This window comes from Pangasianodon hypophthalmus, chromosome 6, assembly GCF_027358585.1.
Source record: "Pangasianodon hypophthalmus isolate fPanHyp1 chromosome 6, fPanHyp1.pri, whole genome shotgun sequence".
Classification (NCBI taxonomy): domain Eukaryota; kingdom Metazoa; phylum Chordata; class Actinopteri; order Siluriformes; family Pangasiidae; genus Pangasianodon; species Pangasianodon hypophthalmus.
This window is the reverse complement of record NC_069715.1, coordinates 6,275,917-6,420,095: the sequence shown is the minus strand read 5'-3', so window position 1 is coordinate 6,420,095 and position 144,179 is coordinate 6,275,917. Positions and strand designations below refer to the sequence as shown.

General features: G+C 38.6%; 1 protein-coding gene and 1 non-coding gene across 2 annotated transcripts; both read left to right on the top strand.

Moving 5' to 3' along the window:
* Nucleotides 1-52,225: 52,225 nt before the first annotated feature.
* On the top strand, nucleotides 52,226-136,661 carry clmpb (CXADR like membrane protein b). Its single transcript, XM_026927437.3, has 7 exons — nucleotides 52,226-53,053; nucleotides 114,280-114,437; nucleotides 119,436-119,631; nucleotides 124,973-125,140; nucleotides 128,467-128,589; nucleotides 128,883-129,024; nucleotides 130,672-136,661. The coding sequence occupies exons 1-7, from the start codon at nucleotides 53,023-53,025 to the stop codon at nucleotides 130,982-130,984; spliced, it is 1,131 nt and encodes a 376-aa protein (XP_026783238.1). The 5' UTR covers nucleotides 52,226-53,022; the 3' UTR covers nucleotides 130,985-136,661.
* Nucleotides 136,662-139,733: 3,072 nt separating this feature from the next.
* On the top strand, nucleotides 139,734-139,806 carry trnam-cau (transfer RNA methionine (anticodon CAU)). The gene has a single exon. It is a non-coding gene; the product is annotated as a tRNA-Met (tRNA).
* The last annotated feature ends 4,373 nt before the right edge of the window (nucleotides 139,807-144,179 follow it).

Genomic DNA, 144,179 nt, shown 5'->3' with positions numbered 1-144,179 from the left:
CCTGGGGCCAAAATAGGAGCCTGCGTGAGTCTTTAGCTCTAGGCAAGTCCATATTCAGTGACCACAGAGCTGCAAAGTAGGAATCACTTAAAAAAAAACAGCCAAACAAAAAACTTAGACAGGAAATCACGAGAGTGCCACCCCATGCAAGTGCCTGTGATGGAATCACACCATCAATCACACTTTCTTCTTGGATGCATAATGTAATTATTTTGAAAACCTTTTTTGTTTGGTAGCATGGCATCAACACGTTGATGTTCTTAATGCCATTCTCCATTCTCCCATGGCGGGAAATGAGAGCCCATCTGGGCCTTTTCCGCTGAGAGAAGGCATGTGACATTTTAAAGTTAACCTACTGTGGCGCTTAACATATCTGTCCATAAATGATTGCCAGAGCTCATTATAACTGGAGAGTTTATATGCCTATGATGCAATGCTATTCTTCATGCTCCAGTAGGAAGGTGACACAATTATTTTATTAACATGATATGATCCATGCCATTGCAGTTCCCCATGCCTCAAGCAGCCAATTAAACAAATAAATAGTCTAATCTACAGACATCCCGTCTCCGCTGTCTCTGTAGTTTACTAACTCTAACTGAGTAGATACGATTTTGTGATCCGATAAGGTGACACATGCTGATAGGAGTGCCGTGTAGTGTCCAAAGCTCAGTAATAGAGTCATTGGTCATTCCTCACACTGCTCCACTTATGTCATATAGAATAGGTTGTTTTTACTGAGAGATCATCCCATTATAAAACATCCTGGGAGATATATATATATATATATACCATCCAGTAAACCTACCATTGTTGCTCTGGTGAGCAATGCCATGGGTGTAGCTAAGTGGTGGCTATGCATGGCCAATGCCACCCTAGCATAAAACATGGCTTCTGGCCACCCCAGCAAGACATTATTATTAGTCAGTACAGTTACCAGTGTCATATGATGCAAATCTGAATGACTTACATCTGGCTGTGATAGGCTAGTTTGAATAATGATGTAACGCCCACTACAACCTCACTGGGAAAGCTGAAAGTTCAGATCTTCATTGCACAAAGGTGAGGAACAAGTAGGAACAAGTACAGCTAGGTAATAAAGAAGTGGATAATTCCCTGCCCCCAATAATCACAACAAATAATAACACTGGATTTCTTCACTTCTATTAGACACCAAGTAGCCATTCATAATGCTAGCATACTTCATATGATGTAGCCTAATTTTATGTTAGCCATGCTTGCTAGACAACAAATAAATGTTGCTTAGCTGTGTACCTTTTATCTCCAATGAGGATCCAGTCAGTCAGTACAAACAGGGGTAGTCACAGTATGTCTTTTTTTTTATGATTTCAGATGAGCATTTTGCCCCACCCCAGATTGCCACCCCAATAAAGTCATTAGGTCTAACCTGGCCACCCCATTGTAAAAGGTCTGTCTATGTCCTCTGTCCCTGCTTTGAGTACTGAACCCATTTTCAACCCCATGGCTAGTGAATTCAGCTCTGGCCTTCCAGCTCTGTTCTTCTGTCACATCACATAAACAACTTGCATACAGTGGATGGTGATAGCACGAGCTCCTCTCATTTCCCATTTTCGCCTTTCATTTCCCATTTTTCTCTCTCAGTGTCCCTTTTGCAGATGATCTATTCTCTCCATTAGCCGTATGTATTACCACAGAAGAATTCAGATGCCCATTCCTGTTCTTGTCATTAAACTAATCAGGAGCTTATATGGTTTATTAACATGCTCCATGGATCAAAGACTTCATCACTAATGAATATAATTTTTTAGCATGGAGTCAGTATAGTGCAAACCAATTTCAAGGTCACTGATATTCAGTACCATGTCTGAGACAAAGTCATTATCAATCTTTTAGTAAAGTTTAGTAGGAAATTTTATACATGTATAGTAGGCCAAACTGAACTAAAATTCCTGCTAGATTTACAAAAATTTCTGCAACACTGATTTTCTTCATATTCATATGAATATATTGGTAACGGCAAATCAATCCATCCATTCATCCATTTTCCCTACCTCTTATCCTACACATGGTCGCGGGGGAGCCTGGACCCTATCCCAGGAAACTCAGGGCACAAGGCGAAGGACACTATGAACAGGGTATGGCAATCAGTAAATCTGTAAATTACCATGTGCATTCATGGTACAGCTGATTTACATTTAGTGAAGCCCACATAACTAAAAGGCAGTGAGTTGAGAACAACAAAATGACAACTAAATTGTGAAAGTGCACCTTCTGAGCTTGGAGTGTGCTAAATTATCCAGTAATGCAGCGCAGCCACTGCAGTGTGTCACCTACCATAGACACACATAGTCTCTTTCTCCTTTTACAGAGTGAGTTTTCTTTTATCCTAATTGAATAGCTAGTTTTATCTGTCTTTATTTATGAATTTGGTTTTGATTGCTTTCTTTCAGCATGAAACACATGCGTTTCATAGATTTACTCTAAACCCATGTGTTTACGTAATCTGTAAATAAATTTGCAGTAACTCATCGCCAAACATATGATTTGAAGCCAATCAACTGATGTTCACATTACTACTGTCTATATGCATAAATTCACACAAAGTCAGAAACTCTGGATTTTCATGAATAACATTTCCTGCTCCTGCAGATGATTTATGCATAAGTTTGATATAAGTATAAGTCCGGTTACATAAATATGGTCCATTGCACCCATTGTGTGCATGAAGTGATCAAAAGTAACTTTGGTCAGAATCAGAAAAGTTTAAAAAAATAAATAAAAAATCTCCACCACAAGTTATAACAAGTTTGTGAGGAAAATGTGGGAGAACTGAGAGTATAACTCACTTCAAACCAATCCAAGAGGGATAGTGTGTAATGGAACCAGAAAATAGGGCAGGACACAAGGGAACATTCTGACAGGGGAGAACAAAACGTCTCGCAGAGCAGTGGTCAGGAATGCAGTCTGAAAGAGGCACTGTGCACTGATGAGACCTGACAAAATGGACAAAGTGAAAGATAAAAACAAAAAGATATGACAAGAGTCAATCTTAAAAGTTCTTGCGGAGGCGACACTGTGCCATCGGCGCACTTCAAAATCCTATCAAGCATGCCTAAATTGACCCTGAGACCCACGTCTGACAGAGGAAGCCATCAGACGCTCACCTCTGTGCTGCTGAAGGCCAGAGAATCAGTGGCATCTTAATACGTCTGAGTACAAAGGGCTGCAAGTGAGCACTTTGGAGGGAATAACCTGAGGATGCTTAGAGCTAGAGCAGAGATGAAGACTTCATTTCAGCTGAATGAAAGATTTAAGAATGCAGAAAGTAAAAGTGCTATTCGGACAGGATAGGATTTCCAGACATATGTTTATTAAGTTATGCAGCTGGAGGATGTGATCGATTTGCATTGGATAAATCTCAGATATGGGAGGATATTCAGGATGAATACCTGGTTGTCACGCTGAACATTCAATGCATACTACATACTATAGATCTAACCAAATATCAATACATAATAATAGGTAGTGTTCTAAACAGATACAAATACAGATACAAATAGAAGGCAGACTGTTTTCGTTGTTGTTGTTGTTTGTTTTTTTAAGCGTTGTACATCAGGACTGGGTTCTTGTGGGATGCAACAAAAAATTATGCAATTGGGAGGTTTTTACTTTGAAGCTCATGGGATAAACAAAGACCACATTCATTTACAGCATTCTTTCATTCATCCTTAATATATCGAATCTGAATAAGGATGTTAGGGTTGTTTTGTGTTGTAAATTTGAGGTGCACATTTTATTCAATCTGCAGAGCTATGGCATTTGGTAACAATGCCAGATTATGTCAATAATTCAGAAAGCATCTCCAACTTGCACAGTTGTGAACCAGTGGGGGATGAACAGCATTGCTGTTGTGATTTACATAAGCTTAGTGCTAGCTCTCTTGCCTGCAGCTTTATTCATTATGTAAATATCATGGCACAAATAATGGCTGATTGGCAGAGGTTCTTGTCTAGAGTTGTCCATAGAAGAAAGTCCAAACATTTGCGTGGGCACAGGGAATGCCGTCAATCATGCCTCCACTGGATCCCTGCTTGACTTAGCTTATCTCTTCTGAAAAGCTTTTCCTGAACCTTAATCAAGCTTTGTGTCCCAGTTATGAAAGAAAGCCTTCCCTTCCAACACAACACACTGTTTGTCTGGAGCTCAGTCAGAGGGAACCGGCTGTCTAAGAGGTGAATTGATTTGTGGAAAGGGCAGTCACACGCCAATAACCCCTAGGCCCTTCAAAACAGCACCTCACAAAAAATAAATAAATAAATTAAAAACTTGATATTGAACTTGCAAAGGCGAGCTGAAAGAGAAAGAGAAAAAAAATGAAAAAGTAAACATAGGATGTTAGTTCAATTTCACGCAAGAGTGAGTGGCATCATTGCCATATATCCTAATAATAAAGAGAGCGGTGACACGCATCATAATTATCTCTGCACACACTTGCCTACAGTGGCTAGCATAAGTATTCTCACCCCCCTTTGAACTTTTCCACATTTTGTAGTGTTACAACCTGGAACTTAAATGGACTCCGTTGGGATTATACGTTGTGATTCTGCATGAAATAGTCAATAATATTGAATTGGGTGACAATCAATATGGTTTGCAAATGTTATGTTATGGACTTAATGTTATGGACAACGATGCATAAATTTGTGATCTATAATCCTAGTTAAGTGCATTTCAATTCCAGGTTATTACATTGCACTATATGGAAAGGTTTAAGGGGTGTAAATATTTATGTAAGCCATGGGATATTCTACACATATTGCCAGAAAGGCATCACAGAAGCTCACCCCTGCTAGCCTTCGTGCTGCTTGCGTCAACTGCCCTGTCCATCAAAGCACTTGACTGCTTTCTCTAGGGTGTTGCACTCGGGCAACAGAGGCTCAAGTGTGGCAGGCAGGGGCCAAGAACACTTGTCACACCAGCAGGTCCCTGTCCTCCTTCCCTTTTCAACCCAATCAGTATGGATCCAGTGGATGACACATATGTCACAGACACATTACACACAAACGAATGCATATGCCAGTAATAAAAAAAAAAAAAAAATCCCCTGGTTCAGCAGCAGTTCTGCACCTTGGTGGCCATTAGCTTTTTGATTTCATTACTAGTGTTAAGCATGATTGATGAAATGGAAAGAGAACAGTGATGCCTTCGGTGAAGCTGTGTGGAAAGAGTCATAAATCAATCCAGCCACCACAGTATAAAGGTAGTTGACTCTTGAAACCTGGAGAGCTTGAACACAAAATGGATGTGGCAAAGGGAAATTCAAAGTCAAAAGCCAATCAGGCAGCAAAAGGAGTCAGATAGCATATGGTTATATACAACATACGTCAAGGAGTTAGCAGTATGTGGCAAACAAAAATAAGGCATGTACAGTGACTTAGCAGACACCCTAGAGATCTGGAAGAATACCACCAAAGATACTTCTAGAAAATATATAGCACATGAGCACAAATGTCACTGTGTCAAACATTGACTTTATTAAACACTGCATTAAACACTAGATCAAATGGACTGATCATGTGTCAGTACTTGATTCTTGTCCAGATCAATCTACAAAAGTTCCTCATTTACATCAAGAGCTGTCAGGATGTCGCATGGGGCCATGAGTGTCTGGTATAAATGGGATAGCAAAAAACATCAATATAAGGTTAGATTTTAGCATTCACATCATATTATTTGCTGTTAACTAATGTGTTAAATTGGATAATTGTGGGTTTTTGTTGGACCAAGCACAACAGCACCATAAACAGTGCTAAGAAAAATGGACAGAATGATCTGAAGTGATGCTGGGGCTAATTTCTTTCTAGCCTGTGTAAAATACAGGTGGATTATTTACTCATCTTTTTTTCTCCACAATGCCTTCAGTAACAGTAACTTTGTTTGAATGAAAGGGTTATTAATTTTCTAGTTAGCATTTGGTAACTAGCATGAAAATGGCATGAACCCGGTAGAGTGTTAAAGATTTACAAGATTTAGAAATCATTAAATGCAGCTGCCTGTCTGTCTTTAAGACTACTTTCACATTAAAGGTATTATCAGATACATTTCACATGATCAGATATGTATTCACTATGTAACCAATTTAAAAAATATATATCAGATATGTGTGTGTGACAGTTTGCCCATCATCAATGAGACCTCATGATATAATGCATTGCTCATCCTGAATAGCTTCACTGTCAAGCTATTGATACATATTAGATTTTAGCCTCCCATCTAATATCACAGCTAGCTGTCACTGCACACAACAGAAAAATATACTTGAAAGGAGTCTCTGAAGGAGCTACAATTGATAAAGATCTCTGACAGGCTGCAAGCAGAAACAAGGAAAGGAGGGACTTATCACTAAGGAGGCTCTACCACATAGGACATGTATCAATGCCCAGACTGGAGTAAAATCCACTGCTCCAGGATTGACCTGCAGAAATGAGTCCTTGGGGGAACCATTATATTCAACCTTAAGGGTTCACTGCGGATGATGATGATGATGATGATGATGATGAAGTGGAGGAGGAGGAATTGGCATGCGACTGCAGGGAAACACATGGACCCAAAGAGTGAATGTGACAGAAGGAAACCAGTCCCCACTGATATGAAGTTAAAAAAGCCAGTTATATACCAAAAATAAGAGGTATAAAATGATGGGCATCATATAAGACACGCATCAAGTAGGACTTCAGGGTTACTCCAATAGGACATCTTGCATCAGTGGTTTTCTGTAGCTTCTGTGATTCACACAATAACCTTACATAAGCAGGGCTGGAACAAAACACACTTGTTCAATGAGCAATGTGGCAGGGGAACTCATAAACACAATACTTTTAAGAAAATTCATCTGCAAGTCTGAGCATGTTTTTATTTGCTTCAAGATAATATGACTGCTTGATTGTATAATTCACAAGAGTCCATGTAGGTCATATGAAGTCACAGGCTGGCTCTGCTGATTTGTTGAAATAACCTCCTTTGTCACTGAGCAGAGTCATCCAAAACCAAAGCTCTTGCAATTTTTTTGCAAGATTTGTTGAGCAGATTTCTGGTAAGCAAAGTAAGGTAGATGATGCATTAAAAAATGGAGTATGTGGCCCTGCTCCAGGGAAACCACAGGCCTGTAAATAATTCAAGACACAAACACAAAAAGACAGGCTGTCAGTTACCAGATCTGTATTTTCCCCCTTTTTTATCAGGGAAAAAGGAAAGGAGGGACTGTTTTGGCTCACCTTTTACTGGAGCTTCCTCAGGCCATGACGGCAGAATAGCAGCAGTAATCACTGTCTGGATACACTCCCCAAATGCAAAGCACCCTCAAAAAGAGCAAGTGTCTTTTAATCTTAGAGTCTGAAACAATACAGAACCTGATGAGTTGGGACTTGCAGTTTCTTTTGGTCCAGGCACGTATCTGGGGTGAAGAGTTGTCTTCTTTTATTTTCACACCTACGCTAAGAGATGTGAATGGGCTTTTAGTGGTTCCCACCATTGCCATCATTGAGCACTCCTTCCACTTGGGACAGATGGGAAGTGAATAACAGGCAGACTTGAGTAAAGTAATTGAGTGGAAAAAACACAACCTTCGAATTGAGAGATTGAGCTTGATCATGTTATAGGTTAGAAGAGATTTGTGCCAATGATGCCTGCTGATCATTTTCATACATAATATGCACAATATGAACAAAGGTATGTGGACACTTGACCATCACACCCATATGTGGGCCTACGTTACAATTTCCTTCACTGGAACTAAGAGGCGCAAACCTGTTCCAGCATGGCAGTGCCCCTGTATTCAAAGCAAGCTCCATGAAGACATAGTTTCCCAAGGAGTGGAAGAACTTGAGTGGCCTGCACAGAGCCCTGACCTCAACCCCACTGAACACCTTTGGGATGAACTGGAATGCCAACTGTGCACCAGGCCTTCTCACCTGACATCCGTGCCTGACCTCACTAATGCTCTTGCGGCTGATTGGACACTAATCCCCTCAGCCACTCTCTAAAATCTAGTGGAAAGCCTTCCCAGAAGACTGGAGGTTACTATAACAGACTAAATCTGGAATGGGATGTTCAAAAAGCACATATAGTGTGACAGACAGGTGTCCACATACTATTGATCATATGGTGTATGTTGCAGTAAATCTAACCTACAAAAGATATGGAGGATGCATTTATCATCGCAAGGAGTTCATCACCTCAGAATGACAAGGGATCCACCCTGAATGACTTGCATATTAATCTTTATAATTAACATGTGGTCTTCAGTGGCATCCAAGGGGTAATTTGTAATGATATTCTGAGTTTTTAGTTTAAAAATATTTTGTTTTCATGTAGGTCTAGAATACCCACAATGCTATTCGACTGCCTGGTGATAGTGGCGCTTGTGGGATTTTGCCCTTGTTTCATCTCTACCTAAAGAGTGATGCAGCAGTGCTTTAGTCCTTTAGTCTGTCTAGTTCTGTTACTTCTGCTCAAAAGATCAGCTTCCAAAGCTTCACCTCTCATGTTAATACCCCGATTATTCCCATATTCCTCATCATTTTGTAGATCTCTAACTAGCCGAGCTGACTCTCTGCTGTAACTCAGCATGACTGCATCATATAGCTGCTTTGCATTCTGGAAATTTCAGTCCAATGATTGCTCTAACATTTTTACAAGTTGTACATTGGATTTCCTTAATATTGCATTGAATGTCTGTGCTATTTTTTAGAAGCTAACAGCGCAACCTGATAATTTTCCCTTATGTTTGAGAGTATTTAAATTGTTCTCCTATTAAATGCCATAGTAAATATTCTAGCTATGTTCCTGGGTGACATGCAGGACACATTTTCACCTTTATTTATTCTTGACTGTTTACTTTTCTTTCACTTTTTCTACCTTTTTTAACAAGACTCTCTCTTGCTCACTCAATTTCATTTTCTCTGCTATGTCTTCTTTCTGTCTTTACATTTATACTGTTCTTTACTTCTCTTTGCCTTTTTTTCTATCTATTACACCATGCCTGTCTCCATTTCCCTCTCATGCTCACTTCTTGTCTACCTCTTTAAACCTCATCCTGCCTCCTGTTTTCTTTGACGTGAAGTTCAAAGCACGCCCTGTGTATCTCCTGTCAACCAAAAATCCAGACAGAGCAACATGAAAAATGTTTTAATCAATGCCATTCGATGTGAATCACCTATCTGCCTCTTCTGCTTTATGTCACTTGGCCAGCCTTGCATGCGGAGCAGAGTTATCGCTCCCCTGGCTCACGTCCAAGGTGAGAGCCGTGACTGAGAGAGGGAACTGTTCTGAGTCGGTGGCTGTGGACCGGCAAAAATTCGCCCTGCCACGTTGGCAAGTGGCCAGCAGCGATAGCCGCAGGGACTAGTCAAGTGTTTGTCAGTGTCAGGTGTGTGTGTATGTGTGTTTATGTCTCCAGTCTCAGTACCACTGCAAGATGTGAAGCGTCCGCCTGAATATCATCCTGTTTAAGGTGAGATTCTCCAGAGCTCCATCCAGGCCTGTGATTAAAGGTAGAATAAGCAGGATGGAGGCTGCTGTAAACAGTGCACTTCCTGTCAAGGAAGCTTTATACTCTGTCATACAGTCTGTCTTTAAAAAAAAACTTTTCCATTCCTGATGAATATCACACACACTCAGAATTTTCCTGCTGGGCATTTGAAATGTGTTCAGGTTGAAATAATGAGATGGGATGATTATCACTTCATAAAGAGGTAGCTTGTAATTTTTCATAACAAAACTATCTATAGTGTCTAATCCTGGTACATCTTATGACTTATTTTAGTGGTACAGCATTGCCTCACAGCTCTGAAATCCCCGGCTCAATCCTGAACTCATGTTACTCTCTGCATTTCAGATGTGCTTTCTGTGCATGTTTGGGTTTCTTCCAGAGTTCTCCAGTTTCCTCCCACCTCCCAAAACTGCGAGGTGGATTAGCGACTATTAGTTTCCCCTAGGTGTGAATGAGTGTGTGAATGTGAGTGTGTATTGTGCCCTGTGAATTATTTATCTCAGCACGTCGCATTTGCTAAAGTGGGAAGCACGGTTCTCAGTTGGAGACGTGTTTTTGTTATTGTTTTGATTTCATTTTCTCCTCCGCTGTTAGTTTATTGGTTTTTCTTTAGTTCAGTCTGTTATCTGTGTTATCATGTTCTTGTTTCTTAGTTCTCATCTCTTGCTTCTCACATGTTTCGTGCTTTTCACAAGTCTGGTTACCTTGTGCGTGTTTATCTATTAGTACATTTGTTTGTTACAATTATATTTTCTCTAATTAAAACCTTTACACATTGTAGCCTGGTTTCCTGGTATTTCCTTTTTTCGAGTCATGACAAATGAATTGGCATTTCATCCAGGGTCTTTTCCCGCCTCACACCCAGTATTCCCAGGATAGGATCTGGATCTACCACAATCCTTACCAGGATAAAGTGTTTCCTAAAAATGAATAAATGGAAGGATGGATGGATGGATGGATGGGTGGATGGATGAACTACACTGGAGTGGATTTGAACATAATTAGTAAATGTGTCTGCCTAGTTTCTCTTAATCCTCACTTCCTTCCTCTGAGACAAAAAAAACCCAATACACTCACCTTTCCAGAGCTAAACTAACCTTTTTTTGTGTAAACAATGAAAAGTGGCTCTTTTCAATACAAAACTTAGTAACTCTCTGTTACTATATATCTTTTTTTCCAAACACACCTCCCCATGATGTTTGCCATTGACCCATTCCTGACATACAGTACAGTATATTAATTACCCCAGGAAATGACCCAGTGAGATAGAATAGTCCAGAAAGTGAGTCACCTACAGGGTCACTCTCTCTGTTTTTCATTCTCATCCACCCTCCTGATCTCTCCCTTTCTCATACTCTTTGTTTTTACTCATGTCTGTGACCCTAGCAAGACCTTCAATTAACATCCCAGCACAAGGCCAGTCAGAAATAAACGACTACGGATAGAAAGTGTGAAAGTGTGTGTGTTGTGTGTGTGTGTGTGTGTGTGTGTGTTGGGGGGGGGGGTTGTCGCTCCCGTGCCAGGCTAAATGTCAGGTATTTTTAGGTGCTGCAAGGTCTGCAGGTCTGCAGGTTTGTGTAGAAGTTTTGTCTGCTAAAGACAGTATCACTTGAATGGTGTACATTATATTTTAGTATAATTTACACTTTCGGTCCATATTTGGCTGATTTGTTCAAAGCAGAATGGTACGTACTTGCTGAGACCCCGACACAGTGGTAATTTTTTAATAAGGTGTGGCCACCAATTTATATATTGTGTCCATGAGTTTATATGTTATTTATTTATATATATATATATATATATATATATATATATATATATATATATATATATATATGTAATGTATATATATAATATATAATATAATATATATATATATGTATATATATATGCCACAAGCTAAGTATTGTATAGACACAAATTATTATGTTGTGCCAATAACAATGAACACAGTTCAATGGCCATGAACTGTGTGCTCATGACTTAATATGCTGTGGAACGTCATACTTTCATACTTAATGCATGGCCTTCAGTTAATTATTTGGCTAGAATGGTGGAAAAATCTGTACACTCTGAGAATTTGCTTAAGACAGAGGTGTCCAAACTTTTTTTTTCCAAAGGAGGCCAGATTAGACCAAAATGCCTGAGGTCTGGTCACCAAATTATTATTATTATTATTATTATTATTATTATTATTATTATTATTATGCAGTTTAGCTACCTGTGTTAATACAGTCTGCTGCCACCATCAGGTGAAAGTAAAAATTTCAAGATGATGGCTAGCGGGCCACCTATCATACTGTAAGAGAGAAGCTGCGGGCCAGTTAACATTGGTCCAGGGGCTGCTTTTGGCCCTGAGGCCGGACTTTGGACACCCCTGGCTTAATACCCCTGGCTAATGCTCCAGTATATCGTTATGTGTCATTCCAAGTGTAATATTAATCATCTCCATGCTAATGTTCCTGTAGCTATGGTTCGATCTAACAGATTTCTCTGCCTCAGTCATTTTAAAATACAATCACTGCCATAAATAAAGTATTTCATGGCCACAAAATAGATCTCAAGAAATTTAACTTGTGGTGGTAATATATTTATTCATAGCCATGAGAAACTTAACTCTTAGGCTTAATATATTTATTTCATTATCAAACACTTGTGGGCATGCTGATATAGGAAAATAATTAACAATGGGGTGGTGTGATGTGGCCTGATGCAAAATGGGGTTACTGTTACCACCCAGAAATTATTTATTTTCGTATAACAGCATTTCACAAAGTGTTTTATTCATCGTATACCACAGTAATTTGCAATTATACCAACAATTACACATTTTTATTTAGCAATGAATGACAACAAACAACATACTTATGTCTGTATATATATAATTACATTTAATGTCATAGAATGTCTTTGTAACAAGTTAGTTCCTGTTATCACTTGTATTATAGCATAACGCATAACCAGTTGTTCTCTCATAAGGCAAAAAAAGCTTGAGAGCTTGTCATGTTACGAAAAACCAGAAAGCCTTCCATCCTGAAGCCTGTTATTAAGCGGTGACACTGGAGACTCCTTCCATAACTGTTACATAACAAAACATTTTTATGTTTATTTTTTAGTTAGATTATGCGACGCATCCACCATACTCACAGCATACTGTATGTGTGCATACACTGTTCCCAGATTCTTTTCTAGACATACTAATTTAGTGACTAATATCCTTTGTAATTCAGCGTAAGCAATATGATCTAACAGAATGGAAATTCATTCATCGTGTGATAGCTCCATCATATGCAGCTGCCAGTTAACCATTAATCACAGAGCTGGTTCACACAGCATTGCAACTCCACCATTAAACACATGAAGGCTTTAATATTTAGCTGAACATGTTCCCAATCTCTCACGTGTCAAGTGGCTGAGGTCCACACACTTGTAAAGAGATCACGCATGTAAAGAGAGAGACAGCAGGAAAGCAGGGACATAAAACAAATCATAGAATTAGAATGGATGAAGCAAAAGGCGCTCGCTCTGATCACACTGACAGTGAACTATTCAAGTGCTGCAGCACCACAATTAACCTTTTTGTCTCACTCAATTTCATTTACAAATGATTCTCTTGTGTAAGCAAACCTGTGAATAAATCTACTCCTTCTGCACAGTGATTGTGTATTGATATAGCAGCAGGAGTTGATCTTGGACATATTTAGTGATTGTGAGTGTGTCAGGGTTTATTCTCATCTCTAACAAAGACTGTTTCAGATTTGATCTCCAGCTTGCGGTTCTCCTTGGGAGTCTGCACTACATGTGAGCATGGGTATTCAACTCAAATTTGTGAAGGTCCATTTGTAGAAAATCCCTTACTTGCAAAGTTACAGATACGCAATAAACGTGACCGAATGACAACAGCTACGGTGTCATGCTTAATCATTAATGAGTAGTTTATGGCTATCAATAAAACAATGTGAAGTGGTTTTATTTCATGCAGGCACTTCACATTACTACTTTTGACCACAGCCGTGGAGTTACATCTGTCCTGAACTGTCTTGAGGTGGCTAATAATCACATATCCCTGTCCAGTCATCTTTAAACATTTTTCTTTTTATTATCATTCCTTTTTTATAAACAAACCATACATCACTCCACTAATCAGACCAAAGATGATTAATAAAATGAAAAAATCAATGTAAATCTCTAGCCCTGTAGCTAGTCTCTGCTCCTATCTGGCTTCAGCTAAATTCAAACCAGTATAACACTTTACACATGTTTTACAGTTTAATACTGCAGCCCGCTTGGTATTCTGGGAAAATACTTACAGTTCTGGCAGATTAAAATCTCTCGAAAAACCTTACTGTGTAGATCTAGATAGACTATGGCATAAAAAAAAATAACAGTAATACACAGTATCATTAAATATACTGTAAAACTAGGCACAAAGGGCCTTTATCTGGAGCAGTAAAGGGACCTTCTGTGACTCATGTTTTCATCATTTCATCATTTCTTCCATTATTTTGTAATCCTAAACAACTATTTTAGTGAAGCAGGGTAGGTTTACAGGTAAAGCTAAGCAATGATAGGTATTAGCAACGTTGGAACCTCTGATAATGTAATATCTATGCTAGGATAGTCCTATCCAATAGGAATCCAATGCCTATTCAACATATATATATATATATATATATATATATATATATATATATATATATATATATATATATCCTATATATTGTATACTGTTTGCCTTTTCACTGAATGGCAATTCATTGTCACCCAGAACACATGGCTTCCCCTTTGCATCTGGTTCCTCTCAAGGTTTCTTCATTACTGTGTCTCACTCTTTAGAGATATAGATCTAAATCCAGACTTCAGCAAACAATGTGTATTGTTAAAAGTGCTATATAAATGAATATAGTAGAAGACCTTTCTTTTCTTGTTCAACCCCTACCCACACACCTCAGTCTCTCCTATGGGGCTGACTGAACCCGAGGTCTCGCTGTGACCACAACTCCCTGAGGTAATTAAAGGCAAATGAGATGGCCGAGCTCTTCATCTTTTGGATAAAGGACTAATTGAAACACCACCATCAAGCAGAGGTCACCCTGTCGCTCTCCTCATCTCAAGAGGGCTCTCCTGCTTGCCGTGTTTGCTAACCTTAGCTCAATTAGGACTGCGAGGCCTGAAGTGCCACTCATGCTGTACGGCTGGTTTTCCCCTTGATTTTGCTTCATTAATGAATCAGGGCTATACATGATTGATTGAAACAATCCTCCTTCCAATGCCCACTCAGTGCACAAGAAAAGCTAATTACACTAATAGCACCTGCAGGATTCATTTTGTCCTGACACTTTGAGGAGTCACCGAGTCATTAGAGCCATGATTCATGGAATCTCTTCCACACTGTGCGGTGAAGGGAATTTTCCACCGTGGTCACTCATTTTACCCTGGGAGCTATGAGTGAAATAAAATAACCTTAGTGAAATATTTTTCCCCACAGTGCTCCCAAGCTTAATATTTGAGTAAGCAGTTTTCTTTTCCCTTTACTCGCCAGCTAATACGTCTCAAAACGTCCATCACGTGCAGCTGTGCTTATACCACACCCAAACAAGCTCTCTGAGACGGCTTGAGATTTAGTTCAATTTTAGTGACGTGATAATAAACACTAAAGGGATTAAGTGGCTAAGTTTATTATTAGCCACCTTTATTTAATATTTTTCATTTGTTTTATTGCCTGTACGAAATGACTTTGCCCGAGGGATACTTGGGGTAGTTTATTAATTGCACACACCAGGTTCACAACTCTCTGGCAGAGGAATTACTCGGCTGTAAAGAGTAAACAAACCGCTCATCCTTATCCTCGTTAGCCACCGCGGTAGCTGCGCTAATTAAAGAAGCCTTACACACCGATAAAGTGGAGGTTTCTGTTTATGTAAATGAAAAACACATGAAACAGGGATGGGTAGAATTTACTTAGGACTGAGGACAAGGTCATGGAGGAGGAAGAGGACAAAAAACAAGGACTGATGCTAACCATCCACACATAGCACACGAGTTGATGCAACAACCAAAACCACTGGATCCTGCACAGCACGGCCACGGCAACTATCCTCCTTCCTCTGTCCTTCAGGAGAAAAGGGGAAGAGAAAATCAATAAGCCTTTATTGTTGCTTGGAATCCACACATACAGTGAAGAGAGCCAGAGAAAAGAGAGCTTAGAAGTGTTTACTAGATCTTCTGTGAGCTTGGAAAAGGGGGAGTCAGGAAGTCACAAGTGTCTGGAAAAGATCAATAGGAGAGAAAAGCAGAATGCGAGAACGGCAGATGGCTGACTGCTTATATCTCCAAGGCTTTAAAGTGAACATAAAATGCTTTGTTTTTCAGCAAACCAAGCATAATCTGATATTTCGTCATTGGAAATGACTTCCCAGTTTAGTGTTAAGCTTTTTCTTTTTTTTCATTCAGTCATCGTTCTTGTCTCGTTGGTGAGATCCTACCTTTGTGGACAAGTAATAGAATTGGTAATAAAGCATCGATTCCAAACTGTTGTTGCCTGCACAAGTTAAACTGGCCTTTGATGGAGCCACTTTATCTGAAATAGAAATGGCAGCAAGGGGTAATTACGTCCAAGGACAAGAGAAGATGAAAAGTGAAGTGGTGTTCTCTTTAAGGGCAGCTCACCATTTAGATCAAGCAGGCTGAAAGCTTTGAAACAGAAAACATCTGAATGTATGTGGAGGAGATTGTGTATGCTATGCCTCCCTATGTATGTTTTCTGGATGTTTGATTCCTTCTGCATGGGAAAAATGTCGGAGATTGGCATAGCCAATTCTGCATGATTTTTTTTGCATCCATAAACAGCACTAGTGTCACTTTTCATCACTTTCTCTCTGTGTGATCTAAGTGCACTAAGTTCATGCTAAATGGGTGTTTCATACGTATCTGTTTCAGCAGCAGCACAATCATTCCCACATCACAAGGTCCAAGCTGCTGCTTTATTCAGTTCAATGCAAGTAAATTATACTGCACAAGCGGAATACATTACCAATGCCACCAGATGTTAATTTAAAATAAAGGCATAAAATGATAAGTCCTGAACAAATGATTCGCACAGCTCTGATATAGTCATGTTTTTATCCTTCTCTGTAACAGGAATGACCCAGTACTGTAATGGTGATGACTGAGCTGTGTAACAGGAATGACCTAGTGCTACAACAGCAATGACCCAGTACTGTAATAGGAATCACCCAGCTCTGTAATGGGAATGATGGCTCTGTACCAGGAATGACCTAGCTCTGTAATGGGTATGGCCTGGTTATGTAATTGGAATCTCTCGGCTCTGTAACGGGAACAACCCCAAACTGAAATAGGAATGTAATAGGAACGATCTGGTTATGTAATGAGAATGAGAACTCTGTAATGGGAATCACCCAGCTCTGTAATAGAAATGATCAAGTTCTCTAAAAGGAATGAATCATTGCTGTAATGGGAATGACCCATTACTGTAATGGGAATGACACAGCTATGTGATGGGAATTACACATCTATATGATAGAAATAACACAGAGCTGTGATGGGAATGACACAGCACTGTGATGGGAATGACATAGCACTGTGTTGGGAATGACACATCTATGTGATGGGAATGACACTGCGCTATGATGGGAATGACACAGCTATATGATGGGAATGACACAGCTATGTGATGGGAATTACACATCTATATGATTGAAATAACACAGAGCTGTGATGGGAATGACACAGCACTGTGATAGGAATGACATAGCACTGTGTTGGGAATGCCACATCTATGTGATGGGAATGACACAGCGCTATGATGGGAATGACACAGCTATATGATGGGAATGACACAGCTATGTGATGGGAATGACACATATATATGATAGGAATAACACATGGCTGTGATGGGAATTACACAGCACTGTGTTGGGAATGACACAGCTATATGATAGGAATGACACAGCACTGTGATGGGAATGATACAGCTATGTGATCCAATGAATTATCCAATAATTTCAAAATGATGATTCCAAGGATACAATGTTACAGCCATGTAGCTGCAGTTGAATAAATACTGCATCAATCACAATATATGGCTCATAATGCTCAAGTCCCAGGTTTTGACAGAGTAGTAAAATGGCACAATATGCACCAAACACCATAATGAGTTGTAATTAGACATGTAACTAGACGTGACAAAGGACATGTCTCAGCGTAACAGATCTATGTTTGTTCAGATTATTCATTATTCATTATTCAGATTAATGTACAGTATTTAGTCTATCCTATAATATGAATTGAGGGAAACACTATCATTGTCACATTAACACATTTAATGTTTAAATTATTCACACTTCTGCCATGTGTGCTTTTTCACACTTGATAATCACATCAAGCCCAGTGTCTTCTACGGACGGAGCTGTCCTAGAATGAATGACGCATATCACGGTCCATAGTAAGCCTTTTTGCCTGAGGTGGATTTCTTTGCCTGGAGCCATTCTGGGGAATGGAAAAAAAACTCTCAGTAGCTTAGAGACTTATTCAAAAAAGCAATTTTTCATTGACGTTTCAAAATATTGGATAAGTCAGTTGGGCAGCAAGCAACTGAACAGGATTACTGACATCTAGTTTAAAGAAAAGGTTTTCTAGAATACTGAATTTGCAGTTTGCAGTGATGTAGTCTTAATGCATTATATGTAGTATCCACTGGATTATATGGTATATTAATGCATTAAAACCTATCAGTCTTTATATAGACCATTGCAAATTATAAACTCCTAATATGACAAAGGATATATAATAATGATATATAATAATGAACGATTTTTTTTAAAGTATAATAAAGAAAAATAAAGAAAAAAACATAAATGCTGGTGAAACTTTCTGTCAGGAAACAATTATTTAACATGGAAGGAGTCTCCAGTGACAGAATTTTGTCATAGATAATAGGTTTTCTGCCATGGAAAAGTCTTCAGGATTGAGGAGTTAGCATTTTCTGATTTCTTGAGAACATGAACAAGCTATGTTTCTGTTTGTTTTAATTCTCAAAATTTTGTATATAAAATGCAAAAACCTAAATACAAAAAAAAATTAGAAATAAAAACATGGTGCCTTACTTTCAAGGCATCAGAAACAAGGGCTTGTGATTTTCAGAGGTTATAGACATTTTAACATGGGCTATAAATTAAATTATCAAGGTTACTGTTGTATACATTTGTAGCTACAAAGAAGTTGGGAAACTTAAGGGGGGAAGAACCTCATCTACATGCTTGGAACTTGCAAAACTCCACAGGACATACTGTATGCTTTAAACTTCTTAGAAATTTACAAATTTAAAGATCAACTGGTTTCACCTCCTTCAGCTTCAGAAGCACTTCGCTTGCATATTTAATGAAGGATTTCCAGTTACTCCAGAAACTCCACCCTCTGCATTTGATCTTTTAGGATGTTGGTTGGAAATGCTGCCTCTTCTGAATTCTAAAGACTCGCTTTATGAGCTCCTCAGCGAGACTTCATTCTGCTCGTGTAAGCATTGCAGTCATCATTCCCAGAACTCAATAATCTCCATAAACACATTTTATGTTAAGAATTATTATTACTGCAATTCAATTAAACAGTTTAGCATGAGATTATGTTGTTCAGCTGTTTTTTTTTCTCAAGATTTTATTTTTAAATAAGTGCTGCTGAAGCAAAATGCGAAACGGGCATGACAATAAAACTGAATGAGTAATTGAGAATTGAAACACCAGAGACTATATCAATGCACTGTTGAGAAGGAAATGCATACAATGCATTATTTCAGCTCAGAGGGAATGTTTAACCTTCATACTTTCATAATAAGTAGTCAAAGCTTTCAGAGAAATGCCATGTTCTACATTCTATAAACACACAGCACACACACACACACACACACATGCACACACTTTTTTTTCAACCTTTCATTTTTAAAGTGCATTGTCTACAGTGATCATGGAACCTGAGGCATTTACTATATGTCTATACGCATTACAAAGTGAAGTTAAAAGCTAGATAGACTTAAGCAAGGCAGAAGAAACCTTTTTCATCTCTTCATTTCTGAACTACTGTGCAAGTTTCATTGCTCCAAGCTCTTTTTTTCCACTTTTGCATGTCTATGCAATATATTTGAAGAGGTAAGTCAGACACACGAGACTACAAAGACTTTTTTTAGGATGGCCCAGGCTTACATTGTTCAATTCTTGTAACTTAAGACATTTTTAAAACTCCAGGCAATCAGACAAAGTCTGACTGAAGCCTGTTTGTTAACATATTTTTGCACGTACTGTGTAAAGAATGAAACACTTGTGATTGTGCTGTGCAGTGATAGGAAAAGAATCAACAATAGGGTGGAATGTGATGTACAGTGTACAGTTGTACAGTTATGTACAGTTATAATTATAGGCAGAGATTGTGAGTTTGAATACCAATGATCCCCTAACAATATTAATTGGCCGTGTTGTCTGAGTGGGAGGGTTGGCATGCTGTCTTTCCCCTATCAATCACAGCGAACTAAGCCAATGGCAGGTGTCTGTGAGCTCATGTATGCAGAAGAGGGCAGATAGCGCTTTCCCATGAGTGTGTTACACTGCCCTGTGATGCAGCATGAGCAAAAGAAGCGGAGGTTGGCTTTGCCTATCTCTGAGGAGGCATGTGTTTGCCCCACCCTCCCCGGTTTGTAGCTGTCATGTGATTTAGCTAAGAAAGAAAGAAAGAAAGAAAGAAAGAAAGATCTTGTCGAATTCTATGCTTCAATACTTGTCTTATTTTATAGTCATGAACTAGTCCTTAACTGTTATGCATTATGGCTATTCTGTCTTGATAGTTGCTTATCCAGACCTTTGTATGCAAGAAAGTTTGTGTAACTGGACCTTCAGAAATTTTACTTGAATATCCCTGGCTTATTATCTATCACATATTGTGATGATGTAAATCAACAGAGTATATCAACTACAAAACAGTCTGTCTCAGTAAACTTAGTAAGCATGAAACATGTTTATATTCAACAGGGGACGAAAGCACAGTCCTCTCTCTCTGCATGAGCATGGAGGAACATTTTGTGCCCGCTGAGACCTGCATGGTTCTGGTGGCCCGGCCCACATGGCCGCCTATTTATAGAGCTCACACAACAGGAGGAGAAAAGGGGGCCAACTCTACCTGGCAAGCACCACTGCAAAGAGGATTTTAACACAAGAGAAATGAGGACTGATGGAAAAGATAAGAACACATCAGAATATGATGTGAATGTGTGTGACATTTACCAGAATTTGATGCTGTCCACCAGAGAGCATTTGAATTAGGACAAACCTCTTTTAGGGCAGAATATATACAAAATAGATCGCAGCTTAGAATGGGTGACTCCAAGATATTATAATGATATTATATTACAAATATGTAAAGGTAAAAGACATTTTAAACATAGTAAAAGTGTCCTTCACAACAACCTGCGTGCATGCTTCAGATAGCTAACTTTAAACATTAATAAAGTTTTTTTTTGCTGAAAACGGCATTTTTGCCTGTCCCAGTCCACTATAACAACACTTCACCTTGAAATATAATCATTCGCACTTCAATCATCTGATTATTTTTGCATTAATGTATGAATCCATTTAATATCTCATGCATGAAACATTTTCCATGACTCATCCATTATAGATCATGAAAAATTCACATTTTATTCCCACAACATTCATTTAACCCTGTTACCTGAAAGCATTCAAGTCATTTTTTTCGAAAGAAAATTGCATCAACCAGATTTCCTGAAGATCGTGGGAAGAAGAAAACTAAGCTCTTTCATTCTTTTTTTCTTTATTTTCAATAACATTGTGATATTGACTGCTAATTCTATGCTAAAAACTCAACCTTGTTACCCATTTAAGAGCAACATAAACCCTGACATGGGTTTACACATATTTAATGGTAGTGTGCACATATTCTTAGATTCAGTGTGAACGAATGATTTAAAAATAAATAAAGTGTAGATTTTAAGAGTTACATTGGCTATATGGCACCTCAATTGTGAAATCACCCAAAAAGCCACAAATGAGACAGAATACGTAGAGTAAGAGATCCCTCTGAGGGAATCCTTAAAGGTTATTTTGAGATTAGAACTTTATAGCAGTGTTTTTGCTAGCAGACAGAGGTCCAAGTAGAAGTCTTTCAGGAACATACAAACCTGTATCGATCCAAAGAACCTTGGAAGAAACATTTTTTTCAGCACTTTTGCTATATGAAGATGTATAGTACAACTTTACTAGTCTCCATTTTTAGGGACAGAAAGTGATAAATTAATTTAATTTTCACTAAAAGATTAGGAGAATGGTGTACACCATATCATAGAGACATAATATCAAATAAATAATAAAAATCAAAGAAAAGATTAACTGACCAAGATGATTGAAGGAACCCTGTGAGGAACCTAATCTTTCTTTCTCATTACTAAGGTGAGTCTGAGCACTAGGTAGAAACAGACAGAGGAGGAAAAGGGATTAATTTAGTGGAATGGAGTTGGCTTTTATCTGTTCTCCACAGCAGTGTTGGAAAGATTGGCCCTTATGCCCCACACTGAGATGGAGAGAGGGTGAAGGAGAAGAAGATAGCAGTGACGGACTGATCATCTGGTATGTAGGGCATTCCTCCCCTCTTTAGAGCCTGGAATAGCACTGACATGGAAAAACTTCACCCGGCGAGTTGTCCCATTTGAAAACGCCACGCTAAGACCGCCCCTCTCCATCCCTAAAGAATTTATCTTCCTGATGGTAGGAATGTTTGGATTTATTACAAACTCTGAAAACTTTGTTAACACTTAAAGAGGGATAAAGTCTAGAAAAATGAGATAGGGAAGTATACAATTTCAAAAGTGCTTAATGTTTTACATGAAACTTTCAGTCCACAGAAGATATATTATATTAATATTGAACATACTGTATTTCAAAGTAACATAGCTCTTCCAAATCTCCAGTCAACAGTACAATCGTCGTTTATGTTACAGGTCAGTGAAGCATCCTGAATCATTTAACTAAGGAGTAATTCTCCAGGCTTCAGAGAAATATATTCATGATTAGAGCAGGACTTAATAGAGCTAGTCCAAGTCAAGAACTGGTGAAACAACACCATGAGTACTAGATACTGCATGTGGAAGAGAGCCTGGGTAAAGAACATAAATGTAGCTGTGCAGTTGAATAATCAAGCCTGAAGTGGATTATTTTCCAACAACAGGACATCCTGAAGTCTTTTATTCCTCTTATACCACAGCAATTTGTCTATGCGATTTTTTTTTTATTTATCAAACAATGGCATGTCATATAGTTACGTTTAATGCTGTCGAACGTCCATGTTGACACTTATGTGATAGCAGCCATAAATACTAATTCCCTCCCTTTTTCTCTTTCTTGAAGATGAAAAAATTCTTATAATGTTACAAGAAACCACAATGCCCTTTTCCTGCGTTGGAAAAGTTTTACCTTTGACTGGTACAAAGCACTGACACTGGAGACTCCTTTGAAAAATGTTAAATAAAGATAAACTTAAACAGAAGGTTTCAACATATCAACAATTACACATTTTAAAATCTGTTTATTTAGAGCATCCATCATACTAATCCTCGTGTAAGTTGATACTTTAGAAATGATAACTGTTATAGAAAATTAATCAATACATTCCGACCAGTGTATTCCGGATGCAAGAATTCAGTCGTGGTAATAAATTCATCTAAGGCGTGGGTGCTCAGATTACTTTTGCAGCCAGAGATCCAATTATCTGTTAAATAAATTCCACAGACGACCTCAGGACAGATTTTGTTTTTCTAAGAAAATAGTGTTCTTAGAACAGACTGATGTTCTGAATATATAATACATAATTTCTTTCCTGACTCTCTCCTTTTCTCTTTCTTTAAATTCTTTTTTTTTTTTTTTTTTTTTTTTTTTAAGATTTCCCCTACTTTTCTAAGTTCTTCTGCTGGTTGGGGAATTGTGTATGGGTGCTGCACTTTCATTTTAACACCTTCCACTAATGAGGATTCGAATATAACAGCCATTAAGCTGAAAATATTGTTCACTGCCATTAGACACTGTCCAGGGATTATCGCCTTGCTGCTCATTCTGATCCCTACCGGCGGAAAGAACAAGGAAATGACTTCTATAAGACATTTTCTGTCTCATATTAAAGGGAAGAAAGCCATTAGTGAATAAATTGTCATAGGAGCCAATTTTTATGAGTAGAGGGTGCAGAGTAAGAATTCATCACATGTACAAATATACTATATTATACACTATATCATTATAATTTGGTCATGTAAAACAGAAATCCTAGTTTTAACATTAATAATTAGTGTTTTTAGTAGTGTTTTTATTTTTAACTGAATAATTATAGACTAATAATGTGACATAAAGCCTAAGTAAGGAATCTGTGCTTGAGTAGTGGTTTATCTGCAATCGTTGTGATCAAATATATTTCTTTTCTTATGTGTGGAGGCAAAAGGAACTTATGAAACTGTTGAGACTCAGACACTGAAATGGAAATAAGATTTGGATTCCTGGACATCACTGTGCGCTCTGGATTTGGTGCTTAAAGGCATTATTTTTAAAACAGATTTGGGTCAAGATGGGTTATTTTTAAGTGTTGGCCCCTTTAGCCAAAGTTTGCAAGCCACAATAAATACAAACACACATCCAACAAGTGATATGAAGCAGAAATAAAAAGTAATTTCGCCCCGTACATATTACCTATGTACACTGACCAATCTATATTTACTTTTAGACAAGGTGTCAAATAAGATTTTTTTATTTTCATCATATCTGTATTTTTTCTGTGATGTCAGTTTAGCTAAAGATCAGCTGGAACCTGAACTTTTCAGTTCTAATTTGGGTCACGTTCATTCCAGCAAGTCAGCTTATATAATCCTAAGAATCTGATCAGGCAGAGAAGAAATAAATATGATCTTAGAACTGGATAAACACAGCCTTAGATAGTTCTGGTGGTAGTCCTAGTAAGACCAACCCATATCTCCTCCATTGCATCCAAATTTATCTTAGTCAACTGCAGCAGATGCTAACTTCACATTTCCATGTCCGTTCTGCTTCACATGCCAAATCCCTTAATTGGTTTCCCCTTCTCCAGTAATCACGCCTGGATTTCATTCAAACGGCACAAATCTCAAGATAAAGAGTGAGAGGAAAATCCATTCTCCATCTGTAGGGAATCATATAAGCATACTGCTAGGGCTGACACCACAGTAGGACAGCAATTAATTCCATGGCACCATAGACGGGAATGAATCTCACCACCTCTGGTTAAGCAGTCCTCATTTCTGCTTGTTCACTTTTTCTCCCACTGTGCATGCATAGGCATAAAAATGACAGTGCTTTCATCAAAAAAGACATTCACAACAGGAAAGCACTTACCAAAGAATCCAATTACCCAAGCCACAGGACTGTAAGATAGTGACAGTTATGTTCTGACAGTTGAAGGGTTCGCAAACTTTGAGAAGAGATCTTACAGGTATTAGGGAAAGAAATAAAGAAATTACTGTCAGCGTGCCCTTTTGGAAGATTCTCATGGGATTCCCATTGGAGTCCATGGATTACGAATGGGAAATCACAGTGAAGTCACAATGGGAACTCCAAGTGGATTCTCTGTGGCCCCATTAGAAATATTTTTAAAAGTCCCACAGAAATCAGACCATATTCCAATGGGTAATATGTTAAAATCCAATAGGAATACCACAAAAATCAGACCGTATTCTACTGGGCAACTGTCACATTTCCCCCATTCAGTGCACATTGCTGTTCCCAGCTCAACTAGCACTGCTTTCATGTCATGTACTTTTGCTTACATTTAGTGTCCTTCCCCAGAATTGAATATTCAATATCTAGGAGTGTGTAATATGCAGTAGTGAGAGGCAGGATACAAGTCTGTATACTCAGCATGTGTTTTATTATTGGCAGTCCAAGAATAATCTTTGTAGTCCAGACTGAAGGTCAAAGAACTGGCAAGAAGCATCAAACAAGGAATATCCATAAACAAAACACAAGAAAAATGAGTGAGGGTCAAAATCAGAAAACACAGAACACGGAAAGCAAAAAAAAACAAGGCTCGGACTTAGCAACATGAATGCACATTAAGACTTCGCAATACGACTAAAACACAACAGGGTATACAAAGAGAAACTAATTACAGGCCTACCACAGAACACCTGGACACAATCTGGAAACACATCAGTGACAGGAGACAGGACCAGAACAGACAAAAGCACATGGTAATGTGAAGAAATAGGAAATCAGTTAAGATTTAACTTCTCTTATCTGAAACTATTGGGCTTGTACATGCAGAACTCATACATACAGAAAGATCCCACTTGCACAAATGCTTACATTTTTATTTTATTGCCTGTATTGCCTTTAATCAGGCAAAAATCTCTTCTGAGGACACTGAGGACACCTCTGTATACTGTATGTATATACTTTTTTCTATTGTCCTAAAATCTGCAATTTAATAGATGTGATCTATAGTATCATTTGCAGTATTGCAATTGCTGTTTCTTAATAATATAAATTTCACTTTTATTCCTATGAAACAAATATTAGAATGATTGATATCAATGAATGTCATTTGTATTGCATTTTCTATTATTTATTTGGTAGAATTTTAATAATATGAGAATTTCCAGATGCTACTTCATGCTGCAATAGGCCCAGCTCCTGTTTTTTGACAACCGTCTTCACGCTTGCATTCAAAATGCACACAAGATATCATTAACTCCCACAAAAAGATTCTTAAAATTTTCTTATTTTATTTGCATTTTAATTCATGCACCAGAGATGTGTGATTTAGGCTACTACAGATACCACATCTACAGCTAAACGTGGAGGTTATTAGCAGGCTTGATGGATGTCAGAATAATTGGCTAATGTAACATCCAAGAAGTCCAGCACTGAGCCAAATGAACTGAAAGGGCCCTTTAAAGTAGGAAAACTATGCAGCATGTGCCACAGTGTCATTCATAAAAGCGCTAAAGTGCTTTTATGCTTTATGCGCTAAAGTGGACACCATTAGTGTGCAGGGAAGTATATGTTTGTGTTAGCAGACAAGCTAAAGAAGATAAATAACTTAGCAAATGATCTTTATAAAAAGGCAACACATGAACAAGCTGCATTCAGTTACTCTCATAATCTCTAACACAATGAAACAACAAATTCAACAAACATGCAAAAAATTCAAACACATATTTCTTCAGGAAGTGTGATGATTTTCCAAATTCTGAATGATTGTTTCAAAAAGGTGATGCTAGTAGGAAATGCTAATCCAGTAGCCACTCCCTCCTTTCACTCTGTCTACCCCTAGTGTTAAACTTCTTGCATAATATTCTCATTTTCAGTCAGTTGTAGTAAGAGCTGCTCTAGTTGTGGACACAAACAGTAGAAAAGAGCAGAGAGCAGAGCATGTGGTTGGAGTTAGCGTTCCGCTCTGTTTGCCTGGAGCCTGAGCTCTATGTGTTTACTCATATTAGTGGAAGTGTTAAAGGCAGCAGAGCGAGGGAGGCCAGCTATTTTTACCAGCAAGCCTTTGCCTTTGCCCAGTCTCCACTCATGCCTGCCCTACACACACAGCCGTATGTGTCCGAGTCCTAAGATGACACATATTGGCGGACAAGACCGCAGACTCTCTCTCTCTCTCTCTCTCTCTCTCTCTCTCTCTCTCTCATTCTCTAGCTGCACATTTTAGGTGATGCTAAATGTCCAGAAGTCAACACACACATTCACACCATCCCCATCTGTCTGCAAGGTCAGACCTTTAAAAAAAGACACACAGCCGGAAGAAGTAGAATGAGTGCTTCTGGCTCAGAGCTATTTTAAGCCTTTTGCTTTATGTGCATTATGTTCAGTTTAACTTGGAGGTGCACAGCTAATGAATGCTGCAGCTTGGCCTTTAAATAGCTTCTATGTAAAAAAGAAAGAAAGAAAGAAAACAACAGTTTTAATTGATATTAATATTGCAGATACAGTTTTATTTGATATTGCAGAGCTTATGCAGATGCGTTTTAATTTCTATATCAGCTAAGAAAGAGGTGGTGGGTAGAATTCTACATAACACTTTCTATGACAGAGTATGTATAACAACCTAGGAATACAATCCTAAGTTATGATGCATTCATAAGTCATTATACACATTGTTATAAGTATTTATGAAAAACATTAAAGTTTAACAGAATGCAATTTAAGTAGTGATTATAACACTTATAATACCCAGTAACAAAGAAATTCAGCAAGTAACTTACAGTTATTTTTGAGTGTAAATTAGATTAGATTGATAGGTATAATAATATAACAATATAAAATGTATTTTTGAGCTCAAAGTACAGTGACATTAAACAAAAATGTTTATTAAAACAACAGTATTACCAATATTTTATTTCTCATAATTTATCAAGCCAAAACTTCAGTTATCCATTTAGAGCACTAAATGTACAAATGATGTTGTAAAATTTTGTATTATTATGAAAAGTTCTACTGTGGTATTATAATGTAAAGTTGCACAGTTCCACATTACTGTGTAAAGTTTTTTATATTATGATGTAAAGTTGTAAAGTTTTGTGTTGTAAGGGCTGTATTATGATGTACAGTTGTACTTTTGTGAAGATGATGTGAAGTTTTCTAGTATGATGTAAGGTTTTGTATTATGAAAGTTTTAAGGTTCTATAGTATGTTGTAAAGTTGCACAGTTCCACATTACTGTGTAAAGTTGTGAAGTTTTTTTATTATGATGTACAGTTGCACTTTTATATTATGATGTGAAGTTTTGTAGTATGATGTAAGGTTTTAAGTTTTAAGGTTCTATAGTATGTTGTAAAGTTGTAAAATTCTGTATTATGATGTTAAGTTGGAAAGTTCTGCAGTATGATGTAAAATTGTAAAGTATATTATTATTATTATGAAAAGTTGTAAAATTCTGTACTATGTTGTAAAGTTGGAAAGTTGTGTAATATGTTGTTGAGTTTGTATTATGGTGTAAATTTCTGAAGTTCTGTACTATGTTGTAAAGTTTTTAAGTTTTGCATTATAAATTATTGTAAGTTTTGTTGTGTGATTTCTTGATAATCCTTCTAGTAAAACGAATATATTAAAGAAAAAGAAAAATCAAGACAGGTCTCAAAATGCACTATGCAAATTAGGGCTTTGGTAATGGTGATAAAATATGCTATGAACACTACTTATAATACTATATCAACGTATTAACCATTCATAATGCAAAATAAATATAGTTGTAATGTGTAATGCATTTTTTTATATAATTACAATGTGCATAATGGCTTATGAATACATTCTAAAATAATATGAATATATTCATAGTACATTATAAATATGGCATTCATAGAAAGTGTTAGCGAATTCTACATTGGATTCAGTCTCAATTATCTAATTTATATAACTTATCTCCATCTTTTAACTGCATCCTTCCATCTCTGATCTTAGTACTTCATAGCAACTCACCCATTGTTAACATCTCTCACTTGCTTCCTTTCTGTCTCTCTTGGCTGCTCAGTTCTTTCTTTCTTCCTATCCTCCAGGCTTTTACCAATTTCTCTTTCCTAGATCTGTTGGTATTCATTCAAACTTATATTCACCACTTGTGTTTGTCCTCCTCATCTGTGTCATTTTAGAAGTAATGCAATGCAGTTTTGTGTTCTCTGGTTTTCCTTTTAGGTTGCTAGCTCCTGTTAGCCATCTACCTTGCTATTATTGGATTAGTGTAAAGTTGGACTTCTTTTATTTTCAAGGTTGGAGAGTGATGGTGCATGATGCATCTTAGATGGCATATTATGTATGCAAAATCTGCATCCCATCCAGGGTGTATCCCAGTATCGTGCCCTGTGTTCCTGGGACAGGCTCTGGATCCACCATGACCCTGACCAGGATAAAGCAGTTAATAAAGATAAATAAATGTTTTCCTACAGTGACTCACAGGATCTCTAGAACAGTTTCATAGTATTTTTACTCCTCTGATTCAATAACAATGTGGTTTGGGATTTTTTTTTTCTAAAAAGAAAAGAATACACATTGAAGCTTTAATGCAAACTTGCATCATGACTGAAAGCACGCTGTTAATATTCCTCATGGGAACATTTTGGATTTTATTGAATTTTGCCCCATTTATGGAGGGTTGGCACCTCAGCGATTCTGGCAGTGGGCTTTGGAATTATCTTGCATTCTGCATCATTGAGTCTTGGTGAATAGATTAGCTTGTACTTTGGCATTAATAACAGCCCTTAGCCCACTGCTATTTGCATGTGTCAATATTCAAGCTGGCTAATTTGGCTTTAAATATCCGGCGTGTAATAACAGTTGAGGCCCATCTCCTGGACTTCTTTCAAACAGTGATTCAAAAAATAGGCACCTAATCTGTGCCCACTGATATAATGGTTCTGTGTCTACTCTGTTATTTCTAGTGGTTTGACAGGAGTAATTATACTCAGCATATGGCATTTTCTTTTCGTTATTTTGATGAGCGCATGGAGGTCATTGCGCCGCTGTAAAGTTAGCTGTGTTGTCAAGACTACAGCATTCCAAGTGTGGGCTTGTTGCTTATTTCATTTCATGATCTCTTTCTTATTTTAGTCTCATTTATTCTTGACAAGCAAGGTGTGTGTGTGGGGGGAAATTGCGTGGGTGGGCTCACACAGAACTTTCAGATCAGGTCTTTTGTGTTCCATGTGATGATAATAAAATTATCATTGTAATTCTACAACTTGGTTGCCAATTGTGTTCCATGGATGTATGCATGTAAAGGTGAAAGACATTACTTGGCTACAGTGTCCTTCAAAATAACCTGTGTGCATGTTGTAGATAAATAACTTAAAACAGTAATAAAACCTACAAAATCTATAGCACTTTGGCAAACACCATTACCTTGAAATACTGTATATTCATTATAATACAGTCAAAAAACATATTATTTTACATTAATGTGTGAATCCATTTAACGTCTCATGCTTGAAACATTGTTGAAACAACATCTCCAGGAGTCATCCACTAAAAGTTAAGAAAAGTGTACAATGTACTGTAACCTGAACACATTCACCCCTATGAAATATCTGGAATATTCCACAAGTCTATATTTGAAATATTGATTGTTTTTCTAAGCCGATCCTTACAGTCGCTGACGGCCTCCTGAAGGCAGAGTTGTGGTTGTTCCATATTCTTTTCACTTTTAAATAATGAGGACTTCTTCTAGAACCAAACTCTGATTGGTACTTTCCCAGAATTTTATCCGGAATGTATTTTGATAGCTTTTTGGTCTTCATTTTGCTGTCTGTTTAGGTATGTTTTCTAACAAACTCTGAGGTCTTCCTAAATGTGCAGGATGGGTGAACACTTATACATACCACCCCTGTACACCAGCTGCCCCTGGTGAGTACAAAGATTTATCCTTTAGAAATGTACAAAGTGAATTTCATAAGGTTCATAAGGTTACGTGAAAGAAAACTGGAATAAAATAGAGAGGTAGATACTTGAAAACTAATGACTACAGTAGTTTGATTCTTCTCACCTCTGTTACTCTGTGTGTAATCAGTGCTGTGTCAAATTCTGCGAAAACCAGTATTATTGCATCATGAATAAAGCCAACTAAATAAGCATTGCATTGCAGTTAGTCTCTCTCTCTCTCTCTCTCTCCCCATGGCAGTTTGCTGTGCCATTCCCTAATGCAGCTACATGGAAACAAGTTGGAAAATAGCATACATTCCAGCCTGTATCAGTAGATAACTTCAGCCAAACTGCATAGCTGGCACTGTGCCAATATCCATCTGCTGGGGCTTTGAATTAATGTGTGTGTGTTTGTGTAGGTGTGTGTGTGTGTGGGCGTGTGTGATGAGCTGGAAACACATACCTGCAATCAAACACAAGCTGCAGTGAGGTTTTGGGTGTTTATAAAAAAAAATATCATTGCAGACTGACAGTGAATTAAATAAATGAATTCCATTTCCATAAACACAGAAAGTTCTTTTAATCCTTAGAACATATCATGACTATGCATTGGGGGGCTACTGTTATGGGTAAATAATCAACAACGGCCACATACATAGTGTAGTTACTGTTACCACAAATATTTTATTCCTCTTATATCAAAGGAATTTGGCACAGGAATCTTACCATTTATTAAAGTTTTTTTTTTATTATTTATTATATTACTATTTATAGTTATAACTAACATTTAATAATGCATAATATACAGCTTATACGCTGTAGTTTCCCCAAATTATAGTAGAATTAATTCATGTATTTAATAAAACACATTTAATATACTGGTAAATAATATGCTGTGTATTATTACATAATACATTTAATATTTAATAGGAATTACTCTGTGTATCATGTTTTTACAGGAAAATAATCACCAATGGAGTGGTGTGATGAAGTGGAGTTAGTGTTACCACCACTATGTTGAGTATTTTCTTATAACAGCACGTCCCCAAGTGTTTTATTCCTCTTACAACACAGCAATACACCAAAGATTACATTTTTTATTTATTAAAGAACAACACTTCATACTTTTTTTCCGTTTATAGTTACGTTTAATGTTGTGGAACATACACGAAACAATTTAGTTCTTGTTATCGCTTATGTTATACCAGCTATACAGTAATAAGAGAAAAAAAAAGCTTGTCATGGTAGTGAGAAACCAGAAACTCCTCCATACTGAAAAATGGAAAGCTTAAAATTACATCTTTTCCTCTGACTGTTACAAAGTACTGACACTGGAGATTTGTGTAGCAGCTGGAACTAATGTCAGAGTTGCTGTTATGAGAAATTATTCAACAATTTCTGACCAATCAGAATTGAGAATTTAACAGCATTGTGGTATAACCTGTGATAATACATAAAAAACCGAACATTCACAGACAAGACTGAAAATCAAAATTCACCCAGGAGATTTTCATGTATGCTTTGACTTTGTGTCTTTGACTTTGTGACACTTGTGTCTCTTTAAGAAAATCCCTGTTGGATTTTGTGCAAATTCAAAGCTACACTGCAGAGTCACAGTTCCATATATCTGACTTTTATCCTCCTTGTGCTTTTTGACCTCTGCAGCCTTAAATTCAGAGTTAAGAATCTAAAGACCCATAACTCTGCTGCCTGTTTACAGCGAATGTCAAACGTGTCAAAATGTGGAAAATTCAGTCTCGTTTAAACAGCTCAGCATATGTGCTTACTCTCTACAGAGCTCATTCGTGCCTGCTGTTACAACGAAATCCCTGCAGACCCAATTATTCCCAGCCTGTTCTTATAGTTTCACATACTCAAAAGCTTTCTCTGTCATATTATTTCTATGTAGAGAGTTGAGTTGTGCGAGTGACAAAGCAGCCTGGAGCGATTACATGGTGTGAGCTGATGAGCAAGAATGTCCTGTTCACCTCAAGCTATCTGCCTGCTTGGAGCCTAAGGTGTGCTTTATATTTTATGAAACTAGCTTGGAAATGGTTAAGATATTTTTATCACTACATTTGGACCTGCAGGAGTGTGAAGAAATGGCTAATTGCTAGTATCATTGGATTACTTTCTTAGATATAAATATAAGGAATAATACACTAGGGGTCATGCTGTTATAGGAAAATAATCAATGTCTGATGTGAAGCTGAGTTACTGTTACCACCCTGAAGTTGGTCATTTTTATATAACTGCACATTCCATAGGCTTTATTATTCTTATAAATATAAATATGTAAATATTTGCCAACAATGCTATCAATTTTTAATTTAACAATAAATGACACGTTGTCCTTTTTATCTATTTATAGCTACATTTAATGTTGTGGAATGTCCTCAAAACAAGTTATTTCCTGTTATCACTTATGTTATAACAGCTATAACCAGTTGTTCCCTAATGGCTCTAATGTTACAAGATGCTGATACTGGAGACTCCTTCTATAAATGCTAAATAAACATGAAAGACTAATAATGACAACAACAACAACAACAACAATAATAATAATAATAATAATAATTGTAACATGTTCACATGATTCAAACGTGTTTTATATCTTATATGTAAGGAAGGATTGAACAGAAACAAAACATCCCCACACACACACACACACACACATTGCAGCAGCTTCTAAAGAGTCCTTTCAGATCTCAGCAGGAGGCATTCATCTAAACGAGCCCTGTATTTCAGCCCCACAGCCTCCCTCTCCTTTTGATATCCCAAGAGCCTTTTTTGCTTTTTCTGCTTCAATTTATGCAGTCTTCCCTAAAGCCTTATTCCTCCCCCTATTCCACACTCCTTCTCTCACTCTCTCCCTCTCTCAATCCCTCTGTCCACTAGAGCACCATTATCATATTCATTACCTGTCTGATTGGAAGACATGCATGTGGACTTGACAAATGTGCGTCCTAGCTAGTTTCCTGGTGTGAAGGTTGCATTCATCGCTGCTTGAGAGAACGTTGAAATGGGGTCTGAGGGGTTTCAAGCAGAGAAAGGAAATAAATATAGAGGTTTCCAATCACAGAGAATCATGAGCATGATGGATAAATTAAGTGAATCTGAGAAGAAGTGATATAGAGTATATGTGTATGTGTGTAAAATAAAAAAGGAGAAAGAGAGAGTGAGAAAGGAAAATAAACCGAGGTATGAAACTAAGAGAAAGAAATAAAATAAGACTGGGTGTTCGCACTCAAATCTTTGAGGCCTTGGGCCGAGGCGATTTGATTTAGCTCGCTGTTCCGCCATCCCGTCACAGGCAATGCCACGAAACGTCCTGATTTCCTCATCCAAGGAGAAAATCTATCGAGATTTCTATTTTTACTGTGCTGATAAATGAAACCTGCGCTCAATCCAAAAGGTCAGAAGCTGGCAAGGCAGATTTGTGTCCACGACTTGACATTGTAAATCAAAGCAGCTATAATCTGAACCCAGGTTAATCACTGACTCTTTCACAATCTTTCAACTGAGACTGAATTCATTGATAGTGCGTCTGTTTAACTGCAATATGGACTCTGACATGTCCAAGGTGACATTTGTAGATCGTGACCGAAGATAAATGATATTCATTATTTGTCTTTCACTGCTTGTCCATGCTATTTAGCAACATAATGGATTTAAAAGAAACGATTACATGGGTTTTTTTCCGCTGTGTTAACACAAGCTCAGATCAAGGGCATTACCCTAATGTGCCCCAAGCTTGTAGGCTGAAAAAAAGATTGGTAACACTTTATTTTAAGGAACATTTATAAGGGGTTATACGGTCTTATTATTTGTTTAATTATGCTCAAATCAGATACTTCATAGTGATGCATACTTCACTATGCATTAGTCTTTATTCAAGATCTGTATTGTTACTATACATAATTGCAGATGTATTATGTAAAATTGACTAATAATTTTAATAAGACATGTATTAAAATCTTGTTTTACAAACTACTGGGCATGAATTAATTACCTAAATTTGGATTTTATTGTAACTAATTGGCCATGTTACACTTTTAGGATCTAGTTACATCAAGTGACTTCTGCAGTTTTTAAATTTAAGAGCTCTCAGCGTTTGCCTTGGTATTCATCAGATGATAGGTTGACAGATGTTTCTATTAAATAATAATAATTATTATCATTATTATAATATGCTATAGAAATAAAATTAAAACAAGATGCTTAAAGAACAGATTTTAAAATGCATCTTAGCACAATGGCATTATTCCTTAACTTGCTCAGTGATTGAAGAACAATGCATTAATTGATCATGACCTTAGAATATGGGACACAAATTGACTTGTAGAAAATTTCATAGCACTTTTTATTCATTAATTATTGATGAATACTAGAGTATGGAACACATATTGAAGTATTACTGAATTATTCAGCTTTTATCAGCTCTTAAATCTATAAACTGCGGTCATCTGGAAGTTTGAACATGGAGAATAACAACTAATAAGATGGGAATTTAGGTTATTAATTCATGCTCAATAGTCTGTATAACAAGCTTTTCTTTATAAAGTGTTTATTAATACAATTATCAGTTGTTTTCACAAAACAGATTACTGTATGTAGAAATCAAATTTGAGCTTTACTAAACAAACAGGACCTTAATTAACCCCTTATATGTTTTCCTTAAAATAAAGTGTTACCAAATGATTCTCATACCCAAATCTCCCTGATTTCATCAATAATCCAAATGTTAGTTTGATAAATAAATGTTGTCAAATTGTTCAGTGATTTTTAACTATATTGAATGTCATGCACTTGAGGGCATTCTGTAAGAGCATCAGGGAGTTTGTATAATGGATGATAGGATGGACTGATTGATTTTCTAAAATGTCTGAGATCTCACGGGAGCCATTCAGGGTGATAAGCCATAAATCTCAGAGCTCCACCAAACTAGCATGACTAAACCCAACAATCTTTGGTATTTTTACAAAAAAGAAGTCAATCTTTTCCTCTTAATTTTCCATTCTCTACCTCAAGAGGCTGCTTGAACCCTCTGACTGCAGGGAGAGCTATATTTGGTACGGTCAGTGTCTGATATTTCACAAACCTAAGCAGAGTTTAATGAAGCATCATTGTGGGACTGTTGTTCTTTCACCCACACGCTCATTACCGGTGGATGTAAGTCATATAAAATTTCATATCAAACACACTGTGGCTCTCTCTAATAGATCCCTGTGGTGGTGGAGGGGCATGTTGGGGTGGATTGAAGAAAGGACACGGTATATCTTTCGATTGTGTTTAAATTTTTCATGTGCTGTCCCTCTGCCACTTCAGGGCTTGTCAGAGAGATGATCCTGCTTGGCTGCACTGTGTTCAACTCCCTCTTGAGACTGCAGGCTTTGTGGAAAATCGCCAAGGCTTTCAGGGAAGATGGCATATCCAGCTGCCAACCTGTTTTCCTGTTTCCTTAACCAAAAAAGGAGAAGACTGATCTCTGTGTGGATCTGTTGTTCGTTAACTTTATTCTGTTCTAAATAAACAGCCATGAATTGATTTGTCAAGTCTTCCATAAGCTTTTCATCATTGCTGGAGTACAGAAGGCAGACTGTGTTTATTCTTCTGTCAAAATCGTGCACCTTCCGGCATTTATAAAAATAGTTAGCTAAAATTCATTCAATCATAAAATAACCTTCAGTAGGACAGCACAAAACTCAAAAGAATGACTGTATAATTCCCAGCACTGCAATTATAAAGGCGCCAAGGTGAATCCCATGGTTATCTCAGCACATTCAGGCTTTCCCTCCAGCTAAATAAGGTTATAGAAACTGAGATATGAGGCTCCTCATTTTCCTCCAGCACACTAAATTGAAAGCAGGCCCTTTGTGCCCTCTCACAGCTTGCCGCACTGATACACAAGAGGATGCCGTCTGCACTCTGACCTCAAGCTTTCAGCTAGTTAAGAAGCCAGTATTTGTAAAAGTTATGCCTACAGTAAGTTAGGAAACTAGGAGAGTTTTTCAACGGCCGACTCCCAAGGACCCAAGACTGGAGTTCCAGAGCAGAGACCACCTTCATTCTCCAAACTCATTTTCTTAAAAAGAAAGAATAAAAGTCCTCCAGGACCTGCTCAAAGAGCCATAATTCTTCTTTCTCCACCAGTGCTGCACATAGCATCCAGAGTCCATTAGGGGGCAACTGCCTTTATTTAACTTATCCAACAATTCCAATTATGTCCTTCACAATACTCAAACAAGACTTTTCCAGCTTTCCGCTCAGACAGCAATCTAGATAGGGCCGCATTTTGCACACTCCTGAGATAAAGCCTGTCCCATTTGTCCTTTAAGGTACTTATTCATTCATTCATTTCCAGTAACCACGTTATCTCGGTCAGGATCCTTTCCTGGGAACACTGGTGTAAGGTGGGGGGGACACCCTGAATGGAACACCAGCCCATCACAGAGGTACCAGTCACACATAGGGGCAATTTAGCATAGACAATCCACCTACCAGCATTTATATTTTTGCTGATGCTTTTATCCAAAGCAACTTACAGTTTAAAACAGCATACAACTGAACAGTTGAGGGTTAAGGGCCTTCCTCCAGCAGTGGCAGCTGGGCAATGCTGGGATTTAAAATGCTGTGACTTTCTGATTAGTAGCTTAATACCTTAACCACTGAGGTACCATGGCCTCAGTTTTTGGCAGATGGATCCCATGTTTTTTAGAGGTGAAAGGAAATCAAAGACTTTCTAAAACTCTGCACAGACAGCAACCCAAGCTCAGGATTCTGTAGTTCTGGAGACCCTAGAGGTGTGAGGTGACTCTACCTGCTGCACCACCATGCACCTGAGCTACTTTATTTTACTAACATCAGATATATCCTTCTCAGTCTAGGTTGAATTCAGTTAATTCTGTTCTGTTAATTCTGTTCAAAATATTGCTCTGACCAAGGAGAACCTTTACCAATGTTAATAAACAGCTTGTTTCATAGCTAGCTAATAGTCAAAACTGTATTCACAGAACACCAAGAGAAATTACGTGGTTAAAATGTATTACTGCCTTAGAAATAAGGCTTTGTCAAGGGTTCTATGGATAGTTACGTGTTCTTCACTTGCTAAATGGATTCTGCCTGGAACCCTGTCTGATAGAGAAACCCTTTCTACATATGGCTTTAAAAGGTTCCACAAGAGGGACCAGTCAAGGAACACTTTAGGGTTGTAGATTTAATCTTTTTTCTAAGAGTGTAAAAATGATTTATGTATGTAGCTAATGCAACTATCTTACCAACTGCTCACTTGCTATAGACCAAGGCTAAATTACTAGCTTAACAGACAACTACCTATGTTAACAAGTGAAAATTTGTGCTTAGCATGAAAAATTAGCATTTTCTCTTTCTAGAAACCACCACTTTGGAAATACTGCTGCTGCTATTCATCATATTACTGGCATTGCAATGCATAGCGAGGAATAAAACAAGCAGCTTGCAGTCCCTGTTAGGAAGAGACAGGTAAGCTCCATTGCTGCAATGCAGCAGCAGGAACAGAAATGAGAAGAAGACTCAGCTAATCGTTCCCATGGAAGAGGAAGAGTGAGTCCCTTTACTGCGTCGGAATGCAGAGTCAAGGAGCAGGCAGTGAGCAGGGGCCAAATGCAAAAGGTGCTGGCAGCTTTCAGTCGCCTTGCAGTTCCTGATATTCAGTGGCTGGGTCTGATTCTCTAAGCTCAAGGCCCATGTTTGTGGAGAGCGTTTAATGCTGGAGTGCAGCTCAGCAGCAACGGCAAATGCACTGCCGGCTGATATTAAGGCTGTGTATTGTAAATAAAGCTAGATCTTTCTCTTCACATATCTAACTAACTGTCTAATACAACTCGTAGTATAATTTCCCAAGTGAGTGACTAGCCTACTTATGTCAGAATGTATTACACTACTGCATTAAAGTGACAATTATGCACACTCAAAAGTGCACTGAACCTGCCACCTGTGAAAAGGGCATATATGTTGGCTACAATGGCAGATGCAGACAGTTGAGACTAATGTCTCCAGTACAGACACCATTGTACTCATTAGTGGTACACCCTGATGAAGCCCTGTACCTATGTAAATCTATGTGGCATGTACTGTAGCTGACCATAAAAGAGACAACACAATGCACATGAGGTTCACAATGCATAGGATGCTATGGCAAATGTGTATCATGACACTAACATGGAGTTCGATCAAGCATACACACCAAAGATGAAATTGACATATAAGGAAATTGATGGAATTTGTGTATCAGATTTGACCATCTGTAACTGATGAATAAGGGCTGTTATCTTGATAGTGTGGGCTGAGTGACCAGGATGCTGCATAAATCTCCTGCACTTCATCTTGAAGTCAAGGCTCATTGTCTCATAGAGGTGCTTGATTCATGAGCTGATACACCGGTGCTGGAGGGGGGTTGGCTGCTCTCACTCCCTCATGCAGGTGTGATTTACTGCAGCCTCTGAATGCTTGCCTTCATGCCAGACTTCCCTACTGCTAAAACTCGGTTTAGTTCATTTTGTTTGCGAAGTGTTTTTCACAGAAGCCTAGTCATTGCCACAAAGAAGCTTTTTTGAGAGTGGGACCCCAATAAGAAAGCTTAAGATTATTTATTCAGATAGCATGGAAGACATTTTTTTTCAAGTCAATCAAATATCAAAAAAGAAATGTCTTGTGGGGCATAAATAGCAAATGAGACTCTTCTACCTAGTGTTAGTTAGACCATTATCCACTATTGTTCAACACTCACTATTTTATTCAATAAGGGCCATATTCACTGTTAAGTGCACAAGTCTGCATTTTCTATCCCTAATTTATTTCTAGCTTAAAGGCAAGTGTTTAAGGTGGTGGTCCAGAGGTGGTTCTTCTACTGAAGAAAAATCTGGTGACCTCAGAGGTATGAATTGCATGCAGCTAATTTGCATAATCTGAATGAAGAGCCTAAATATAGATGTAAATTTTAGACTAAAATTGTCTAAGTTGCCAACTCTTAATATGGCCCTAAAACCTTACTAAATAAAGTATGATATAAACCAGCCACAAAACATTTAATTAGATTTAGATTTCTTATATCAGGTATATGTTAACAATACATTATAATCATTTAAGCATAATAATTTCCCTTAAAAATCAAGATTCAAAATTCATTATGTCATAATTCGTAGTACTATACAGTTTGATACAATGTTTTTTCACATGTTGCATAGCTCCAGCATCATTTTATAAATATCATATAAATATGTACAGTATATACTGTATGTGTACCTGCAATTAAATAATTTTTATTTTATTTCTTGAGCTGCAAAACTTTTAAACAATAGTGGGAAAAAGAGGTAAATACAGACATAAATACTATAAGCTTGTAAAGTGGTTAGAATGGCAAACAGCAGGATTAATACTTGTGTGCTGGATTTGTAAATAAGTGGTATTATGGATGGGAGTTTTATCTAATGGAAGTCTATCTTGGTCTTAGCTTAATCAATCAGGATAAGGAATTAATTACAATTCAAGAGAGAGTGAGAACCTAACAGCTTTCTTTCTGTTACTGAGTGTTGGTGCAGTTATACGGATAGCAACTTTAGATTATCATTTCATCATGTACATGATTACAACACTTAATTAAATTAATTGGCTCTCAAAATATCAACATAAAAATTACTTGTATGCTTACTCTGAAGCATTGCTAATGCATAACAATCTGCTAACTCTTTGAGGTAAACCTAAGCTACTATCTCCCAGCTTGAGCTTTTAAAGACCTGTAAAAGGCAAAAAAAATAATCAATGACAGGGATGGCATTCAATCTGAGTTTAAAATGAAGGCTATCCAGCTAATTCATTTCATTCAATAAAGACTTCAAGACTTAAATATTCTAATTACTACCCTGCTATTGTTTCCAGTTTCCATATTATCCTGGGTCAGCCAATCAGTTTTGCTGACTGGGATTGTTTTTCTGTGTGCTGGGGTTAGAAAAGCAGGTGAAGATGCACGAGCAACTGCTCACATCTGGTTGTAAATGCTGTAACTCAATTTGGCTGCCATCTCGGTTGATCTCATCTCATTAGCGTCTTTGTCCCTGTGCAGGACCGAGGCAATCTGTTCAGCCACAAGGGCCTATAACAGAGAGAAAGAAAGAGATAGTACCTGCAATGTGCTGAGCCAGATATTACAGAATATTAATCACAGTGCTACTTCTCTACAAGGTAGATTTAGAAGAATACTACTGTATTAATAATGCACAGGCCAAAAAGCAATGAGAATGGATTAATGTTGCATCATCAACTGTGAACATTCAAAAGAATGCATTGAAGTAGAAAAGAAGCAGAACTAACAAATCATTTATGTAAATTGCAATGCATTAAAGGAATGTTCGTAATTTTAAGGGCCCTCTACTGCCTAATTAGTTAGTTGGTCACTGATACGTCTTCTCCTTCCCCAAAACCAATAACACCACTTCTCTTGAAACTATGTGTCTTATGAGCTCATCTTATTTTGAGAACAAGTAGCAGAGCTGAATAACTGGCAGAGCTAATTTCTGGGTCAGAAATTAATTTAAATTAAATTAATATATGAAATATATAAACTCATTAATTCCATTGTTTGGCACAGTTTTCCACAGCTTTATATGCTTATTATTATATGCCCAACAAATTCAGTGTCATGTATGGTGTAGGAAAAATGATGTGATCTGGATTGATGGATTCGCCTTGACTGCACACCCCTCCCCCCAGGAAAAAAAAAAACAGTTCACCTATTACAGAAGCCTAGATGATAGATGGCATCACTTCTGCTCCTCTCTTGACAAGGCACTGAAGACATCAAGCAATGGGCCAGATGTTATAATTCAGTTTAGTCCAAAGCACTGCAGCTCTAATACAACCTCAGCAAAAAGGGTCTGCCTTGCACCCTAAATTATTCTCCAGTTTGTCTTTCCGAAAAGAGTTTCAAAAAAGTTTGGCTTTCTGAAGAAAGTTTCAAAAAAAGACCCTTAAGAGTTCTGTGCAGAGCCCTAAAATAGGGTTTAGTTTTTAAGAAAGCTAAAAGTAGAACTCCATCCTAAGAATGCTTAATGACATAAATGAAAATGTTTTAACCAGTTATAGTTGAGAAGGTATATACCAGAAGTTATATACCAGAAGATTGAGAAAATAACTCAGGAGTGCCAAAGAACCACCGTTGGGCCCTTAAGAACTTTAGTTCAAGACATTTTTAGTTGAACAAGCCAGAGGCAACAGTGGCAAGGAAAAACTCCTTGTGACGGAATGAGGAGGAAATCTTGAGAGGAAAAGGGAAGTCATCCTCCTTTTGGTGACCCTGGATAGTTAGATTATATATCATTACTCATCTACAACCCTATACTATAGAGTAAACATTTCTAAGTGTGTTGAAGGGATGTTCAGTATGAGCAGACCTGGGATGAACACAGGACAGTGTTTATGATTGTAGCAGCAGTTCTTAGGTACAAATCTACAAGATCCAGGTGAGACTGTACACTGAAGAAAGGGCGAGACTTGCTTCAAATCTTTAGGATATTCATGCTTTGTATAGAGAGTGTGAAATGTACAAATAAATTGGGTTCAGTAGCAGCAGTCTATGGTCATGAGATCTGGTTAGTGGCTGAAAGAATAAGGTATCAGGTAGAGGCAGTGGAAATGAGGTTCCTTGACAGGGTTGCTGGGTTTACTCTCTGTGAGAGCCAGAAGAGCCTCTGAATCATGAGAAGCCAGTTAAGGTGGTTCAGGAACCTTACAAGGATGCCTCGGCTTCAACTAGAGCTGTAGAAGGCACAACGTAGTTTATGCAGACCCTGGGGCAGGCCCAGGACCCTTAGGAGAGATTAAATGTCAAAATTGGCTTGGGAACTTCTGGGAATACCCCTGGGCTGACCTTCTCAGCCTGTTGCCACCATGACTTCCACTAGGAAAAATGGAGGGAAGATGAATATAAATAAAAAAGAAAGCATGGTTATTTGTAAGAATATCTATTGTTCAGTGTAACACTCATTCATTTCTGTGGTGTGTTATCATTTATTACAACCTGTTCATATCTGCAATAATGTCAGAAATGTTATTTTATCTGGACAGTAGTCCCTTTTCCCTTATCTCATGAGGTCTACTGAAAGTTTCGAATGCAAAGCTGTCATGAATAAAACAAAGCAAAAGAACAATGTGGACTGTCTGAATCCAGCAGCGCTTTGGCAGAGTGGATCAAACATCCTTCTCTGTTCACTGCAATCAGAGCAGAAGCCGATGACAAGGGGTCCCGTTGCTCTTCCTGTCCTTATATCTGAATCCTTTTTTTTTTGCAGCATGAGAGACGGGACATATTTTCTCACACCACCTGAGCGGTGATAACAGATTAACATGTACTAGCAACATGAGAAGAGGGTGTGATTTTTATTATTGGGTTAAAAAGGGCAGGACTTTGATGAGCTCCTGGCTACATTAAAATAAATGGGACTGCACTTTACTTACTCATAAACAAACATGGAATGCAGATCAATAAATTGCGAGGCCATTGCTGCCTGGAGCCCTCAAGCATAAATCTCAGAAGGCCGTCCTGTCCCTCATTAAATTACAAAAGATCCATGAGCCGTGAAACTCGAACGCTGAAGGATCTTGGCAGCAAGCTAAAAATAGCGCCTTGCACAAAGAGATGCATATTGTTTCCCAGGAAGCCTTTTAACTTTGCATCAGTCCCAGGATGTCAGCTTGGATAGGGTCACCTTCCCATGGAACGTGTGTATACTTGTGGGTATGTGTTCTTACACCAGGACCAGGACTACTCAACATCTCCACCACTGCTGTTGATGCCCGTTTCATAGCAATTAGCATTGCAAATCTACATATGGCACATCATTATGAGCTCTTCACTAAAATGGAAGCTGTGTGGTGTCTTGTTAAAAAGAAATCATGCCACTTGCACGGGTAGATTATGTTTTCATGCATTTCATGGAATTAAATAGCCTCCCACTTTCCAGTTCCTCTCTCAAAGGTCACAGTCTGATGGACAGAGGTTTAGTACAGCATTTAGGTAAAAAGAACACCAAATTTACTGTTCATTTCTGCTTTTTCACACAATCCAATGCATTTTATAGGTGGATTTTAGGGAATATGGCCCATCTGTGAGGACATCCGTATTAGCATGCTATATCACACTCTACAGCCGTATAACTGTAGCTTCTCCTCACATTCTTTTATGAGCTATTTCCTTGTCAACCATTAACTAGCATTCATGTAAGGAAACCCTTAGTACAGAGGTACAGACAGAAAATATCAAAAAAAAAAATTAAAGGAGTGTCAGACTTGCCACCTTTTGCACATTTTGTGTAATTGCTCTACAAATTTAACTTCTTGTATGCTAGAACATACTCAAAAATATACCAAAAGGGAAGTCTTTTTTTCATAATTAAAAAAGCAGATGAGCCAATCAGCATTTGCACAGTTTTTTTTTAACTCTCTGATATTAACTGACACTCTCTAGAAGCCCCGCCTTCTACCCCCATCTCACCATACTAATGTTTTAGCAGGAGTTTTAAAGATGCTCACTTTTTGTCATGGTAAATTGACAATGTTGTAAGTTTATTAAATATTGTAAAATAAAATCTATCAGTGTATGTCTGCCTTAGCTAACATTAGACAAGTGTATAGTTAAAATCAATAACCTATATTTGTTAGGGAGACCACAAAAAATTTTGGCCAAAAAAACTGTCATAAATGGTACTTTCTGTTGAAAGAGAAAAAAGCAGGTTCTCATAAAACTAGGAAGTGCGCCTCATTGGGAAAAACTTTGAATATGTCTGATTTGAATAAGTCGTCAAGGCCTTCAGATTTCTCAAAAACATATTTTCTTGTTATTATTATTTCATTGTTAAAAGCATTTTGAAAATCTCAGAAAGGAAAATAATCCAATCAGGATTTTTTTTCCTCCGTGAAGTCTAGGCCTATACAACAAACATGGCTCACCCATTGGCATAGCCTTCAAGAGCTGAACACAAGACCTTTACATATGACTAACCATCAACATAATGTGTAATTAGGAAGTGCAATCATGCGTAATACATACAGACAGCATGAGCCATGGTTTTCAGTACAATGATCAATGAAATAAGCTAGACAGATTAGCATGACCCTGTTAAAACACAAATTAAATATATTAAACTGCTGCCATGGTGGATGACATACAATTAGGTTTAGATGTGGTTTTGTTGTCAATGGATCAAACAGTGATAAGTATGTATGGGTCATCAATTTGAGCTCATGATTATTTTCCTATAACAGCACATCCTGAAGTGTTTTATTTGTCTGTACCACACTAACACAACATACATTTTCTTCATTTACATTTAATGTTATGGAACATCTGCTTTGTGTTATCAATTACATTATAACAACTATAGACAGTTCTTCGCTCGCCAGCCTCTTTTTTTTTTATCTCTTTAAATTAATAAGCCTGTTGTATTACTGGGTAACTGTGAAAACTTCACCCTATCAACAATTACACATTTTTTATCCATTTATGTGAAGTGTCCACAATACAAGTCCCTGTGATTGAGCTGTTATTTTGGAAACAATAACACATTAGAATGAATGTGTATAAAGATGAGATTTGCCTTGCAGCTGGAACTACTGTCGGAACTGCTGCTGAAGAAAATGAATAACACCTTCTGACCAATCAGAATCAAGAATTTAACAGCTTCAACAGTTGTACTGTTGAAGGCTTCGTAACAAACCATGCTCTGTTATTTACATTTGTTTTCTTGATAGCATAGTATGTACTGAAGGCCTGGCTCTAACATACCTAGACTTGTCACCCCTGTTTTGTCCATAGAAAAGGAAGAGTGACTGCCAAAATGTTTTCCCATTGTGTTTGGTCTGACTTTTACATCTGAGATTTTAAATAACGCTTTGATAGCAGATGAATCTTGACAGGATGTCCCTTGTGTCATGCTCTGTAACATGTCCAGTTCATTTGAGTGGTGCTTGTTCGGGATCCTTTACAGGGCTGCAGGGTAAAACAGAGCTGCCATACATCAACCGCCAGCCTTATTTACTAAGTTTATGTGGTATATCACGTAAACTTACAAACACACTCTGCAGTTTAAAAATACTATTCAAATAAAGTAAAACTTTATATCAACATGGATTATGTCTGGGGAATATTTTTACTCCTACTGCCTGTTTTTTACTGCTGTGTTCAGTAAGCTGTGTTCTGTTGTGATGCAGTTTTGATGTTGACAAACTGCCTGCCGTCGAGCTCTGACAGATTAGACAACTGACATTATTCTATCATCAGTCACAGTGCATGGAAATGTAAAACACATCACACGATCCATGAATATACTGAAGTTACACACAATGCATTCGAGTTATCTGTTCCTGGTTACATTATCAAGGTTTTTCATGGTGCAATGTATACAACATTATGATTTTAGAGATAACGTTGAACCCTGTAATAAGCAAGAAATAAAACAAGACAGGACAAGACAGTTGTTATAGGAAAGTAATCAATGAGGGGGTGGTGTGATGAAGCAGAATTCTTCTTGAAGTTGATTATTCTCCTATAAAAGCACATCCCGGAGTGTTTTACTCCTCTTATACCACAGCAATTTGCCAATGATAAGAATCCTTATTAATTAAAGAATGATACATCATACTTTTTATCTGTTTATAGCTACATTTAATGTTATGTAACATCCATAAAACAAGTTATCATTTACATTGTAGCAGCTATACACAGTTGTTCCCTCGCCAGCCTCATTTTTTTTTCTCACTGTTGAAGATAATAAGGCAAAAAAAAGTTATCAAGAAACTGGACAATTCCCTGTCCTGAAGATCTTCCCATGTTGGAAAACAGCTTTACCTCTGACCATTACAAAGACCTAACATTGAAGACTCCTTTAAAAAGTTACTTTTTTTTTTTTTTACATTGCCTCTACTTGAGACTTTTAGATGTCCATTCTTCCAGTGAAAACCTGAAAAGAAATAAGCACTTGATCTGTCTTTGTTTTGGATAGAAAGAGTTTACGTTATGGCTTAGGCTCAGATAGTGGTTCAGCTTGTCAAATGGTTCCTTAATGATGGAACCTGAAACCCAAAGTTAATCTACTGGCTTTGTTTATTTAATGCACTGTTTATAACAAGCACATTAACATAAAACTTGGAGCGGAGCTGCAATACCTTCTGACCAATCAGAATTGAGCATTTAACAGTGGTTTTTAATGTATTTTATACACTTTTCTACACATGAAATAAACAAAATCACGGTTTAATCCCTCCATGAAAGGTATGATTGAATACATGTAGATATCTAAACCTGGGCAGTGACTTTAACTCTATAGGATGGATTAAGTGCTCAACTTTGCTTTTTTTTGAGGTTTTCATTGGAGAAGGGACAGAAATCTATGAATCCATGATACTATGTGATGGTTTCAAGGACTCATAAATAAACCATCCACTTTAAAAATAGAAAAATTGGTGATATGATACTGTTGTTCATCTCTCAGCAATTGGACATATGAAAGACGATCCAGAGCATAGTTAGGAGGAAAGTGGACAGGGACCTTGATGAATGTGTGTATGCAAGTGTGTACATGTGCATAAATCTGTGTGCTTGTGTACATGTACCTGTGTGTGTGTGTGTGTGTGTGTGTATAGTACTGTTTTAGATGAGGAAGCCCAGGACTTGTGCAGTGCCGGCAGGGTGTTGAGAGAGAGTCGAGTTGGGTATTAATGTGACCGGAGACTGCACCACTGCACTTTCTCTCTTATTCAGCTTGTTTACTTAACACGCATCGCCCGCTCACATCTCAGCCAACAAACCAAGGAATAAATAAATCACAAGCCCACACTGCCTTAAAGGGAATAGAGTTGTGTGCTGTTGCTTCTCTCAGACACAGTGCTATTTAAGGAAAGCATACATTTCCCAAGTGAACTCAATTTTCTTGTCAATTCACCTGCAAGAGATAATATTTATATTATTCTGGAATTAGGCAAAATACTATTTGTTTTGGCAGAAGATGAAAGATGATTTGAGTTACTTACATCTGTATGGAGAGTTTCCACACCATCCAGGGAAAGAGAGCTGGATTACTGAATACATGAGGAATCTCTTATTATTGTTCCTTTATTTATACGTGTTTTTGTCTATGTATATGAATGGTTTATATTGCTATGGTATAAAAAAAAATAAATCAAGGTATTATAACCATAAAACCGAAATTTGGTATGTAAAATTATACAATTGCTTAATATTAATGAACAAATGAACCTGCTCAGTTAGCAGATGACTGACTCCTCTTTCCTCTCTGTTCATCAAATAGTTATACAAACACTTCCCATAAAAGCATAACCAGCATTAGCTAATAAACAACGCTAGCAAACTTTGTTTAGAGCATTTTGTAACATTAAGTAGCTAGCTTTGTTTTAGGCTGTTCTCTGACATTAGCTAGCTAGCTTTATTGGAAGCTGTTCTCTGACATTAACTAGCTACCTCTGTTAGAAGTTATTCTCTGACATTAGCTAGCTTTAGTTAAGGCTACTCTTTGACATTAGCTACATAGCTGTAGTCAGTCCAACTTTGGGGGGCTGTTCTGATATTAGCTAGCTTTATTGGAAGCTGTTCTCTGACATTAACTAGCTACCTCTGTTAGAAGTTATTCTCTGACATTAGCTAGCTTTAGTTAAGGCTACTCTTTGACATTAGCTACATAGCTGTAGTCAGTCCAACTTTGGGGGGCTGTTCTGATATTAGCTAGCTTTATTGGAAGCTGTTCTCTGACATTAACTAGCTACCTCTGTTAGAGGTTATTCTCTGACATTAGCTAGCTTTATTAGAGGCTATTCTCTGACATTAACTAGCTACCTCTGTTAGAGGTTACTCTCTGACATTAGCTAGCTTTATTAGAGGCTATTCTCTGACATTAACTAGCTACCTCTGTTAGAGGTTATTCTCTGACATTAGCTAGCTATACTGGAAGCTGTTCTCTGACATTAACTAGCTACCTCTGTTAGAGGTTATTCTCTGACATTAGCTAGCTTTATTAGAGGTTATTCTCTGACATTAACTAGCTACCTCTGTTAGAGGTTATTCTCTGACATTAGCTAGCTTTATTAGAGGCTATTCTCTGACATTAACTAGCTTTTTTGGAGTAAACTCTAGAGACTGTTCTATGTGAAATTCCCAGGAGATCAACAATTTCTGAAATGCTCAAACCAGCCCATCTGGCACCAACAACCATGCCATGGTTAAAGTCACTGAGATCACATATTATCCTCCTTCTGATGTTTGATGTGAACATTAACTGAAGCCCTTGACCTGTATCTGCATGATTTTTTGCATTGTGCTGCTACCACATGATTGGCTGTTTGGACAACTGCATTAATGCAAGTGTACAAGTGTTCCTAATAAAGTGGATAGTGAGTATATGTTTGTGAATTTTCTCTAAAATTAGCCAACTAGTTTTGTTAGAAGATTAACATTTATAGATAGTTGGTTAGGTAATTGTTATGGAAAGTTGGCAATTTAAAATAAATCTGAGTTCCAGTTCACCCAGCCTGAAAGACATTTTATTGCTTTCCATTTTCATTCCTCAAGAAATAGACTTACAGGCACTAGCAGCTTTTAATGATGGATTCATTATGTGGGTGGTTGTAGTTCACTTTACACAGAATCAGTTCAGGGACATATTGTGACTGAAGTAATTCTGCTAAGCACTAGGCTAAACTTACTGTTGGAAGTTTTGATTAAAAGCTTGAGGTATTTTTAACCTTAAATGCCATTAATATTTCAGAAAATCTAAGTTTTGTTTCCACCATATTAGACTTCTATGCATAAAGTAACATGTATATATATATATATATATATATATATAGATAGATAGATAGATAGATAGATAGATATATGAGACAGTGAAATATTCATTTATTCAAACGGACTTAACAAGGGTAACTTAGTGTAAAAATGTAGAAATGCACTCTACTTCTAGAGAAAAGATAGGTCAGTAATTCAGTATATTATTTGTAGCATACTTTAAAGGACTTGTGCAGCGTCTCCGCTTTCCTCCCACCTCCAAAAACAAAGCGTTACTAGACTGGTGTCTTTAAATTGCCACTAGGTGTGAATGAGTGTGTGAATGTGTGTGTGTGTGTGTGGTGCCCTGCGATGGACTGGCATTCCATCCAAGGTGTATTCCTGTCTCACGTCCAGTGTTCGAAGGATATATTCATATATCCATCACGACCCTGACCAAGAGCTATAAAGTGGTTGCTGAAGATTAATGAATAAATGGCCATTCCTTGGACTTTCACTCTGTGAAACTCCAGGCTCGTATTTTGAAGGAGTGATGTCACATTTTGTGACAGTATAAACATTGTTTCGGCATTGTACCATTATTTCAGACTTCCTCATCATGCTATATATTTTTAAGTTAAGCTAGATTTTATTAAAGTTGTGTGTTTGCATAAGCATATGGCAAACGAAAGCATCTGTCTTTAAGACTAAACATTTGTATACAGCTGTTGTAAACAAAATCTGTCTAAAATCCCAGTTAAGGAACATCTGGTGCATGGATATCTGCTCAGACTCTTTATTAAGATCCAGAGCAAAAGAAAAAATTTATGCTCCACATACCTTCTTTTGAAGGAAGGCATGTAGAATGTGATTTGGGGAGTTTTTATACTGGTTCAGGATTTGGTATTGATTTTTGCAGTTATGTGTCCCAGTGGGAGTGTGTCAAATGGTTGAGCCTGTTTGAATCCAGCTTTTTAAAATAGTACAGAACCCAAGAGAGCTTTGCTCAAGATAAGTTGAAAGTTCCAGCATAATTTCATTGAAATGCCAGTCAAGACTAAGACTATGTTAATTAACATGTTCCATTTTTTAAAAAAAATAACATTTCACATTTAACTCTGCCCAAAGGTGCAGCTTGCAAGCTGTGACACATTCTACCAAAATTGGCTTTGGACTGCAATCAGTTTTAAGAGCTCACTGTGTGTGTGTGTGTGTGTGTGTGTGTGTGTGTGTGTGTGTGTGTGTGGGTTTCCTCCAGGTTCTCCGGTTTCCTCCCACCTCTCAGAAACATGCCAGGAGGTGGATTGGTGCTCTGCCGTCCCATGCGGTTTGCATTCCTGCCTTGCGCCCAGTGTTCCCAGGATGGCTTCTGGATCCACCATGATGCTGACCAGGATTACTGAAAGCAGTTACTGAAAATTAATAAATGAATCTCTTGTAAGCAATTCCTCACTGTATTGCAAAAATAAACAAGCAAATTCAGCCCATGGAGGTGTTTTTAATTAATTGGAATGCTTAAACTCTGCAGCATTGTGGCTCTCCAAAGACTAGACAGTGGCACAATACAGAATGTGTGATATACCATTACGCTGGTTCATATTGCTATGGCCAAAAGTATATGGACACCTGACTATTGAACCTCCCATTCCAAACCCATGAACAATAATATGGAGTTGGAACCACTTTTGCTTTTATAACAGCTTCCACTCTTCTGAGAAGGCTTTCCCACTAGATTTTGGAGTGTGGCTGTGGGGATTTGTGCTCATTTAGCCACAAGAACTCAAGAGTTTGGACACTGATGACCAGCTAGAAGGCCTGGGGCAAAGTTGTTGTTCCAGTTCATCCAAATGGTGTTCAGTGGGGTTGAGGTCAGGGCTTTGTGCAGGACCCTCGAGTTCTTCCGCTCCAACCTTAAAAATCATGGCTTCATGAAGCTCGCTTTGTGCACAGGGGCATTGTCATGCTGGGACAGGTTTGGGCTTCTTAGTCCCAGTGAAGGGAAACTGTAATACTACAAAGACATTCTACACAATTGTGTGCTTCCAGTTTTGTGAGAACAGTTTGGTGAAGACCCACATATGGGTGTGACTGTCAGGCGTAAACATACTTTTGGCCATATAATGTGCGTAGTGATGGAACCATCAGACCTGGAAAATCTACTGTGGTGCTTTTTTTTATATGTCTTTCAAACATTTCAACTTAAATTGAAATTAATGTGCTATTTAAATTAATAATTGTGTCTAATATGTTTTGAAAAAGAGTATGTAAAGTGGGCTAAAACCTGTTTCGTCGTGCTAGAGATTGAGTGAGAAATGTATAAAAAAAAAAAAGAAAATTTCTTCAGTTCTTCAGTTTCATGTTCATTTAGGCTGCAGTTTCCCCACCCTGGTCCTGGAGAACCCCCTGTCCTGCACATTTTAGTGTTTTCCCTGCTCTAACACTTACGTCATCTCAGGAAGAGTTGTTAATTAGCTCTTTAGGTTGACTCAGGTGTGTTGGGAGAAGGAAAAACACTGAAATCTTTAAGACAGCCGTTCTCCAGGACCAGGTTTGGGAACCTGTGACTAATGCCTTTTTTTTTTCTCTTCAAGCCACTGAAGCATATTTGCATTTTGGTGCACATGGTGTTGCATTGCTGACTGCTCGAAAATGTTTCCTCCGTTAATCACTAGCATGCATGCTGTGACTAAAATCGTGTCGTGACGCAGAGCGCGTAGAAAACGTGCCGTTGTTTCGCGCCCTTCCCGGTTAAAAGGGTGCCAGTCCGCAGTCCGCGCGCTTGCTATTCATGAATCGTGTCCCTGGTTGTCCCGAGAGCGTGCGCGAGAGCTTCGGACTCTAGAGGTCTCCATCCTCCTCCAGCATCCGCAGCCGCGCGCTCCAGTCCCAAGCATCAGCTCGTGCACTCGGACGAAAGGACAAAACGTGTTTCGAGGGAACCCGAGAGCTTGAAAGGGGCGCTTCGATTTCTCGAGCAGGACGCATGGAAGCGTCCCGGGGACGCGGCTTGGTTCCTTAAAGGCGGGAGGAAAGAAGAAGAGGAGGAGGGAGATGGATTCGTCTTTCACAATATCTTAGATACGCTGTCCTTGGCGCGCGGGTGCTACCTACATTTTTTTGTGTGCGTTCCCGCATCTGAAATAGTGTTGCTGAATTGTGCGGGAGCTTTGGCGCGCTGTAGCGCATTGAAGTGCTTTGTTTCCAACCCCAAAGGACTTCTGTCACCTCCGTGCTGTGCCGAGATGTCTGCCACATTCCAGACCTTGTTCCTCGGTGAGTAAATCTTCCCAAAAATTGCATTTTCAAACAATGAGGAAAAAAATGTGCATTTGTCTGGAGTGTGTAATCTGTACGGGACAAAGAGATTTCATTCACCGCACAGAGCCTGTTGGCCAAGTGAGAGATCTGAAGGCACGTATAGTGGCATTTTACCCTCAGCTTTGAGTTTTCTCAAACACATTTCTGAAGTGATGCACAAGTCGAGCTGATATTTTTTTTCCTGAAATATGGTGCGTCTGAAATTCCCATCATTTGGGAAAACCGGAGGTGAGTCGGTTGCAGTTATTGAAGTGACTCTTCTCCACACACACACACACACACACATACACACACACGCGCGCGCACACACACACACATACAGGGCGTCTCATTTAGAAATGAACTCCAGATGCGCTTTTGTGCCGAAACCCTGAGCATTAGTTTTAGCATTTAGTGTCTTTTGTTTGCCGAGATCAAAGACAGCACGCGCCATCCAGCTCAGGTTTCTGCATTGATTCTGGTTAGTGTGCATCAGTGGAGTGACCCGGGCAGCGCGAGCTATCAGTGCGACATAAAGTGAGATGCAGAGCCGGGGTTCAGAGCACACGCAGGGCGTTGCAGAGGAAAGTGTGCGACACAGTGCGTCTCGCGCCTCAGTTGGGGTCGGGGTTTTCACGCATGCTGTAGGCTATTTAACGCATGCTCTAACACATGGATTAGTCTGTGTGGATTTGTTGCATTGCACCGCTCCTGCTCTGAAATCACTGCAGCAAACTTTGTCCCCGTGAATAATGTGGCTCGTGTCTCTGAAGGCCCGGTGAAGGAGAGGCTCTTCCCGCTCTCGTGTCCCCGAGCTTTATGACACGCACTCTATTAACATTCCTCGCGCGTTCTCTGCGGCGCGCGAAGGTCAAACACCTCCTGGAACACCTCCCACACACACACACACACACACACACACACAATCACAGAGCTGTGGCAGGAAGATCATAAAAACAGGGTTGGTTTATTTGGTGTCTTCAGTGATGTTTCAAGTGCAGAGATATATCACCAGTCCAGTGCACGCACCTTGAGAACCAAGTGACAGGGGTGTTGATGTGTGAAGTTGGTGCAGGACAGGAAATGCACGAGCTCCAGTTTCATTAGGAGACCCGGAAACAGAAATACGGACTTCTTAATCATAAAGTCTGGGTTGCTTCATATGCTTACACTCTGAGAAATCAACTGTACTTTTCCTTATCACTTGGGTGGTTTGATCAGTGGTACATTGTTTATACATTACCTTTAAAAATAACTTAAGGTGCATAATTGGACCTGAAGGTCCACTGATTTACTCTGAAAGCAAATTAAAGCTGCACCATCTGTACTTTCCCAGGTAAAAGATACACACTAAAGGTTCAAAACATGCACCCTTCGTGGCAACACCCCAGTGACAAGGAAAAGTACTAAAACAGTTTACTATCTTTATTTCTGAGAGCATATAATTAAAAGTATGTGCCTTGAATAAAATGTTGTAAATAAAGTAGATCATTACTCAGGTCTATTATATTTTCATTAAGGCCACATCAATGCTGTCTCTCTGTAACACTGTCAGTGGCCCCAAAGGTCCTGTTCTGTTCACTAATATTCACAAAGCAAAGTGAGAGATAAATAAAAGATGCACCACCCAAGTACAAAGGCTGTATCCTAAAATATACATTCTACAACTTTTTATAAGCATATATTATGGAAATATATTATCTTAATTTTTACAGGACTGTATTTATTCATGTAGTAGAATAAGTTCTTCATACTCACGGGTACTTGTTGATGGGCTGGTACCTTCAAGTATACTCCTTTTGTACCTTTAGTATACATCTTTTACCTTTGTACCTTTAAAGCTTTGCCCTAAAAACTAATTACAGTCCAATTATGTACCATAAATCATTTTTAAGGTACCACATTTCCAGGTGAAAGACACGTATTCAAGGGATATAGGAAAGGTAAGACAAGGAAAGGTACAGTTTAGTACCTTTTTTTCAGTGCACATTATTAAATCTGTGTTCTAAGATATATAACCCATGTTCATTTCTGACCATTGCTTTCTTCTTCTTGTGCTATGTTGTAAAAGCAATGCTGTAAAGTGTCTTGTTTCTGTGAGTGTTTGAGTGAAAGAAGCTGAAGGTAAACCCTACTCTGTACACGCCAGAGAGTACACTTCCAGAGGCTTCATTATGACCCTGCTGAAGATCATCAATGTGTCAAAACCAAAAATATATCCTAAAGGTCATTTGTTTCATAAATGCAAAATAAACCAAGATAAATAGCAAGGAACAAAATAAAGTGGCCCTAAGTGCTTCCTGATGTAATTAATTGAATTCATGGTCCGTAGTAAAAGTAATTGCATTCAGCATTGTTTGATTGTAATCATTAAAACGGCCTTAATTTAGTACTATTCAGGAATCATGAACCACTTCACTTGAAAAGGGGAAAATGAGGAAAAGTGGATGAATTTTTTTTTAATCTATACCAGAGTGCAGAGTTGAATTCCTAGCAAATCCGAACGTGATGATGAATGGGACTCTCCTCCTTTCCGAGAGGATGCCTGACTGTGAGTGAGCAATGCTAAATGACTGTCTAGCAGATTGTAATTCACTTCTCAGCACTGTAATGGCTCAGTAATGAAACACCTTTTTTTTTGCCAAAATGTTTCATGAGCTCTTTAGAGGGGTTCGACTTATGCAACTTTTTCGTAGGTACATGTACACTTGTGGAAACTGATAGACTTGGGACAAGCAGAACAGAGTTGTTGTTTGATCAAGGATGAGTGCTGGATCTTGTAGCAGCGCACAGCTACAAACCGGTTGAAGAAATGCAGATTCGGGTTCTGTGCTATATTTAGCCGATATCCTGCGGCAGAAAGCAGATCTCAGAAACCCAGAGATGACAGGACATTGCGCACCCCGAGGTTTTGAAGTGACATACTGATGCTTTTGTCCCTGAATCACTGGGATGTGCAGAGACACATACACAGATATTCAAAGGGCGAACTGTCATTCACGTTAAACAAGACATTTGAGATGGGACGCATCAAATGTCCTAATATTGCTTTTATTGTGTAGGTTATAGTCACATTGACTACTACAGTGCAAGGACAAAGACAAAGTCTACTTTTGTATCCATCTATCCATCCCTTTATAGGGCATGTGGTTTTATTTTTCACATGATCACATGTTATTAACATGATGTCTCGTGTAATTTCTATGTGCAAATTCCGGGTGTAACCTGTTGAAATGTACCTTCACATGTTCATCACATAATCACAAGTGAAATGTGTATAGGCTCACGTTTTTCTGTATACACACTTTCCTGAGTTGGCTTCCACATCTGGCTGCGAAGCAGCTCGGACATTCCTGAGGTTTTCCATGAGGTCCGCGTTGGGATCGAGCAAGCAAAGGCATTGTGAGTCTAGGATTCAATGTTTCTCTACCTTGCACAGTTTGGGACTGCATTCTGACGCTTGGCCTCTCTCAGCTCGCCTTCGCTGGGTATTTCTATGACGACTTTGATTTTATGGTGAATCAAAAGGCTTGCTTTTTCATGAAGCACTCACCTGACTGGCTAAATTGTAACCATCATGCGCTATCATTATAGTAAATGGGAGGGCTAAAAATCTACTATCCTTAACTAACTTGCTGTTAGTGTTATGAAGCCATTATTGTTGAGCCTTATAGCATGAATATATGGCTGGTCATGATATTAGATGAGAGACTAAAATCTAACATCTATCTTATATTTTTTTTCTTGGTTGTACTGTTGTTCTTGTTTCTAAGACACTTGTACAACAGCAAATAATGAATGACGTATTTTTATATTTGAAAGACACGGCGGCTTTGGCCCTTCTAGCCCATTTGTACTAGGCGCCAATGGTCATGCACCACACAAATGCGGCAGAACTTGCCAGTGAAATGTATAGCATATAGACTTGCAAGAGGATACGTAGTAGCGTAGGTGTCCTGACAGACTGAACATCAGCAAGGTTACTGATATGACTGATAAATCTCATCTTTTTCCACGTCTCAGCACTCTGACAGGAAGAACACTTTGTATCAGTCACTCTCATTGACACACAGACTCTTTGTCAGTGAATGGTATTGTTGGCGTCTTTGTGATGGGCAGGCTGTCTGAAGCTCTAATTAGCCAGGTGCTGTGTTTTTTCCTGTAGAACCGAGCTGTATGTCATCGTTTATCATCGATTTACATTGACACGGACTATAAACGCTATACTGAAATTCACCATAAAATTTTCAGTGATTAAAAATCGTTTAAAAATACCGGTTCCAGATGGAACCAGATTACGGTAACTTCGCTTGGTTGCAATGTAAAGTCAGTATATGGGAATAATAATTTGATGCGAACATGTTATTCTTGTGGTTTCATGTTGATGGAGATTCTGTTAATATTCCATGGGAGGGGTTTCAATGATACAGATGTTTTTTGCTAAATTGTGTCTGTCTCTCTCTCAAGGGAAAATAACAAAAATGTATTAAAGAAGGCGATGGTGAAATAGGCTTTTTGGTGCAATAACTCAGCTAAGAGTTCGAATGTATTTGCAAAACCAGAGATCGCTGATGTCAGAATGAACGGCGTTGAAGGGAGGGAATATGCTTCAGCTTTATAGGCATTTATAGGCAAGTGTTTATTCCATCGTTCGTTCCTCGGTAGGTCATTCATTCCTCCTTTATTTTTAAGCATTAAATAAAGGTTAAGTATAATTTTCTCTTGACTAAAAATAGTCCTCATTATTATCATCAAGAACCCCGAATCCTTTGTTGCGTACAGCGGAAAATGAATATAGTGTGCTGTGAATGAATGAGAAATGCCAAAGGGATCCAAAGTAAACTAGAGGCAGCTTTTGAGTCGCTTTCAAAGCTATAAATCTGAGGCGTTTTTAGACCCAGCTGGCTAAATTACTCCCAGATTACTCTGTAGCTGACGAACAGGAACTGCCCATTTTCCTTCATGGTTAACCTCTGGCAGATGCTTGTGAATGGTTCATGTTTGCACTAACTCAGAGCAGATGTGTCACTCAATGTAGCTCTCAATGTAGCTTTCTTTCAGAAGTTTTTCTTCATGCATGGAACACTCCACCCCTGGTTCAACACACATTTCAAGTTTTATAAAGCAGCATCCGTGATTGCCAGGCCCCGCAGGGTTAGGTAATCGCCTCTGTTATGCCCATCTGCATGCAAAAGCAAAGTGGAATCCTGCATTATTTGCCATGGTAAATAACCATGAAAGTCAATGGGGCAAAAACAATTGCTGAGTCTTTTTTTTTTTCCTTCTTAACAGAGTCTGGTTCCTGGAAATCTCTAACACGCTGCCCGAAGCTTTCAGAGAGTATAAACACTTTGATGAGGGTCTTCACAGAAGTGCTGAGATTTATACAAAGGCAAACAATGACCAAATGTGGCGTGCATCAACGACAGGCTAATCACAGTCTGGATTTATCATGAGATATTCCAGCCAGTGATCGTCACAAATAAGTGAACCAAATTTACAACTGAATACTAATAGAGAAAGTTTCCATGCTAGTGCCTCACTGTAATATTTCACACCAAAATGCTGATGATGCTAATAATAAATGAATGACGGTAAGAGGCCAGGTAGCAGGATGTTTCTGAGGCCATGCTAACACCTGTCATTCCAGTTGACTGGGTAAGCTTTTCGCATGAAAGACGATCTCCTGTATCTTTAGGAATGTGTTTTTTGAGTATGTGTGTATCCTTGAGAGCACTGGTGCTGTGTATGAGTGAACAGGAGAGCCACAGAACTGACTTCAAGTGTCTAGGTCTGGCCCTAGTGAAGGGGGTGTGGCCTTTGTTCTTCAGTCTCAGTGACGGAGGTGTGGCCTTTCTGCCTCAGTGAAAGAGGTGTGGCCTTTGTGCTTGAGTTCCAGTGAAGGTGTGGCCTTTGTGTCTCAGTGAAAGAGGTGTGGCCTTTTGTATCAGTCACAGTGAAGGAGGTGTGGCATTTGTGTTAGCCAGATGTATGGTATTTAAACTGATATTTTGCAATTACCTAATTACATGCATCATACTGGATAGGATTTCAAAAGCATTATCATAGTTATCATTATCATTAAAATATAAAGGGGCCTGTCATTTTATAGTCTCTCTCACTCTAATTGCATATTATTGAATTATTGGCTCCTCCAGTATAAGTATTTTTCATAGATTTGATTGTTGCTCATGCATCGAGGCGCTCATCACATTATCTTGGAAGGAGAGAAACACCCCCAGTGCTGTGTGCTCCAGGGAGCGTGCTAACTTGTTAGCAAGCCAGCGTCTGGGTAGGAACTGGCAGACAGGGACATGGGGAGGAGGCTGGCGCTCTTGTCTATTTACAGCCCAAGAAGCTTTGATCTACACTCCCTGGGAATCAGAAAGGGTTCTCTGTGAAGGTGCAGTGATCTACTTGCACAGAATGGAAATAAAAGAGAATAAATGGACTGGAGAAGAATGATAAGGAAATAAGACGAAGACGCTGCTGGTGGTTTAACAATCAATTGCAAAGAACAAATGTAGTTCATGGATAGATTAGAGCAGGAGTCACCAACTGGTGGGCTGCAGACCATATGTGGGCGCAGCAAAGTATTTCACTGAGCGCTTGAAAAATACTTTACCAGAGCCAGTGAATGTATGGAAAAATGGCCATAGTTCAGTTACTCTGATTTTTTAACCATTGCAGCTTCTGTAACAGATCCTCTGTTGTGGTTTATCCCTTCACATGCGTTTATGCAAATTATTTTTTGCAGGTCATTGAACTAAAGACTAGCTTCAGGGCTACATTAGTAACGTCACAGATTTTACTTGAATACATTAGAGAATCCTCCAGGAATAACCTGAGATTGAATTTTCATGGTTGGCTTAGAGAGCGTGTGTGTTTGAGGGCTTATAGAATGCTGCAATGTCTGATGAGAAGTTTCTGCTTTACCATGCGCCTCTCTCAGTGCAGTCCGTCACTAAATGATGGATTATCACTGTAATCGCACCTTCTTGCAGCAGGCGTCCTTACTGAGGGTGACTCGGAGCACATCACTCACCCAGTAACCTTTTTATTCAGCAGGGTTTCGCTGAGGTACGGCATAAAGCTGTTTCAGAGTGGAGGCATCATCATTCTCTGAATTCACACTGAGGCCATTTCTGTTGCTCACTCGCCACTATGCTTTCTCATGCTTCTCTCATGCAAGGAACTCCCATAATATAAAGCAGATGTTCCAGTTTTGGTTGTTCATCGATTTCCTGGACGAGGGACTCAAAGCTAGGTAAAACAACAGCACTCGTTGAGCTTTGGGATTCAGGCACCGGACATGCTTTTCTTTTTCCATCAGGACGTCTGGGATTAATCAGAGCAACACTGAGTGTTTGTTTTGTCCAGAATCTACAGTTCGACTAATTAGCTTGAATATGCTGAATTGATTACCAATAGGCAGGCTGAATATCATTTCTGGAGCTTGTGACTTGGATATCCTAAAGGTCAACACATCCACAAGTAGTTTTATGTCCAAGACTCACCGTTGCTTCAGTGAGAAATCTCACCCGGATACACTAGATTTGCTGCTGAAAACATAAAGGCTGTCCTGTACTCATTCCAGGACTCTTATATGCTCAGTATATATCTCACCCAGGAGAGGACATGTTCTCTTTAGAGTCTGGTTCCTCTCAGGGTTCCTTCATTATGTCATCTCTGGCTTGTTGATCAAAATCTACATACAGTATAGTTTTCTGTAAAGCTGGTTTTTTTTCTATTATTAAAAGCGCTACACAAATTCAATAGAAATGAGCTGAATTCTGCTACAGCTGCCTGTTTTTTTTTTTTTTTATTCTGCTTCGAACAGGAGGGAAATGTTCCGTATCGGTCCACTTAGACACCTGCTGCACCTTTCCATTTGAAACAGGCGATTAACTCCGCTAGCAGGCCACTCCATTGGGTGTGCTTTATCCTGCATGTTACTGTTTCTTGCTATTTGCATTGCTTCCAGCTACAAAGATCTCCATCTCACAGGGAGAAACACACCACTGCCTGTCTTTTAATCATTCTCTCCTGCACTGACTCCAATCTTCTGTTTTTCCTCCTAAAAACTGACAGTTTTTAGTATCATGCCAAGACCATATGCTACGCTCAGACCAGTTAGATGCTAGTATACCCTGGGCAGTGATCTTGGTTTATGACAGTTGACTTTTTAAAATAGATCTTTATGTAAGGAATAAAACACTTAGGGTGTGCTATTCTAGGAAAATAATCAACAACAGGGATTACCTGAAGCAGTGTTACTCTTATCACCCCGAAGTTGATTATTTTTCAATTACTGCTTGTCCAAAAGTGTTTTATTCCTTCCACAGCAATTTGCCAACAATAATTTTTAATTTATTACTGAACGACATTTTCATTTATAATTACTTTTAATGTAGTGGAACGCCTGTGAAACAAGTTGTTCACTTAGTGTTAAAGCGGCTATAAGCAGTCATTCCCTCACTAGCCCCTGTTTTATTTCTCTCTTCTGAAGGTTTCTCTGCAGAAAATGTCACTCTATACTGTATGTATCTATTTATTTAAGTTTAGATTATGCAGAACCATACAAATCCCTGTGAATTAGTTATTACTATAGAAATAATATCGTATTAGAATGTACACATTAATATAAACCTGGGAGTTGAATTACAGTCGGCTCTACTGTCATAGCTGCTGTTAAAAAAATTAATCAACACCTTCCCAACAATCAGATTCGAGAATGGTTTAAGCAATTTCAATATCTTTTTTTGGTTTTCAATATTTGATAAATTGGGTTTGTAAAATGTGTGCTAACCGCAATGCTTAGCATGCACGCTAAGTGTTTAAAGACAGCTTGCGCGATGAATGGCTTAATTATCAAACTCCAGTGACGCACATTTCTTGTTTTCTTTCATGTCAGATTAAAAAAAATAGTGTACAACAGTATTAGAGCATTGCTGATCGATTGCCAGCCTGCCTTCAATTAACTCCGCTAACACGGCTGATTACACCGATCTGCAGTGCGTCAGCTTAACAGAGTGCTTCAACCTTTAAACCTGCCAGCCGCCCCACACGCTCGCTGAAAGAAGTTTATGTTTGCATAGAAGATTACGGCTCTCAGTCAGGTGCTTTAGCCATCAGGACAGAGTACTGTGCACTGCTCCAATGAAAACTGCTTCCCTCTTTCGCCCTCCTTTTCTCCCTCCTCTAATTTTTTCCCCTTCTCTGCTCTCTGGAAACAGTTCCACAACAGATGGTGGCTTTTTTTTTTTTTAACGAGTCGTTAAGATTGAGACTTTCCGCCACCGCGCAGATGTGCATCTCTACGGTTTAAAGTATCATCCATGTAACTGCATTCTATATGCATATATGGTGGGCTCTTGTTTTTTTTTTTCACCAGGAAATTTGCAGAGGCTGATGGGATTCTGGAAAGTCAGAGCAGAAATGTGTAAGCTCCTGATACGGCTGGCGCGCAGCAGCGTTGCAAAAAACAAGCCCGAGTTCTTTTTGTTGTTGTCATGCATGAATGAAACACAAATGCTCTAGCCTCAAGTCCTAGGAGACAAACTCTGTGTTGTACAGCTGCAGATTTATTTGGTTTAGCGATAAGCACATCCCTTAGTGTTCTGCAGTAGCGTCACCTAGATCTTGTTTCCGTTATCTCAGTAAACAAACCTAAAAACCTTACTGCAAAGACTGCTGATTAGACTAATGTGGTGTATTATTTAAAAAAAAAAAAAAAAAAAGCATGTTTTGGTATTTTGCATATTCACAACTTAATGGTCCGTACTGATTTAAAACCAGAACTGCTTAGGCTTCATTCTAATAAGAAATGATTAGCATGCCATGGTTAATGTAGTACGGCACATGAAAGCAGTTTGCACGTGAAATTGGATCAGGACACATAATTTCACCCTGACTGTCATTTTAAAAGAGAGGCGAGATTGCTAGAGTCCACACTTGGCACAATTCGCTGGCTTTGCTCCTGGGCTTGCAAACAAGAAATGTGCTACATCTGCAAAATGATGCTTTCAGAATAATTAAACAGTGAATTATTTCAAATATTTAACTGTACTCTAAAGCTCCCTTGCAGTTTGCCACTGCCAAGGACGGTCGCTTTTTTGTCTGGCATTTACCATTTATGTGTTAAATATTTGTGCATTCCATTACAAGTATAACATCAGCTGTGTAATGGATGCAGTAAAGCAACTCTACTGCCTGGCTGGGGGGAAAAAATAGGGCAGTAAAATCCACTCTCATAGTAGGTTACCGATGCTGTCCTGACCTTCCTGATCAAAGTGGAGGCTTTAGCTATGCGCTAACAAGGCCATAAAACCATCATAGCGTAGTGCACAGGGCCGAGCAGAGACATGGAGGTTTCCTGAGTGGTCCCAGAATGCACAATAATGCTAGTTCTACAACTAACATTGTTAAGAAGAAGAAGCAGAAAATGGACAAAATAAAATTGTAATAGAAATTCTAAGAATGAAAACTTACAAAAATGATGTAATTATGATAAAATAGCAATAATGAATTGCTAAAAGCAGAGAATTATAGCCCAAGGAAAAAAAATTCAAAGTAAATATTTAATCCAAATTCAATAAATACTCATAAAATGTCAAAAAGATTCAACTGTCTTTTTAAAATTGCTAACAGAAGATGTTTGTTGTATATCTTGAGGGAGCAGGTTAGTGACCACGTCCACCTCTGCACTCACACGGATCCTCGCTAGCTTCAGGAAGGAGCATGTTCACTGATCCTCATTTAGCTACACTACTCTGGCTAATCTAATGAAGCACATCAGGCAAGACTTCCTTTTCATTAGAGCACTGATATACAGTATGTGTGTTACAGTCCGAAGGCAGCGGGTGGTATAATGTCATTTGCAGCTTGATTCATTCTACTGAAACGGCTGTCTTATTTTTGTTAGACTCTTTCAGACTCATTTATGAAGATAAAGTCCTTCAGTAAGCTTCATCTGGCACATACAATACATTTTCTTCTTAACAAACTCTGTGAAAAAATATGTAGCATGAATTCATAAAATTCAGTTTTGGTCACTGGTCAGGGAATGTCTTGCTGCTATAAATCATTTTCTTTCTTTTCATATGCAAACTTTTGCACTCTGGAAGGACTCACAAGCTTCTTGTCTGAATACACGTAACATGGGTGATCAACAGTGTTACATTATGAAACTTTTAAGGCTTTCGGAATCTGAAATCTGAGCAAATAACAGCCATTTTTAAAAGAAAAACAGTATAATGGCGTCATGGTGGTGGAGCAGGTAGTGTTTCTGCCTTACAGCTCCATTTCCGATCCTGAGCTAAGGTTACTGAGCTCAGACTTCTGCATGTTCTCCCAATGTTCATGTGAGTTTCCTCTGTGTTCTCTGGTTTCCTCCCACCTTCCAAAAATATGTCAGTAGGTGGACTGGCTATGCTGATTTGCCCTAAAATCATGAATGACTGTGTGAATGTCCAATGGACTGGCATCCCATCCAGGGTGTATTCCCACATGACGTCCAGTGTTCCTGGGATAGACTCCAGAGCTACCATGATTATCCCTGATCAGGATAAAGCACTCATCATCATGGTATCTTGTTGGTCCTGAAGCAATGGAGATGCTGAGGAGGTTCTGTCGAAGGCAGGATCTCACTTCCCACACTCACTGAGCTCCACGGCTTAGTCTGGTTCAATTTGAAAGAGTTTAACGTTTCACTTACCATCCATGGACTTCTGTATTTTCCAATCCTTAACTATCTGACCCAGTAAAGTGGATTGGATGCTGCTGAAGAGATTGAGCTCGGAGTATTTACTACATCCTGTCTATTATTTATTCATGCCACAGCGAGACCTTGCCATGCTTCAGAGAGCGGCTTTACCTACAGCTCTCATTCTCCTGTACAGGGATGTGCTTTCACATCTTTCTCACCTCCTCGAATGCTTTTTTGTCTGACAAAACAAACCAAATGTGAGAATAATGAAGCGCGAGAGAGAATAAGAGAGAGACGCCTATGTAACTCTGATCCCCTCTAGGCTGGAATAATTCATGTTTCAACGTTGATTGTTTACACTGCAAATAAAGTTCGGAGACAAGACTATAAAACAAGTCCTCGGGCCCAATTAAATTAGATCGACATCAATTATGGCACTTCGTATGCCAGCGGCCGACTCACAGCGGTGTCATGCTGAGGACGAGAAGCACACGAGGGTGGCAGGCTAATGCGTTTAAGGCAGGCGCAATTAAAAGGAGCGAGCTTCCTGATAACGACAGGCTTAGAGTTGCTCAGAAGGGATTAGAGAGCAGAGCTGCCTGTCTCAGAATGCTGCGGCTTATCTTCCTGCTCTCGTCTGCGAACTAATGAATGGACAACTTGCCATTCTGAGTGAGCAGGGCCTCGTTAACTGCACACAGGTAAGGATGGAAGATGGCACGACATATCCAGAGAAATGTCAGAAATCTCATATACATTGTGTATGTGTGGGTTGGAGTATCATATGGTTAGATGTGCATGTATTATTGCTGAATGACGGAGCTCGATTCAATTTTTGTTTCAGGATACCACATTGATTAGAAAAGAGCTCTTTTTGAGGCATCTTGATTTTTTTTTTTTTAATTCTTGATCAAACTTTATTTTTTTTCTCAGTATACCCATTTGCTGCTTTAAAATGTATTCATTCTTCATCAAAAACACTATGCTTAATGTCCTTCCATTAGCAGTGCTTAAAGGCAATAAATCTATATCTGAATGTGGAATATACCATGTTCTCCTTTTAGTCATCTAACGTATCATATCAAAACACACATATGGCTTAATGACCCCATGACTCTTATTTTGCCTGATGTAGAAAAATTGCTTTGAATAAACATGCAATTTATGTGCTACTTTAATTATATTATCATGCACCAGTGTTGTAAAAGTTACATTACGTACTATGTTCTGTAGTTAACAATTTCTAACGAACAAAAATAATTATTGATGAATAATTACTGGTAAACTGACTCTGTAAAAAAATCTTTTTTGCATGGATCCTTATATGTTAATATAATATATATTCTCCATTCCGGTCAGAAGTGGATTTATCATCATTTATCATGTTTATTTAGCATTTAGGGAAGGAGTCTCCAGTATCAACACTTTGTAACAGTCAGAGGTAAAGCTGTAACTTTAATATTTCAGACACAAGACTTTGTGGTTTCTGGAAATGCTACATTCTTTTAGTTTCAATATCAAAAGAGAGAAAACAGAGAGGCTGGTGAAGGAATGACTGTTTATAATGATAACAGGAAGTACATTGTTTCACGGCTGTTCCACAACATTAACGGAGTGTAAAATATATATATATGTATGTCTTTCTTTAATTAATAAAAAAAAATTATAATCTTTGGCAAACCGCACCTTTTCAGTGTGCCTGTGTTTGTCTTGTTGTTTGTGTCAGTTGGGAAACTAATCGAATTCATACATTCCACAGAAAAGCTCAATGTAATTAGTCTCTGTCTTTTTCTCCTCCCAGCTGCTCTCACCATCCCTCAGTGCCCCAGAGGATGTGATATATCATGTCTCGGTTCATGTGATCTGGATCAATACCCAGAATTCAGCTCTGTTGTTTACTGTGACATGAGCAGGCCTCGGATAGGACTGTTTCCTCTTCCAGGTCACCTGGAGGGCATGGTGACAGGATACTGAAAAAGTGCCTCTGTTAGCCACACCTGTGAGCATGTCCATCACGGTCAAGTGAGAACAAGACTCAAGCAACTCGAAAGTGTGTGTGTGTGTGTGAGATTTCAGTTGGATTGGTTCACATCCCTTTAACAGCTACTTATAAACACATAGCATTAAAGTAGCAGAGCTTTTCTGAATTATGTTGCACAATCCACATTGACCTCTTTCTCTTTGTTCGAGCGAGTGTATCGAGCGTTCTGCGCATGTCTACGTGTCGCTGCTTCTGTCCTTTGGAGTTTCATCTGGCTAATGAGTGCTCATTTTCTGCCTGTTTCGGAAGATCTAACAACCTTAGAGAGGACTGATAAAGCAAGTCGATAGCATGAAAACAGCAACACGAAGGATATGGAGAGAAATCAATTTTGAATTTTCCACTAGATTTTACCGGTGCTCGGGATATGACAGGCAGTACACTGTTTTGCCCTCTGCTAGCTTTTAACACACATTTTATGCTCTGTACACTGCAATAAGTAGCCTTATAAAAAGCCTTACAAAGGGGGGATATGATGATATATTTGTAAGTTACAATGAAACACTTCACTATTCAGAAGAAATTCTAACAATGTGCAACAGTTTTAATAATTAAACATGCAGTTAGCATGCCAAAATTTAGCCATCAATGGCACAATGTCACAAAGACACACACAAATTAGAGCTTAAGAAAACCAAAATGGTTGACAATGATCAAGTCCTATCTCAAGCACGGTTAATGAGATATCATCATCATCATCATCATCATCATCATCATCATCATCACAATGCACTTCAAGCAACTGTTGGAGGTGGTAGACGAATCTTTATGCTAACTGTGCACTCTTCACTCCTTACCTCTTTTTCCCAGATGTGTATTGTCTTTGTTTCTCCTTCCCGTTCCTGGCAGTGTTTCCCCACACACTTTGTCACCGACTATTGATTCCACTCACAGCATTAGGGAGCTGGAGAGAAAAGTGTTTAACCCGTCCTGTCCGGCGGGCGAGCATTTTGATTTATCACACTGCGCGTTATCATTTGAATGCACAAGCACGCATGGAGCTTGTGGCAAGTGTATCCTGGAATGCAAAACCTATGTGGTGCTTCTCTTTTTTTTTCTGTCTGAGTGTTTACTTTGTTTTTGTGCAGGCTGGAGTTTGTCCTAAGTAATTTCAGAGATCAGTCATATCAGCCTGCTATTGTCTGCCATGCTGCTAGCTGATTGAGACGAAAAACTCATTACAGGGATTCTTTTGTGCCACTGTGTGGTTTAGAGTGAAGGGTAAAAATGAATGAGGTTTACTGGAGATTTATCCTTTTACAGTGTCTCAGTACTGGACTGTTCTGGCTGTACCAGGGTTGCCAACTATCACACACTCACACCAGCCAAACACACTGTGTACTGCATGCCAAATTTTGAAAAGACCCCAATAAAATCTCTCTCTGATGAAGCAAATCATCTAAATTTGAATGACAAAGCCTTTATTTTTTAGCATGGCAAACTGAGATTGCTTTATATGACAGATTGACAGTGTATTGTATTGGGCAGCAAATTCAGTTTGTGCTGATCCAGTAACTATATTAAAGCGAAAGATGGTATAGCACAAGCCACATCATGGCTCTGAGCAGCAATAGCAGTCAGAGGAAAATAAAGCATGTTATCATTTCAGTGATATGATAGAGCGTGACATTGAAGGTTTGTTGGCAGTTGTAATATAGAGTTGCTAATAATGTTTGCATATTGAAATGATCCTGTCAAAAGAGGACTAGGGTCTAACTAACAACACAGTGCTGTTAAATTCTCAAATCAGATCAGATGTTGATTAATTTTCTATAATAGCAGCTCAGACTGTAATGAACAATACAAGGCAAATCACAGGTTTATTATTTAGTACAATAGTAGGATATTTGACATTATTTATTGCAATAGTAGGAACTTTCATATTATATAGTACAGCAGTAGGAAAGTTAACACAGTATTTACAGCTGTTGTAAGAGATTTGACATTATTTAGTACAATAGAATGAAATTTCACATATTTAATATAATAGCAGATAATTTGACATATTTAGTACAACAGTGGGATAGTCAACAAAGTATGTAGTATTGTAGTAGGAAATTTGAAATTATTTAGTACAATAGAAGGAAATATGACATTATTTAATACAGTAGTCAGAAATTTGATATAATAGGAAAATAGGAAAGTTCGCATAGTATTCAGTATGTTACTAGGATATTTAACATTTACTACAATAAAAGAGAATTTGACGTTATTTAATAGAGTAATAGATAATTTACATATTAGTACAGTGGTAGAAAATGACATTTTGTAATACAAGAGTAGAAAATTTGAAATATTTTGTACGTTAATAGGATATTTGAAATTATTTAGTTCAACAGTAGGAAATTTAACATATTATTTAGTGCATTAGTAGAAAATGTAACATATTTAGTACCGTAGTAGGAAGAAATGTGATATTGTTTAGTATAATAGCAAGAAAATTATCTTGTTATTTAGTAGTAGTAAGAAAATGGACACAGTATTTAATACATTAGTAGGAAATTTCACATATTTATTATATTAGTAGGAATCTGACTTATTCATCATTACAATAGTAGGAATTTTGACATTAATTGGTATAGGAGTAGGAAATTAGACACTCTTTAGTACAGTAAAAGGAAATTGCACATATTAATTAGCAGATTAGGAAGGAATTTGATATTATTTACCATAGTGGTAAGACATTTTACATATTATTTAGTACAGTAGTAGACTTGACATAATATTTGGGCAATAAGCTTTTTCCAACATATCTTCTCCACTGTCTTCTTACAAATACAGACAATTGTGCAACTTTCCAGAGAAGACATGAGTCAATGGATGATGATGCTCATTGTTCCTTGACTCTAGTACTCTGACGTCAGCTTGGTGCATCAGAGCTCCAACACACACATTTCCTTGGTCTCTTGATCTCTCTGTTTTTTTTTTTTTTTGTCCCAAACCCTGAACATGTCCAGTGGGGGAGTGGATGTGATAACCTTGTTCTGGATGAAGGATGGGGACACAAACAGTGGTTTGGAAAGTGTGCCCCTCCCCATCTAATGCAACAAATGTGTGAGTCAGCAAGACGTGGGCCAATCAATCTGTTTACTGTGGCGGAGAGGAGCAGAGTTGAGAGGAGAGGAGAAATGATTGATTCATAGGCAACCTTGTCCTTTGAGCAAGTTTGTGCTTGTGTACAGGGAAAAAAAAGCAAAAGCAAAAAAGGATTTGTGTTTTCATCAGTCTGCTGGAGTGTGTACAATATCAGGGTGTGAGTGTGTGCGTGTGTCTCTTCTGGATATCTAGTGAATGTGAAAATGTTTCTGTACTCCGGTATGCTGTGGATGTCAGAGTGTGTTTGCAAAGACTGTTATGAGCACATCAAGGGACGTCAAGATCAGGCCTGTGTTAGCTTATGAATATATTCGACTTGTACTATTCAGAGAAAGAAGAAATGATCTGTAGACTTCAAATCCCTTTTCAAGAGTAAAATTAATACTTTTGGTTCATTTCCTATTTAGTTTGTTTTGATGTCAAGATGCACATAATTAAAAAAAAAATGCAATAACATTTACTGTGGGATGTGGAGTGGGACTGAAAACATCATAATCATTACTGTAGTGTCTTAGTTGGTCAGAAATGCTGCTATGGAAATAAAAGATAAAAAACAAACCTTAGTTTGTTTCATTTCGTTTCTTAGTCCATATATCCAGAACACCCTGTATTTATAATGTGCTACAGCTTTGTTCTTCGGCTGTGTTTGTGCCAGGTGTCGCACCGTGTTGCAGAATTTAGTCAGTTTGAATCGAACCCTGGTGTGTTTTTTTCTCCTGGGTGGGTTTTATTTGTACAGGTGAGAACACAGCAATCACTCTCGGGTGAGGACCAAAACAACCGGTCTGAGGCGCGTGAACAAAGTGTTCTTTATCCGGTTCCAGGCGAATTCTAGAGTTTTGTCTCTGAATTGACCCAACTTCAGGAAGTGAACCAAAACTGCTGTGTATTATGGTTTGCAGGAAGCATTTTTGTATGGATGTGAGCTGCTAAATTAAGCCAGAGGACAGCTGCAGCCCTGCAGAAATGTTCTGGATATTTTGACTGACCAAAAAAAAAAATGCCGGATATGACAGACACAATGTTTTCAACTAGTCATTCATATAATTATCTAATAATTTATTTAGCTACGGCTCCGTTTTCTCTCTGCTTAGGTGATTTCTGTGATTTCTACACACACACTTGACAAAGTTTTGTTTTTCTTTCATTGTATTTCTGATTAATAAATGACCATTAAGTAAATACAAGAGTTTTACGAGGACATTTTTAGCCCTACACGCCCATCTGGCAACATTTATATTTATTTATTTGCTTTTTGGTTTGTTTAATTATGTGCAGTGTGAAACAAAGTCAAATCAAATTGCAAAGGAAACAAAAGTACAAATTTCACTCTGATTTTGACTCTGCAATCTGATTAATAGGTGTTACAGTGCCCTTTGAGTTCTCTTGAATGCTGACAATAACCACATCTCTCCAGGGTCCTAGTTCAATCCTAACCTCAGGTTCCCTGTGTGAAGCTTCACATGATCTCCTCATATCCATGTGAGTTTATTCCGGGTTCTCCGGTTTCCTCCCACTTCACACAAACACGCCAGTAGGTGGATTAGCTACACTAAATTGCCCCCAAGTGTGAATGAGTGTGTCAAAGTGGATTCCAGGATGTGTTCCTGCCTCACACCCAGTGTTTCTGGGATATGCACAGGGTCCACCACGACCCTGACTAGGATAAAGCAGTTACTGAAGATAAAACTGGATGAGTGATGTGTTCTCTACTGCACAAATAAACGACACTGAGGACGTATACACACCATGGTTTCATTTAAACAGACTAAAGGCTACTATATAAAAGAGGCAGCATCTGTATATAATTATTTTTGCATCTATTCTCTTTTTTTCTCTCCGTCCTCATTTCTCTTGCTTTAGTTTGGCTTGTGGAAGAAACGGAAAAAAACATTTGTATGAGATAATCAAATTGACTTGAGATCAATAACCATCCAGACTGGACATCACTGATTTTTATTATATCTGCTCACAACACAACCTCTTTCACAATTTCTGTTTTCTGATACACACACACACACACACACACACACAGAGAGAGAGAGAACAGTGCAGAAATAAATTCATATCACTTTCCTTCCACTGGTTCTCTCAGTGTAATAAATTCTTCAGCTGTCTGGATCAATCTGGATTCCATTGTTTTTTTACAGTTTTTTTTCACCTTGGGAATAATGTCAAAAAAACTTCCTTCCTGTACGGGAATCAATAGCGTGTGTGGAATCAGTTTGTCTGGCTCATAATCGGCCAACAGAAACAAACTGCCGTCTTCTGCTCTCTTTCATTTTTAATCTGTTACATTTTTAGACATCTGGTCTGAAATGTTTTAGGCTACAGGCTGTTATAGGTGAGTTGGAGTTTAGAAGAAATTGAATGCATTTTTAATGAAACCAATTTGTTTTCCGCACTTTAAATATGGATTTTCCGGGCTAGACCAGGTTAAGAGATCAGTCCTGTAATCCGTAAAACATTACTGTCTCTCAGACATGGACTCAGACAGCAGAGATCTAACCTGTCACACGCACCAATCAACATTACCAACCTACAGTAGTCGGGTGCAAAATTATTGGCACCCTTCATCAAAATAACTCAATGCAACCATATTGCACACAATAATTTTGCAATCATTCTCATTAGAACTGATGTCTTTTAAGAGTGTATGTGGCAAAAGTTTTGACATCCCTAAATAAATTTATTAATAAATCCTAACTTATTGTCATTCTTGCTCTCAGTTCTCAGGAACTCTGATGTTTTCCCTTAACCATGTCCTTCTGTTTCCCTGAGGTATAAATATGAAGTTACATACATATTTATTGACCTTCACAAATATGATTTTTCTTTTGCTCTTTTTCATAAAGGGTGCCAATAATTCTGAATGGCATTCTCACAGAGGAGTTTCTGTACACATTTTTGTGTTACCCATCAAGTTGTCTGGACTTGATGTTTAGTTGAAACTGTTTAAGTGGAAAAAAAGACTGAAATATCCAGCGTCTTTAGACTCAGCAGGTTGGAGTGTCCAGTCGACTGTTGTATCTTACGCAGTGCGGAGAGCCTCAGTAAAACTGTTACACACACACACACACACGCACACACACACACACACACCTGCTGAGAGTGAGAGGAGCTGAATGCAGCTGCAGTACAAGAACAGTGCAAACTGGATGAACTCTAAATGTGAATGATACGGTACTGAACCATGACTTCTATATGGCCATTAAGGATTTGTCTATATACTGCATGATCTACATTTATACCACAGTGCTGTTGAATTCTCCATTCTGACTGATCAGAAATTATGAATTTTATATACCTATACAGTAGCACCGGCTGTAATTCAAATCACAGGTTTATATAAATGCACTCTTTCTAGTACATTATCATTTCTATAAAAATAGCTCATTCACAGGGACTCCAGATGCTCTATATAAATAGATTAAAAAATTTGTAATTGTTGATATGGTCAAGTTTTCTCAGAGGAGCTGTTTATATAGTATGGTTGGAAGGAGTCTCCAATTTCAGTGCTTTGTAAATGTTAGAGGTAAGTTTTTAAGCTTTAAGAGTTCTGACATGGGAATGTCTTCAGGACAGAGGAATTTTCGCTTTGCAGATTTTCAGTATTATTAACTTAAAGAGAGTCAGAAATAAGAGTCTGGTAAGAGAGCGACTGTTTATCGTTGCAATAATGTAAGCGATAACTTGTTTTCTGGAAGTTCCACAACATTAAACTTCACTCTAAATGGAGTATGTAGACTTAGAGGACTTGCTACCTGGGTAAGACCAGTTCATGCCCTTGTTTTAACACACTTTAACATGCATCGGCTGATTCCTGCGCTAAAATCAACACACTGCACACACAGCACACAGCTTCTTTATGAAGATTAAATGCTTGCTTATTTTTCCTATATTTAATTCTTCTTCTTTCATTCCATATTATGTTTAGGGGCATTTATTTATTCTGCCATAGTTTGGGTCCATTTGTGTCCTTAGACAGAATCATGCAAATCTGTGCAAAGTTCTTCTATCACCTTTATCCTATGACAAAACATTTATATGTTGGGAGTGATCTCTTTCAGGATGACTCCGCCCCCAAATGTCATAAGTCATATGCTATGGCTTTCACAGTAACCAGATCCCAACCCAAGTAAAAATAGTGGGAGATTTTGGAGAAACTGCACTTTCCACCACCATCATCAAAACACCAACTGAGGGAAGATCTTTTGGAAGAATGGTGTTCATCGCTCCAGTACGTTTTCAAATGCTTGTAGAATCGAAGCATTGAAGCTGTTCTGGCGGCCTGCGGTGGCCCAAGATCTAACTAATGCACTATTTTTGTGTTTTTGGTTTAATTTGTCACCCATCTGGAATCAGTGCTTTATAAAATAAAGCATGATGTAAGCAGCAGGAGGAAGTAATTATAAATAAAAAGTCCTGTAAACAAACAAACGAGGTTTGTAATGCAGAAAACAGGTTGGAGGAAATGTGACTCCATCTCTTGGGCTGTAGGTCAGTGTTTGAGAGTTTGAGGATGATGTCCATGTGAAATGTTGTAATCATGTAACCATGTAATCACAAATATCTGGCCTGCTTCCTTACCCGTTTCCTTATTTCAGGCTTTATCATCCCATAAAGGGCATCTTAAATTGAAATTCTTTTGTTTTGAAAGACAAAAAACAAAAGAAAGTCATTTAAATTGAAAGACTTTCTTTTTTTTTCATATAGCTGAATTCGTTCATTGTGGAATTTGTTATAACTGCTTTGGTTATAACAAATTCCAACAAATAGTTATAATTTGTTATAACCATTTTGAACTTAAGAGGGTAATGAGATATTAAATAGTGTGCAAATTATTTGGCAGTTATACTGTAGGAAGTAACTGTTTTGCAGGTGCTAGAAACAAATGCAAGAATTTCTTTTTAAAAACTTTCCACTGAATACATTTTGTGCCGAACCAATAATAACTTGTGCTATAGAAAGAGCAGAAATTCACGTTCATAATGGAAGTGATACTTCCGTCTCAGACCTCTCCCTTTCTCTCCAACTCTCTGTTCATTTCCATATTGCACAACACAGACACCGAGTCTGTCTGTTTCTTCCCAGCCATCCATCGGCCGACTGGGAAACCACACAACACCTTTGAAGCCGTACTTCTGTGTTTCCCTTTGGCTGTTTCTTCCCTTCATCTGTTCTTTGCTTCCATCCTTCACTCCTTACCAACCACAGGAGCAGCAAACAAACCCTCTCTGAACTCCACCAGAGTCCTATTCTAAGTCTTAGTAAGCAGGGAAGAAAAAAAATTTGAATCAATCTGAATATTTCAGCAGCCGAATCCTCGAGACACGACCGTCCCAGGTCTCTTGTGTGCATCGTCTGTCCTCCCGCAGTTCATCAGCTCGCTTCATTTGTGGGTAAACGCAGCGTGCGCAAACCTATAATTAGATTCAGGATGCGACACTGTTAACCACTGTAAATAATTACATGAGCAAATAAATAAATATATCATCAAGCAGGCATATGTGAAGGATGTGGGAACGTGATGGAAAGACTTCGCATGACGTTCTTGTGTCAGGAGCAACACTTAATAATGATGCAGTGATAAGGCTGAGCTGGCCTTCAGTGGGAAAATGATCTTATCGTATGTTTCTCAGGGCAGCTGCCAAACCTACACACACACACAAGCACACACTAGGGCTCATCACACGATAATGAACAGCTATTTAACAGCCAGTAATGACACAGCCTGGGAAGCGCTCTCTGTATTTGTGTGATTAGTGAGAATGCTAATTTGATCTCTAACAGCCTAGATGACCCCATTTTTTTTCCCCCGGAAGCTCCTCCGGCTTGTTCATATCCTTCTTTGAAACAGTCACAGGTACATTAATCAGGTACAACTGGAGTTATCGCTCCTTGAGTATTTAGTTAGTGGCATGGAGAGAAGGAGAAGCTTCAATGTGTTAGTCATTACTGTGCCATTTGTTTTCCAAAAAGAAAAGGACTGAAAAGCTTTTTTGTGCCCACTAATTTCAGAATTAATTAATGAATTAATTAAACAAAGCAGCTTTACAGAAATCCGGATGTAGCTTACGATCCCTAATGAGCAAGTCAGAGGTGACATGATCAAGGAAAATCTCCCTAAGACAATATGAAGAAACTTTCAGAGATACAAATCTATAGTATCCAGCTGAAATGATCCACTAAAGCAAGGTGAGGCTGGGAAGTGTGAATCTTTAGGGTATCCCATCTACAGCAGCAGAAAGTGCGTCCTGTGTGGCTCCCAGAACACTCAGGATCAGAATGAATCAGGCAGATATGGATGGTGAGAGGAGCCGCGGCAGTAGAACTGGATCAGGCGCTGGCATCACATCAGGCAGTAGGAGTACACATGCAGCTTGACAGAGAGAGAGAGCACAATATTAGATACCATATGCTCATCCTGCAGAGGTTTAAAAGGGTGCACCTTGTGATCAGAGTGCAAGCAGGGACTCCAGCAGGTCCAGCTATAATCATCTTTTTTTATAGCTGGATGCCTTGGCTACAGCCGTCTATCCAACTATACACATCAGGCTATCTTATTGTACTCATTTAATCCAAGTAAACTCTTCGATGCAGCACAGGTGTCATTCCAATTCATGTAGCTGCTCAGAGTCTTCATAATGAATTGTCTTAATACAGTGAGGAATGTTGAAGTCTTTCCTCAGAGTAAACAACCAGAAGAATTCAGCTGATCCCATTACCTATCGTGATGGCTATCAAGTCAGATGATTTAAATGGGAAAACATGGTGACTGCAGCTATAAAACTGACAAAAATAAATTGTGTTGTATCCCATAACATATGTTTCCTTTCAACCTGTTTTGTATCCTATATGAACCATTTTAACATGCTTTCTGACTTTGGAGCAGAGCAACAAAGCATCTTTCTTTGATGCATCTTACCTTCTTTTGTTCATGCTGACAAACAGATAATGCTGTGAAAGTCTTTGCTCGCAAAATACGAACGGATATTTAAATTTGAAAAAACAACACAAAGTGTTTACTTCACTATACAAGAATTCACTAAGTATCTCACAGAGCACATGCCCACATAGTTTACAGAATTTTATTTTAATTTTAGAATGAGCTTAGTTACAGCTAATAACTCATTAGGTTAATTTACTTCTGCTTCTAATTTACTTCTACTACTTAACTACAGTTTTGCAGCATTCCTAACTTTGGGTAATGGATAATTAAGCCAAAAAAAAAAACATACTGACAAAATTCTAATGCCAACAACTAGCAGCTAGCATAATGAAGTAACGTGTACATGACTTGCGTTCCGTATATATCAGGCCACACCCCCTTCATTTCCCCCCTCAGAGCCACAGGCAGTACTATTGTCAGGGGGCACAACAGGGCAATAGCATATTATCCACGATCTCACAATTCTATACTGAGAGATTGAGTTCTACCCAGTGATGGCTGGTTGTGATATTAGATTGGAAGCTAACATCTAAAATCTCTTATTAGCTCTACAATGAAACTATTAGAGTTGAGAAATGCATTGGTGATTGTGAAGCTCTACTAACTTCATGCTTCATTTCCTCCAAATACCAAACAGAAAAGTCTTAACACTTTTGTTCAAACCAAATCTATGGAATCACCTGACATGACTGTCACTGGATGAATCTACAGTCTACATGCACCCACAATCACACATTAAAAACCTGTTGTCCAGTGAGTGTTAATCTTTCCTCCCATTAAAACACAGCGTACTTGAATCTGCCATAAGATGCCAGAGAAGACGTGTTTCCTCGCACCGAAATAATGCACAATGTTGCAGGGGGATATTTGACAATTTGATTAACTACAATATAGATTTTTTTTTTTTACATTTGATACAGAAACATTTTACCACATTTTAATGAAATTTTACAGGAGGCCAGGCTTCCCATGTAGTCTTAAAGCAGTCGCCTGGGCCAGACGCAGTTTAACCAGCAAATAGCCTTCGCCTGTTTGCTAATCAATCGCATCCTATTAACTTTGGCCCTACTTATGAGGCAGAGACAGAAATGGAGGCACAGAGAGAGAAGCCTGGATGACAGTTGAGGTTGCTGAGTAGCAGTCAGTGTGAGTCCGAGCTGAGCCAAGGATTATAATTGAAATGGCTGATAAGGAAACGATACAGTGGCTAGTGATCAAAGAGATTAAAACAAACCACCACAGAGAGCAAGGGAATAGAGAATTAATTATATTTCCGAAGATGACGAGAGCTGACAGATAAAACACTGAGGACTTAAAAGCCCACGTTATATAAAGTGAATCCATGTGTGACTTGATGAACTGTAAGAAAAGTGATTCAGATCATTAGCCGCTGTTTTTAGAAGATCTCTGTGCATTTGAGCACTCCACTTTGGAGCTGTGCGATTAGACCATTTTTAAAGAACTCATTTCTTTCAGACTATTAACTCTTTCAATGTAATAATGCTTAAATAATGCTTGAATTTTAATTTTGCGTTTGAAAGGGTTGCATTCATAACTGCATTCCAACATAAATCTAGATTGCTTATAAAATGAATAATTCTGTAATTTGATAACCAACTTGCATTCAGTACACTGAGTGTGAACTCAGTGTTTGGAGTGTTTCAAATGGAGCACATAGAGCAAAGCAAACAAAAGATAAACCCACACTGTCCCTAATTTGCCAATTATTGCCATTTCATTATTCAGTTATTTTTTTCAATCAGCGTTAAGCAGTCAAATGTGCTTGCAGCTGGCAGAAGTAGTGTGCATACAGCCGAAATGTGTTCAAATGATGATGACACCTCTACTGCAATTCATCAACATCTCAGCTAAATCACTAAGGACAGCAAAACACGAAACACAACATCTGCAGAGCAACAGAGAGTGTTAGTAACACAACCTTGCGAAAGCTTTTAGTTGCATAGAAACGCAGTGAAAACTGCTGCAAACTGTTAGCGGGAAACCCCGGAGAGGTGGGTGTGTATTAAAACAACAATGCTTTTTGAAAATTTTAGGCACATAGCCTAGTGTGAACACAGATGCTCAAATTATGTACTGTACAAGTTATAAACTAAAATCAAAAGCTTGCACCAAGTAACATAGTTTCAACTGAGGTTTTAGTTATAACTTTAACTTAGACCTACTTCTTACCATAAAGTGGCATACAATTCACCTTTTTACTTATTTTATTTCCTAGAAAGTTAATATAAATAAATGGTGAAATAAATAAATGTAAAGTCACATATGAATGTGGCAGGGTGACAAGTAAGATCATTTTAAAATATTAATATTAATTTAGTGTTTGGTTTTTTTCTTTTTACATACAGACCAAGTCTGAAGTTAGTTTGCTTCTATTTGTTGATGAATTTCTGTTAATGTGATGCACGAGTCCCACTGATGAAGCAAAACAAAACTAGTACTTATCAGCTCCTACCAAAAAGGGTATTTTGAGAACACCATTTATTTTAAAGCACAATCATTTGCTGATTTTTTTTTTTTTTTTTTTTTTTTGCTTTTTTGTTGAAATGTGAGTAATCTGACAAGCGTTCCTTTCTTGATAGGTATGCTTTACCTTTCAGATCAGGACCCGTGTCTGTGTAGGTTTCATTGGGGTTCTCAGGTTTCCTCCCACCTCCCAAGAACATGGTGGATTGGCTACTATAAATTGTCCCTGTGTGTGAAAATGAGTGTAATTGTGTAATGGCGTGACATCCCTTCTTGGTGGTATACTAGCTACCTTTACTGTAAAGATCACTAACATTTTTGCACCGCCTGCAGGTGGTGAAACTAAAGACTACATTTAAAGGTATGGTCTATGTATGTACATCTGATTGCGAGGCATCATAAGTGCCTGTGGGGCATTCAAAATTCAATACAGCTCTGGTTTTAAAATACTTTCACCATATAATCTAGGACAGAATTTACACCCTGACTTTCCAACTGATGTAACTCGTCAAAATATTCTGCATCTCAATTTTTATCATTAAAGATACCACATTCATTCCTACATTATATTAGTTCTACATTAACGTGATTAACTTCCAGTCATCTAGTATGATGAAAATTGTCCTCTTTTTCTCCTGTGAAGAGACATTTAAACACAGTCCTAATGTAATCTTAGTGGCTCTAAAAGCCTAATAATATTACATCGAAATAAGCTCATTTTCACCACAAATTGCTTCCTCTATTTGAGTATGAAGCAGTGAAATACAGAATTAAGACAGAAATAACCATTACAGCTATCTGACCCATAAGGAATTTCTTTTGCTGAAATGTGAAAAGGAGAGAATTATCATTTCATGTCGTACAATGTTTCAACGATTTTGAGTATGAGCATGTTTGATTAAAATGAAGCACTCTAGCCTCAGTTCATCTCATTCATTAATGACATTTGACCACAGAGAGTGGCTTTAGCTGCTCTGCTGCTCCACTTTTAGCATTTTTAACAAAAATTCAAGCAGGATGGTTGCATATTATTGGCAAAAAGTACATCTTTTGGATGCTGTAGAAGCTCTCAGGCCTGCATTGGGCGACTGGCCCAGTTGGGGAATCGTGTTTCAATGTGCAGTTTGAGCACCAGATGTTTATAGCCGTGAGGTCGAGGTGGGAGGTGGGAAGGGGGAGGAGGTATCAAGTGCTCACTCCCAGATGTGAAAAAACTTGGCATAGCTCATCATGTTTTCTCCTTGGCACAGTGGGGCCTTCTCTGCCTCAGCAGCGGAGTCAAGAAGATGTCAGCTTTCCCTCAAATATTCTCGCTTATCCTCCTTCTCACTACCTCTTTCTTAACTCACATTCAATCTTTCTTACCTCTGTGATCCAACTGCTCCTTACAAAAGAACGAGCCATGAAGGATAAGACGCACACTCTGATTCGTCATTAAGGCTTCCTTATTGAGGCTGTATTTTTTTGATCATTGGTTTGTCATTTAAAGAATCCTACATAGAATCTTTTGTAGGTTTCTGTAACATGCAGTGTGTGAAGGCAGGACACACTGAGCATGTGCTCTGCATATGTTTCATTGTGGACAATCCAAGAATCGTCATCACAGACCATAGCATGGGTCAATACATGGGCATGCAGCATCAAACAAGGATAATCCATTGTCATAAACCAAGACCAAGTGAGAGTCAAAACCAGGAATGAAAAATCATGGAAGAAAACAAGGCTTGGACTTGCACAAATGCAAATAAGAGTTTGCAACGAGAATAAGATTTCACAACGCAACAGACAAACTAATCAAGGGCTTAACACTGAACATCTGAACACAATCAGGAAGTACACCAAGGACAGGACAGGACTAGAACACAAACAAAAGCACATGCTAATATAAACAAAAGCACTTGAACTTAAAACAAAACATGAAATCAGCATTCGCTGAAATGCGAGCCACAGCTCACACTGAGAGGGGGAATTTGTGTTTCCCTATCAAAGAGTGTTCCATATGAAACCTCTTCATGAAACTCAGAAGCCTTAAATATTCAAGGAACCATTGAGGAACCATTTTTTTTCTCTTAACATTTAAAATATAATCACCTCTGATGCTCTAGTATTTAATTGCACCATTGTGGAGCTGCTGGTTTGATTTATACTGTTTTGATTGAGTTTGTTTTGTGGAAGACGAAATACAGTAATTAATGAGCTTGGTTTATTGGAGTGGTGCAAGATTTACCCATCATTCATGAAATTTCACCTGTACTGACCTTTCAACCCTGTTAGAGGACCCGAATGAGAGCCTGGGTGGGGGTGGAGTTCTTTGATATCTGTCATGCCCTCTATCATACCCTTGTACCTGAAGCTCACTGGCCTTTATTGCTGTGTGACCTGTGATCTCTATGTTGAAGGTCATCAGGGTTGGCTCTATGCTGACCTCTTAGGTTCACTGGCCAATCCTTCCTTCTGACAGATGTAAGAGCCGCCTCCCCCAGCCACAGTGATAAACGATATTCATTAGAATGCCAGCATGGGTTCAAAGCAGCACTTGATTAAAACAAGTGAAGCATCTCATGCCAGATCCCAAGGACATGGCCTATACCAATAAAAACTCCCTTTGTGTATTTCCCAACTGCACTACACTCTTTTTCAAAAACGGCTGCACCTAACACCCTGAAGTGCTCATCCCTACAACATGGGGTTTCCATTTTGGAGAAAGTATCAAGCAGAACACCTTTAGAAAGCCAGAAGTGTTAACCATCCAAAGAACCCTTGAGGGTCTTGTTTTTGCTAAGAGTGTATGTAGTACTTTCAGTAATGATTGGTGGGGGAAAACAAGGCAAAAAACTTGAGTATAGATGGTGAAACAGTGTGTACACTCTTAGAAAACAGCGCTCTTCAGGGGTGCTCTGCACGGTTAATGGCCCTACCTTTTTGAAAGAGAAGGCCGTTATATGATTTACATTGCCTTCCTCTAGAGGGACAAACCAAAGAACCCTGTAGCTTGTAGATAGACCATTTTCCTAAGAGTGCATTTATGTATTTATGGAAAGAATTAGTCATTGGTCAGCGGGCAAGTAGAACACAGACCCCTGGATGACAGTCTTTCACTGATAGCAGCCCTCATGGTGACGGGAAGGTCACGACAGCATCAGTTCACACTCTTCACCTTTTATCTTATAGCCCTCAGAGGGACACTTCAGAGAGATAGGGAGGAATTGGGGAGGAGTGTGAGGCAGGGAGATGGGGGATGCTAAATCTAGAGTGGAAAAGACAGATTTGAAGGACAGTGTGAGAGAGAAGATTCCTTTGGCACAGTTTGACTAATTAGTACTTTAATTTGTGCCCGGGTTTCTTCTGGGTTCTCTGGTTGGCTATGCTCAATTGCCCCTAGGTTGGCAAAATCATCAGTCACCAAGGCATCAGATCTCCTCTTGGTGCTTAAGACTGTCTATAGGTTCCAGATTGTGCATGCTTGTTTCTAGTTTATTCCATCATTGTCTTGGGAGAAGAAGAGGGGAGAGACTTTCTATCATAGTCTCCATCTAGTTTTCAACTAGGGAGTTGAGACACAGAGAGAGAGAGAGAGAGAGAGTCCATCATTCTCTATGCCAGGTCTTCAGCTAGGAAGATGGATGGTCATGAATCCTGGAGAAGGCAGCTGGTCTCCTTTCTGACTTGGCTGAGTGATGGCAACATGCTTGTATTTTCGCAACATGATTTACCCAAGAGTATACTGAAGGCTTAGTATAACAAAACCTCCTCAAGCTCATGCAGATGGATTGAATCACTTTAGATTTTTGTTTCTTAAGGAGTCATTAAAGTAGGAATTGCTGCAAGAATATAGTGTTTATTAATGTTGCAACAACAGGGATGTTCAAATACATGTATGGGCCTCCATCAATAAAGATATACAGGGATCACTTTACATATGGCTCTTTTTTGAGAAGCTGTACTTAATCTTGAGATGTTTACACTCTGTTTCGTAAAGTCAAAGCTAATCATGGACCAGTTCAGCAATTCCTGATTTGGTTCTTTCATTTTGCTAGATGCTTAAAGTGACCATTTTGGTAATGGTAGCCACCATGTATCTTGTGCTATGTTAGGGGTATGTAAGTAAAGTTCTGCTGAAACACAAGCTAAATTGAACTTTGTCCCAACCACCAAAAGGGGACCCCTCCTAGGTCCTTTATGTTTGGTGTAGTTCTTGGCTGGGAATTTCCTAAATGGGCCATAATGGTATACAATTACTTGCTCACATTCATATTAAGGCTGCTGAACATACTGTAGGGGCACAAATTTGTCATAAATCCCAGCATACAATCCATTGTCTCATGTCTAGCAGGCAGCATAATGGCCACTGCATAGCATCTGCCTGTTTGCCCAATTATTTTGGCTGTGGTGGTGTTTGCTTTGTGGTTCTGCTCACTGTCAAGCCTGATATACTGTATTTTATTTTATTTATTTGTTTTTTGGTCAAATTGCTGTGCCCCAGTTGTCCTATCTCAGATCGACTCTTGAACTCCACTTTATTGCCTGCCTGAATCAATAAGCTACTTGTAATCCCTGTAATTCATTTAACATTTTGAAGCTCCTCAGACTATCTCCATTAAGGCATGTCAGGTCTAATATGGAGGAGGTACTGTAATTGTACTTGACCATGTCTGTAAATTCTTAAGGAACTCTGAGGCAGATGTGATATAGAAATTGATTTGAGAAGGAATACAAGGGCATGCTGACCTCCAACATCTAGAAAAAACTGACAAAACTCATTCCCATTGTTAAACTGCCATCTCCCTTTGAATTAATACTGTTGTGTCACTTGAGATGTATTATCAATACTTTAATTCCATTCATCAGATTTACAAGCCAAGACGTATTGGGAGTATTAATGTTTCTTCAGGTAGGTGGTTACGTAGAAAGATATATTTTCATACATTAACTGCACAGTATACTACAGTTCATCCTTCCGAAATGGCACAGATAACACTATATCCTTGCATTTCCATGTGACATCACACTGTATAATCAGATTATCCCTGTGGTTCTGCTTCAAAGCTATGTTAGCCATGTTATCTCTGCAGCACATATTGCTAACATTAGCAAAACATAGTTAGTTTGTTGATCTACCCTCCCTATATCAAGAAAACATATATTTGATATAGTTTTGCTTATGTGGACACACAAGTTGGGGTGAAGTATATTTTGCAATTTTGAAAAATTTTGAAGAAATTTTGTCCCAAATGTGGTGGCCACAACAGAAAAATCACATAGCTTGAATGCTAGGATAGCTACAAGATCTGTGGACATCACCACCTGACCACAGATACTATTACTGCTACTGCTAGGCCCTTGAGCAAGGCCGTTAACTCTCAACTGCTCAGTTGAATAAATGAGGTAAATGTATGTTGCTCGGATAAAGGCGTCTGCCAAATGCTGTAAATGTAATGCTAGCTAGGCTAATGGATTAGTGGGCTGACTAGCCATTTAACTAGTTCATATGTGTAGACTTTTGGTGTCTGCTGAGGTAAGACTGGTATATCACCTGTTATTTGAACCCACCATCACCCTCAACATTTTTTTATTTTTTTTTTTTTACAGTTCCCCCGCTGCATATGGCACACAGTAGCCTAGTACATGTCGCTTCTTTGCTAAGACAGAGCATCTAGAGAGCTACATTTCTTCAGCTCTACGACAGGGACACAAGTTTCCTTTGTGACTAAAAAAGTCCCTACACAGTGCTCAGGTGCTAAAGTTGCTAAAGAAAGAGTCAGCAGATAGGAAGGCAGAAAGGTACCACTCATCATTTTTATGATCATTTCTTTAGTCCCTCATCTCTCATGTGCTTGCCGTTGTGCTAGGCAGATTGGTTGGTGTATGTGGAGCATTATACATGCCACCAGAGCAGGATGAAGGATGATGAGGTATCTCTCTCTCTCCCTGTCTCTCTCTCTGTCCCCTGCTGCCATGAAAGGTGAGAGACTGTTACCATGCCTGTATAAGGCCACAGTGGTGGAGAACTGAGCAGGGGGACGAGGTGTGTGTGTGTTTTGTTGGCGTCAGGCATGTGGCTCTCACAGTTTCAGCTCACTCCCCTGGCAGGGTCTGCACTGGCTCATCTTATCCAAACAATAGCCTTCCTGAACCAACAAGACCAATGTGTGTGTGTGTGTATGTGTATAACACATATACAATTACTGTCCACTTTAATAGGAACACCTGTATCACTGATCATTTATGCAGTTATCCAGTCAGCCAGTCAGTGGCAGCAGTACAATGCATAAAATTAGGTAGATACAGGTCAAGAGCTTCAGTTAATGTTCACATCAAACATGAGAATGGGGAAAAAGTGTGATTTTTGGGACTTTAACCGTGGTGTGGTTGTTGGTACCAGATGGGCTGTTGAGCTCCTGGGATTTTCACACACAACAGTCTCTAGAGTTTACACAGAATGGTGCAAAAAACAAAATCCTGTGAGCAGAGGGTGTGCAGGCTGAAACACCTTGTTGATGAGAGAGATCAGAGGAGATTGTCTAGACTGGTCTGAGATGACAGGAAGTCTATAGTAACTCAAATAATCACTCTTTACAACAGTGGTGAGCAGAAAAGCATCTCAGAACGCACAACACATCAAACCTTGAGATGGATGAGCTACAACAGCAGAAGACCACAGCAGGTTCCACTCCTGTCAGCCAATAACAAGAATCTGAGGCTATCATGAGCACAGACTCCCCCAAACTGGACAGTTGAAGACTGGAAAAAGACCAGGTGATATTTTTCTAATCTTCAACTGTCCAATTTTGGTGAGCCTGTGCCCACTGTAGCTTTAGATTCCTGTTCTTGGCTTACAGGAGTGGAACCTAGTGTGATTTGCTGTTGGGATGTTTTTCTGCTCACCACGGTTGTAAAGAGTGATTATTTGAGTTACTATTTCATTCCTCGAAGCTTGAAACAATCTGGCCATTTTCCTCTGACCTCTCTTATTAATGTATATTGTTTTTCGCACTATTCTGTGTAAACTGGAAATACTGTTTTCTGTGAAAATCGTAGGAGACCAGCAGTTTATGAAATACTCAAACCAGCCCATTGGGTTCTGTGTTTTGGCCAGTTTTGTGTTGGTTTGGAATGTGTTTACATCTGAATGTGAAATGTGTTCAGTTTCCCCATGTATAGTGTGTAGATCGAAAAAGGTGTGTGTAAGTAACAGGCTTTATTTCAGCCTCACCTGACTCTCTTGTAGATGCAGAGTGTTTGGATAACTTGGTCGGGTACATTTACTTCCATAAACACCATCTCTTAGGTTTGAATAAAAGCCTATTCCGTGTCTTTTTTCATCCCCATGGGTCTCTACTGGAGCTAGACACTGTGATATCATACTTGCTGTTGATTGCCACTTGCTGCCATGTCATTGGCTCACTTCACAAAAAAGCTCTTTTAATGTCCACAGAAAGAAATCCGAGATTGTTTCGAGGAGCTAGAGATTCCCTGTGGACTTGGCACTTAAATTGCAGCCTTGTGTTTTGCTTTGGACCCTTGAAAGCTTGAGTGTGTGAGCAGGTTTTTCTTGTATATATATATATAGCTGTCTATCACTATGGGGAGGTTATGTGAAAAGATTTAAATCAGACTCCTCATGTTCAAAAGTGGCCTTTTAAGTACAAAAGCCTGTCACTGGGGTTGTACCTTGACATTTGTACCTTTAGCTAGACTAAAAGAGCATCATTAAAGTACAGAATTGGGCTATACTGGCTATTACCTTGGAGAGGGAATTTATAATGTACTATACCTGTTATGACTATCAGAAGGAATTTTATTTTAATTTGAATATTCTTTAATTTCTTTAATTCTCATAGAGTTTAAAGGCAAACAAAATCTGATTGCTGATTGCTGGATTTCATGTTCTATAATTTAGTTGACTAATCAAATCTACAGACATTTTCTAAACCTTTTGGCTAAATGCACCCATTGCATGATTAAAAGGTCTTTGAACTGACCTCAAGTCTCATATTTATAAAATTGAGGTAAATACCAGTACCAAGAAAAGATTACTAAGTTTAAATAAATAAGGAAAAATCTGAAAGACGAAATTATTATATTATTATTAACTATTATATTTTATAGTATATTTTGTACTACTGCTAATACTGCTATTGCTCTGTCTGTGGTAGTATATTATAGGATAAAATTATAGGATAATTAAGATTTCATATTAGAATGCATTATAATACTAACTCATATAGATAAATTTAATTATTTTAGCAAAGCCCTGATACAGGGAAGTTGTTTTTGTTTTTAGTCTCAGCCAACGATGCTTGTACCCTTTTCTGGCCACAAGCTTCAGAATCCTGTAGGTTCCGTGTATGTTAGTTTCTATACGACAAGAGAAAACAAAGTTTGAAACTTGAAATTAAATTCAATTTTATTTATACAGTGCTTTTCTTTTAAGAAAGTGGGCTGTTCTACAATCCTTTAAGCTTGTGTTTCATTAAGGGTGCGTTTATCTGTCTGTCCCTTGCATTGTGATGCAACCCTGGCTAGCAGAGCGAAAAGTTCATCTCATCTGAGCCTACTTAATCCTTCAGGAAACAATATGATCACATTATGTCTGTGCTTCTATAATGCTTTGCTCAATTCTTACAGCAATCCCACACTGAAAACCATTTCTTGTCCCAGCTCTAATTAAAATAGCACAGCGACATTTTCCTTTGGCGCCGCCAAACGAACCCATGCAGCCAGAGAAGCGTAAAAAATGCAGAGACAGCAAAACGGATGGCTGTTTCAGAATACTGTGCCGCCGCCGCCCCGCTAGCGTCACCTCGTTCGTCCTTATTCATCTGTCGCTCTGGGTCAGGAGCAGTCATGTCATTTTGGCAGGCCAATTAAGCACCGCTGACATTCAGGCAGAGCGGACTGTGTGACATTAAGATCCGTTTTCCTGTAACATGCCCGTGACATTCGGCTGAGTTTCTATAGAGCCCCGAGTCCTCAGGATGATGTTCTTTTAAATGCTATCAAAGAATGCACATGTGCGTAGAGTCAGCTTGTTCTGTTGGCTTGATCAGTTCACCCTGTCCTTCATGCGTATGCAGATTTCCTCCATATTTTGTGGTTGAGTGGCAGCAGACGGGTTATATTCAGTCGAGACGCTACAGCTTGAAGGTCATATCATGCGTATAGTGGCGCCTTTGTGTCCAGAAGCTGAGTCATTCATGTGTTAAGGGTTCTGCTGTTGGGTTTTGAGATGGCTGTGTTTGGGTCAGAGAACCAGCAGGGCCATTGAGCAAATGAAACCACCCCAATCCACTGGAGAATAAGTGTGACCTAAAGTGCTTCCATGGGAATGTGTGATTAATAATATGCCGGCGACTGGCTAAGGATGAAACCTATGCACATTTAACATGCTAGGGATGGACAGAAAGAAGGCAGCTAGCAGAAAGCAGGGATGTAACTGGATACATGAGTCAGAATAAACAGATGTGTTCTAAAAAGGTACAAATACAGATATGATTAGGAGGCTCACTATTTTTTTAGAAAGCTTGCCAGAACGGTTCACAGAGAATCTGGATGAGACTAGGGGTGTGTATTGGAACTGGTATCCTATGTGATGCAACAAAAAAAACAGTCCCGAGTACATCTACAGTTGATACTATATTATAAACTGGAGTGATGTAGCTGAAGTTGAGGAACTGTCAGGGCCAGAATTCACAAACTATAAAGACAGTGCTGCCGTTTCTACCTCTAGGTTTTTAAAACTTTGTTCAGGCCCACGGCCACAGGTACGCATATTTGGAGCTATAAACAGACACAGATACAGATAGTGGCATTGTGTTACACCCTAGTGGAAAGCCAGATGGACGCATGATTCTCCCCAGTACCAGCAGCACCACAGGCACTGAGACCTGGAGACTTAATCAGCTTCTGTGGTACTGAGTAATGACATCGATCCAGCGTTGGCACAGTGTGGCCCTGGCTTCAGCTTTCACAAACATGTTGAGATTTCTTCTGCTCTATAGAGCGAGAAGCAGGACGTCACTCGAGTTACACGCCATCGCATATGACTAGCGGGGGATGTAGGATAGGGAGGATGTAGGATAGGGAGGAGGTGTTTGGCAGGGTTTGTGGACTCTGATTTAATTCTGACACACCCTGTGAGTCAGAGAAACAGGACTGTAGACAGCAGGAGGAAGTAAGAGAAAGACGCACATATATACAAGGAGCTTCTGTAGGAGATTGCTGTAGAAGATTTGTAATTGTTTACGTTTCTAAGAGTGTACATGATGCTGCATTCAAGTATGGTTGTATGACCCAAGATAAAAAGTGAACTTTTAACGTATTCACTACTTTGGAAGTTGGATTTTTCTTATAGCTCAGAGTTCAAAGTTGTGAAGCAATGTTGATGTTTCTTAATATGGCACCACCCATGGAAGTTCAGCTTGTGGTCAATGCTAAGTAATTATAGCGTGAATTTAGTCATACAGAAGGATTTCTTAGTAATTTACCAACACAGCTGAGGGAAATGTCAATATTACAGGGAGAGTTGTCTCATTTCTAATGCTGTTCAACTTTTATGCTGTTCTAGATATCAAAATCCTTAGCCTTGGTTATTAGCTAGCATATTCTTGGTGTCCATATTTTCCAGTTGCCTAACAACAGTGCTGTACTTGCTTGAATGTTGAGCGTATGGTGTGTTCACAATTCTGAAGTCCAAAGCTGGAATATGCAAGTTCTGTTTTAAGTTCAGCTTCCTCACTTTATTGTTGCCATAGCAACAACTAGTAATTCAAGGCTGTCATTAATGCCCATTGCAGCTGAAGTGTCTCACCACTAGAAAAGAGGAATTCTTTGTTCTGATTGCCTGATCAACAAACCAATCAACCTGTCGTCTCATCTGGTTTCTCTGATGTACAGCTGGTTGTTTCTCTTGTTATACATAAGCTAAAATGATGCATGAGGAGTAATGGGTAACAATAATTGCTCCTTTCAGGCCTGTGAATGGTGTTCATTGTTCACAAATTAGCATGTACCTCCTCTTTAACAGTTGAACACTGAATATTATGTTCGTTGTCTGTAAAGACAGGTAACAAATTACAAGAAAAACCAAAGTGTCTAAGTAAGGTGTTGGGCAATCTTACTGTTCTTGCTGACAGTTTAATCACATGCTGCAGAGCATGGTAGGATGTTAATTGCTTAATGGCATCATGCAGTACACCTGTCTGGAAGCATCTGCACTCATTAAGTTTCTCTACTCATTTATTCAGGGTTTTCCTTCCATTTGTCGCCTTTCTGTATACGTATATGTACAAATGTCTGTGGATTTTGCTTCATGTTTTATGTTTTCAGTAACAGGATATATCCACATGTGATTTGACATAAGCTTGTTGATTCTCCAGATCACATTTCCAGATTCCAGAGGTGCCAACATCTACAGTTTAGCTGTAACAATCACCATTTTAACCCCTTGCTAAGGAGACACCTAAAACTCTACTCTAAGCAGCTCAGATAAAATTCTCCTGGCAGAAGAGACAATTCACTGAATGGGAAAAGACGAGGCACATGAAAGATTTTTGCTTCTGGGAGTAGTTACTTGCCCTAATTTTATCTAAGTGAACTTTAACCTGTGAATTCACAAGTTCTGTCTTGTGAGACAATGGAAATCGAGAAAGTGGGACTGTGGTCTCTTTGGTCAGAAAAAAAATGAGTTGCTTATTAAGTAGTGCTTACACTGAACTTTTGCCTCAGTGTTTACTTACTGTTGCTTGCTGTGCATCTGAAAAAGTCTTGTCCACTAATGTGCTCGGATTTTTGTGGTAAAATTTTTTTTTTTTCTCTCTGCTTGCTAGGATTTTCTTGTCAGCAATGTTGGCACAGGCTAGCAGCATTACAGCATGCTTTATTCTAATCGAGAAAACTAATAACATGCATAAAATAAAATACAACTGTGTCAGTGAAACAGGGGGCAGCTTGGGCAAGTGTGCTTCATTGAGGCATCCAGCAAGAAATATTACTAAATGCTGCAATATAGGATTTCAGTGTATTTAAAATGGAATTGATTTTAGTGTCTGGAATTGATTTTAATTCAAATATTTAGTCATGGCTCCTGTAGTGTGTGTTGAATGTGGAGCAAGATGGATCGCAAGAAAACAACTTTACTTTTGTTTATTATCAGAGTTCTAAGAAAATACACTGACATCTCTGGACATCAAACCATTCTTCGCCACAGTGGATTTTTACGCTGGATGCCCTTCCTCGCACAACCCTTCCCAATTTTATCCAGGCTTGGGACTGGCACAGTCTCGTGCCACTGGGGTTGGTTCCCTGGCCGGGAATCGAACCTGGGCCGTGGTGGTGAGAGAATAGGCCTAACCACTAGTCCGCCAGGGACCCCTGGACATCAAACCATTATGCTGAGTAAATTGCATGTAATGCCATTTAATACATATAGGATGCATAGCAAGTCTTTAGGGAACAGTAGATACTATATAGTATATCTACTATCACGTGTTTTGACTCACAGTGCTTAGGATGGACATCAACACACACACCCGAACACACATCGCCCTGGATATACTCATAGCCCAAGGCCATCCTCATATCAGTGATGATAGGGTTATGGAAAAACTCTTCTCTTTGAACATGCAAACCCTATTAGCACTAACTCACATTGTCATTTTGATGCACTTCAAATCGGATTTCCTGCTCCGAAACAGACATTTCCTAATGTGCACTTGAGCTGGGATATTGTTATTTATTTGCCCGCTCTGTAAAATGGTGGAGAGGGAGAGCGAGAGAGAAATTGCTTGTCAGTGTACTGCAGCTTTTCTGGGAGGAGGTTATTCTTTAAGTTCGGTGTTAGAATTGTGGAGCTGAATGCCCATAATTAATCATCAGACAAAGCTCTTACATCAGCAGAAGCACAATCTTAGCCTTTTTGGTTTCTTCTGAATAACAGAAGACCAAAGTTGAAGGACCAGCAGCTCCCACACCTTCGACCTGCCGCTGCACATTGATCCGTTTTAATTAAGAGGAAAATATTGCCCTCGGGACTGGTGCATGAGAGACAAAGCACTTATCATGTCTAGCCTTAAATAAGAGTCTACATTGTGTTGCTAAAAATAAATCCCATTTATTTAGTCCTCGAGGGCATACTGGTTCATGGCTCAGAGGAGGCCTGCTCAACACTTCTTTCTCTGATTTTCTTTCCATTATTTATCTCTCTCACTCAAACTGTATTACAGACACTATATTGAGAACTATATTAAAATACGTGATATATCATTTTCATAATGCAGCATATGAGATTGAAGAGAAACGAAAAGCAGAGCAAAAGCAAGACTAGTGTATGATGGAGACTAAAGAAGATATAGATTGACTGAAACTTTTTCAAGCCTCATCTGCACACCAGCAACTTCTCCTCTTTAATGGCAAAGAGCCTCATTTGGTGGGAGACAAACAAAGATCACAGAGAAGCACAAACATATTGATTTGGTGTAATCCCTGGGAAAAAATCTAAGAGCCAGGATAGATGAGCGTAAGGAAAATAGAGGAGGAGATGTGGTGTGCAGGAAGGAAAGCTGTATCGAGTCCCACTGAGTAGACTGATTAAGGACTAATAAAGCTCTGCGTGTGTTGTGGGAAAAGCGGTAGCAGTTAAACTCAGCAGGTAGGGAAATCAGGAGTGCTTCCTTGCATACGCTTTGATGGGAACCACATGTGTTTCCTTTCTTCTGCTTTTACAGCACACCACAAATTCAGTCTAATCGCTTTATATGAGAGATTCCCGATGGAGCGGACACGCTGTTGTTTCACTAGGGATTCGTCATTTTAGCTTGCTTCCTCGAGACACGAGTCCATTCAACATCCAAGGAGCTCATGCATAAGCTAATGCAGTTAGTCCTCCATGTATCAGGTGAGGGTTAGATATTAGATAATTATCAGATAATCCCAGCATTGGAACTGCAGGGATGTTGGAGGGAAACAGAACAGGCCCAGGGTGTTTGGAGAAATTTAACGGCCTCCAGAGGAACACTTTTTAATTTCAAAACTATTTTCAAAATGAAGAGTCTAGATCCAATAAGGGTTGTGACCAATTACACAAATTTATTATAGCGGGTTCATGTCATTTCAGAACTATGCCAAGTACAAGATGACGGTTTAGAGCAGGGGTCATCAACTGGCTGACTGTGCAGATGCAGACCGAACCGAGTACTTGAAAAATACTGTAGCAGAGCTGATAAACATTGGAAAATTGGGTAGTTCAGCGATGAACCAGCTTCTGTAGCAGATCCTCTGGTGTATCCAAACACATGCAGTTATGTACATTGATTAGCTGAAGGCAGCTTATCAGACCAGACTAGTCACCACAGGGCTAAAGACGTTAGCTCAAAAAAGTTTGAGTTTTCACACACTTTTGTAGATTCGACATTTTATTTACCCTGTCTTGTCTAATTAGTGAACCCATGACATGGCTTGCGTTTATTTCCCCACTTCAAAATCAAAACATGCGTCTCATTTATAGAGTCTGTGGCGCTAGTCAAAACTTGTAACGAAGCGCCACTATGAAAAAAATAACCACGTCAGATTGTCTTATTTATAACTATAAACTAATGGTTCAGCATTAAAAGGTAACTCTTGACACAATTCAGTAATTTTAATTGCTTATTGAGACCTTTATAAGCAAGGAATTCTGTAGAACTGGACTTTTACAAATTGTAGTTGAAATTATTTGCTATCACAGAAACACACACAATGTCTATCAGATATAAAACTACATTATTTAGACATGTATACAGATATAGCCTGACATTATAGACATTTCAGTTGTGTTTGTTTATAACGTCATCACTAGGTGAAGACTGCTTTGGTGCTCAGCAAGGGAATATGCAAGAAGAAATAATCCTCTAGTTCTAAAGGAAAGCACTCTGGTAGTCTACTATCATTACATACATATCCTTCCACTAGCCTCAGAGAACGGATGGCTGTAAGCAGTGTCAGCCATTGCTAGCTAACTTACAGCTCAGAATTACAGTTCTGTTTTCTAGTTTCTGTGTAGCTTATTATCTTACTATATTAATACCTTTCACCCATTTTACTGGAAAAGCCAAACGGGTTGGTTTACTGTTCCATAACAGCAAAGCCACTGAAAGAGGTTTGACGGATGCCAGATCATTTGGTGGTCCACTGGCCACATGCACTGCCGGTGCAAAGCTGCAAAAATGCCTAGTGACATAGCTGCAATGTCATGAGAATGGGATTTGCATTGGGGGAAAACAGAAATGGTCTTGTGGGTGCAAAGCAAGCGTTCCAGGGCAAACAGTCCTCTCGGTTGACCACAAGCATGTGGCAGCTATAGTTCACCCTGGGAAAACAAGACCTCCGCTCTCTGTTTATTTTTCATGTCCTTCAGGGGATACGAAGGCCAGGGCGAAAAGTTTCTCAACCCACTGCAGAAATGGCCAGAATTACTCAAGTTGTTCCAAAGTGCTTAGTAATCTTTCTTCTGATAAACTGAGCAATATTGTCCTAATGAATAAGAAGTAACAATTCCAGCCACATACTTTTCTCAAGTGTCATGTAAATCATTCTGTGATTTCCTGCAGAGCCTTTTACATGCTAAAACATGGATTTTAATATCACTGGCACTGCTCCCATTACGGCGCATGACGCCATTGTTGACGGAGGCGTTCCATTTTTCATCACGTTCTCAAAAAATGTGCAGTTTTGTCCTCGTTCTCCCTGCCAACATTGCTGTGTTAGCTTTCCACCCCTTTGGCCTACTTTCTACTGCTTTTCCCTTAAACCTACAATGCAAGGTGACAGCATCTGAGCATCTGAGCACTCTACTATATTAATGAAGCTCACCAGGATTGCAAAGCATCACTGATGGAAAAGAAAGAATGAAAGACAGAATTTATAGGGCTTGAAATGGAGGACAAGAGCCAAAGATATCAGTCAATCCACACTGGCCAGTTCAGGACACCCAAGACTTGGCCTCACCTTTTAATCAGCCTTTAGAGAGAGAAATATGGGTCTGCCGCACCCATCACTCCAACGCCTCATTCATCTGGTTTGAATCACCTCTCCTCCCTCGGAAAGGGGATGGAAACGTTTTCACTGGAAAAAAAACACAAGTCTTTGTAGGGGAAGGGCTAGTAGAATAGTTCTGTAAGAATAAAAGACAACAGTACAGTGGAACATTTGAAATAAACTGCGGTGACTTTATAAATGTGGTACGTGTCCATAATAGTGGATATTACTGTGAAGCCCCAGTGGGGTTTTATTGAAATATGGCCTTCATTCCTACAAAATAATTTTTTTTTATAAGCTTCAAAAGGAAATCCTCTCTGATAAAAAAAAAGGACAGTGAAACTGAAGCAATAATCCAAAGAACCATTTATATCTTAAAATTTCACCTTTTTTATGTGAAAGCAGATGTAAATCTTGATCATGAATTCACAACATTTTCTTGGAAACATTTCTGAAAGGGAAACCCTACATTGAAGCTGGAAGGATGACCCAAGAACAACAAACTAAAAAGAATGCTTTAGTGTTTTAAATTGATCCTTTTTTTGAATGGTTGTATGGTGGATCTGAAATTTCACAAAATTTCCTTGGAAAGCGTTTCTCAAAGGAAAGCCGTCCTTTTAGGTTTATTTATACCGCATGTTAAATATGAGGTCCACAGACCAAACACCGCCCACTGCCTTGTTTCTTTCAGCCTACTCAAACTTGCAAAAAATAATATTGAATCAGTCCATAGTACACTACTATTCAACATTTTCACACTATCTAGAATTTACAGCAGATGCATACTGTAATGACCTCTCGTATTCTGCCCACATCACTGTACAGGGCTAGTGGAGTTAAATCACATCTCACATCTCAAACGCTGGTTAAAACCAATGTCTATCTTCTGTGTTTTATGCATTACCCAAATGTAGTTTAGAGACTTACAAATATGTTGAAAAAAGAAAAGTTGATGGAGCCTGAAGACAAGAGAGTTGGGAGGCTAGCAACATCTTCTTAGCAGATATAATCCTGTTTTTGATATTTTGGGAAAACAGACATACGAAAAAACTTTAATCAGTTCAGTTATCAGGATCAATAGTTTCTGTCAATCCTTCTTTTTCTTACAATCATTCTATTCTACTTTCAGAGTCTAGGATTTTAGTGTTTGATAGAATAGATCATGGATCATTGATAGAATAGATGTGTTAGAAATGAATAGACTTCTATTATTTTCCTTCAAAATCTCACACAATTAGTGATGTGGCCCAGGCAGAATTTGAATTTGACATCGCTGATTTAAACACTGAACCTTTAAGGACGACCCAAGAGAGACAATCTTTTAGAGTGTTAAATGGAACCTCTTTTTAAACCTCAATGTATGGCTAAAAGAATTAAAGCTTAAGTGTAAGAGAGTTGTGTTCTCTACTTTAACAAAAAGGAGAGGGATTAGCCAGGACAGATGGCGAGATGCTTCACTGCTTTAATGGCACCTGCCCATAAGTTTTGGCTCTTCGCTGCCACTCCTGGTCCTATTGCTGTCACATCACTGGCCTGTTTGAGCCTTAAACACCTCAAACCGTTGCTCAGCTGGGAATCTGGGAATGGTTCTCCTGCCAGTGTGACTTTCTGATCACATATTTTTGTCCATGTGTGTCCACACATTGTCCAGCTGGCTTCTTTCAGGTGACCTTTTTTCTGCTTAGATGGACGATTGAAAAGCTCGGCCAGACGAGCGGCGCTAATATGTCAACACGGCACTCTCTGCAAATTAGCGGGGAGGGCAATGTGCATTCCGTCTGTTTCTAATTAGCCAGTAAAATGTGCAGCAGGGGAGCTGCCTGGTTCTGTTGTTATAGTGTTTCAGTCCCTCACTGACAGAGGCCATCATTCCACTGCTGACAGTCTCAGCCTTATCTGGAATGAAACCCACTATACTGAACAGCTGCAGATTTCTTTTGTCATGGTTAAAAATGTCTGTTATTTTGCAGTGTAACAATTTTAATAGGGGTGTAATGCAATATCACTGTCTGTATCTGTTTAGTGCTTCAAATATCTGCATGCATATATGTAGTCAGATTTGAACTGCAAATGGGTATGGCCTGTACAAGTTTTTTTTTTCCCCTTTTTTTTATTAAATGTGAACCCTACTGCTAGCACTACGCTCCTGGAAAACACTGGGGGGAAAAAAAAAACATTGCTGGAAAGAGAAGTTATTTTTTATTCACAAATATAACAACAAATAGCAATTTGCAGGATGTAACTTTATTCAACTCCTGAACTTCAGCAGTCCCTCAACTTCAGCTACATCACTTGAGTTCATAATTGTCTTAGCCAGACACCCTGTGAAACTGTCCGGTAAGCTTTCTGTCTAGTCTGACTGAATGAGCTAGGGACAGCGAAGTCTTTCCCAAATCAAGGAACTGTTGTTTATAGTTGACAGCAATAGCCATCTAATAATATTTGATCAGATTTACTTAAATTTTGTGGTTTGTTACATTCCAGAAAGATCAGAAAAATGTTCACTGGACACGCTATCAGAATCTGCTACGAATCTGGAATGCATTTACGGTCCTGCTGTGAGTCAGAATGGGTCTTTTAAAGCTGCATTTCATTATAATGCTCGTATGATTTTCAAAAAGATTTTCTTACAATTATGATGGAGAATGTTCACTATAACAATGATGAAAAACATGTGCACTAAACGTACAAGTTAATATTTTTAAAAATTAATTAAATGACATTTTGTGAGTTTCAGGCCAGTTTATATAGAAATGGAAGAAATATGCTTGTAAGGAAGTGTTTAGTCCAGTGTTTTAGTTGAGCAAACGGCTGACAATAGATGGTGTGCTTCCTATTCATATCTGCATTTGTATGTGTTTTGAACATTGTCAGTTCATTGTGAATAACGTATTCGTATTCGCTTACATCCTTAACTCTTAGACATTGATGTTGAGTGGCGGTAAATGCCCACGGCTGTGATGTCATGATTTTGAACAAAACAAAATGTGCTGATGACTGAATCATTTCTGTCCAGTGGTGTGATTAACTATGCATTTCCCAAAGCACCAATGGCCATGCAATACATCAGACTGAATCTTGGGGTTTATTTTCAATTAGTCACAGCTGTACACACCATTCTTTTGTATTCGCTTGCCTTTTCATTGTCTCCCTCATTCCCCTCAGTAGCCTAAAGCCAGCATTACACTTTTAAAACCTCCAGACTATCAAAACACATTGAGTACAGATAGAGACTGTATTTCACATTGTCACTGGCCTGGTGCTATTACAGTGCATCCATTAAGCTGCCGGCCGCCGGACACTAATACATTCTGTGTGGCCACTTCAACACCTCTCCAGATGAATTTCCAGCTAAATGGACATTAAAAAGTTGTGGTTTGCAGCAAAAATGCCTACCCAAAAGCTTATTAAGTATTAACCCAAGGAGGTCAATCTACTCGTTCAGCTCCAACTACGATGAGAGCACTCCGAAAGAATGAGTAAATAATAGAGAGCATAAATAGACATGCGTTACTCTGCTTCATTTAGTGCCGGGGAGGGAAGCAGACAGATCTATTATGTTAGCCATTCTTTAAGAAGCCATCATTTTGCATCTCTTTTGATGCAAAAGGCATTAAATTTCTAACACTGATTGTGTTTTAACAATCTTTCCTCACACTCTGCAATCTGAATTGGAATACAAGGACCATTAAGGAAGTAATAAAACATTCGGGGTGTGTTGTCATAGAAAAATAATCAACGTTGGCGGTGCTGTGATGGAACAGATTTACTGTTAGCACCCCAAAGTTGTTATTTTGTACGTCCCAAAGTGTTTTATTCCTCTTATACCACAGCAGTTTGCCAATGTTTACATATTTTTTATTTATTATATATAATTTTGTGAAATGTCCACAAAACAATTTTCACCATAATCAGTTGTTCCCTCTCCAGCCTCTCTTTTTATCTTTCTCTTGAGATTAATAAGAAAAAAAACAGCTTGTAATGTTACAGATAAATCAGAAAACACAAACTTCTTTGTTCTGAAGACTTTCCCGTGTCGGAAAACTGTTATGAAGCACTGACACTGGAGACTCCTTTCATAAATGTTAAATAAATGAGTCCTTTCATGAATATATATTTTTTAAATAACATGTTTTTTAATCTGTTTATTATTTGTCTTAAACAATAATGTATCAGAATGAGCGCATTAATATATTAATATATATATATATATATATATATATATATATATATATATATCCTGCACTACTGTCAGATGTGCTGTTATTAATCTATAATTAATCGTCTGACTAATCAGAATGGAGGAGTTATCAGCACTGTGGTGGAATAACAGTTGAATTTGTGCTATATGAAAGCACATGGACTTTATTTTGATTGACGGATTGAAGTGTTTGGCACTTCAGTGCATTCAAAATCCAATAACCTAGCTGCATCTCCGTTTCATATAGAAAGTTAATTTTACCTCTATTACTTAACGTTCTCTATAAAATCCCATCACACTAGGCTTGATTTCTGTGCTGTCTGTGGCTGCTGTTTCTCTCTCTTTCTCTCTGTCCCTGTGGGTTTCTTCTCCTCTGAACCTCAAACATCTGCTTGGACGAAAAAAGGTCAATCAAAAACTCAGCGTTGCCAAACTTGTGGACGCCGTTTGTGGATACATTTGTGTGGTTGAAAGCTGAGCGCTTTTTTTTTTCCTTCTTTGTATAAGAATCGCACAGTTTCCTGACATTTTTGAGAAGAAAACATCTGCCAGGGAAAATAAAAGATTACCGTTAACAATAAAAGAAATTCCTGGAAGCTTTTTTTTCTAGAGAGAGTTCAATTTAAATAAATGTGATCCAATTCTGTGGAGTGATTGGATCTGGGATTTGATTTTGTTGGTTCTTCGGGGCACAATCACTCACACACACACACACACACACACACACACACACACACTGACCCACATCGCAAAATTGATTCCAAGTGGCCCTATAGAAAGATGTCGAAATGACTAACCTGTAGGAATTGAGCTAGAGGGCAGGTTGGCCTGTGTGTGCGTGTGTGTGTGTACGTGTGTGTGTGTGTGCATGCGCCATATTTCACTGAAACATACACCCACTCTTTCACACCCACATCCAAGTTAACAGCTTGCCAAAACAAACAGTAACTCAGACAGAAGAGTGGAGCTCTTGTCTAGAACCAGACACTAGAACCTGCAACCTTTTTGCTACATATTTCCCAAACGCTCTTATTTTCTGTCTCGTTTCTAATTGACTGCATATTTATAGACGCACAGCTCAGTTCAGTGTGGAGTGTACTGAAGAGGTCAGATATAAACGGAAATTCAGGCCTTTGCTTTTTTCAGCCAGACTAATATATTTAGCATCCGAGCATCAGAGCACCAGCAGCAGCCGAGTCTCTGTGACGTGTGTCTGCCCGGATGCTGGACACACAGCTCTGGGATTTGCCACGCGAGTTTAAGTCTCATGACAGAGCTCTGTTTGTGGTGGCAGCTGCTCAAATGCACTCTACATTCTCAGGCTCCGTCAGCCAATTAGCCACTTGGAACTGTGCAACATCTGAAGATTCATAGACGTAATTAAAATTTTAAATGTCAGGCAAAAAAAAGAAAAGAATCAGCTTTGAGTAAAAGTATGGGTTGGGTGCTGGAGTGCGTATTTTGGTGTGTGTTTGTGTGTCGCAGAGCCTTTAAAGTGCTTTTCCATTTTGTCATGAGTCTGTGATGGAAAGTTTACAAGGTGAAATAGCGAGAGTGAAAAGGAAAGGAAGTGGCATTTAAGAAGGACCATGTGGTTATTTTTAAAATACTGGACATTTTTCTGGTTTAGAAAAAAAAAAAAAAAGTAGACCTGAAAAAAAGTAACAATTTTTTTTTCACACTTTTGACAGAAATCTTTCAGTCAAAGCTAGTTTTCTCTTTCATTTAAGAATCTCACTGTTTTTCTACATTTATCATTAAAAAAATGTCAGGAATTTTAAAGGATATTAATAATAATAATATGATACCAATAAGAGTTATAAAACGCTGGAAGTTTTTTGTTTCCTGGTGAGAGATTTAGTAGAAATTTCTTGAAAGTTGTAATGTTTTTATTTGTTTGTTTGGTTTTGTTTTTAAACAAATTTGATTCAGTACTGCTTTTAGACTGGTCTTTTGAGATTAATCTCTATCTTTGCAATTTCGTACTTTGTCCACTTAGCTTCCTTTTTTAGCATTAACTCTATTTAAATCGATTTTGATTTTAGGCACAATTAAGTATTGCACTAAATCATGTTAGCAGTGGAAAATTTGTTCTGGGATCAAAGTGATTATGAATTACATTGCTAAAAATCCTGATTTTTGCAACCTGCTTATTACTAATTTAATATTACGAGATTGGCATTAGTGAGGAATAAAACACTTTGGAGTCGTAACAGTAACTCTGCTACCTCTCACTAGTTTCCTATAACAGCAGTCCCCAAAGGTATATATTTTCCACTAACAGCACAGTAATTTTCCTACTATTACATTTTTATTGTTATTACAGCAGATGATTTAGAACGCGATAAGAAGGAAATGGTGCAGTCTAAAGTTCTTAGCATGTGTTGAAGCTTTTTTTTTTCTGACAAGCTGATTTTCAACAGACAGCTCCCCCACTACAAATTGTACACTGTTACCCACTGTCCTGTGATGTTTCATAACTGGGAAGAGTCTTTTTTTCCTTCATTCACTGATTTCCTGAGGGAATTGAACACTGAGCCCAAAAAAAATTAGTTTCCTCCTGTTTTTTTTCCCCCCATTTTCTCCCTAACATAGTCTTGGCCAGTTCCTAGCTCTCCCCGATCATACGACAGCTTCCATCCTAACACATTCTTCCTCCGAGACGTGAAGCCAGCCACGTCTTTTTGGGCTGCTGCTCATGCTGTGTAACAGTAAAGCATAACACACTCCGTGCTAGCTACCATCTTGTGCATACATGATCTCACACACTCCCACGATTGGCTAGTGTCACTGTGATTGACAGGAGAGAGAGAATCCCATCCCTCCCACCCAGAGAGCATGACCAACATCACTCTCTCTCATGATCTCTGAGCCACATGAGGTTTGGCAGGACATTGCAATTTGGAACATAACATGACAATACTTTAAACATATTTCACGCAATTTTCATGATTCTACTACTGACTCAGCATCACTGTCTGGACATGTCAAAATATCACAACCGTTTAAACTTACTATCTTGTAATTTTGTCAGTATCTTGAAGTCTATTGGCTGTTTAAACCTCAGATTATGACGCAAAGTCAGTGAAATGTAGTAGTTTAAGCACAAATTGTGACTTTTGACATCTGTGTCTATTAAAATGAGGTCTATAAACCACTAATATAACTCATGTTTGGAAATTTTCCTATTTTGAGGACCCTGTAAGAAAAAACTGGCCTTCTACACAATTAGACAGATAGAAAACAAGTCTGTCTTTATGTCTGCCAAATTTCATGTGGCTGGGAATAATATTTCTGGAGGTATTAAAACATGGCTTCCCAGATAAGATGCTTTTTAATTAGAACACATATTTTTCAGGGCAGTGAAAAAATGTGATGTTAGAATTCAGAGAAAAAACGACTTTACAGTCTTTGGTTATAGGTCACAAGCAACAAATAAAAAAGAAAATCTGAGACATGCACCAACAGTCCTATGTGAATTGACACGGAATGACCTTCTTGGGTTTTTGCTATTAGACCTGGGACCTGCATCCTTCACATTGAGCTTATAGTCAGTGAAGACAGTAAAAATATATATATATATAATTTTTTTTTGTACTTGTTTGAGTTTTTAGAGCATTTGTATGAATTCTTTAATGTCCTTTTCCGGATCACCCTTATCCTTATCTGGAATTCCTGAAAAGTTTTCCCACATGCTCACAGATAACATTATCTGTTTGAGGGTTCTCATTATTGATTGTATGATTTAGTTTTTTGTATGTATATATTTTTTTTAGCAATTTGATATCCATTTGGATATATTTAAGACTGGAACACATCTTTTGTGTTTTTCTCATTTACTGGTGTTATCTTCCTCATTCCCAGTTAGCCATTTCCCAGACACACTTGGCTATAAATCTGTCCAGCTGCTCCGCTGATGTCATTGTCATGGTGTATTGCCACACGGGTTTACCATCACAGCTCTTGTCTACAACTGCCATGAAACGAGAGCCACGTCAGCCAGTGTAGCGACTTTAACATGCTTTAAAGGCTGTGCAGTGAAATACTTGGAGATGTTCATGTCTGTAATGAAGGCAGTGAGGACACACACCTTAATTATTCACACCACTACGCCATTAGTGCTGAAGCTTTTACACAGCCGCGAGCCATAAACCCTACACTCCATCTCACTTCTTCTCACGCTGTCACTCTTTCTCACTGTAACACTCACTGCCTTCACATTTTCTGCATTTTTCTATCTCTCTCTCTCTCTCTCTCTCTCTTACACACACACATACACACACACACACATACACACACACAAAACTACTGCCAGGGATGTATCAGTCCCGTTACATTCCTGCTCCACTGTGTCCGTGCGTGTGTGTGTGTGTGTGTGTGTGTGTGATGTTACTGCTGCATGACGATGCTGGCTGTCAGCGGTGATGGTTTGGTGGCGTTTCTTCACAGATTTTTAAAAAAATATATATTTATATGCATATGTTGAGCTGCCAGTGAATGAATAAACAGATATCAGAACTAATCTCAGTGTTCAGATACTATAAATGTTTATCATATTTATGCATTTAAAGGTAGAAAATGTATATAAAGGCTTATTTATTTATGTTCTACTTTTACTCAGGTCACATATATTCAAGTTCATTTCCTGATCTTTGCAGCCGAGTGACCTTTTTGTTGCTTTGTGTAGGAAGAATGCTCTGAATAAATGCATCATTAATGACATTGTTTATTATGTATGAGGTTTCTAATTAAATTTATAAAGAAGAATGATTTCCAAAAGGTGTTTTTTTTTTCTGTGCATGAACCTCTAATGATGTTCTAGCAGGGGTCTACAATATCATGTAGAAAGCATGTATGGTAAATAGGAAGCCATTTGGGATTTGGCCGTGTGTTAGAGGGGTAAAAATAAAAGCAACAATAAATTTTGCCTTTAAAACCACTAAGAGTAGATTTACACTAGTAGGATGTTCTGGACAGCTTGGAGAACTTGGCACAGTTTTGCTTCTGTCTCTTCAGGACCCTAAACAATTTCGATGAAATTTGATGTCATGTTTATTTGAACCAGTGACATATGACTTAATTAAAGTGGTTGTGAGTCAGGTTATACTGTATATATTCAGCTTCATGTCTTAAGTAAGGAATGAATTACTTGAGTCCATGCTGTTGTAGGGAACTAATCAATAATGGAATGGTGTGATACAGCCTGACGTGAAGCAGACTTACTGTTACTTCCGCAAAGTGGAGTATTTTCCTATAACAGCACGCCCCCGTGTTTTGGAAATGACAAGTCATACTTTATTAGTATATTCGTATTTTAATGTTATGAAGTGTGTCCTATTTTAAAAGCATTGCTGTAATGCTCATGTTGTTGATTTAATTGTTCAGTCTAGACTCAATTCAGAGAAAATGGGAGGTCAAACTCAATGTGACGTGGGTGTAATGTAATCCAGTCTCAATAACAAAAGATAAATAGCATAGTATGTCTGGGTAGTCAGATGTAATACTCATGAACACTTCATTTGGAAAGTCCAATGCAGACACAATACAATCCATTTAAAGTCTCTCATGAAGCAGCTTATTAACTGATTCTCAACAAAATCTCATCTAACAATGAATGCCTCTTTTAGCAACATGTTAAGATGAATGAATAGAGTCCACATGAAGTGAAATTGAAGTTGCGACGTACAAACTGGGGTCAGTATCATTTTAGGTAACATGCTATATTATACATAGACCAATATCAAGTGGGCCGGACCAAAAAAAATCAGTTTAGTAAACCAATAAAACATCAACATCAATATCAACATGTTTGCCTCTTCTTAAAAGTGTTAATGTATCAGCAATTTTTACTTAATTACTTAATTGTAAGTGTATGTCATGAATTTACACAAAGTAGCTCATAATATTGAAATGTGTGTGTGGGAGGGGAGTGTTAATCAACGTAGTTTGCCAAATTATTAACACACAAAAAATTGTGATTGCATAAGTATTGACCCCTGTTGTTTTGAAAGACCTAATTTAGCTCTTTTGGAACAAGACAAGGGGCACGGTGGCTTAGTGGTTAGCATGTTTGCCTCACACCGGAGTTCGATTCCCGGAGTTTGGCTCCAGGTTCCCTGCAACCCTGTGTAGGATAAGCGGTACAGAAAATGGATGGATGGATGGATGGATGGCTTACAGTGTCAAAATTTCAGCTTGTTAATGAATAAATGTCTGTCAGTAGCTGAGGTCATAGTTCAGAGTTTTTTGCTGTATATTGCCCCCTATTGGAATGATTTTAATTTAGAACAAGGATTCATTTGTTGGGTGTGGTTTGAATCTTATAACAATCAGACCTAACACCCCTGGTCTATACCGTGTGTACAGATTATCTGCTAAACTTCATCAACCATAAACTGTTAGGCTATACGTATAATCATTTAGACTTGGATATTAGGCAGATTTGTGACTGATTAAGGTGTGTATACATTGACAAGTGCATAATAGTGCACTTTACTCTATATACACTAAGCATATTATGTCCACTGTGTCTGTCTACCATATGGATGCATGCACATCCAAATGCCTAGAATAGAGTTAAGGGCCAAAGTTCACATCACTCATAATGTTTTAGTGGGAAAGAAGGAAATTGCATGTCTTTTTTTTTTACTTTATAAAAAAGAAATCCATGATTTATGCAAGAAATATGATGTGTAATGAAACAATCTATCTAAAACATAAATAAAATAAATCAGAACCTCTGCTTCTTTAGACCTGATTTACAAAAGGTAGTGTATAACAGATGTCAGGAAAAATGTGGCTAGAGAGGATTTACAGAGAGAATCTACAAGCTGTGCAGTGGATACAAAGGAAGCTGAAGGCTGGGAAATATGCACTAAATGTCTTGCTGGTGTATATTACACTTCTGTCTTCTTCATTTTGTCCTAAGAGTTTGCAAACTTTTGCACTTGACAGTATGTCCTTCAAGGTGTGCTGTACGTATGCATGCACACGTCTACAGCATCTAAATGTGACTCAGAGTGCACACTTATGCATCTTCATGTAAGTGACCAGACTCTGTGTGTGTGTGTGTGTGTGTGTGTGCTCTTCGTGCCACAGCATGTGCAATGAACACACGCACAGCTCCTGTCAATACGTGAACCTTCTCCTGCTATGAGTGTAATAAAGAGAGCTTAGCTTGTAAATCAGTGTCACCCGCTGAAGCGGAGCGGCGATTGTCCTCTGTCATCTCTCCATCGCACATCACTGAGAGCGCCTTAGCCTCCCATTAATCCATTAGGGAAAGAGAGAGAGGGCAATTTCAGTTCAGTTCCTCTAGCAGGTCTATAAGAATGAACAAGTGGCAAGAGAGGTGAGAGAAAAAATAAATGAAGGACACTTTAAGGACTCTTTTTTTTTTTTTTAAGTAAAAAGTGGTAAAGCATAAGCGAGAAAATAATGCATGCATTAAATTTTTGCAGTGATGTGACACTGAAAATGGATGCATTTAAAAAAAAAACATAATCTCATCTGCCACCCCAGTTTGGTCATTAAAATGCTAATATCGATGCAGGCTCAAGCAACTGACATCATGCCTGTGAGAAATATTGAAATGTTCATAATTACACACAGTGCTAGATGTTGTAATATGGAATATTGAAACAGTAAATGGTCACTCTGACTTCCATTTAGCCTTGAGTGAAGTGTTTGAGCTTTCACTGTATACAGGATTTGAAGGAACACAGTGAGCAGGACGTATTAATGGCCGTGAAATCTCCTGTATTCTTGCTGTGGCATTTCTATTCACTAGAGAGGTATAAAGATTTCACATTTTCACAGGATGTTACTAAGGCAATATATGACCAAATGAGACACTGGCATTTCACTCAATTCCCATATCTGAATTTTGAATAAAGAAAAAATTGAAATTTGAATAAAGAAAAAATATGACTGAAAAGACTGCAAAACAATGTGCATTTTTATCTGTAAAACTAAATAAATTAAAATTTGCTATGAACAGAGGTTTAATATTGTTTAATATTGTAAACAAAATGTACAAGTTCAACATATCTTATAAATAAATAAATAAATTTATTAATTCTTACAAAAATTTTGATTGAATGAAATAAATGTCTGATGAAACATATTGAGCTCCGTAGCAGAAATAGAGCTCCAAAGTTGGCTAAAATGCCCGATGTCCGCAGCCTCTGGTGTTGTTTGAAATCTACCGAAGAGCACTTTTTAACTGTTATATAATGTGGTCATGTAACTGTATAATGTATAATACATGTTGGTCGTCGTAACCCAAAGCTATAGGGCTGTCGGACTTCACAAGTGCAGATCTTTGCTATGAACAGAGGTTTAATATTGTAAACATTGTATGCTGGTCACATGAATGCATGCACTTGATATATTGTAACTTCCCACATTTATTTACATTGTACTCTTGATGAGGTACCTTTCGATGTACTCTGCACTACATATGAGCACTGCGCAGAAATGTAATGTCTTAAATTGCTCCTGCAGTTTTGTCATTTTGTTGCCAGAGGTACAGAAGCTGTGTGTTATGAGTGAAAGAGTCTGGATAGAGAGGATGGCGATGGTGGTGATGAAGGGCAGGCTGGTAAATCGGGTACAGTGGGATGGAGAGATGCTCTATAATAAGATTGTAGGAGGGATTTACTGCAGCACAATTTCCCCTAGGGCACTTATATAGAAACTCGGTTCCTCTCTTTAGCTCTCTCTCTCTCTCTCTCTCTCTCTCTTTTTTTCTCTCTCTCTTTCTCTCTATTGCAGACTATTTTCTTTTTTCGTTCTTTCTTTATTTGATTGTCTGCTTTCTCCTTTTCCCTCGGAGTTGTTACTTTCTCAAGCTCAGAGCCAGATACAGCTTGGCTAAGCATGGAAGGCGTGGTCGGACACATGGACAGGTCACAGGAGAGGACAAACAGACAAAGCGAGAGAGGAGAAAGAGGAAAGGCGCATGATGTTACTCATACTCTCACAAGGTTAAAGCAACCTGCAAATATGCAAAACATGTTTTTTCTCAATCAACCATGTGGCCACATGTGCACAAAATGCAGAGCCAAGCCAAATGAGTCAGCCTATGTGTGTTTGTGTGTGTGTGTGTGTGTGTGTGCGTGTGCGTGTGTGTGTGGACCACCCGTCACCAGACAGCCCATGTTTACACACATGCGAAGCATTACACTTCACCTTCCCTACACACCATTTTGCTGGCTACGGCTCATCAGCCTGGACAACATTTCCCCCAGTGGACGACTAAATTAAAGTTTTCATTCCAAATTAAATTCAGATTTCATTCCAAGAATTGAAATCTCAACATTGCGGTTCAGAATGTTTTAATATGCAGTCGTAACTGGTTATGGTTTATGCGTAGCCTGTCTAAAACGTTTGACGGGTAAAAAGTTCCAGACACTCCTGACTGCAGAACGAACCAACACATTTGTCACACACGCACACACACATGCACACAAACGCAAAGTGTCTTCTTGTTCTTTTTCACTTTTTGGAAAGTTTCTGTGCTTGTGAGAGTGGAACACTTCACCTCAAAAATGTTAATCCATGCCAGGGTCCTCGTTAGCATATTGCTAGCAGGTCATTGTCATTACAATATTCATTTATTTTTAGTAAGGTTAGCATTTTTGAACTATTTTTTGATGATTCATTCTTTTGTGCTCATGGATACACTCATTACCACCTCAAAAAAAAACATTCAATATTGTTATATCTGCTTTGATGGCATTTCCTAAATGTATGAGAACTGCTTCTAAAAACATATTTAACCAGTGATGGATGAGGAGAGTTATTAAATGGGAGGTGAAAATCCAGTATCTATTAATAGCTCGACAGTGAAACTAACAGAGTAAAGCAATGCATTATATCACAAGGACTCATTTGTGATTTATGTATATTTTTTAAGCGTTTCAAGTTCATAATGTTCTTCTGGCTTCAAAACATAGTTAAGTCAGAATGCCAAATCTAAAAGGAGTCATGGTTTACAATTATGAAAACATTCAGACTCGATAGCAAAGATAAGACTGGACTGAACAATGGTAGTGATTGTGTCATGGTTCGAAACTCCTCAGATAATTAAGCTTGAACACGCAACAGATGTGTGTAGAGACATGCCGAACCATGACTTTAAATCAAAATCATGTTATTGATTATTGTAATTTTTTTTATTCCAGGGCCAATATCCTTTAACCACAGCAAGGCGATCAAGTAACATCTTCTTTGCTTGTTCTTTGACTCATTTGAAGAACTGAGATGTCTCTAAAGAAGGTGACATTCAATTGATTTTCAAATCAAGGATTGAGGAATCACAGAGGTATCAATTATTTTACCGCTGACAAGGTGAATTCGTTACTAAGACCTTTGCTAAGATGAATCAGAAAGATGAGAGAGAACAGAGCACTACGCAATCAGTTACACAGAGCTAAATCAGTCCAATATGTTTCTTCTGGAATTGTGTCTGCCGTTTCCTTTACAGAAATCACCTGGCTCAGTGATCGAAACCCATATTAGCGATTAGCAACACAGAGTGCGTAAAATAAGTGTGGGTCCAAGAGGAGCATTAAAAAGTCATGAGCAGAGACGGATGCAGAGGAAGCTCCTCTCTGCTGCAGTATGCTGAGTCATGCTTTTCACTCAGCGCCATGCTGCTAAAGAGAGAAAGAGACATGTCTCTTAATGGCACACATAAAACACAAATATCACCTTAATGTGACATGTGATAATGACTTCGGGATATAGAGCTCCACGGGTTCTCCGCAGATATACATCCCTGCTTTGGATGAAGCTTTAGAATCCAGGACACGGTTTAATGAGTGATGGAAGGACTGGTTTAAATTGTCTATTATGTAAGATGTTTTATTTTCTCAGATAATCTTATAGTAAAAATATTGCCATTACCTCCACTGTATGGAGTATCTTGTCAAAACTAGATCACTTTTATACGACTGGGGGTCCCTGGAGGACTAGTGGTTAGGCCCCTGCGCTCTCACCACCACAGTCTGGGTTCAGTTCCCAGCCAGGGAACCCACACCAGCCACTGGGGTTGCACAACACAGTACACTCCCAGTGCCAGTCCCAAGCCCAGATAAAATCGGGGAGGGTTGCGTCAGGAAGGGCATCAAGTGTAAGAACTGTTCCAAATCAAATATGGGGACCAATGATCTGCTGTGGAGACCCCTAAGAGGAGCAGCTGAAATAAGAAGAAGAAGAACAACAACAACAGCTTACTAGTAACACTATTATAGTTTTGTGAATGTTAAATCCTTATGCTGACATTGAAGGAAACCCACATGGACACGTAGAATATAAGAGCATAGGATCAAACCCAGGACCCTGGGTTAATTACCTACCTCTGGCTTCTCGAAATAACTTTTGCTAATTAGATTCACTTCCCGCTGTCTAGCACCTGGTTGCATCAAAAAAAAACACTTAAGTGGATTGACTTAAGGGTTTCCCTGTGGGAAAAAAATCCCTGAGACAAGGGATTTCTTTAAGAGCATTGCAACAAACAAAAGCCTGGCATGAGATAACAGAAAAAATGAATTCAAGCAATCTTGCTGTCAAGTGCACAGTAAAAGAAGTGATGAACAAATATGAAAACATAGTTGTGAGTTCAAGAAAAGTTCAATAAACAATCATAAAAAGGAATCAGGTATCGCCTCCTCTTCAGTTAACACCAAATCAGCCATTGTGTTTGAGTTCAGCTTTAGTTCACCTGTTTTGGGCCCTTAAGTTTTTAGGGTGAAATTGTTACTAAGGACTTTGTAGCAATGCATAACAGAACTTAAGGGAACACTTAAGCAATTAAGGGGAAATACTTAATGACAGCCTTAAGGTTCCTTAAGTGGACCGTTAGGTCTTTATTTTTTTCTTGCAGCACATGTTTCACTAAAGATATCCTTAACTTTATACTGTAACTTAGGGTTTTCTTAATTTAAGGGCTTTGTTGCAACTGGGCGCAGGACCCAAATATATCACTCAGTCCAGTCCAAAAAGCTCCATGATTGAGCTCAAGCCCATTCTACCACTTTAAAAAACAAAAGCTAGGTTTTTTTGACTGACCCATGTGGTGAGGTTAAAGGTTAAACCCACATCCTTCTGCAACTAATCATAATATCTCTGCTACACACATGGTAGCTATATCACCAAACATATCAGTCATTATCAAGCTTTTAAGTGCTCTCCGCTAAGCATTTACAGTGCCATTGCACAATGTCATGGAGTTTGTGTAGAGAAAATGTCACAAGCAGAACGCACCTCTCTTGGCTCTATTTCAGACGTTATTTTGTTACTGTGGCTAGGCTGTTCTGAAGATTAAGTGCTGTACTTATGCTAATACCAGAGCTCCAGAAATATCTGCTGAATCTGCACATAAATGCTCGAAGCTATGGTGCATTGCTTGCACTTTTCTTTCTGTATTCATCAGGTGGGGAAAATCAGGTACCCTTTCTGCTCCTGAGGGAGCATAAACCTATGGCTGCCTGTGCCGCCTGTCAAGCATCCAGCGCTACCTCGCAGGCGCTAATAAATTAGCATCCCTGTAGTCAGCCTTGAGCCTATAGACTTCTGAGCTAGCTAATGTGGTTTTAACTTTATTTTGACTGCTGGATGTTGTTGAGATAGGAGATAACCAATAATTTAAGTTTCTTTGTGGGATTTTGTGAATATACTATATGCAGTTCATTTGAAGTAACACTCTTAAGCAAATGTTTACATCGCCTGATTTTAGGCTAGCTTTTTGAGGCAGTAACACTGGTTTTAGAAAATGTGCTAGTAGCACTGAGAGAAAAAAGACCATAATAAGGTTTATAAAAAAGTGTTAATCTGTGTAAGTGTTACAGTCCATCATTTTAAATGTGGAAAAAACAACTTTGTTTTGATCTTTTGAGCCCCTTTATAACTTAGCCAGAGGAAATGCTTTAGTCACTCAAGACAATGATGAAAATGGTAATGATTTCTCTGCTTTTCTGAGCTTTCTGTGATTCATGAGCCTGACAGAATTCTTGATCTTGAAATACTTTGTTGTTCTTTTTTGTGGCCTCTTGCCTCAAAGCCCTGCTACTGAAAAATATCTCTTCTACTTGACATCAAAATCAACTTTGACTTCTTTTTGTGCATAATATCTAACAAAGGCAAAGCAGGAAGTGGGAGCTTTTCTTAAATGCATTCCACAAAGGGTCATTAATTCCTTTTCTCTTTTTAAAAAAAAAAAAAAAAAAAACAACTTACAAGCTAAGTTTCCAAATTGACAGAAATATACGAATTGTGTAAGGATATGCTAGGACTATGCCAAGTTTCTTTTTTCTTTTTGCTGTAATGGAACATAATAATTTCCTTATCACTTCTATGCTTAAATGTAAAAGTGTGTGCAGGAATTCATTTATTATTCAAACTTATTGTTTTCACATTTATTTATTTTCGTCATTAACAGTGTCGACTGAAAAAAGTACTGCAGCTGGAGATGTCATTTGTAGCCTGAGTGTGGCTGTTAATTAAAATTCAGTTTGATGCATATATGTATATATGTCTTGCTGTTGTATATCAGCATTTAACTGCATTAATACAACAGCCTAAAAATAATGATGTCCTGAATTTCTATAACTATAGTAAAGATGACTAGTCAACAGCTTTTTGGAATTAATGTTTAAACTAGTAGAAATTAATAGTTGCAGTGCAGCCCATACTTCATAGGCATTCATCTTGTCTTTATGTGTGTCATAAACAAAAATCCGAAAAAAAAAAAATGACTTGGAAACAGGGTTCAAGATTAGATAATAAATATCAGTAAGCTTCAGTAACAAACCCTGTTCAGTTGGCTGTGATTCAATATACACAGTGACTGAAGTGACATCTGCATTAAGGTATATGGTGAAAGTGAATATAGGTTGGAAATTATGGTAATTGAAAAGTGCACAGTCAATGACGTGATGCTTGTGGATGTGCTCGTGTGAATGAGAATGGTGCCTGGGAAAAGGCACAGAATGTGATTAGACCATCAGCAAGAACTGTCCATCTACAATTACATAGACTAATATTATGGTAGGGTTGCAGTGCTTGGACCCCTAGTTATAAAGACATATACTCATCTGAGAATTCAGTGGTACAAAAACAGGTGTACAGAGATGTGGAGAAAAAAGTGGTACAGATAGATAGATGAGCTGTCCTTCAGCATATTCTCAGTAATATGTGTAGTGTACACCAAGAGAAACATACATGCTTGAATGTTTGACCTCTAAAGTGAGGGGGCGTTTTGCTGACAGGCTTATGTCCAGTTGTCCTCTTAGAAGGACAAATCAATGCAGAGTTCTTCTGACTGATCATCTTTCTATCCTGATGGGAGTGGTGTCTTTCAGTGGTGACTCCATCCCCATCGAGTGAAAATGAAAATGTTGTTACCTACTATGGTTGAGTGGTCTTAGGTTTTAATGTGTCCCCTCACATAGTCTCTTATCGTAGTTGTCCTTATAAAAATGGATGAGTTGTGTTCCAAGCAGAAGTGTTAAGTGTTGCTTTGGTGGTTTTATCATCAGCTGCAGAGATGTTCTACTGCAGTGTTCCAAAAATAGTAAAAAAGGAAATAAATGGATTTCAGTGTTAGTGTGGCAATTATGGCCTCTCTTTAAATTTTCAGCCATTCTTAGCATCCTTCTGTCTGTGTCTGTGTGTGTGTGTGTGTGTGTGTGTATGATTTGTGCAGTGCTGCTCAGTGTGCTCTCTGCCGGGGCTCAGACAGAAATGAAGAAGGTTGTTGGGGACAACGCGACACTGCCGTGCCATCACCAGTTCCGGCAGTCAAATGGACAGACGCTGGACATCGAGTGGATCCTACAGAAACCCAGCTTCAAACAGCGCGTGGTAACTCCATAGCTTTATTCCTTTCTTTATTCCTGGTTCCTCTTAGCCTTCATTCTTTGTATTCTGGATCTATAATTGAATTTCACCTTATACCACAGCACTTGTGGATTCTTTGATTCTGGTTGCTCAGAAGACATTGATTAATTTTCTATAACAGCAGCTTTGAAAGTATTTCTGGCTGTAATTCAAATCACTGTAAAGATTCTGTAAGGATATGTTTAATATTTACAGAAGGAGTCTCCAGTGTCAATGCTTTGTAATGTTCAGTACGTTTTCACTACAGGGAAGTCTTCAAGATACAAGGCTTTGCACTTTTTTTGTATTAATGATGTTCATTCTTTAATTAATAATTTAAATGTTGGTAAAATGATGTAGTATAAGAGGAATAAAACACTTAGGGGGATACTGTTGTAGGAAAATAAGCAATAACAGGGAGATCAATGACAATAAGTCCACACAGTATTCCTTATTTATCCCACCTGATGCCCTTTACCACATCACATATTCACTTATTTTTTATTCAACTCCTCTTTTTCATTCTTTCATATCTCTTTTCCGGTTTGTCTCACCTGCTTTATCTGCCAGCATACACATTCTTTTCCTCAGTGCTTTGCTTTGACAGAAAACACTACATTTGTGTCATTGTCATGCTCTTCTTGTTTTGCTATTGCAGCTTTTTTTTTATACAGTACCTTGCTTACTATCTTCCATTAGATTCTGTCTCTCTTTCCTCTCAGCTGTCCTGCCACAGGCTAAATCTGCTTTCTCCATGGCTTCACAAACAAACCTGAAGAGAGATCCACCTGGAGCCTTATGGCTGTCAAACAAATGCCTGCATCTTTATTCGCTCTGTCTCCCTCTTCCTCTCTATCTCATAGATACCGATAACACTCCAAATCTATTTGGAGCAACATTTTTAATTGGATGAAATAATGACTTTAACAGCGGCTAATGTAATATTTGCTTATCTGATTCCAGAGGCAGTTAAATCATGTTTTGGTGTCAGTGCTGGAGCTGTAATGCTGCTGAACAAGCTTAATAAGTGTGTCACTAAGAACATTATAATTTCAAATGAAATTAAACATCGGATAAGACGCACTATTCTCCGCAGTGTTCACCGAGTCAAAAAGATCTGTGTGTGTGCATGTAAAATAAATCATCTCTTTCAGTTCACATCTGTTGGGTATTGGGATTTAGTTCTACGGCTGAAAATAAGAAGAATTTGGAAAGAGGTGTGAGCCTGCATTAAAGCTTCTGAGTCTTCAGAGATGGCTCACGTTTAATGCAACATTTAATGAGAAGATAACATTAAAGTCCCATTAATTAAAAAAGTGTCTGAAAGTTTCATTAGGAATGAGGTGGAGACAGTGGTGGGATGAATAAATCATCCTCCGAGTTGTGACAGAGCAACTTGTCGGAAACAGGCTTGTTTAGTGAGTGAGCTCTATGTGATGAGAGAACTGAGATGTAGGAAAGTGTAAAGAGAAAGTCTTCTCTTTCAAGTGTCTTAACTATTTAAACTCAGCTTATTATTCCTTTATTCCTCATAAGGCATGTTATTCCGTAATTACTATGAATTATTCCATAACTACAGTGAGAGTAATAGTAATGGTGTGTAGTTATGAGAGTGAGGAATGTAAGTCTGGGTTCACTGATCCAGTGCAAATACAGAAAACATGTTCAAATGCAGAAAACACGTGCAAATGCAGAAAACACGTGCAAATGCAGAAAACACGTTCGAATACAGAAAACACGTTCAAATGCAGAAAACACATTCAAATGCAGAAAACACGTGCAAATGCAGAAAACACGTTCGAATACAGAAAACACGTGCAAATGCAGAATACACGTTCAAATGCAGAAAACACGTTCGAATACAGAAAACACGTGCAAATGCAGAATACACGTTCAAATGCAGAAAACACATTCAAATGCAGAAAACACGTGCAAATGCAGAAAACGTGCAAATGCAGAAAACACGTGCAAATGCAGAAAACACATTCAAATGCAGAAAACACGTTCAAATGCAGAAAACACGTTCAAATGCAGAAAACACGTTCGAATACAGAAAACACGTGCAAATGCAGATAACACGTGCAAATGCAGAAAACACGTGCAAATGCAGAAAACACATTCAAATGCGGAAAACGTGCAAATACAGAAAACACGCGCAAATACAGAAAACGTGTGCAATTACAGAAAACATGCAAATACAGAAATACTGCAATAAGCCGAAAACACAACTGAAATGGTTTACAAAACAAACGGAATGTGTGATGGAAACACTTGGCTTCTCTCTTTTATATTTGGTTGTAAACCAATTCCATTGCGCAGCATTTCAGATCTTGCATGTGTTTTCTGCATTTGCAGTGCATTGGCCCCCAGTGCCATGCGTGTGCTGCTAGTTAGTATCCTTTTTTTCTGCATATGCATGTGTTTAATGTAATTTCCACATTTTCTGTATTTGCATGTGTTTTTTGCATTTCCACATGTTTTCTGCATTTCCAGGTGTTTTCTGTATTTCCACGTGTTTTCTGCATTTGCATATGTTTTACTATTTGGTTTGTCTGGAGGGAAATGCCAATGCTGATCATTATAAAATCTGACATGCCTACAATATTCTAATCAGGCCAAACATACTACTTTTGTCAAAAGTAATTAACAGTTAATGAATTAACTAGTAATTAGTGATATAAAGGAATGTCACTTTGCTGCCTCACAGCTCCTGAGCTCGGATTACTCCCTGTGTGTAGTTATGAATGTTCTCCCTGTCTCTGTGTGGGCTTCCTCCTGGTTCTCCTGTTTCCTCCCACCTCCCAAAACATGCCAGTAGGTGGATTGGTGACTCTAAATTGCCCCTAGGTGAGAATGTGTGTGCATGTGCGTCCCATTTATTTAGCATAAAACCACGTTGCCACAGACTTTAATATACATTGACTCATTGTAATGTATACTATGTAGTTGCTGTTACATGGGGCTATTTTTAAGTGATTTATTGCACAATAACGGAAATTTGACTTCTGAATCAATTTTGAACAATGTTTCAAGGCAGTTCTAAGAATATTGTAAAGATTCATGCAATACATGATTCATATCAAAGGACAGAGAAAGGACACACACACACACACACACACACATTTTTTCCTTGCACACAGACAAAGCTGAAGGTCAGGCACAGGAAAATACCAAGCTAATTATGACTCAGTTTTTAGTAGTTTAAAGACAATCTGAAATCAGTACTGGCCTTTATTTATTTATTTATTTTACCTTATTCTCTCATGACCTCATGTCAGTTTGTGGACAATTCATACAATATATGGCCAAAAGTTTGTGGACACCTGGCCAGCACACCCATATGTGTCTTTTAAGTGTACTAATCACTTAAAAGACAAAATTCTTCTTTGTACATAATCATCCACTAAAGTGCAAGCACTTGTTCCCTCCTCTAAGCACCCTCTGTTTTTTTTTTTATTATGTCAGTGGTATAATTGTGGGTGGAACAAAACATATGATAATAAATAATTTTATTTTGTTTTATATTACACCTCTCCCTGCCTCCTGAGTTTCCTGAGATGCTCATGAAGGGGAGTATAAACATTAGCATTCCCTCCATTACCAACTGGATGTATAAACTCAGATAAACATGGCCTCACCTCTGGGAAAAATGTTCAACTTTTTCCTTCATCTCCAGCATTAGCAGGATTTGCTCCTCATGTGCTGGTAGTGTTGTGGGAGGCGAGTACTTCTCCACTATCTACTGCAGGCTAGTGTCTCCGTGTTTGCTTTGGAACATCCACCTTTCACAAGCCAATGAAATTACACTGGATAAAATGAAAGCCCCGCCCATCCAAATATTCCGTTTCAGAAATATGTCACAGCGTGAGAAAAAATGTGTTTAAATAAGTTTAGAATTACATTTTTTTAAAGGAGAATTCCAGAAAAAAAATATTTAAAAGAAGCACACTATAGACAGTGTACTTCCTTTTGAGGCAAAAAGGAAGTATTGGAGGAAAAAGGAAGTATTGAGGGGGAAAATGTGGCATTTTTAAAAGCATATTTAACATTCAGATGGAACCTGGAGTTCATCAATGAGTATGTGATATGATACAATCATTTATCTATTCATGCGCTTCATCCTGGTCAGGATCACTGTGGATCTGGAGCCTATCCCAGGAATACTGGGAACGAAGTAGGAATACATCGTGTATGGAATGCCAGTCCATCACAGGGCAACATGCACACAGTTACCTAGGGGTAATTTAGAGTGGCCAAAGTATGTTTTTGAGAGGCAGGGAGGAAACCAGAGAACCCAGAAGAAACACATGCTGAGCGATAGGATCCACTTAAACAATAACAACAACAAACAATCACACACAGTGTAGTTACATACACATAAGTCCTGCAGATGGTTATCATGATATGCCTGTAGCTCTGTGTGAAAGTGTGTGTGTGCATGTGTGTGTGCAGGTGGACACAGCTGGAGTGCTGATACACACTGGCATTGCCATTTAGGGCTTTGTTACTGTAGGCAGTTCAAGCACTGTCACATTCATTTACTGTATCTGTGCGTGTATGTGGACATGTTTTTATATCTTGGTGGGGACCCCACAAGGATAGGAATATCTGAGGAATATTTTGACTTGTGGGGACATTTGGCTAGTCCCTATGAGACAAACATTTTTTTTTAAAAAACTTTTATTTATAAAACTAAGGTTAGGGTTATATTTGGGTGTATCATAGCATTGATTAATTAGCTGCATTAATAATGATGCTATTGGAAGGTCCTCACAAAGATAGTAATATGTGTTTGTGTGGCAACAAAGTTTAAGTCCTCGCTTTGCACATATCCAGAATGGCTCAAGGGACTCTCAATAATACCTGTGTGTGTATTAGTGTGTGTGTTGATGTGTATGCACTACCAGTGTATACAGACCTAACACATCCCTCTCTGATTTGTTAATAACTCTCTCTCTCTCTTTCTCTCTTTCTCTCTCTCAGATCATCACGTTTTTCAACAACGAGGTCTACACCAATGATAACGAGGCGAGCCGCCTGTCCTTCGCCGGAGACTACCTGAACGGAGATGCCTCTCTTCTGATCAGCGATCTGCAGCTGAGCGACACGGGCGAGTATCACTGCAAAGTGAAGACCGGGGGGAAGTACCTTTGGAGCCAGGTCAATCTCGTGGTCCTGGGTAAGAGCACCTCCCACTGCGGCCGGCTTCCAGGAAGCATCTCTCTTCAGGCCTCATTTCCTCCTAACCAGACCACCTAATAACGCTTCAATTTGATTCCTGCTTCTGATGATTTGATTTCGCCTCTCTCCACATTGTTAGTGCTTGTCTTGTGTCGTCGGGGAGGGGTTGTTTATTTGGTTTTGTTTTATCGAAGTTGCTCACATGCCGTGTGCGAGTCTCTTTGTAGCTTTATGCTAGGAGACATTAGAATATATCACAGTATGATAAAACTCAGTGTTTTTTTTCCCTGTCACAAATAGGCCTCCTATTTTAAATAATGTGTGGTCGCTGTCAGATGTCCATTTTTGAACAATTTTTTTTCCCAATAACATACACTGACATAAATATATTCCCCCAAAAGAAGCTTGTGAGATTGTGTGCAATATACCATCATCCTATCGTGCCCCCTATCTATCTCTGATTGACGATAGTATTGCCTGAGACTTTGGAGGGGTGTAGATTGCAGCGAAGCTGAGGGGGGAAGCAAGGGGCGTGTCCAGGCATACGTAAAGGGTGTTGTGTGCACGTAATGTCAATACAGCTGAAAAAACTCCCAGAAGCTGGTTACAAGTCGGTCTAGCTGCTAGTCGCTAGCATTAATTCATTTTTTAAAAATAATTATCTATTAACAAGGTCTGGAATGCTTGCAAAACTGAAGTAGGGGCTGTAAATAAACCTAATGAGTTATTAGCTGTTACTAATCTCATTAAAAAATTGAAATAAAATTATATAAACTGCATGTGCTTGTATACTGTTGTAGCCCTGATAAACATGTTTCATTTCCTTAATTTAAATCATGTTTTTAGAGCAGCGTGGACAAGGGAAGCTACAATGCATCGGAGAAAGATGTTTTGTTTCTCTGCTCCAAAGTTGCCTATTAAGATTCTTACAGGTCTGCAAAATAGGTGAAAAGGATCGACTTGTCAATCATGACGCTTTAGACACGTATTCCGACAAACATCTAAATCATTGATAGCCTTCGCAATAGTTTGAATCTATTATAAATCTATTGTGCTAAACCTACCCTAAAACAATTTTTTCAAAGTTTTTCAACTTGCCCAGCTTTCAGCAAAGCTCACATTAAGTAAATAAGGAGCCAGTTTAATAAAGTTTGATTAATGCAAGTTTTGTTTTTCCCTCATGCGGTGAATGTCACGTTTTGATCAGGATGTTGCTTATGTGACAGTGAAACAGACATGAGCCTAAATGATTGAGTTTGTAACTGATGTAAATACTAGCTGTCACATGATTGGAGATTAAAATGACGCTGTATCAGTGACTCTGTGGAGATGGAGGTGGAAAAATAGTAATGTTTCACTGTTGATCAAACTAATTTCAGATCTGGCAGATAATACAAAAGTCATTAAATTAAACAGGGATTATTCCAGCGCCGACGTAAAATCAAATAGAGATCAGTGGAGAAAAGAGCGATGACACCCTTTTTTTCTCTATTTTATCCCTGTTCTCTTGCATATTCTCCCTCCATGTTGTCTTCCCTTTTTTCCTCTTTATTCTTTTTCCAATCTTGTTCTATTTCCTTCATATATATTTTTTCACTCCATCTCCCCTCTGTTTTCTCTCTTTTTTTCCTCTATCTGTTTTCTCCCTGTTCTCTACAGCTTATTCCTACAAATTCAAACGAGTGAATCTTGTGATCCCAACCTTAACATTAAGAACTTTTCATACAGTCTGAGTTGCTTGAATTTTTGGGAATGTGTGCGTCCATTTTTCATTTCCTGCCCTCATAGCGATACCGGACATTACTACGAGCCAGTGGATGGAGAGATAGATGCCGAGGTGTTAGAGCCAGAATTAAAAGCTTGTCACGTCTCTAAAGAAACACAGTGTACTGTCGGTACCGTACGAGGCACAGAGAGGTTTCTTGGGATAATATTTCAGCAGATCTGGTTTCCATTAAATGGCACATGTTGTTGCCAAGCCATCGTTGACGGAACAGAGGCTTCAGCGTGAACACCGGAGGATCGGAAACAGTGACGGACCAGGGGCTCTGCTCACTTTCTGCTTCGTTCTGAAGGCTTCAGGTTGCAGCAGCGCAGTGTGAAGGCGGATGTGTTTTCCTTTGTGGTGAATTTTTAATTATTATGTTATTTTGTAACTGTCGTTATGAATAGATTAATGTGATCTAATGACAATCACACAGCAGAGGAGCCGCAAATGACTACACATGTTCAAGGACAGAGACAGACAGTAGTATTGTCAGGAATGGAATTGTCCATTAGACGGTTATTATTCTCATTGACTCTCTCTCTCTCTCTCTCTCTCTCTCTCTCTCTCTTTCTCTGTCTCTCTCTCTCTCTCTCTGTCTCCCTGTCTCACTCTCATTCTTTCTTTCTGCCTCACACTCATTTGCTCTCTCTCACTCTTTCTCTCTATCTCTTTGTCTCCCTCCATGTCTACCTTTCTGTTTGTCTGTCTCCTTCTGTCTCTCTCTCTCTCTCTCTCGCTCTCGCTCTCACATGCTCTATACCTCTGTGTGTGTGTGTGTGTGTCTGTATCTCTCTGTCTCTCTCTGTCTGCCCCTCTCTCTGTTTCTCTTCCTGCCTCTCTCCTTGTCTCGTTTGCATTCTCTCTCTCTCTCTGTATCCGTCTTTCTCTCTATCTCTCTCCCTGTTTTGTTCTCATTCCCTCTCTGTCTCTCTGTCAGTTTCAGTTTTCATGTGCTTTCTGTCTCTCTCTCCCTCCATTCTGTCTGCCTCTCCTGTGTGTCTTGCTCTCATTCTCTTTGTGTCTCTCATTCTCTTTCTCTTTGTCTCTCTCCCTGTGTCTGTCTCTTTCTCTCTGCCTTCTTTCTCTGTCTGTCTCTCTCTGTTTACTATCTGTCTCCCTGTCTCGTTCATAATATTTTCTCTCACCTTCTCTACCTCTCCCTAACCCTAACCCCCTCTGTCCGTCTCTGTCTCTCTTTCTAACTCACTCGCTGTCTTTCTCGGTCTCTCTCCTCTGTCTTTCTCTCTCTCTCACTCTCTCTCTCAGCTGGTTGTTATCAATATTGTCAAAGCATTATAATAATATCCCATTAGCATCAATAAACATTCATTAGCATTTAATAAAACATTCGAAACAGATGAGTTGTCAGTTTCTCAGTGTGACTCATGCATACAGAAATCACTTAATGAATCGTTACAGAAATGAAAGAGAGTGGTGAAGGGTTTTAGCTGGGCTTTAGCTGCGTGAGTGGAAATAATGTGTACAGTCCTGCTCCAGGTACAAGAGACGAAAAGGTACTTTTAATTTTCATTTTAAATGGGAAATTGTAATTTTCTCTTTAGCATTCTAAGCTGTCTCGCTTCTCTCTGCCCCCTACCCCCGTCTCTCTCTCTCTCTCTCTCTCTCTCTGTCTCATACTTTCTCTCGCTCTTTTCCTCCTCCGTATGAAGACACTGCAGTGGATAAACTTCAAGGTCTTTACAAATTGCTGTCAGCTTTCTGGTGACACACTCAATTTTGGGCGACGAGCATTTGCATATTTTCTCCTCTGCGGAGATAATGGTCTGGCACTGTTTCCCTCGCCGTGTGTGTGTGTGTGTGCGTGTGTGTGTTCGTCTGTGTTTGTGTTTTCCCTTTGTGCGTAGAATTTAGCCTCCAGCCGCACACTAACTGTATACAACAGAGCAGTGAGTTTGGCTAGTGTAGCCAAGTCTGTTTATCTCTCTCTCTCTCTCACACACACACACTCACACACACTCGCACACACGCTGAAATACTGAAATCAAAGCCTCCTATTCCCTCAAGTGTGTGTTTGTACACGGGTGTGTGTGTGTAGTTCTAGACAGGATCAATAAAGAGCTGAGGGGAGGCAGAGGACTGTATAGACTGTCTGTGTGAGCCACATGAGCATTTTATCTGCTTCCCTTTATTCATTTCTTATGTATTTATTAATAAGCTAACATCATTTAAACAACTAACAATCTAAAGCTCATGTAATGTAACTGCATCTAGAAGAACATAATCCTGTAATAAACATTCTACTGCTTTTACTCACACATGACCTCGTTCTTTCCTTCTCTCCTTCAGATCCCTCGTGCTTTTCTCCATGTGATCTCTCCATTTTTCTTCCACTTCTCTCTCTTTGTTTTTCTCAAACACCTTTCCCTAATTCCTCCCTGTCATCTCCTTATTTTTTTCTCTTTTACTCTTTTTTCTCTCTATTCTGTTTCACTTCTCTCCCACTTGTCATCCTTCTCACACTTTCTCTTCCTCTGTATTCTTCTCTTCCTAATCTGTCTGTTTCTCGCTCATGTCTTTCCCTATTTTCTCATTACTCTCTCCCTGATCTTGCCTTTTCTTTCTCATTTCTCTCCATAATCTCTCCATTTATTTCTAATTTCTTTCCTTATTTTTCATTTTCTTTCCATTCTCTTCATTATCTCGCCATTTATTTCTAATTTCTTTCCTTATTTTCTCTCCCACTTCTCTTACATTTTCTCGCTATTCTCTTAATATTCTCTATTCTCTTTTTATTCTTTCACTATTCTCTCCATTTTCTCTCCCACTTCTTTCATTTTTCTCTTCATTATCTCTCGATTCTCTGCCTAATTACTCCATTTCTCTCATTATTTCCTTTTTCTCTTTCTGCTCTATCCTTACTGTCTCCCTTTTTTCTTATTTCTCCCCTAAATCTCTCCATTTCTCTCTGTATTTTCTCATTATTCTCTCCATAATCTCTCCCATTTCCTTCTAATTTATTTCCCCGTTTTCTCACTATTCTGTCCAGAATTTCTCCCTTTTCCCTCAGTCTCACTCTTTCTATTCTTGCCCTGTTCTCCTCTTCATAGTCTCTTACTTTTCTCCATATTTCTATCTAATCCTCCCCTTTTTCTCTTTCATTTCTCCCCATTTTCTCCCAATCCTCAATTTTATCTCCCATTTCCCTTCATATTTTATTAATATTCTTTTGCTAGCTTCTGCCTTTTCGCTCTCATTTTTCTCCCTATTTTCTCACCACAGTCTCCCTTTTCTCTCCTTCCTTCTCTTTCTGCTATCACTCTATTCTTTCCCACTTCTCCTCCATGTTCTGACATTCTCTTCATATCCTCTCTTCTCATTATTCTCTCATTAATTATCTCATTTTCTCTCCCACTTCTCTGCCTATCTTCTCGGTAATATCACTCCCTTCTCCTTTCTCTATTATTTCCCCATTCTCTCTACATTTTCTCACCATCACTTAATTGATTTTACAAATCTCACGATTTTCTCTGTTTATTGCCTCCCTGTTCTCTCGTGACGATTCTTCTCTCACTGTTCACTCTCTCTTTCTCTCTCTCTCTGTGCTTTGCAGTGAAGCCGTCTAAGCCACGGTGTTGGATGGAAGGGCAATTGCTCAAGGGCAACGAAGTGAAACTGAGCTGTAAGTCTTCTGACGGCTCCGACCCCATCTACTATAAATGGGAGAGAGTTCTGGACAAGGGCAAAAGCGTGGGAAAGCTGCCGGAGTTCGCGCTCATTGGTGAGTACGACACCTACACATGCTACACTGAGCACCGCTCTGAGCACTGAGGTCTCTCTTACTTCCTCTACGCTGTGGAGGTCAGTTTACTGAAAGTCAAACATGGTAACCACATATCCGGTCACGATATGGTGGCCAGTGTCAGCATTTTGTAACAGTCAGTACATGACAATTAAGACTCAATAAAATTTCAACAATTTAGACTCAACAGACTCAAAGACAAAGAGTCTGTTGAGATGAACTATTGTTTATAGCTGCTATAATGTAAGTGATAACAAGAACTAACTTGTTTCATGTACATTCCACAACTATATACAGATGAAAAGTATGACATATTCATTAATAAATTTTAAAATTGATGTGGTATGACGTCATTTAGAATACAACACTTCAGAATGCGCTCTTATTGGAAAATAATCAACTTCAGAGTAGTAATTCCACTTAGGGTCATATCACATCAAACACTGCATCATTGATTATTTTCCTCTAACAACACACCCCCCAGGTGTTTTATTCCTTACTTGTTTTTGTGTCAGTCGACTGGAGCTCAGGATTAAATACCAAAATGAACATGTTCGGTTAAAAGAGCAGAGATTTTCCTCTCGATTGCGTCAAAACATTGTGAATCTCCAAGACAGTGAAATTTTACTTTCTTTAGCGATCATAAAATCCTTGTTTCAGCCCCAAGTTTCATTTCCTTTGGCTGCTGTGATGCTCACACATCATCCCTAACCTTATTTGATTCATTCAGTGGAAAACCTGGAAATTCTGTCCATAATACCTTGAAATACAGAGACTATGAAAAACTATTGTGTATGCAGAAGTTAGGAAATTAAATAACAATATTTGTGAGTTTAGTTGTTTAATGTTTGATTAAGCAAAATCATGGCTATGCTTGTTAAATATAATTCACTGTTTTCTTCATGCACTTCATACACTTCCACTGGGTCGGTGTGTGTGTGTGTGTGTGTGTGTGGTGTGTGTTTAACACCTGTTTACATCTCTAAACATCTCTAAACTAAACTCATTTCCTCTGGACCATGCCCTCACCCGAGTCCAGCAATTAACGATCTGCACCAAACAACACCTGTTCACCCTAATTAGTTTTCTTTGGCTGTTTAGACTGAGAGAGGGATAAAGGAGGGGTAGAGCGAGTGAGCAGTATGCGCAGGATGAGTAAATGGCCGTCGTGGCGCGGAGTGAGGAATGGCTCTCGGGCCGGAGTCGTTCAGAGCTCACCCCGTCACTGCTCCTCTATCATGGTGTGTTGTTGTGGACATGAACACTTCATCACAGGCAGAGGAGCACATGAACTGTTCATCTGCTGAAGGCACTGCAGAGGCATGCATCAGCCTGACACACACACACACACACACACACACAGGCTCTCGTACACTAAGCACACAGTCACATTCACACATTCCGATGATATTAATATATTCATTAATACTTGGTGACATGCAGTTTGAGGCAATTCAGTGCATGATGAAACATGACATCCCATAATTTACACAGGAAGCAACAACTAGCAGAGCTGTAAGTTTAGAGCTGTGCATTTCCCAGTAGCAATGTGTCTTAATGTAGTAATTTGTAATTGAGCAAGTAACTGAGCAACACTGATAACATCATCAGTTATGAAATAAATACATCGTTTCATTTTATTAATATGACATCTTCTCTTTGGAACTTAACAGTTAACGTTATTTTTCTTAACACAACGTTTAACATTTCATGTTATTCAGTTTTCTTAACACAATGTATAACATTTAATGTTTCGTTTCTTATAATATTTATTGGTTAACGTTGTTTCATTTTCTTAACATTTAACATTTTAAATCTTTTTTTTCTTTAACATAGCATTTAACATTATTTAATATTCTTATCATAACATTTAATGTTGTATTATTTTCTTAACAAACCTTTTAATAGTTCTCATTATTTAATTTTTCCAACTTAACATTTAATATTCCCAACATTTTATTTAATCAGTCAGGATATGCATTTCTCATGGGGTGTTAGTGTGTAAAGTCCAAATCACTCGAGGTTATATATATATATATATATATTATTATACTGATAATGAGTTTCTCTGTCTGACACTGAAGACCTAAAGATGCGGAAATTGGTCTTTTTTGCGTTTTGTTAAATAATAATAATGATAAATGAAAAAGAGCCATTATCAGTCCGGGTAATCCAGGTCGAGGTCAGGCTGGATCTTCCAGCTACTGCTGACCTTTTATTAGGTTTCAGAAAAGAAGTAGGAACAAAAAGGAGAGGTGTTGAGGTAGCTAACTACATTTTTACTACTACAAGTAGCTAGTCTAAAAATGTGCATACAACAATAATGCGCAATGCAACATCCCACTACACAGCCAACACATAAACTGTTGTTTAGAAAGAAAAAGAAAGAAAGCTGGTCTCCCAGTGGTTCAGATGAGAACTGAACAGCTGAGATTACATTAGCATGGCGAGAAAACTAATGCTGTGAGTTTAGTTACAGAATGTACACTGTGTATAGTGTTTAGAAGCTACATTCCCACACATACACATCTACAGTAATAATCTGATAATAATCCCACTGATAGAATAATTAAAAAAAAAAGAAAAATACACACTCACCTAAATCACGACAGAGTATAAAGTGAATCCATTTAAATATCTGCTAAATAGAAGAATGACAGTGTAAACATTTGTGTCAGATTACTTTCAGAATTCAAATCTTTGTGTACATTAGAAGCATGTGAGTTTGTCTTGATGTACACCGACCAACATGGCGGGTGCAAAAAAATGATTCCTATTACATTGCTGTCAATCCTGAGCTCGGGTTACTGTCTCTGTGGCATTCTTACTGTCTCTGTGGAGTTTCACATGTTCTCCCCTTGTTTTTATGGATTTTCCGGTTTCCTCCTACCTCCTAGAAACATGCTAGATGGATATCCTTGATCAAGATAAAGCAGTTACTGAAGATGAATGAAGGAATGATAGTAAATTAAAACTATTTAAAAGAAATAATTTAATACACCATGTCTTCTTCTGTTATTCTGTCCAATTAAGACGTTTGTAATGTACCTACAAGAAGATAATTGATGCACTCCACTCACAAGGTTTACATTTCTAAGGTAACTTTGATGATAAATGTCACTAGCATGGGTGTAAATTTGGTTCTGATTACACTTTCGCTAATGGAGAGGCTAAGTTTTAGGTAGAGAAACAAATCCTTCCGAATCTGCAGCTGCAATTGTAAATAGTAAACCCGTTCTCTAACATTTTGCACTTTTGTCATGTTCTATCAATCTGATTTGCATTTGTGCATCTCTTTGTTGCAGATCTGAATAACGCGGGGATTGTGACTTTGAGGAACCTGAGTCAGGAGAGCTCGGGCATGTACAGGTGCACAGCCAGCAACGACGTGGGAGAGGAGAACTGTATCATCGAAGTTACTATGCAGTGTGAGTGGACCTGTGTGAGACTCCTGATCCCCGTCTGTAGAAGAGAAGGGGGGTAGGAGGGGCAAGGGAGGCAGATGTGTTGTTATTTAACAAAGAAAAATCTATAATTAGGCAGTAAGTTTTCTGAAATAAAAAAAAAAAAAGATGCTAGTGAGAGAACAACTCTTTATAGCTGCTATAGCATAATAGATAACAGGAACTAACTTGTTTAATGGACGTTCCATGACATTAAATGTAACTATAAATGGATAAAAACTGTGTGTCCTGTGTCTGCATGGACTGTTTGCGTGTAGATGTGCGCAGCGTAGGTGTGGTGGCCGGTGCTGTGGTTGGGGTGTCCTTCGGTGTCCTCATCATCATCCTCATCATCTGGTTGGTCTTCCGCAAGAAAGAGAAGAAGAAGTACGAGGAGGAGGAGACACCCAATGAGATCAGGTTAGAGTGCAATTCTCTATCTGTCTACATATCTATCTACCTATCTATAGATAATGACCACTCAGCTATTGAGGATAACCAATTCTTCTGATAATCTACTGATAGATACAATGCCATTAAAAAGTATTTGCCCCCTCATGATTACTTAAAGGTTCTGTTTAAGTGTTTAGAATCAGCAGGGTTGGCAGTAATCAAGCCTGGGTGTGTCTAATCTTAATAGAACCCAATTATCAATTAAATGTGGTTGGTTGACTGAGTAACTAAGGGGCAATTACTTTTTCACACAGAGTCAGTTGGTATTGGATAACCTTTTTCCTTCAGTAAGTGATATGATTGTTTAAAAACTGCGTTTTGTGGTTCCTCATTTGTATAATAAAACGTTGGACTGTGCTTGTGCCATACTGATTTTTCCCTGCTTGCGATATTCCATTTAGAAAAATCCAGATTAAAGATTTTAAATCCCCAAAGCCAACAGCCTGAAAAGACAGGAAAATGAGCATTTCCTTCATTTCAGGTTTAAGCAGAGCAGGTTAGGCGTAATATTACCAGCAGTGCAGTCGGGAACTGCTTGCTGGCAGTGGCAATTGTAAAAAGTCAGCAGGATGGTAGATTTTTAAGTGATTCTGTAGTAATGTACAGTAAAACAAACAAATAAACTACATTTTGAATATAATCCTTTTTATAAATTGGCTGTCTAATGTCCACATCAGCATGGCAGTGTAAAATTGTGCAGTGATTATTAAATTGTTATATTGCCCATGCCTACATTGTACTGGTGAGTTTATTTGAGTGCATTTGTGTGTGCGCATGTTTGTGTGTGGATATATAGATCTGTATATGTGTCTGAATTATACACACGGGGAAGAAGTTTGCATCTCTTGTGTACACTTAGTGGAGTGTTGTGGCAGTAAGACCTCTCAGTAAGGTGTCCTAATGGATTTAGAAGCATTAGTGAAGCTTAGTGGTTCTATTATTCCACAGGTAACATCCTCACCGAGCTCTTAAAGTGAGTTCAGAAAGGTTAAACACTCATTTGGCTCTCTAAAGTCCCCTTTGGAGCATTGACATTGCTAGCGGAGCATTTCTGTGGTGCACTAATGTACATCGGATAACATATTATAGTTTATCAGTCGTCTGTAGCATGCTAATTTTTACAGTCGTCTGTAGCATTAATTAAGACTATAATTTAGGGATAGTGACCTGAAATGCTTGATTGGCACTGGATCAGATTTTACTTATCTGTATAATATCTGTGATATTAACTGATGCAATACAGTTGTACGTACATGAATGTAGGACAAAAAAAAAGTCTTAGACAGGGGTGGACAAATGCTGGCTGTATCAAGGGTATCAGATTTTCATTCACAGTTGCCCAGTGAACAAGCAGGTTCAGTCAGCTGTTAATATAATGCTCACCAATGTTTTTCAGCTTAGTTATTTAGGCTATCAGGTTAGCTTTCACTTGCCCAGTGGACTATCTAATGAATTTATTATTTGTCCACGCCTCCTTAAAGTGTGTCGCCGTGACAGCTGTGTGAAAAGTTTCCTTGCTTGAGCCTCTTACACCAGCTGTCTATGCAGCTAAAAATACTGAATCACTGTTACACTCTAGCATGTGACTCTAATCTGTGTCGTTTGTTCATATAGGGAGGATGCGGAGGCTCCCAAAGCCAAGCTTGTTAAACCCAACTCGCTGTCATCCTCTCGCTCGGGCAGCTCTCGCTCCGGTGCCTCATCCACCCAGTCCATGGTGCACAGCACCGCTCCCCGTAGCCAGCGACCCCGGCCCCCGGCCATCTGCGCCCTCAAGGAGAACGGTCAACCCCCCGAGTTCCTGCAGTCCTCCCCAGAACCGCCCACCACCCCCAAATTCAGGCTGCCTAATCCACCGGTGGGCCTGGCCGTGCCCACCACGGGGGTCCTGATGCCGCCGCAGAGCAAAGCCTTCCAGACTGTGTAGGGGAAAGAAAAAGATCCAGCAACATCCCAGGACAGGAAACACATACTGACTTGTCCAACTGCAGATATGTCAGCTAATGCAACTACCGTGTAAAAAAATTACGAGAGATAAAAACAAGCATAAGAAGAATTAATACTATAAAAAACTTAAATCTAAATGAATGCGTACATGAAAAATTTTAAGTGCTTGCCCGCTGCTGAACTGTACAGAGACAAAAACATTTCCCTGTCACTCCCTATTGCTCTTTCTCTGTCTCTTCATCTTGTGCTTTCTGCCTGTCTGAAGTTACCTTATGTTATTTTTATCATTTTATTGTTTCTTTTTTGACTTTGGAGGCATATTGAGCGACGAGGTGGAAAGATTTGCCCCAAGTGACGCTTTATTTATTTATTGAAAGTGAAGGGGCAGAGAAAGCCAGGGCAAACTGAGTTTATGAAATATCAGGGATGACGGGAACAATGAAAAGAAAGGGAAACAACAGATGACGCTCGCCTCATAGAAAAGACTGGAAAGATCGTCACACAGCCTTTCTTTGTGGAATCATTGAAAGGGATGAGAGAAGAGAATCAAAATTCTGGTAATTCCCAGAATGCAGTGCAGGCAGTTGGATATTCAAAATGGCACCTTGTGACTTTAGAAGCATTTCCAGTGACCACACGTACAGTCCAGCACATAAAGACATGAATATCACATGCATTAATGAAAAGGATAAGATTCGGTCATAATATTTGGCAATTATTCAGTTACCGCTCACTATGTACATGTTTAACATACAACACTGTGGGACAAATTCATCTATTTCACTTGTAATGTATGTATGGTGTCCTGTGATGGACTAGTGTCCCATTCAGGGGCCTTGCTCCCAGTGTTCTCGGGATAGGCTCTCAATCCAACGTGACCCTGACCAGGATAAAGCGGTTACTGAAATCGATGAATGAATGTTTTTTTTGTTTTGTTTTTTTTTTTTTTTAAACATCTATACACATACGCAACCTCATTATTTTTCAGTTTTACACTTGTGGACAATGTTAGCCACTATTGCTACCCACAGGTGTCCTGCGCTCACGCTCACTAAACTTTGTATTCTCATTGCTTTATTTTGCATTATTTACAAAATTACTGATATAGGAAATCTGGAAAATTGAAATAGGAACAATCTGAGTGGAATATTCCTGAATGTGTGTTTAACCCATGTAGCCATTGCTTGTATTTTGTTTCCTTCCTAGAATATCCAATGGTACTATTGAAGCACTTGAGGCACAAATAACTGAATATAATATAATATCACGCTGTTGTTGATAAGAGATCATAGTGGCAGGAACTTATCTACAGCAACGGTGTGCATCAAGGTTCTCCTTTAGGACCTTTAAAAATGTGCTGTAACAGGACAACTGCCTCTTTGCATCAGCGACTCGTCGGTTTCTCTGGACAGCACTGCCACAGGGCCGGTCATTATCCTCATCCCGGAGTCCCTCAGAACCATGTAGGTGCATTTGAACACACAAGTAGCCTATTTTGTGTGCCTTTGAGAGTTTCTTTTTTCTATCCAGTGCACCTAGTGACCCAAATTTCAGCCTTTTTGTAAACACCGGCCCTGTGCAGGCTGGACGATGAGGACAGGATAATGAGGCTGGACAATAAGGCAGTCCCTTTCATCTAGAAATAGTGTACAGTACACACAATGTTTTATATTGTACATATGAATAGATATACACACAATATCCTTTACATTATTGGGCGGTGGTCAAGATAAAATGTCATCGATACTGTAAATGAATACTAAAGCATTTTTAAGGACTATTAGGAGATCAGTCTACTCTGGGAGTTACTAGAACTAGTCTCCTTGTTATAAATAGCAGCTTCTCCCTCTCACTGTCTCTATAGACTCATTATAATCCATATCGATTGTTCATCTGCACATTTCGAATCAGCCTAATTCAATTTTTCAATTCAATTACATTTGTAGTGCTTTTAACAACAGACACTGTCAGCTCTACAGAAATCCGGATGTAGATTTAGGTCCCTAATGAGCAAGCCAGAGGCGACAGTGGCAAAAATAAAACCCAGATAAGGATGAGGAAGAAATCTTGAGAAGAACCAGACTCGAAAAGGAACCAGTCCTCTTCTGGGTAACACTGGATAGTGTGATTTTAAATCATTACACTATAATTCTCTGTGATTTGTCAGAGTTTTTTTTTTTTTTTTGTCTTTCTGTGTTTTTTCAAGCAGAGGTTCTCAAATTTCTGGTAGACTTTAACTGTAAAATAAATTCCACAGACCCCCTCAGTACAGATTTGGTTCATTAACATTATTTCAATGTGATCAATAATATTTTGCCTATATTTTAGAGCCATAGAGGGTTTTTTTTTAACTGGACAAAACACATTCAGTCCCAGCTAACATTATTAATATGCAGGGGTGGAAAATACTTGAGTAATTGTACTTCATTACTATACTTAAGTGTTATTAAGTTAAGCCTTATTTTTTAGTCCTTACATTTTTATTTAGACCTTCAAAGTACTTGTTACAAATCTCAAAGGTTCTCTCATCCAGCCAATGACTTTACACTAACATCAAATTCACGTCGTGTCATTAATATAGATAAAATTCAGTGTACGTAATTAGTGCTATAGCAACCTGTATGTGTGTCTGAAGACGAATAATCCACTAGGATGAGTGGCCCTGGCCCTACCTCAGTAAAATGTTTTAATATGCTGGAGTAGGCAACCTAGAAAGCATGAACTCCATATAATTTGAAAAGGAATGTTGAGGTAAATTTCACAAATTTGATAAACATTAACTGACTATATTTACCCAAATGAACATGTTTTCTTTGCTAATGGCAGGTTTGACTAGCATCGAGTCCAGTAGCTAACATAACTGGCTAAGCAGCAAGTCTAATTCTAAGTCTAATATGCAGCATTAGTCATGCATATGAGCAGCAATCTTACAGAGATTCAATGATGTTTTCAGGCAAAATGGCATAGTTGCTTTAAAATGAAAATCAAAGTAAATCTAAAAGTTCGTTTTCACATTACCTTTAAAACATTGACTTAATTTTATTGGTTAAAATCATTTATTTTTTACTTTTTAATACTTTTCTACATTGCTACAAAAAAGCAACTTGACATGAGTACTTCTCGGTACATTTTCCACCCCTGTTTATATATTTATTACAGGTTTATATTTATATATTTTTTTATAAATATATAATTCCGGATCCACCGTGACACTGATGAGGATAAAGTGCTTACTGAAGATTTGTGTGTTTGAGTTATGTTTGGATTAAAGCCATTCAAATCAAGGGACCATTCAAATCAGACTATAAGACCATAATAATAAACATAACAACTTTGCTACTGGTGGGTTGTGATTTCTAAATACATATCTAAGTAACTGAATAAAAAATCATGGACCCCCCACCCCCTGACTTGAGAACCACTGTTTTAATCAATCCATCTTCATCTTTAACATTCCTGTAGAGCTGTGTATGTCATCTAGCAGATTGCTCTTCTGAACTTGATTTCACATCTTCCTGTAACCTTTCTCCATAATTATATAACACACACACACACAGCAGTCTTACTTTTACACATGTCCACACACTCGGCCGAACAATATCTATCTCTGTCTTTCTCACACACACACACACACACACACAAACACACACAAACACACACACGTGTACTTGCTTCCAATTTAAGCGAGTGCTTGCAGGGCGGTGTTGCTGGGTGCAGTGGCATCACTAAGTGTGATGGATGTGCTGTCAGCAGGGTGGAGGATGAAGGATGGAGCTGAGCCAGCAGGGAACACAGGCAAGGCGCTGCGTGGCTTTAACCCCACTCTACTACACCACATCCACACATCAAACCACTCCACACGACAAAGTGTGTGTTTCTCTCAATCACCAACGTCCCTCTCTGTGTGCCCAGCTCATCATCCATTTATGGTACCATTTATGAGTGTGTGTGTGTGTCTGTGTCTGTGTGTCTGTCTCTGCACCATCACTTGGACCTGAGGAAATGAAAACAAGCTGCATGTCCTCCAGCTGTTCTTCTCATCGGACTCTCTGGGTCTCAGGTGGCATTTCAGCCGGTTTATGAGCCTCTGTGCCCAGCGGCACCACATTTTCACACTCTCCCACTCATTCTAGCATCAGGAGCTGTCGTGCAAACTCCAAAATGGCTCGAGTGGTCTTTAAAATCATATACGACACCATCATGTGATGGAGCCAGTAGAGTTTTTAAAAAGACACTCAACAATGCTATTTTCAGAAAGGGAGATGATTACACCCAAACTCTAGAATCCCAACACTAGTACTAGTTAGTAGTCCAAAGACTGTCTCTGTTGAAACCTTTTGACTAACCCTTTGACTACTCAATGATGGATTCTGAGTCAGTTTGGTTAAAAGCACCTGCTAAATGAATGAATCTTGTGCTGCGGCCTGGGAAAACCCTTCACACTGGCACATGTTGACATTTCTTCCTTTTGCGTTGTCCTTTTGCATGTATCTCAATCTAAAGTAAAGTTCTAGCATTTTTGACATCTGAAAAAAAGGAGAAAAGTGTGTTTAAAGATTTCATTCCAATTCCACTGAACAATGTTCTGCCCACATCTACCTAATATATTTATGGGAAAAAAAAGACTGCCAAATTGTAAAGAATTCTATGTTTATGATGTGAAATGATTTCTTACTTTGATTAGGAGCATCGTCCACATCAGTTTGTCTCATCACCTGAAGCAGGAGTCTCTCACGGGGTTTAAACACGAGCCTCATCATCATCTCCTCATTCGACTGATCTCTATTCACGCTAACATCAGTGAGGAAATCATCACTGATTCATTCACTCCATTCTCTCTTGTTCTCTCCTAAATTTCTTGTTAATGATTTTTTTAGCACATTGACACATTTAAAAAATTTTTCCACTGTCATCTGTAGTGTGTAAGTGCTCTTCTATATTTTGATGATGATGATGATGTGATGGTACAGGGCATCGAAGACATTTTGACAGCCACTATCTGATCACAAAATTCTTTAGGCAGACTGCCTGACTTTACCTCTGTGTTTGTTAAACGGACCCCTTACACAACGTGATCTTTGCAGAAAGACGCCAAGGCAGGGTTAGAAAGTAGCCTAAGTACAAATATTAGCAATATCCAATGGGTTTTCCCAGACCACCACACATTTGGCAGCGAATTTATTGCAGGGGATAATGGGTTTGATTAAAAAAAACTTCCCAGATCCATTCAAGCTGATGAAAATTAATACTGTAATCCTAAGAATAATAAAAGGAAGCACTGTCTCTTAAAGGAAGATGAAGGAAATGTATATTCTATGGAGCAGATATTGGGTTTGCTTTACTTTGGTGTTTCCACCTGTATTCCACCGAGTCCCTTTAAATGTGTCACACAGAGTCGTCTGTCTCTCTCTGTGTTTCTTTGATTCAGTTTCTGTTCATTTCAGACTTAGAAATGTGTGCAGACTGTAGAGGAGGGAGAGTAGATGTCATTACAATTCCCCCACTTTTCTCAGCTCTAGCTTTATTTTTTCTCTCCAGATCGGTGCATTTGTTTTAAAGGCGATCCATTCTTGTAAATATAGCCATTTAAAAATGTATATTTTTACGGATTCTGAGATATTACTACTTTGTTTGCAAATAAAATATTCAACAAGTTATTTTGCCTCTTGTGTCATTTGAAACTGTTTATTTCATTCTAAATAGCTGATGATCCGTGAAACCTCACCTTGGACCATAACCTTTGATGAAAAGCTGAAAATTCAGAATGAGACATACAACACACAATATCTACTCAGTCATCCTGCACCGAGGAACCAGTCTTTTCCTGTAATTTGATTCCAGCTATTATGTCGACACTTTCTGTGTAAAATCATCAGACAGTGATAACATTAAAGCATTTCTGCTTCACTTGATTCAAATTACCTTCCCAATGTGACACATCATTCGGCTCGTTCTCCCGCCTGTTTAAGCACGTGTGTTCAAAGTGCTCTTGTTTTTATTGCACCGGTGAATCATTCAGCATAATTTAGAGGAGAGGAAATTGAGTTTATTCAAACTGCACACCACACCAAACAGCCCATAAGAAAAAAGAATCGTTTGCCCTGATATGAGACAAATTATTGCTGTGTGACATCTACGAGGCCAGATGGTGCTGTGAAATGAAATTGGACAAGCTTAGAATAATAAAGTTGATTTTCAATAAATGTTCATAGGAGTTTTTCTTTTTGTATTATTTCATATGATCATTGTTGTTTTATGATAATTGATTACATCTTAGAAATGTGCTGGCTAAAGGTACAACTATTACGCAATAGTGCCTCCTTTTGTACATAAGAGTAAATGCTGGTTTAAAGACAAAACAAACATATTTTAACTCGAACAATCTTTGAATTAGGCTTCTATGAAACATACAGTATACCTGGATAGAAACTTGGAAATAAATACTAATGGATTAGTGATTTGAAATGTACATGTAGATTTTACTGTCAGAATATCTAAATAATTGATATGTTGAAGTTTTATATAAGGAGAGGTTTATTGAACATTTATGGAAGGAGTCTCCAGTGTCAGGTGAGGCTGTTCCTATACGTTTTCCACCACAGAAAAGTCTTTAGGAGGATGTTGTGCTTTGTGGTTTCTCAGTACATGACATTTGTTTTTTGTCACTTTCAAGAGAGGAAAACAAAAGACAAGCTAGTGAGAGAACAGCTGTTTAGCTGCTGTTAGTTTCTGTTATATGTAATAACAGGAACTAATTTGTTCCACAACATTAAATGTAACTGTACATGGACAAAAAATACAGTATGTCATTCTTTAATAAAATAATAATTGTAATCACTGGTGAATGTCTGTGATATGAAAGGAATCGAATACTTCCAGATGTGCTGTTATTGGAAAATCATCAACTGTGGGCTGGTTACAGTAACTTGGCTCACGTTGGTCCATGCCACTGATTATTTTCCTACTTCAACATACCTCCAAGTGTTTTATTCCTTCCTTGATTCTTAGTCATCTCCCGTGATCACTATCATGCTCTGGTATATCCTAAAATATACTGAAAACATATTAGTAAACTGCTAATTAAACCAAAATGATTTACACTATTTGGATCATGTGAATGCTGAGATGCATCCAAACACATCGAACTCAGTCAGGAAGAACAAAATAAATGATAAAATGCTCGTTGGCATATTTCAGCCTTCTGCTTAACAATACATGTTTAAATGCATAACCCTGACATTTCCTTTCTTTTTCAAATGAAGATACAATTTGCATGTTTGTCTGTTTTCTTCTAGTTCCCATGATGCACTGGGGCAAACTGAGAGTTGCACTGTGACCCACATGTAAAGCGCATTTCACTGTCTGAAGAGCAGACTCATTACGACACACTTCATAAAAGCCAAGCGGAGAGGTTAATGGTGTGCTATTTTTAACTTCTGCTACACAGAAGAAAACTTCAGAGCTTAGTATTACAACATGAAGCTGTTAAAAAACACTTTAATGTGCTGCTATAAGACAGTAAAAGGCTGATTTTTTTCACCCACTTGCTGCAGAATAAAAAGCCCATGGGGTGGAGTCTGGCCTGATGGAGCTCCTCCAACCCGTGCAGAGCTGGGCTATGTTGAGCCAAAAGTCCAGGGGGTGGAGTCAGACCTGATCCAGCTCCTCCCACCCAGGCAGAGCTGGGCTGTATCGAGCCAAAAGTCCAGGAGGTGGAGTGTGTCTCAGGCTGGTTTTGGAGAAGTGTGTTTAATATGTTGTTTCGTGTTGTACCGCATTGTGTGGTTTAGCTTTATAGGTGGAGTTGGATCAGATCCAGCTCCACCCCCTGGACTGCTGACTCTTTCCCTTGGAAACCCATGAGTAACCTTTGACCTAATTTCCATAAAACCTATATTTTAAAAATTCTATTAAAAAATTGTATTAAGGGCTCTTTAATTTTAAAAATCTTTTTTAATCTGAAAAAAATTACCCCTAACCAGTAAATCTGTATTATACCACCCCATTGCTGATTATTTTCCCATAGCAGCATGTCCTAAAGTGCTTTATTCTTTTCTTAGTTTAGTAATCTGACTGCAGTTTGATGCAATGATTTATACTTTTTGAATCATCTGAATGCCATGATGTATCCAAACACATCAAACTCACCTACAGCATCTGAAATTAGTCAAGATGGGCAAAAATACACAATATCGGCATATTTCAGCCTTCTGCCATTGTACAGTCTAGTACAGAGGACATAAAAATGACTTAGAAGGCTACTGCTTTAATTTATAGAGTGCTGACTCAAAACACTGCTGTTCCTGTACTCACAACAGTGTAACTTTAAATATGATCTTACTTAGCATGCTATTAAGGAAGAGTTAAGTAAGCAAAAAAATGCTTGTGGGTGTGCTGTTACAGGAAACTAATCAACAGCAGGGTGGTGTGATGTGGCCCAGTTAACACAAAGCAGAGTTACTGTGAGTTCTGCTGGAGTGAGCAGCAGGCTGAAAGGTGACTGGGTATGATATGATGCCTGATATTCTCTGTTTTATTAATTATGTGAAATTTTTTATTCTAAAATAACACCATTTAAAATCATTCTCTGTAAAAAGACTAAACAAGAAACACAATATTAAGAGGATAAATAACGTTCCCCCCCAAACGCTTAAGTTTTGAAAAGTAGCAGAGAACCAACCACTCAGCTTTGAGCTTTGTAAACGCACTACGTCACCGTTTTGCACACCGCCTCGTTAGCGCAGTAGGTAGCGCGTCAGTCTCATAATCTGAAGGTCGTGAGTTCGATCCTCACACGGGGCAAGAGCTTTTCCAAATGTCCTACATGTTCCCTTTTTCATTTTGTCTTTACAGTCTGCTAAATATTAGCACTTCTGCATCCCTTTTGTCAATGTCAACTCTGTCAACTCTATGTAATAAAATAATGCCTGTGGTGTTCTCGTGTATGTTTTCTGTAAATGAGATCTTTATTGTATTACCCGTAATGTGTTTCAACATTCCACTAAATAAAGAGACAGCTGGTTTTCAGCACAATCTATTGCACTGCTTCTGAGCCCTGCCAAGAGAATCGATTTGCTCGGGTAATCTTATCATGTCCACATTGAGAATGGACAATTGCATTTTCAGCTCAGCTATTGATTGAGAACAGTGGCCTACACGTGTACATGTTAAAGCCTGGTTTTTAAAAAATCATCTTTTTAAAGTGCACACTGTGAAATATTGATTTTTGTTGAAGGTACAGCATTAGACCTGATCATACATACTCATTTTCATGGCATAGCTAGATCTATTTAACTGATTTGATAGGTTTGCTCGAGGAAGACCAAAGAGTCAGAGTGTGACTTTCCTGAAAAAAAAAGTCGATTTCTTACCTCAGCATGGGGAACTCGCCGTTTCTGTGATGAATCTGTGATGAATCTGTGATGAATCTTTCAAGGCACGTTACTTTTTAAATGTAGTCAAGTGTGAACGGAAAATAGTGGTTTAATGATTAAGACATTTTGGGAAAGAATGCTCAAATGGACAAGAGCTATCGATGATGGCAAAAAGACATTAAAGAAAAAAAGCAATTAGCTGCTAATAGTTATGCCCTTGACAATTTCAAAATCATGGATCATTGGCGGAGTTCAAAGACTACTGTTACTTTTGCTTTCTAATTAGAAGTGTGGTTTTTTGGCCCCTTCTTTCTCTCCCTGCTCAGCACTCACTGTGTTCACTCTCAGGACTTTGTGAAAACTCAACTCCTCAAAAATGCTGCATTCAGGACTTTTGTGCTGCTGTGTACAAAGTGCACTTCTCAATCAATCAGACACTGACACTACTACTGTCTGAAAAAGTATACCTGAGGAGCAGTTTGTGGTTTCTCAAATCATACCAGTGTTGAAAATCATTCATTCATTCATCTTTATTAACTTCCAGGCTCACGGTGGATCCAGAGCCTATCCTATGAACTTGGTGTGTGAGGCAGGAATACACTCTAATTTTTGGTAGATGGGAGGAAATCCATGTGGGTATGGAGAACATGCCAAACTCCAGACAGACAGTATTCCAAGCTCAGGATCAAACCGGGGACTGATGCCGGTACTGAAGATGAATGAATGAAGGAATAAAAGGTGTCCACATACTTTTGGCCATACAGTGTACATCGCAGCAAATGTTATCATAGCCTAATTACCATATTCAGAGTTATGCACGTATATGAGGATTTAGTACAGGAATTGTGCCCATCAGTATTCAGATCTTAAACAACTACAGATGTAAGTGCTATTCAGAAGTTACATGTGAGTTACACACATGGGGTGGAGTTACACACAGGGGGTGGAGTTTGCCTAAAACAGAGGTGTGTGTTTGAGGCCAATACTGAATACGTAAATGTGACACATTTAATTAATAGTATCATCCCTGTGAATCAAATGCATGATTAAATAGCCTATGTCCTGCACTCACATTATGATTTCATTAACTCAGTTATACAGCTACATTAACATGTGCACACAGTTTTATATCAGTGCATAATATAATATACTTATTATATACTTTATCATGCAAAATAATAGTATTTTTTGGATCAAGTGCAATTTTACAAGCTGCCAAAGCCATATGGAAGTAAGAAAGCTACATTGTCAAATTAATCCAAATTTGCAGTGATTAATGTGATAATTATTTTTAACTAGGACTATTCATCCAGTAATATATTGGCAATATACTAGACTCCTATTACATGTTTATTTTAAGGCTTGTCATCTTCTCATTCATATTGGTCTTTTTTTTAATTTGTTTATTTTTGCTTTTGTTATATTGTTTTACATGTAACAGCAAAGAAAAAAACATGATCTGCTATTTCCTTCTTCTGTCCACATTTTGTACTGCTGATCTTTTTATTTATTTATTTATTTATTTTCAGGTTTTAAAAATTCAAGTGGCTGCGTTTAAAGGTATTGGTCCAGAGGCTTTTGAAAAAATTAGTCTTGGACACTTCTACTCAAAAAAAAAAAAAAAAAAAAAAAAAAAAAATCTGGCTATCTCAGATTAGGGCTGTGTGACATGGTCATACATATCATAAGACGATAAAAAAAAGTCTACTGACATATATATGACATTTTCTATATCATCTATATTGCCAATGTTCCAAAAGCCACTTTTCGGCACCCGAATTATGTCACCAAGGTCGGAGCTAGGAGCTACTAGCTGTGTGCTGTAACAAAAACAAGCATGGAGGCATCGGCCCAACTAAAAGATGAGGAACTTGTACCTAAAAAGGGAGGTACTTCTGTTGTTTGGGTATAACAATAAAAATAGTCATTTTAAGGTATGCTGCAGACCAGTCCCGAATGCATGCAGTTATTTTAGATAATTTCCATCAATTGTAAAACGTAATATATTGAGAGAAAATGTAATATATCTTGATACAAGATTTGGTCCATATCGCTCAGCCCTTCCTCGGATGCCTGAACAACCCATAGGTAATTTGCATAATCTGAATAGGGCTCCAAGAAAATTGACTTTGTGCGTAACCCAACTCTGAATACAAGGAACTTTCCCTGTGTAAATACTGACATAACTTATGAAATCAATTCACAGACTTTAAATACAACCCCTAGTCCAGAAAATACAGTAAAATTCTTTCTTCATATATCCCAGCTTGTTAGGAAGCTGGGCTCAGAGCGCAGGGTCAGCCATGATGGAGCAGAGAGGGTTAGGGGCCTTGCTCATGGGCCCAACAGTGGCAGCTTGGCAGGCAGCAACCTTCTGATCAGTAACCCTGAGCCTTAACCACTGAGCCACCACTGCCCAGATTTGGGGATTTGGGTTTTAGAGTGTGTGTTGTGATGTTTTATTCTTAGTCAGGCTCAATGCGTGAGCTACAAGCTTTCACTACAAGCTTTTGTCAAATGAAAGCAATGACCTTCCTTTGGCCTGAAAGAACCTTCATCACTTCTCTGATAATGGATGGTTGATTGCTTGGGTAATATTAGAGGTGCAGTATGTTATTTTTGGAGGATAAAAAGTCCAGAGAGATTCTTTGCTGTAAGAGAGATCAAAATAAATAATAATTTAAAAGAGAAAAAGGGTTGGTTGAAGGGCACTTAGTATTACAGAGAGAGAGAGAGAGAGAGAGAGAGAGAGAGAAACAGAGGTTTTTAAAGGGCACCTCCACACAGGGAGAGAGAAAAAGAGAGCGAATAGTCTCAATGCTGCTGCTGAAGGCAATGTGTCTGTGGCTCATTTCTAAGCTGCGTAACCAATAATCGCTAAACCGTTTAGCCGCTGCACTGGCTAAAATGGAGGAAGTCTTTAGAAGTCATTATTCTAACCTCATTTATCTTCATGACCCCTTTTCCAGGAAAGTGCCTTCAAGTTCATCACTAATATACATTTAATTTCTGAAGTCTTTGGCTAGTTTATGTTTTTGGTTACTGATATTTGTTCTCAGCATTCACTTGTACCAGTTTTACACTATTGGTGGATTGGTGTGATGTGATTAAGTGATTTTTAACCTAGTGGTTCAGTGAACAGAAAATGTCAGCTGCAGCCGAGAGCATCGTGTAACATTAAGCAAGGCAAGTTTCACATGAGATCAGCTGTTCTCACAGTGGAATGGCCGCAAGCCAGACAGCCGTTTGTGTGGATATTTGTACTAAGTATTTGTTTCTATACTGCAGGTGTTTGATTTGAGGATGAACACATGCACATGAGCATAATATTTCTTTATTCCCTTTTTTTCTCTTTAAAGTAAATATTTTTCCAGCTGTAAGTTTGCCATAGCTCAGGTTTTAAGGCACTGGATGGCTGTGAGTTTAAATCCCACTACTACAATGACACTGTTATAACCTGCATACTGTAAGAGTGTCTCTGGTTATATTCTGTCTCATTTTGTACATAATCTACAGAGTGTCCCAAAAGTCCACTGACGAAGGCACAACCAACGTGATGCTGTCTTACATAGTCCCCTATGCATGGAGATTTTTGGGACACCCTGTATATTATGTGCATATATTCAGTACAGTTTTGTACATTTCTATAATTGTTTATTTTAACTAGTTTTAATACTCTTCTGCTGCTGTATTGTCTTTGGTCTTATATTCTCCATTGTCTCTTGTCTGCTGCTAACATTGGAATTTCACACTTGGGATTAATAAAGTGTTATCTTATCTCTTATCTTACTGTTTGAGAGC

What these genes read in the sequence shown, in the direction of transcription:
- clmpb (XM_026927437.3), top strand. Translation starts at nt 53,023, where the DNA reads ATGTCTGCCACATTCCAGACCTTGTTCCTCG. An exon ending in CATCGAAGTTACTATGCAGT is followed by an intron (nt 128,590 to 128,882) that starts GTGAGTGGACCT and finishes GTTTGCGTGTAG; the next exon opens with ATGTGCGCAGCGTAGGTGTG. An exon ending in GAGACACCCAATGAGATCAG is followed by an intron (nt 129,025 to 130,671) that starts GTTAGAGTGCAA and finishes TTGTTCATATAG; the next exon opens with GGAGGATGCGGAGGCTCCCA.